This window comes from Panicum virgatum, chromosome 8N, assembly GCF_016808335.1.
Source record: "Panicum virgatum strain AP13 chromosome 8N, P.virgatum_v5, whole genome shotgun sequence".
Lineage (NCBI taxonomy): Eukaryota > Viridiplantae > Streptophyta > Magnoliopsida > Poales > Poaceae > Panicum > Panicum virgatum.
The window spans coordinates 8694157-8838335 of NC_053152.1; the positions used below are offsets into that span (position 1 = coordinate 8694157).

The window sequence follows — 144179 nt, forward strand, 5'->3', positions numbered from 1 at the left end:
TTTAGGGGGAGTCCAAGCCGACATTGGATGGTGGTAAGCATCCAAGTAAGTGTAAGTGGTTCAATCTGTCAATTTTTGTAAATTTGTGCTTGCTTTGATTGTGTTGTCATCAATCACCAAAGATTGTAACGAACATGGCCCCATTTAGGCCATTTCGAGTGATTTTGATGATCGAATGACAACGCAATCATTGGGACTAACGTGTGTGTCAAGTGTATCTCATCAGGTCCCTAGAGTGAAGTAAAAAGCCCTAACAAAGCAAATCACGAAGAAAGAACTCAAAGAAATGCTATTTTGGATGAGTTCTACAAATTCAGTAGGACCGGATAAACCAACACCATCAGGTCGGATTATCCGACCTAAGAAGCCGAACTATCCGACGCGGGAAATCAAGAGGCACTGGAGCAACTCTGACAAGGTTCAAGGCTCAACTGAAGAAAGAACTCAGGACCAGATGATCCGACGCTAGCAGTTGATGGCCGTCGGACTAACCGTCGGATGATTACTCAGAGAGCATGTTGGAGGATCAAGGCGCTCTCTGTGGGACCGGATCAACCGAAGCAACGTCGGATAAACACACCGAAGCAATGACGTCAGCCTGGCTAGCACAGAGGAAGAAAAGTCCTGCAGACCGGATGATCCGACGCCGTTCGGATTAAAGCGTCGGTCTATCCGACCCGTGCAAAGACAGCAGTTTGAAAAGCCAACGGCTACCTCGGTGTGTGAGACACCGGATCATCCGAAGGCCCCAGGTCGGATTATCCGACGCTATGCGCAGAAAAAGATTAATGGCTCTAAAACGGCTAGTTCCTTGAGAGGGCTATATATATGGGTTCCCCCGGGTATTTTGATGTTGCTGGAGTTCAAAGAAGTTTTACACACATCCTCGACACCTCCAAGCCAACCCAAGTGCTTAGTGATCACATCTTTAGGTTTATGACTAGTTTAGCTCTTGAGTGAGTGAGCAAGATTGTGAGCCTTGTGCTCTAGTTCTTGTGTGAACAAAAGTGTATCTCGGTGAGCCGGCCATCCTTGGAGTCTTGGTGACTCGCCGGCACGTCTTCGACCCTCCGGCTTGGTGTGGAGCGGCGACGACAAGCTTTGTGTGGGGGGCGTGAAGACCCCCTTCCTTGGTGGAGAAGCTCCTTAGTGGAACCCGGGATCAAGGTGACCATGATTGTTCATGGAAGAGAATTGGTGGCCGAGAAGCAATACTCTTTGTGAGTGCTTCAACAACGTGGAAGTAGGTGTGCCTTTGTGGCTAACCGAACCACGGGTTAAATCCTCGTGTCCCAAGAGGTTGCATTCTCGCATCCCTCTTTAAGCTTCCACATTTACTTATTGCAATCCTTGTTTGTCTTTACTTTCTAGAGTAGAATCTTGATAGGATTGGGTATAGGTTGCATAACTCTTTTGGGATGGGGGTTTTCACACTAGTTGAACACTAGTTGCACATCTAGATAGCTTGATCTTAGTTTAAATTTATGTGCAAATAGTTGGAGCTTGAGGTTAAGGTTTTTAGTTTGCCTAATTCACCCCTCCCCCTCTTATGCTACGAGCACCCGATTACTTTCAAATATCCAATTATAAACTAATTAGTCTTAAAAGATTTGTCTCGTGCTAATCAGTTAAAACTGTGTAATTAGTTATTTTTTAACTACATTTAATGCTCCATGCATGTGTCCGAAGATTCGATGTGATGAGTACTTTAGGAAAAAATTTGTGAACTAAACAAGGCCTTAATCGTTTTTCCTTTCCAGAGCTCGCAAAAAGTTTTGCTTCCAGTTAGACGCTTCTGTGGTTTCTATTGGCAAGAAGTACCGACAACGGAGTTAAAGTCGCGGAGGTGGCAAGATTCTTTTTTTCTTCCCCTTCAACAAGGAAATTTCCCCAAGCCTTCGTTTTCCATTAGTTTGACTTTAAGATAGCCCAAGTCGTCGCTAACGCGTTTCTTGCTAAAATTACTGGAGCTACCAAACGAACAAATGGTCTATCTGCTATCTAAGCTGAGCCTCATAGTGAAATTCAGTGCTATGGAGTAGGAGAAAGAAAGACGCTGATCCCAGCTCCATTTCAAGGTAACCTGTCTGATCCTGCACATCGCAATAAGTTTCCTTCGTTGTTTTATCGTGTTTGCCAGTTCCTTATGCATATGTGTTTCTGGTTTCTCCTCTAGTTCATCTGCTAACCAGTCGAAGTTCTATTCTGATTTCTGAATCTTCTCAATGAGCACCACACATACTCAGGAACTTAACTGGTAAGTAGCACAAGTGTCATACTGCCGCTGTCCATTCACTAGTCTCTTTTTTTTCATCTAAAAAACGTAGGATTATTTCATTAACAAGAGAGAATAAAAATTACGAAGACGGGTCACAAGTATCCCTTCCAAAAACAAATCAACACCCATAGACACTCGTATAATGCAGTTACATTCGTGCCACTCACTAAAAATTTAAATTACTAGTCTCTTTTACTACATCTTCTCAACCAAATGAGCCTGCAAACTACTTTTTCACTGCTAACCCTACTGTGCCTGTACTTTAGCTGCTGTTGATTCCAAGAAAAAGTTGTAGCCTTGCAGCTAGTATAAAGTGGATAGCTTTGAGCTCACTCAGCCAATCATTTTCATATATGTGTACTATGCGGTCCCTAATCTTGTCAGCTTTGCAAGCATGTGAGCCTTAATTTTCTAGCTAAGCTACATCACTTACCTTCTACAGTTCATCTTGAAATCGTGGTGCCCAAAGGAAGCTCCTCTCATTTCGAGAACAGAGTGTCTTTTGGAAAAAGATTTCGAGAATAGAGTGAAACTTGGTGCCATGTCTGGGGGTGGAATATAGAAAGGGGCTTGATCCGAGTTGGAATTCCAGGTATTGTCTGATAAGTTCCAGTTCTTGCTTTATCAAGCTTGCCAGGTCCCTTCCCTGCTTTCTTCCCAGATTAATTTCTTCTGCCAGTTCTTCCCAGATTAATTGTCTTTATCAGAAGAAGTGGCATACTACTGCCCTGTCAGTTTTGGAGGCTTTGTTATGGTAATTTCTCTTCAGCCTTTTCAATCGCATACTTTGCTTTTCAGACGAAATCTCTTTCCCTGCTATTTCTCAATCGCATACCATGGTTGACGAGAAATGTTGCCACATGATATAATTGTTTCTTTTTATTTTCAACCACAGGGTTTCAACTAGAGTCTTTGAAATATGACCGGACTGGAGGCTGCTTTAGCATCTGCACTGTTGAAGCTTGCTGATAACAAGCTAGTTCCACTTATCACTAGCGAGTTTGCTTCCATAGCAGGTGTGACAAAAGATCTCTCTGAGCTCCAGGACATACTTGGAGAGATTACAAGGTGTCTTTCAGCAGTTCGTGATACAGACATTGATAGTTGCCCGTCATTTCTCTGGGTGAAAAAATTGAAAGATGTAGCTTATGATGTCGTTGATTTACTAGATGATGTTCATCTAGACGCTGAGAAATACAAGATCGGCAGTGATTATGATGGAAACCATGGTATAGGTCACTACTTCTGTTCAAAACCAAAGTCATTTCTGTTCCGATGCAACATGGCACGTAAAGTCAAGGGAATTAAGGTGAGGTTTGCTGCAATTGTGAAACAAAGAAGCGACATCAATACTATACTGCATAATTTACCATTGGATTATTATGTTATGAGCAGAAACAGGGGAACTGCAGAGTTGTCTTTGTTGAGTAGTGTCGAAGAATCAAAAATACCCAGAAGGGATAAAGAGAAAGATGAGATTATATCTAAGCTTGTAGAATGCAGCGCAGGAGATAATGGTTGGATAGTTTCTATTGTTGGGCTAGGTGGTTCTGGCAAGACTACTTTGGCCAAACATATCTGCAATGACAACATGGTAAAGCAGCACTTTAATGATACAATATTTCGGATCCATGTATCTCAAGAATTTCACATGGAAAAGCTTATCAGCAAGCTATTTGAAGCTATCACTAAACAGAAGTCAGAAAATCATGCAAGGCAGCACATGGTCGAAAAAATTTCAAAGATGTTGAGTGGTAAGAAGTTTCTTCTTGTGCTTGATGATGCATGGCATGAGAACAAGGATGACTGGGAACAATTCATGCTACATGTAAACACCGGTGCACCTGGAAGCAAGATTTTGCTAACTACTCGTAATCAAAAGGTTGCAGGAGCAGTTAAATCAACACATATATTCCACTTGACGTTCTTATCAGATTATGAGAGCTGGAGCTTGTTCCTTAAATGTTCTGGGTGGGCAGAGAAAGATTTGGGATCTGAGTTCATATGGGTCGGGAAAGAGATTGTGAAGAGATGTGGTGGGGTACCTCTAGCAATCAAAACTCTTGGCAGTGTCCTCTATGACAAGAAGGATATAAATACTTGGAAGGCTATAAAAGAGAGCAATTTATGGAATGTTGAGACTATAAATGAAAGAGTGTTTGCATCCTTGAAATTGAGCTACTTTCACTTGGCAGATAATCTGAAGCAATGCTTTACATTCTGCTCTATATTCCCAAAAGGCTATAAAATCATAAAAAATCATTTGATTGCACAATGGATGGCCCATGGCTTTATCAATACGATGAATAAAGGTGATCCAGAAGATATAGGAAGTGACTACTTTGATTCTCTTGTGAAAGTGGGCTTTCTTCAAGATTCTTTCCAGATTTGGTGCAATGATCAATTAGTATACAAAATGCATGACCTTATTCATGATCTCACCCGACTGGTTTTACAGGATGAATTAGCGACATCTGTACCGAACACTATTACCACAAACTGTACTCCTAGATGCAGATATTTATCTTTGATGTCATCTGCCGAGAAGGTTGGCAAGGGCTTATTTGACAAGGTCCGTGCTATTTATGTATATGGTGGTGACACATCGTTTGACAAATCCATTAAGAGTAGTTTCTACATCCGCAGTGTTATTCTGCAGTCAACAGTTGTTGGTCAATTTTCCATATTGAAATCGGAGTATCTTGGTTATCTTGAAATTTGTCACATTAGTTTCACAGAATTTCCAGAAGCTATCTCAGGCTGTTGGAACTTGCAGGCCCTTCATGTTATGTATTGTGGAGGTTTCATGAGGTTGCCTGAGTCTATTGGCAAGCTTAGGAAGCTGAGAACTCTGGAGTTATTGATATGCAATGATTTTGAGAGTTTGCCTCAGTCTATTGGTGATTGTCGAGAACTTCGAAGCTTGCAACTATATTTCTGTGCAAATCTCAGAGAGATGCCAAACTCCATATGTAAACTTGAAAACCTAAAGGTGCTGCATATTGCTGCATCTCCAGCTATGCAGCAACTTCCATCAAAAATGGTTGGTGAACTTAGCAACTTACAAACACTAAATTTATCTGGTTGTTCAAATCTTAAAGACCTGCCAAGTACATTTGCTTGTTGTAGACTACATAACTTGGTGCTATCTAATACTAACATTACTGTACTTCCTCAATGGATCACTCTGATTGGTACTCTAGAGTGTATAGAGCTTGAGTACTGCACAGAACTTGCTGAGTTGCCTACAGATATAGGGAACTTGGAAAGGCTGGAAATTCTGAATTTACAGGGCTGCTGGAGACTCTGTGGCATGCCATTAGGGTTTGGACAACTGATCCGATTAAGGAGGCTTGGCTTGTTTGTTGTCAGGTGTGGTGAGAATGATGCTAGCATCTTGGAGCTTGAAGATCTTGATATGTTATGTGGTCACTTGGAAATTACGAACCTTAGATATTTGAGGGATCCAATTTACGCGGAGAAGGCTTGCTTGAAGAAAAAGAAAACCTTAAAATGTTTGAAATTGACATGGTGGTCTTCAAGTGGAATGGAAGAAGAATTAGTATTAGACATGGAACATGACCTGGATGTGTTGTGTGCTCTTGAACCACCACCAGAAATTACAGTGTTGGAAATTTGCGGTTATCGGGGTCCAAGTTTGCCCTGTTGGATGATGAAGCAATGTGATTCATCATATTTGGATGGCAGTTTCAATAAAACCAGTCCACCTCGCTTCAATGGTCTAACTCAGTTGATGCTGGAACAATTACCCAATTTGCAGCATATGCAAGTACTTGTGGAGTTCCCTTCGCTGAAGACCTTTAATCTCCAGGGAATGCCTAGTTTGGAAGAGCTGTGGACTACGACAAGTGGATTAGACATTGGGGAGGAAGAAGAGGGAGTGCGATACTGTTTCCCTGTCCTATCAGCTATGTTCATAGGGAACTGCCCGAAATTGAATGTGAAGCCCTACTTCCCGCAATCTTTGGAGCAATTGCGATTGGTAAAAAGCAATGAGCACCTGATTTCACCAGATGGCTCCTCCTCCCGTCGGTTTCATACTCATGCCGATGAATCCTCGTCTTCCTGTGGCACACTTCCAGAGATTCACCTGAAGAAACTGAAACTGGAAGAAATGACAGCATCATCAACTAGTTGGGAGTTACTGCTGCAGCTAACTAAACTGGAGACCTTGGAAATTCGCCTCTGTGATGACCTGAGAGAGTTACCGGAGAGCATGCACAGCCTCAAATTCCTGCAGCGGCTGCATATCGATGCATGTTCCACCCTTGATGTACTACCCGAGTGGCTTGGCGAACTGCGCTCTTTACGTGAGTTGAGTATTGTCAGGACTCCAATGATTGCCAGCCTCCCTCAATCGACCAAGGACCTTACGTCCCTTGTTGAGTTAAAAGTTGTTGGCTGGGTAAATTTGAGCCAATTGCCTGAGGCCATTCAGCACCTCAGCTCCCTCCAAGTTCTCAGCTTGGAAGGATGTGGCGCACTGAGCATGCTGCCGGACTGGATTGGACAACTCTCTGCACTTCAATTGCTTCGTATCGACCGTTGCACTGCCCTTCAATCCCTCCCCCATTCCATAAAATGTCTAACTGATCTTCGGAGTCTGTCCATTACTGGTTGCCCTGTTTTGGCTCAACGTTACAAGAAAGAAGTTGGAGACGACTGGCACCATGTCTCCCATATTCCACATGTGATGTGCTATTAGATCAGGGGAGTTGAGGGACAGCACCTAGTATCCCAGGACAAATGAACATTGAAGGACCAAATTGGTCATACCATCTGTAACTATTTTGCTAACATCTTGTTTTCCACATGTGATGTGCTATTAGATCAGGGGAGCTGAGGGACAGCACCTAGTCTCCCAGCACCTGTAACTATTTTGCTAACATCTTGGTTTCCAAATGATGTGTAAACCGTTATGTTGGGGTGCCTGATAAAATCCTGATTTACCAAAAGTCTTGATTGAATAAATCTGGAGTATGAGAGTTGCTTTAACGTGTACTGCTATGGTTTTTTTTCCTTGTCATGTTTCTTCATCTTCATTTTTTGTAGCCATGTTGGTACTTGGGACTCCAATTTATCTTTGATCTTTTTCCTACTTGACGGTTTCCATTTGTGTAAGAAGTCTCATCCATCTAGCAAGGAGGTAATGGTTTTCAAATCTGCCTTTCAAGACAGTTTGCTTCATTGCTTTTGTTTTCAACAGTGTTATTAGTTTTCTTGTCAGATGAGATGACGATTGCATCAGGTAAACGCATCCTCATCTGCGTTCTAAATAAATTTCTGTTTTACTCTCATAGTGAAGTACTTCAGCACCATGTACTCATGCAGGGAAGAAAGTCGCCCTGCCACCTTCACATTCACAAAAATGGTCATAATGGCCCACAAATTAGCCAATATTCATTTTGATCAATATTTGATCAAGTTCAGTTTTGCTCCATCTGGATTCTTCTACTGTAACAGTTTCTGTATCTTGAAGTGCCATTAATATCACTGGTACCTCAAAGCAATATATATGACGGGTTGAGATGTTTTTGAATTGTCAGCTTTGGTTTATCTGGACTGAAGTTGTCCTGAAATATATGTATATGGAATCTCTATGATTATACCTATTCCATTATAGGACAGAGCTTACAACTTCTACTCGTGTTTCCTATATGTTCCAGTGTCGTTGAAAAGGGATCCTGGTTTTCTCTTTTGAGTGCACAAACAAGAAGTTAGGATTGAGATCACTTTCATGTTTGTTGAGTTTCTGTTTATAATTTTTGTTTTATAAAATTTGCTAGTATCTTTAGCAAATTTTAGATCCTTATTCAACATCCATTAATTTAAGGCTGCAAAAGAATGAAAAAAAACGTATGAGATTAAGGTACTTTGGTTGAGTGGCTGCAAATAACAACAAAATCTTGCTTGATCATCTGAACTATAATTAGAAACGTAATGCCAGATTCCTTGGCTCCACGTACCATCAGCTGTTGATCTGTTCGGTTCTTTCCATTGCATTCCATTTCAACAAATGATGAAGTCTAAAAAAGTCGCCTTATTTTGGCCTACTACATTGTTAGGTAACAGGTATCATGCAAAGCAATAAAATAATATAACCATAGGGCCATATGATCCATACATTGACCTAAAAAATGGATATTTGTAGATATCTTGGGATCTTGTCGTTGATCATTTGGTAAACATAAACACAAGCTTGTAGAAAAAAAATGGTTCGCCAAGAAAGACAAGCTACCCAACAGATGACACTTAAAAAACGCGCTGATGCGCACCATGCACAACCTCTGTTTTCTATTCACAAGTACTAACAAAAAGTGTACATTAGTCTCAGAAGCCAAAGGTGCCATAGGACATGTACAAATAGAAGATAGTACAAGACAGAGAGAGATTTGAATGCGTCAAGAAAATACAGAAGATTGAGCGAGTATACAATGGTGCCACTGATGTGTCCCACATCGATCTCTATGATGTCTGAACCAGTCATACTATTGGACCCTAAATTATATGTCCTTTTGTTTACACCATGGAGATCACATGCCATGGAGAAAGGAAAAGGCTGAGATTGCCAAGATGCCACTACATGTGTACAAAATCAGCCATTGCATGACCTTTGCATCAGTTCAGCTGTGGAGATCTGTCGCCTTCTTGAGCTTTCTCGTGCTGAGTGACAATGCTGATGATTTCTAAGAACGGCTCACCAGAGAGAGTCATTTTCGTTTTCATGGTGGCCTTGTCATCATTCTAGTCTTGGCCTACTCCATTTTTGCTCTTGTTTCCCCTGAAGAAAGGATAGCACCCAGTTCGCTTTCTGCGTGAAATTAAACAAACAAGAGCTGATTAGATGAGCGATGATTAGATTGGGTATTGTCATGAACTGAAATACATATCTCCAGTGGTTGTTAGTGGGAATGTGATGATCTGGTTAGCAATTTCAGAATGAGACATAAAGCATATATGCAATGATTGAGCTTCAGGTGACAGTTTTGAGCTTCAGGTGAAAGTGGCAACATGAACAGATATACTATATATGTTACTACGTCCCAAATAGATGAATTTGGATCCAATCCAACTGCCACTTACTCTATTCATGCATCAAAGATGAAATGCCATATAAAACAAAAAAGAAGGAAGACTAGTAACCTGTTATCTGATTATTAGATTTCAAGTGATAACGGCTAACACTCACGTTTGCGATTAGTACTGTAATCTATGGAATTCGAAATCTAGGTAACCAATGCATAAAAGAGCTTCTCATGCAACTGCAGGATTTTAAGAATGAACAGACATATGGGAAATTCTCTAAACTCCCAAGAAATTCTGGAACTAAAAGGAGAAGAAAACTTTAGAAATAGGGATCATGTGAAGTCATGCCCCCTTTTGGGTTTTGCCAAGGAGAGAAAAAGCTCGGCAGCAGGAATTGACTGCAAAGTTGGGTTGTGATGCAACAAGAATTGACTTCAAGCAACGACTCTGCCGTGTTGACCAGTTTGTCTCCGTTCCATACTTGATGCACAGTGAGTTCACATTAGCTTCCAGAAAGGGGCACAGTGAGTTGAAGCGATTTTAAGCACCCTGGGACGCATTTTCTGACTAGGGTGTGCTTTGATTCAGTCTACTGCCATCTACGTCCTTGGATTTTTGTATTTCAGTAGTTGGTACTATTTGCCAAAAGTGTGATTTTTTAATTTTTGAAACAAATCTTGAAATTGTGTTCTAGAAGACTAGAAGTCTAGAACAGCTGTTTGTCTCCTCCATGTGCTGAAAAAGTTTATTTGCTCATTTCTTTTACTAAAAAAGAAAGAGATCTTCTAGAACAGAAATTTGTCTCTTCCCTCTGTTTAAAAAGTTCCTTTAGTCTGTCTCGTTCTTTAATGCCAAAGCCAAAATTTTCTCTCCCTTTTCTTCCACTAAAGGAAACTTGTACAATATGGACTATGGAGATTGAAATATGCTAGCTTGAATTCCAATATTTAAGTATCACAGTGTCAACCAGCTTCAAGAGATAATCCAAACTAGAACCTCCATTGACCTTAATTTTCACTGCAATTATTCCCCAACCCAAGATCGCAAAACGTCCAAACAAAACTGTATATTTTCCCGTAAAAAATGGAGAATTTGTAACAAAATAAATAAATTCCCAAACCATACTGCTAAAAATCGACCATTTCATCAAATTGAGAAAAGGCAGAGAAATTACCTGCTCCAACTCCTTGCCGGAGCTCTTGGGTTGACGCTGCCATTGACATGCCCATTCCTCATGCTGCCGTTGCTGCTGCTGCTGCCGGTGCTGCTCGTCCGGCTGCTGCCGCCGGCCTCGCTGACCTCGCTGAACTCGCTCTTGATCCACCACTCCTCCTCCTGCGCCGGCGCCGGCGCTGCCTCCTGCTGCTGCTTCTTCTTCTTCCCCTGCTTCTTCTTCTCCTTGTCCTTCTTCTTGCCGTCCTTGGCGGCGTCCGGCCGGGGCGAGACCTTCTTCTTGCGGCCGATGGAGAGCGGGAGGAAGAACTTAATGAGCAGGCCGGTGTCGAGGCTGACGCTCCGCTCCAGGCTCCGGCTCCTCTGCTTCCGCATCGTCCTCTGCTTCTTGCCGGAGCCGCTCTGCTTCTTGCCGTCCTGGACCAGCGCCTCCGCCGCGGTGGCGTCGTTGTTGGTGCCGGCGGGCTCGTCGCTTGCCTGCGCGGCGGCGTCGGTGTGATTCTGTCGGGCGGCGGCGTTCGGCGGTTCCGGCAGGGGTTCGGGAGGCGGGGGCGGCGAGGCGGAGGACGCCCGGTGCTCGACGATGTCGCGGAGCGAGAGCTCGTAGGCGGACTCGGGGAGGCCGCGGACGAGGTCGAGCATCTCGCGGCGGTACCCCGAGATGGCCAGCGCCCGCGACGGCGAGCTCCCCGCGGAGGCCGGGTACGGCCGGTGGAGGTCGGGCTGGTACGCCCACAGCTGCGGCGACGGCGGCGTGCCCGACCCGCCGCCGGAGCTGTAGTCCGGCGAGGCCTGCCGCGACGCCTGCAGCCACCGGAACTCCTCCTCCCCGTACCGCGGCGCCATCGCGTTCCCCAGAGGCGACGCCCGCGGCGGCAGCCCCCGCACCGGCGAGCCCGGGAAGCTGAACTCCGCCCGCCGCTGCATCGCTAGCAACCCAAGAAGTCGACAACCGAGAGAGAGAGAGAGAGAGAGAGAGAGAGAGAGAGAGAGAGAGAGAGAGAGAGAGAGAGAGAGAGAGAGGTGGTGTTCCCGCGCGTGAGGAAGGTGGAGGGGGGCGGAGCTAGCTGGCGCCTGGCGGGGTATTAACGGCGTCGTCGAGCCGCAACCAGGGGAAGGGTGGAGAGGGAGGCCAGCAGGGTGATGAGGTGAGCGGAAAGCGATGGCGGGTGGGCGCGTCGGAGTCGTCGCGCCGATTCAAGATCCCCCACTATCTCCCCGGCGGCGTTAAGTTTGCGTGCCGGATCTCGTCGGCGGTGGGAGACTGGGAGTGGTGCGTTCCCGATCCCGGACGGACGCCATGGGCGCGGCACGGCACGTCAGCTTTTATTCTGCAAGGGAGTAAATGAAGACAGGGCGCCGTTCACACTTCACACCGTGGAGAGGAGTCGGGGTTTTCGAGAGGCTCTTGTGTTTGTGGGGGGTGAAAGGCTGGTAGCGATCAAAATGCCACAAATTGGAGTGAACTTTGAAACTGATCTGGTAATCGAAAATTCGAAATGGTGAAACTCAGAGACTTATTATTTTTTCTAAGACGGTGGTGAAAGGATTTGATGTATTGTGGCGACAAGTGTTGTGTGTTGTACAATGTCAGAGCGTAGGGGTGAGTATGCGTATGTACTGAATATCTGAGTTGTACTGTGTAATATAAAAAATAAACCATAAAAGTTTATATTTTTCATGCCTATACGATACATGCAAGTAGAGGTGTAGCTGTTTCGATAGGTCAATAATTCTAGCTTGATTGTTTGTGTTTTTTTTTTTGCCTTCTCTATTGCAAAATGGGCTAATGATAGGTAATAAGGATATTTGAAAATCTTTTATTACCGGGACACGATAAAATTTACCGCATAATTGACCGTAAAAGATTTATGATAGAAGAGCGCTTGAGTTTGTTATCATAATTCTGACTGTGGTTTTGTGTATCTACAAAATAGATGTTATGTTTGTCCACAAGGACAGGTAAATTCAACCAAAGTTGTTAACTTCATCATGCCACGTGTATGATACAAGTTTGGACAAATCCCGTGAACCACGGAGAACAGTGCCTTGTGCGTTCAGGGGTTTGAGGCCCTATCAGTCGGTGGGTGATAGTGATCAGAGCGCCACAATTTTCTCAAAAGCACAAAAATGGCATGTACTGGAGACAGATAATCAAAATGCCAAAATGAAGATCTATTACAATTTAAGAAAAAACTAAGATTCATTAAAATGTTGATAAAAGACTCAAGTGGTTGCAGTGTGCCATGTGGTGTGACTACACGTGTTCATGGCGTACTACTATCTTAAAGGTAGTCGTCCATAGGGGCATATGAGGCAGTGAGATGGCTTCCAGAAGAGGATCCTAAGTCAATGGTTTTTTTTCTCTGTTTTTCCAACCGACATTTAAAAAAAACATCCATATAAACAAGTGCAACGCATATGGCATAATTGACTGCAGAACATTTATCATAAAAAAACAATTTTTCTAAGCAATAGTTTAACCATTTCAGTTTTATACATATTAAGAAAATGTTTAATTACCCTGTTTGCCAAAAGGCCATATTTATCCTTGTCGAAAAGGACAAGTAAATCTGGCCCAGTAAAGTAAATACCACCATGTCACGGTGCCACGTGGTTGATCCATGTTTGGACAAGTGTTGCAAACTGGAGAGTGTGCCTTGTGTGTTTGGCTCTCTGTGTGAATTCCTAGCCCAGTTTCTAAAATTCCTAGACCTTTGAATTCCCTCACCAAAAGACTTTGCTTTTTTTTTACTGGAACAGCCAACTTTACATCGCTGTCCACGTAGGTGTATCTGTGACGGAGAGATGTGCTGAGGGACAAGAAAGTCATGGGCTTCTAGATGAGCGTGGTTACGCAGGTGGTAGAGGCGCGGCGCCACAGGATCGGATCTCCTGGGTGTCTAGAACGGAACGGGCACCAGTTTCCCGTTGGGGTGGACGATATGATCTCTCTTCCCCATCGGATTCTAGATGGAAGTGCATGCATGGTCACTGACGTGTGCGGCTAGGGCCACATGTCAACTGCAGTGGATCCTCTTCAGCTTTTCTTTGGTTTCAATTCACAATGATCTTGCAAAGCCTCTCTTTTTTTTTTTGGTCTCTATGATGGCGAAACTAAAAAACTATAGTTTTATGTGTGTGGCGTCGACGAATCTTCTATTATTTCACTGACAATTGGACCTACGTTGATAGCCGGCCACCTTATTATTTAAAGAAATATAGTTCACTTATTTATGTGCTGTTTTCTTAATATGAAAATCTTAAATTTCCGGACTCCATGTTGTGTTGACACTCTTAGTCTTCTAGAAGAATACGTAAAATTATGATTTTACTTTGGCGCAAGAGATTCTTATTACATGCATGATGACATGCACATTATTCATATAGAGAAATATATAACAAACATCACTGAGGAATGAAATGAATAAAATGCTGGGAATTGTATGGCGTGCCATGCATATATATTAAACATGTGGAGAGATTGGAGAGGATATGGTTTGGCATATTGTCTACGGAAAAATTGTTAGTATATCGGTCTCGGTGATATCATTACGAAAACGATGCTTTCGACGAAGAATTATACATGGACTTCTTTATGCGTCTGCGTGCGCGCGTGCGGCTGAGTTGGTCTTCTGTTTACTTGACTAACGACCCATGACCGAGCCTCCATCTACTTGCATTACAAATTTGCTTCGATTCATCTTCGCCTATTACCGAACAATTCGAATAAATCATTTGTCACCGATCCGTCACAAAATCAAAATCTGAACACACTAAATCATCCTATGCGCGACAGCAGATTTGAACAATTGGTCTAGCTACCAAACAATTTTGAAGTTAGTATTATGCTTTCCCATCCACTAAATCAATTTGTAAGTTCGTTCAGCGGAGAATCGACCACTAAACTTTCAAAAAAAAGGCACCGGCAGGGTGCTCAAGTTAATAAAGAGAAAACAACTACTCCTTGCACACATACATCAAGACATAGGCAGGCAGTCGTTGTATTAATTAAACGGCCGGCCAAGAAATTAAAATCGAGGGGCACATCACGTTTGAATGTACTCACTTTCATTAGCCCTGTGTGAATACAGTAATGCTCATGTCGCCATAAACTCATCCTCTGTGTTCTTGAGTTTGTCTTGTCGTAGGCTTGATTGCTTGTCCGGCCACGTTGAGGTGCATTCACACATGAGGATCTATACATTTAGAACCTCCTAAAGATCCAGGACTTGCATACAGAGAACCTGCATGCCAAAAAAAAAAAACGAAGAAACAATGTACAACATTGGCCATGGATCTTCTTCCTTATTTTTGCCTCATTGAAAATTACGCATGCGATGCGAAAGCTCGCACTTTGGTAATCAAATGTGTAGCCGACATTTTTTTTCCCAGGGATGTTATTGTGTAAGGCATGATGTTTGCAAATTTTGCTATATTATTTCTGGGAAAGAAAGCGACATGGATCAGAGGAAGAAGTCGAAATTATCGCAAGAAAACAAGAGCACAAGGCACCACCACACACACACACACAAAGTAGAAGGCGGTCAACAAGCACGCGGGGCCGCATATGCCGACGCGAAGCCAAGTCTCTCCTGGCCCTCTGACGTCATCGGTTTAGGATGATAATTAATCTACGTAAAAAAAACCATGTCAAAATGTCAGTTTGTACCGGCAACCGTCTACCCAACCAGTTTGGTTGGCTCTGCCGAACGAAACGGCAGTTTGGACGGAGATCAATTTCGTCGTAGTTTGAGATTGGATATTATTTGAAGATATTATGAGAAACTTTTCTTGAAATATCATTTCATTAAACACACTTTTGCTATGTTTAGTCAAAAGTTGCCCTTTAATTAGGGACTATGACATTATCCAATAACACTTAGTATACTTGTTTTGTTTTTATTTACATGTTGTATTAGGTTTGTCCTAAGTCAAACTTGGTAAATTTTGACCAAACTTATAAAAAGAAAATTAGGAGAATTACCGACGACTATCAGGCCCATATTACCCGACGAAAATTGAAAATTCAAAAAAGATTATTTTTTAGCAAAATCACTGAAATCCTTGTGAATCAAATTTTAGATTTGAATTATTTTTTAAGTAAGAGTAAAGGATCCCTACATTTGCATTGAGTCCGGGGATGTCAAAATATCTCCTACTGCACGTCGTCATAGAAAGGATCTAGGCTGATTCGTCCATCGCCCTCTCCAAGCCAACGAGCTTGCACGTACGGCAGCCATCACTACTATATAAAACATACGTAGGAGCGGGTAAAAATATATTTTTAGAGGCGGGTGCTGCACCCCTAGTTTTCATAGCTAAAAATACTATTTTTAGAGGGGGTAAAGCGTCCGCCCCTAAAAATGATTTTTAGGGGCGGATCATGAGCTAAACCGTCCTTACAAATAAATTTGTAGGGGCGGGTGATTTATCGTCAAAAAATCCTCGGTAGGATGGGGCTTCTGATGGTGGCCGGTTAGCAGGGATATTTTTTTTACAAATAGATTTGTAGGAGCGGGTGAGCCTATGACCCGTTCCTACAAATTATTTTTTGAAACATAAAAAAATTAGAAAAATACGAAAACAACAAAATAAAAATAAGAAAGATATCCCTGCTAACCGGCCACCACCAGAAGTCCCTATCCTATCAAGATAGGATTTTTTTGACAATATATGCACACTTGTGTAAACCAGGATTCGAACTGCCTACCTCAAACCTCGCCTGAACCTTCCTTATCACCATTATACGCAGCCACTTGTGTCTCAATGAGTTATGCTATTCTTTTCTATTAAATCTGAAATTGATTGCCTCCACCCGCTCCTACAAATTATTTTCAATTTTATTCTACAAATTTGTTTAATTCAAAGAATAGCAAAACATATAAAAAAAGGTGAAATTTTTATCATAAACCTATAGTGATCTATAGAACTAGGATAAAATATTAAAATCATATTTCAGCGTATATAATAGCTAAGAGTGTGAAACCATAATGTATAACTTACTCACTCTGCTATCTCATACAACTTAAGGCTAATTTAATGGGTTCCACATCCATAATCATTTTATACACTGAAATATGCTTTATTATTTTCTTGGAAAAAGTCCATTTTTGGCCATCCAACTCTTGCCTCGGTTTGGTTTTGGCCATTGAACTCCAAAAGTAGGCAGAGCCTAGGAAATGTGTACACGTGTACGTGCATTTGGCCAGAGTAGAGTTTTACATTTAGGATCCGTGTTGATCAAGAAACCTTACCTGCCAAACTAACCCCCCCAGAAAAAAGGAATCACATACGGTTCCATTTCCCATATTTTTCTCAGTTCAATTATATGCATTTATTCATGCAATGTATGCGTAACAAACATTTTTTTCAAGGATTATTGTGTAAGGCGTGACGTTTCTATATTTCTAGAAAGGGAATCCCTTGATCGGAGAAAGTTGATCCTGATCACCGTATGTGGAGCTATATTTGCTGTCTGAAATAATAAAACGTCCGGTTGATTATTTCCAGAAATCAACGGTAAACTGGCCTAACATTTGATAGCTGGTCTCGATCAATGCACACAAGCCACAAGACATGATGATCAAGTTCGGCAAAATGCACTGTAAACTGGCCAAACATCTCGAAATCAAGTTCGAGAACCAAGAAAGATGTCAACCATAGTACTTTGGATAGAGAGATCAAGAAAAAGAGAGGGTCGGGGTACATTGTCTACGGATATACACCGAAGACTTGTTGCTTCAAGTATACGGTTTCAAAATGGTTTTTCTTTCGATTGTAAAGTAGAGAGTTGTCACTTTGGAGTTAGGTCTAGATCGTAATGGGCCCGCAGAACATTCCTTTAAGGTTCCCTTTTTCCAAACTTTCGCTGCATCGTCAGTCGCTGACAATGTTGCTGAACCAATTGAATTTCATGTATTTCGTCATGGCCTGCCTTAAAAATGTACGGAGTTTCGTCACGGCAACGGTACTAAACTTCTTCAATTCCAATACGTGTCGTACTAGTATATATATTCATAAAATTATTAGTTCAGTGGAATGATTCGTGTCGAAGTCGTATATTTTCCATCGACTGCCTCAGTTACCTTTTTTTCCACAACCCTGGCTTATTAGAACTTCATCCCGGGCCATTTTTCATTTCTGTTGTGGACTTGCTCATATGCTATTCCCTTTACTGTTATCTGCGGCGAGGTGTTTCAGTTGAAATTAAACTGTATTTGTCAGTTTGTTGCGCGTTTCTCTGAAGAAACATGGACTACTAGCATGCGTATGTGGTTCAGTGGGTCTTCAGTGTTCCCTATACTTTACTAACAAAGCTTACTTCGTCGTCAGCTATTGAATGTTTTTTTAGAGTCCCAGAGGGCAATAAAACCTGATCCGTATTCATTGCAATTGCTACAGGACCAAAGGTTAGCGTTTCAGTACATATGAGTTCCAACAATAAGTATTTCAGTCTTTTTCTTTGAGCTGGAAATGTTCTAATTCTGCTTGAAGCTGAACCTGATTGAAATGCGACAGCCTCACCGTGGATGTCACATAGCTGTCGGCAGATGTAAGTTAAACTGAGTACCTATATTTTTCTCTATTGTTCATTCATCTTTGTAGGAGGTGAAAAGTGGAATCCCTTTCTTATAGAATGGGTGAAAAGCATAGATTGTGATTGCGTGGGGATACAGGAGTCACTCATTTCGTAAAGATGATGATGATTGATTATTGACACACAAGTACAGAGAAAGACATCAATACTGCTTTGCTGAACAACAACTTAATTTGCTGCCAAGAGATTTGGCTTTAGTAGTTAGACAAGATGCGAGGCCAATTTTGGTGATGGCAACGCCTGCCAGTTGGTTAGAGGGATCACTGATGTGATTGTTACTTGTTTCCTCAACGATCATTTCGCTCGCTCCTGGAAACAAAACACTCTCTACAAACGGCCAATTAAGGTGGGACGGACAGGTTGCGAAGCCACTCTCTCAAAAGCATTTTGTTGTAAAGATGAATGAGTACCTATTATGCTTGCTTGGACAAATCTGAATGCAACCTGAATATCCGAGGGCTGAAAAAAGAAAATACCTATGGGTGAGAAATTAAACAGGCACCGGATGTACCTAGATGGAAGTATCTTTATTTGTCACCTTGAAATGCAAAATCACTGACCATTGACAAGATGGTAGACGTCAAGCAAACATCCCAATCACTAAAATGCTCTACAAGAATGATCAATGACAGGGGAACTTGCATTTAGGAAAAATGACTAGTACAGTCTATACCGATCAATTCGAATTGAAGTGACAAGTAAACAGCATTTCATTTCTAGGCGATCGAATAGATCACGGTATATATACATCTAACACGACACAACTCACTGAAATTAAAAGCAGTTCAAAACAAGAATATTACTCTGGTTTTACCTCTGCCACACTGCATGGGCGTGACCCTTGCCAAAACACACAACTCACTTCATGTTGCCCTCAGTCCGTGTGGACGCAGTCTCTTGTATTAGGTGTGTGAACGCCATAGTAATACCATGTGTCATCGATCGGCCATGATCAACTCCAGGTTTGCAATTGATGACGGATGAGTTTGTGGCGTAGGATGGGTTAGCTAGGTGCAAATTGGTGACCTTTAGTTACACCTCCAACCTTCTTTAGTTCAAAATTTTGTACTAATTTTTCAATCTGAGATATGATTTTGGAAAAGTAGTACAAAATTTTGAATTAAAAAAGGTTGGAGGTACACCTAAGGATCACTAATTGACATCCCTATTCAGCTCCATGAATTTATTGCGCGGTTCCATCTTATAATCCTTCTCAATTTCGTGGTCGCCATTCGGGTGCTTATCTCCGTAGATCACATGTGATTTGCTTGAATTTCAAATCCTAATGAATTGGCCTGGTGTTCATGCCCCTTTGCGGTACAAGTACAATTGTGATCTTATCTTTATTTTTTTAAAACTTTGTGATTTTACCCTTATTATTCATGAGTCAACTTGAATTGGTGTTCCAAAGGTTGGAGTGGACCTTACTTTTATTTATCACTCAGCACAAATTTTGTACACGTATTTTTTTAGTGCACCTGAGTACCTGACGCATGGCTGGATGGACCAAACTTTGTTCCGCTAAGCCTTCATCGACATGCGACCTCAAAAGCAGCAGGAAACCTCCCAAACAAAGAGGTGATACAAATTAAGTTCACTGCAACGACTGTTTCTGTCACGAAGATCTCTTACATGCATCTTTTTCAGACGTACAAAATACAGTGCGCCCAACTTGTCTGCTAACTGCTAACTGCAGTAGTGTCCTGTCACTATCAGCAGCCAGACAAAAACCTGCATGAGATTATCGTGGGCACCCAAGCCAGTTGGGTTCTTTGGGCTGGCATGGCACGGCAGCTGGGCCGAGTTCTATATCGTGCCCAAAGGGCCCAACTGGTTGCCCAACATATTGATACAAGACTTTCAAAGAGGCAAATAACATGGTGAAACAAAATGGGGTCACACATGTCAAATGATGCCAGCCAATGCTCTAAGACTGCCTCGAAAACCAGTCAGAAAAATCATGGCCAAGTAACAGGGCTTGGACAAAAAAGGAAACAAGATACCTAGCCAATATAGATGCTGGAGTACTGGTGTTTCAAAATCTTAGAGCATCACGATTCTGAGGCAGCGTGTCCAACCAATACAGAATATCTTTAGTAGGGAAAGCTATAATGATAACATAGAGTCATCTTGCTGAATTTTGACAGTGAAACGAGATGAGCAGTTAAACTGGACTACATATTCTGAGGTTGAAGCACGTATAAGTTATGATCCTAGTACATTTAGAGCAAGGGAAAATTGGATCCATACCACTCAAAGATGCGTATTGTAGAAATTTACCATCAAACTTCCTCGGTTAAGTTTAATAGCATCGAAAGTTTCCATGGTTCAGAAATTTACCACTCCATCACATTTCTTCCGTCTTCTCGGTGAACCACCGTTAACTCACAATCTTTCTCCTCTTCAGCTGCTTCGTGCTGGAAGGCAACAACATTGATGGATCCACCACGTCGCCTGAGCCTGACACGCCGCAGACGGATGCCATGGACATTATCTCCTCATCGGGGTTCGATTTCTCGAGCCTATTCAAGGACGACAGCGGAGTGCAGCGGTCCAGTGGAGCACCAGCACTACACAGCGCGGTTCATGGCGGCGGCAGTGGTGGATGGGGCCTGGGACAGTGGCGGCGCTGGAGAGCTTCAGGCTGGGGCGGAACGGTGGCCCTTGAAGCTACGTGCGATGATGTATCGCTTTGCTGGGGCCACGTGCGCCGCGAGCTGCCGCACGGTCTGCGCCTGCTCCTGGGGCGGTCGGCGCAGACCGGCAGATGCCGCGTTCGCCTCGAGCGCTGTGACCTGCCGCGCGGCCCGCCCCTGCTTTTGGGCGGCGGCCGTCAAGGCGTTCGGCGCGGATGCCGCGAGCTTGCTCCCTAGGGCGGCGGCGGGCGGTCCGCGTAGACGCCGCTTGCGCCGAGCGCGCCACGAGCTGCCGCGCGGCCGGCGTCGCATGCTCCTGGGGCGGCTGCAGTCTCCCGGTCGGTGCAGACGCCGCTTACACCGCGTGCACCACCAGCTGCCGCGTGGCCGGCTCCTGCTACTGGGGCGGCGGCTGTCGGGGCGGTTGGCGCAGACGCCGCAGGCGCGGGGCACGCCTCAAGCTGCCATGCAGCCGGTGCAGACGCCGCATTCGCAGGGCGCGCATCAAGCTGCCGGCGCCGCCTCTGGCGAAGTGGGAGCAGGGACGGAAGTAGGGGTCATCCATTCTCGGGCTAGGCTGCCGGTGCCGGCGCTAGGAGGGACCGAGGGAGCGACTGGCATGGAGCTGCTCGGGACTGAAAAATATCAAAATTTAACATGAAGCAATCTTTATCGTCTATTTCCTACGTAAAAAGTTTTAAAGTCAAACTCAAATTTATCTGTCATGCCACCTACAAACCTGATGACATCCTTTTCTTCTCTCTGAAACTTCTTCGGAAAGTCTCAATTTGTAAACATCACTTGTGACAAAACGTGTGAAACATACTCAAATTTTTACCATAGAATCTACGTATGATAGCATGAGATAGTGACAAATCTCATGATTTTCTGATGTCATTTGAATTTTATAGAATTTAAACACTATTCGCCCCCACGTCATAATATTTCGTGACCACAATTTTTGAAATCTCATTTGAACTACTAGTTAAGGTCTTACACTGCAGTCAATATCATGAATAGCATTTTTGACTAATTGTTTTCTATCATTCAAATTTGACTTCAAATGAATTAAATTAGTTAAAGATACCAAATATTTCGAGAAATATACCAAATTTAAACATAGAGTACCAATCAATATATGGAGAGGGTTGAAAATTTTTGAAAGGGAGAATTAGAAAATTTTTATAAACTTTGTCGTGTGCCAAAGAGAGGCGCACAACAAACATCATAGTTTGCCGTGTGCTAGAGGAGGGGCACACGGCAAACCCTAACAATCGTCGTTGGTCGTCCCTCGGGTTGACAGCCGAGGCACGTGACGCGCACATGATGGCCCTTTGCCGTGTGCTGTGGGAAGGCACACAACAAAGCTTAATGGCCGTCGTTGGCCGTCGCTCGGCTGTTAGGCCGACGCACGCAGCGCTCACGTGCAGCGGATTTGTCGTGTGCCTTATACAAAGGCGCACGGCGAATAGGACGGTTTGCCGTGTGGTATGTCTTTGTCGTGTGCTTTTTTCTTTGTGTTGCACGACAAAACTCCTATTTGCTGTGTTTCCGATATAATGCACACGGCAAAGCTGCTGACACACGGCAAAGTACGACTTTCCGGTAGTGAATCCTGAATATATGAATGTAGACGACACTGTCACCCTTGACAGTAGGCAGTACCTTAGAGGAGACACTCAATGAACAAGATACTTCCTCCGATGCTTTTTATTGGGATAAACCTTTGCAGCACGAGGTCCGAGACTTTGCATACCAAAATTTGTGACCCAAACCAATCGTTGTGGCCAAGCACCAGGATCTCTGACCCACATTCTACTAGACCGTAGGGATAGACGAGTTTGTCTGCCGGGACTGTGGCGATCAGCTTTGGCGGTTGCAGCGCACGACCTGTTCCCTCCCCATCTTGTGATCTTGCACAGGTGGGTCGATCTGGAGAACCTGGTGTACGTCGTCGCCGCATGATGTGGATTGTGGAAGCAGTGTCCACCATGTAAAGCTTTCCTTGGAACAACAATGGCGGAAGCGGACGTAGTCGAGCAGGTCGCCCGTGGCCATCAAGCGCGACGCCACCAGGCCCACCGCTCGCTCCTGCTTCTAGCGCCTTTTTTATTTTTGCATTTTTCAAAAAAAAATTTATAGAAATATATTTTTGGATTTAGGTTTTACAGTTCTATACCCCTACCGCCCGGCAGGGGGGCGGCAGTGGGCCTACCGCCCGGCAGGTGGGCGGTAGGGACCTATATGTAAATAAAAATAATTTTTTTTGCGCAAGAGTCCTTGGAGGGAGCCTGCCGCCCCCCTGCCGGGCGGCAGGCCCCCTGCCGCCCCACCAGTTGGCGGCAGGGGGCCTGCCGCCCGGCAGGGGGGCGGCAGGCTCCCTCCTCAAATATAAAACTCCAACCCTTCCCTCTGCGCCCTCATTTTATGCCCACGAGATCCAGAGAGGGGAGAGGGAGAGAGGAGGGGTGAGGGAGGTAAAAAAACCGGCGAAGCCCTGTAGGATTTTTGATCCGAACCGCAGGTAACCAATATTTCTCAACTTTGTCATTCCAGATTTTTTTTATATTTAATTTTTTGATTAGTATTTTTTATTGTTGTAAGCACTTAGGGTTCGGATTAGTGGTTATAATTGAAGGCATAGTATATTTGTAGATATTAGATTAATTAAAATGAAGTCTTTGCATGGCCAGATATGTCGAGCAAAGTGGCATTTCAAGTTCATTACGGTGACTTCTATAGAATTACTCATGATTTCTATGGAGTAAATCTATCAGCATTGGAAAGAAGACAGTGCAGTCTAGACAAACCCCTAGAGTGGAGTTTTGAGTCCATACGGAAATGTTTTCACAAGATGTTCAATGTGAATTCAAAGACCCATTTGCTTACGGTTCATACCTTGACTTCCTGGGAAGCTAATGGGGATTTCTGGGAGTTGATGCATATAAATAGTACGGAAGAATGGCAACATTACATGCACGCAGCTCTTGAAAGTGGGTGGCCTCTCGCAATGGTAATTCAGATTCACCAGAAGACCGGTGATTTAGGTGAAGGGTCAACACACACAACATATGACTGCAATGAAGAGATGGAAGAGGATAAAGAAGAAGAGAACGTGCAAGCTCCAGAACCAGAATCAGAACCATAAGGTTTAGCAGATGAAGGCGAGCGGATACCTGGAATTATGGAGGACATGGAGAAAGAAGACCAGGATGCACAAATAATAGAGCAATGTGGGGACTCATCGAACGATGAGGACGATGAGCGCTTCCCAGTGCTAGGTGAATGACGTAAAGAGGGTTTTGGTAATCCAGTGGTACAAGATATTAGATGTACGGATGGATCGGCTCCACCTACAAGAATTTGCCGCATCTAGTTGTGCATTTATTTGTGTGTACGAAATTAAGTATATTGTGTATGTACTATGTCTAAATGTCTTGTTTAACTAGTTGGCAGTGCGTATTTCTATAGAATTTGGTTGTAATGAACGTAACCTTTAATATAATATCTTATGTGGTATCTTGTTTAACGTTATATTTATATATCGTTCATTGTATCAAATTGGCTAGCCCCAAATGCTTGGACACATGGTTTGTCGCCACCTATAGCACAAGCCACCACATAATGTGACACATAGAAGATAGCTAAATGAGTACACATCCATGATACTGAAGAATCCAAATGAACAATATATGTTACACATTATTTCATGAAATCATCTAGGTAGTCACGCACAAGGGGAGGAACATCATCTCTTGGAGGCCATGGTTTGGGGGGCATGAAATCATCTAAGTCGTGATCCCAGTTAACAGAACTGGTGCTGGAGGTGGTGCAGTTTGACTTGACGAACCTCTTGACTTTCCCTTTCTCTCTTTTATGGTTCTACTTTCATGTACAGGGGGAGGAGCATCAGGTGTTCGAGGCCACGATTTGGGGGGCATGAAGTCATCCATATCGTCATCCCAGTTAACACAACTAGGTGCTCGAGGTGGTGCAGCACGACTTGACGAACCTCCGATCACGTGTTCTTGCGGAGGCTGAGAACTATGACCCGAAGATCTTTTCCACCTCCTTCGTCTAGTTTACGGCATAACTCCACCGAAGATACATACCAATTTTTTGAAATTTGGTATCGATTTGTTAATCAACTCCGTGTCCTCGGGGTAATCCTAGCATATAATTACACAATAATTTTACTATTTCGTAAATATGGATTACAAATAACGGACGTGATTAGAACTGAATAAGAGTTACCTTAATGTGCATCTCATACACCTCTGGCCGCATCCATATCTTACAAGTAGTTTGTAAGAATCCAATAACATGTTGATGATTCGCTAGTTCACATACCCTCATGTATATCTTCCTACGTTCTAGCAGGTATTCCTTTAAATCTTGCATTATAATACCTCGAAACAATGTCAAATATTTAAACTCAACTAATTTGGACAACACCATCTCTATCGTACCATCCGCTAATGGATCCAACTTCTTACTGATTACAAGACGTGTCATGATCTCAAGAAATATACTGGATTTTTCTTCGGTCCATGAAAATCCAACAGAATTAGAGGCAGACATTGCCTTATGCTGCAATAACAGTAAGGTACTGTCATACTAAGTTTACTATTCTATATTTCACTATCCAAAATCTAAATCTATTCTAATTCATGATTATTTTAGAAACAAGTCTATAATAGTTGAGAAATATTGGTTACCTGCGGTTCGGATCAAAAATCCTACAGGGCTTCGCCGATTTTTTTACCTCCCTCACCCCTCCTCTCTCCCTCTCCCCTCTCTGGATCTCGTGGGCAGAAAATGAGGGCGCAGAGGGAAGGGTTGGAGTTTTATATTTGAGGAGGGAGCCTGCCGCCCCCCTGCCGGGCGGCAGGCTCCCTCCAAGGACCTCTGCGCAAAAAAAATTTATTTTTATTTACATATAGGTCCCTACCGCTCACCTGCCGGGCGGTAGGGGTATAAAACTGTAAAACCTAAATCCAAAAATATATTTCTGTAAATTTTTTTTAAAAAAATGCAAAAATAAAAAAGGCGCCCTGCTTCTACACCGGCCCAACCAGCCCAATCTTCTTTACGGCCCAAGCATATCACTGCTTCTACCCCGGCCCAATCACGCCCTCAGCACGCTCCTTTCCTCCTCCACCACCCTCGCCGGCCGCCGCCTCCCTCACCGCACCGGCCGCCGCAGCGCGCCATATTCTGCCCTCCTGTTCCGCCGCTCCAAACCCCGCGGGGGAGAGGAAGCGGCCCCAAGGAAGATGGGGTGGAAGGCTGCGGAGAAGCTCATCAGGCATTGGAAGATCCTCCGCGCCGCGGTGACAACGTAAATCTCTCTCGTTCTCCACTCCATCCCCCCAGTCCCTCTTGTTAGCCCTACTTTCTTCTCATTGCTACCATTCCCCCTTTTTTTTCACTGCCAGGTGATGATCATCAGAGGCAAGGACAAGGGGGAGACAGGGCTCATCAAGCGGGTCATTCGGTCGCAGAATCGCGTCATCGTCGAGGGCAAGAACTTGGTAATTCGCCGTTGTATGTTTTACCCCGGCTATTTTAGCCAGGGTGTGGAATCAGTGTAGTAGATAATAACTTTTTAATTAGGACTGATACCAGCTGCATAATTGGCACTTTAGTTTGTGGCACACTGGCTATATTGATTCAATCAAACCTACCCCTCAAGTGGCTCTAGGTGTTCGTGAAATTCCCAAACTGGCCGCTCGTCATAAAATGTTCTGAATTTTCCGGAGTTCAGAGTACTATTGCCTCTGCGGCTGAGCTCACGTTTTTAATTTTGTGTTGCAAATGATTAGATAGTGCCCCGCTTTCATCCCTGTCGCACTGCTTTGATGCAGATCACATGAGTTTGACTTGAGGGCTGAATGATAGATATAGCCCCTCATCCCAAAGATACCACATGTCCATCATAACACAAAGATAGCAAAATAGGAAGAGAGCACATATTAATTATCAGTGAGAACTGAATATCTGTGTGCATTCTCTATGTATAGATGGATGTCGACCTTCAGCTTTTCATATTAGTTAGAGGTCTGTGATAGCAGTGGCACTCAGGCCACCAATATCGATAGTTCGTATAGTTTGATTGATTTTGGAACATATGAAAAAGTATTTTTTTTCTTTGTGTAACAATCCAATATTGTGTTTTACATACTGCAGTGCCCTCCTACATGCTTTACTGATTCTCTTTGGGGCATATGCCTACCTACCATATCTGCTGTTGCATACTGACATAAGATCCATAACAAAGATATTTAATAACTCAATTAGTTTATAAAGTGGTGGCCATTTAATTTGTATTGTGCAGTGGATCAGCTGTGGTGAATACCAAACAAGGCGAAACTGTATTTTTTTTTCATCTTACTACTGTCATTACATATTTGCTAGAAAGACGTAGCATATGTGCTTGTTTATTCTGGGTACTATTAACTGCAACCATCTTACTAATGTCATTGTCTTGTGCCTTGACATTCCCTCTTGCACACAAGGAAGTCCGTATATAATTGAACTATCATCATTTCAGGTTAAGAAACACATTAAGCAAGGTGAAGGGCACACAGGTGGTATTTTCTCCATTGAAGCTCCACTTCATGTTTCGAATGTCCAAGTTGTTGATCCTGTCACTGGGTATGTAATATGATAGATATTTTTTGCTACCTATAGAGATATTGCTTCTACATTTATAAAATCATTTGTCCACACAATTTTTATCGTAGTAAACCATGTAAGGTTGGATACAAGTATTTGGAAGATGGGACCAAAGTCAGGTTCGCTAGAGGGATGAATGCATCTGGTGCTGTGATCCCCCGGCCAGAAATTCTGGAGAGAAGAAAACCGAGACCTACATTATGTATGTCTCATGAAAACTTATTTTATGCTAACTAATGGTGATTCACATTATGCATGTTTTGTAAACACATTTTATATGCTTATTATATAGTGCTTTTCCAAGGCACATTAATTACCTAAAAAGGGTGTAAATGACTGGAACTTTTTGTGCATTTGATGTTTCCTTTATTTTGCCCTCCTGACGCTCAGATTTTTTTTTCCGGCATGGGAGTGCCATAGATTTTTGTGCATGTTAGACAACTGATTCCCCATAGTCACCCTACTGCAGTTGCTTTTGTGAAACAGTGAATGATGTTAATGAGGCAGGCATGAGAATAGTGGTTCAACATAGAATGGAGTGAAAAGATGCTATGTTTTGAGCAATAGTTATGAATAAGCTCCAAAGGATGATATAGATTGCATAAACTTTGATTTCACATCTCATCAAATACTCGTTCGCCTTTTCTCTATGGTCTGTATTTTTTGTTGCATGAAAACAAATGCACTATATTCCTGTTTGAGCATTGCTGGCATGTCCATTTTATGAATTGATGCATTCTGTTTCTTGGTTTGACTGTTTCCTTTCAATAACGCAGCTGGCCCAAAGGATACACCAATTGAGCTCGTGCTGGAGAAGACATTCGATGAGAAAGCTGGAATTGGTATGCCTGATCTATAACTGCTGCCTGCTGGCCTGACGCGATGTTTGTGCTGAGAGTTCATATGCGACCAGGTCCTATTAAAGTTATTAGGATACTGATGATCTTTGCAGTTGTAATGTGCTAGCCTCATAATAATCACGTACTAACGATCAAAAGAGACATTGCTGGCATGTATGTTGCCTTTTTTGTCGAGTGTTCGGTTCTGAAATGCATTATTGGATGAGAAACGGCAACATCTGTATCTTCTTAATGAGATATCCAGTTATGAAAAGAGATGGAAACTGAACTGGCTCCCGGATTGGAGAACTTGGGAAGCCATGCATTGACTCGCGCAAACAATTTGGAATCAGAGCTTGCAAGTACATATAAACAGCAATCATCTCTCCTGTACTACCTCAAGAGTGTTTTGAAAATACAATTACTACTTCAAGAATGACCAAACTGAATTCAGCATACAACAGGTTGTTACATTCAGGAAGCATGGTACAGAATTTCACCCAAAATTTGCGAATGTCGCCATACTATTCCTACTACAAGCTACAAGATATGATCGTGAGGCCTACTTCTTGATGGAACTCACTCTTCCATGCATGTCTAAGCAAGAATGCGTTCTTATGCAATTGCATCCATCAACGAGAGCAAATGCTGCTCCAACTCGTCGTCAGTCATCGTCGAGTAGGCGGGCGCGTCCTCCTCTGCTTCGACGGTCGGCACGGCCTCATCTAGGGCCTTCACCAAATCGTCCTCGTCGAAGTCGTCATCTTGAAGCGCCGCAGGGGACTCCACTGCTTCGTCTCTCAGTGCAGCGGCTTCAAAAGGATCACGTGTCTTCTTCCTCGTGTGCTCGGACGGCTGAGGCCGGCAGTGGTGTGCCGGTGCTTGCACTGGCATGTTGCAGGCACGTACCACTGGGGGAGTCGGTGGCGCAGGCACCGGCGTGCGCATCGACAGCGCTGCAAGACAGGTCGGAGCTGGCACCGGAGGCTGAGCTGAGGCCGGCAACGATCTGATCATCGAGGGAGTCGGCAGAGGAGCCACGCCACCGAGACAGATCTGCTGCTTTGGCTGCGGTGGTGCAGGCGCCGGAATGCGCCTCGGCGGCGCTGCAAGACGGGTCGGACCTGGCGGCGGAGGCTGAGCTGAGGCCGGCGACGATCTGATCACCGAGACAGTCGACGCAGGAGCCACGGCACTGTTAGGCACGCACGGCCGTGGTGGCGCGAAGTACGCCGTGCAACCGGCGGCCGGCTGCACGACTGGAGGGGTCGGGGCGACGACGGTACCCCGCGTCCACTTGGGGCCCGGCGGCTCGGGAACCTGCGGCGCTGGCCTCTTGGGCGGCGGCGGCGGCGGCGCCTGCGCGATCACGACGGGCGCAGGTGGCGCGAAGAAGGCAGCGGATTCTTGGTGTGCCGCGGAGCCTGGAGCGGCCCTCGGGGAGACGTAGATGTTGCAGAACACATACTGCCTGTCGCCGACGATGGCGTCCTGCAAGCAGCACGAGGACTCGTCCATGAGCCAGTCCGTGTACGCGCCGCCCTTCTTGTACCGCAGCTTCCTCATCTCGCCGACCTTCACTTGCTTGCCGTCCACGATGTCCGTCACGCTCTGCGAGTGCCACGACCCTGCGCCGGCGGCGCGCGCGGCCTTGCTGGCCTTCCCCGCCCTGTGCGGCTGCTGGAGCTTGCAGTGGGTGAAGAAGAAGCGGTGCCCGGTCCTGGGTAGCGGGCGGAACTGGCGGGCGAGCTCGCCGGGCTCGCAGGCGTAGACGTCGGCGTGGTGGATGAAAGGGCGGACGGCTTCGTGCATCGGCGCGCCGGCGAGGAGCTGCGGCAGGTAGTAGGTGGCGGCCTCGAGCGGCTTCGGGTCAAAGCGGAAGCCGCGGAAGAAGATCTCCGGCCCCAGCGACGGCATCGCCATGTCGATCGGCGAGACGAGACGGCTTCGCCGAAAGTGGAAGAGATGCGAGGGATCGATGGAGCAATGGAGGGGAGGCGGGTTCGATTTATAGGCGCGGCCACAAGTCGGAGCGCGCGGTCGGATTGGTGAGATGGGAATCTGACTGGCTGCTGGTCGGAATCCGCTCTAGAGTCGATCGGACGCAGCATCATCAAGCACACATGCATGTCGTGGCGTCACCGTGCGAGCGCGGCGAGGGGCACGGCCTCCGCGAGCGGCGTGGCGACGGGGGAGTCGCGGCACACGGGGCAGGTGGCGCTCACCCGGAGCCACAGCTCAGCGCAGCACGCGTGCAGGCGGTGCTCGCACCCGGGCCCGCGGCGCAGCTCGTCGCCGCGCGCGAACTCGCCGAGGCAGATGGCGCACGGGCTGCCGCCGTCGTCACCGGGGCCGGCGACGTGCGGGTACTTGGGGTACACTGCGTCGATGGCGGCGACGTTGAGGCCCGGCACAGCGGTTGCGGATGGCGGGGCTGCTGTGTCGGTGGCGGCGAGGAGCGTGGCGGCGTGCGCGGTGCCGGCCTTGTGAGGACGCAGAGGTAGGAGACGAGCATCATGGTGGAGACGAGGACGAGGACACCTACCGCGATGGAGATGTTAGAAGGTACGGCGAAACAAACGACGAAGAACAGAATTATCAAACTGCAGGAAGACACGAGATTTAACGTGGAAAACCCTCCAATGCGAAGGGTAAAAACCACGGGTGCCAGCTAGCAAGAATTTCACTATATCGGATGTGTGTTTTATAACGCCTAGCGACGGTTTACAAGAGGAATAATGAACTTATGGAGCAAACCCTAATCAAAGGTATATGTACCCTAATCCGGCCCAAGCCTTCCGGCGAGGACCTCCGCTCCGCTCTGTCGGAAGTTGGTTTTTTTTTACAGAATTTGGATCATAATATAACATACTCCACCTTAAGACAAATTTCTTCTTGTCGCATATCAAATCATCACCTGAACACAACAAAAAACAGAACTTCTAGCGCCAAATAGCCTCTTGGGCTATGCTGTCAAACCAACTAAGCTTAAGCAAAACTCAAACTTAGCTACAAGAACTGATTTAGTCATCATATCAGCTGGATTATCATAAATTTTGATCTTGCATACCTTCAGTTTGCCTTGTGAAATAACATCACGAACATAATGGTACTTGACATCAATATGTTTTGTCCTCTAATGAAACATCTGATCTTTGGTGAGGCAAATAGCACTTTGACTTTCACAGAATAGATCAATGCAAGAATCAACTCCACACAGCTCAGCAAACAAATCTTTCAGCCAAACTGACTCCTTGTACGCTTTAGCAATAGCCATATATTCTACTTCTGTAGTAGACATAGCAACAAGAGGCTGCAAAGTAGCCTTCTAACTCACAGCACAACTGTCAACAGTGAACACATATCCTGTGAGTGATCTGCGCCTATCCAAATCAGCAGCATAATCAGAATCCACATAACTAATGAGTCTCTAATCAGTTCTCCCAAACTTTAAACAAGAATCTGCTGTCCCTCTGAGGTACCTGAAAATCCACTGAACTGGATTCCAGTGTTCTTTACCAGGATTAGACATGTATCTGCTAATCAAACTCATAGCATATGATAAATCTGGTCGAGAGCAAACCATGGCATACATCAAAGAACCAACAGTACTAGAATATGAGACTTTTGACATGTATTCAACATCCACTGCGCTCCGGCCCAAACCTCTCGGCGACGGGCCTCCGCTCCGTCAGAAGTTGGCCTTTTTCTTGTAAAGAATTTAGATTACAATATAACAGGAGATGCCGTAGCCGAGGCCCGTGAGTGCGTCCACCCGCAGCATGGCGCCGCGGCCGATGAGGAACACCTCATGACCCAGCGCGACGGCGCGCACGTGCGCGAAAGCAGAGGAGGAGCCCGCACAATGCAGGAGCGGCGGAGGCAGGGGCAGTGCGGCGACCTCGAGTTCTGGACTGAGGGACTGAAAAGGCGACAATAGGGGGGTGAATGGGAGCCTATTAAAATTTCTTGCAATCGGAATGATCGGCTTAGTCCCGAAGTACACGCCCAACCCTAGAGTCCTAGGCACAGTGTGGAGTAGCTATGGAGAAGCTACACCAACACAAGAAAGCCCTAGGGATCCAACGCGGAAGCAAATACCGCAAAGTAGCACGAGAAACAGCAAGACACAGCACGGTATAACTCACCGGTTGATCCGACGCACTACCCAGAACACACTACTCACCGGTTGAATCGACATAACATGACCACAAGCTTCGGTTTAACCGGTGATAGGTGAAAACTCTGTTCGAGTCCAGAAACGATTTTCCAGTCCGCGCCTCTCCCAAAAACTCGATGATCGTAGGATCAAAACAAGTCCAAATCTCACCAAAATTCGTAGGCACAATCACAAAGGACTTGTGAACATGACCATGGAAGGAATCGCCGAATCACTCCATGGTTTGGGAGGAATCGAAGAAATTCTGAGCACGATTCGGGTTTTCTCAAGAACACAACTACTTCGATTCAGGGGGACTCGTGATTCTAGAGAGTATAGCACTAGGCTAGAAGGTTTTGAATCACTACAAAGAGTCACGAAATCATCAAGAATCAACCCATTAACTTGTGCTCATGAATCGACAAAAGAAAATCGAAATTCAATCAAACGAGACACAAGATAAGCAAAAACGAGATGAATTCAAAACCCCGGAGGGCACAAGGAGGGAAATGCCTCCTTTCCCGATCAATCTCATTACAAAATCCTCAAGAATCCATGGCTAAAAACCCTAGTCCTAGAGAGGAGAGGGAGAGAACCAAGAGGGAGAGAGGGGCGACGGGAGGAGGCTGCTGCTCTGTTCTTGCACTGGGGAAAAGGCAAAAAAAAAGAGAGAGGGAGAGAGGGTGAGGGGTTTTTTAAACCCAACAACTCTTAACCCAAAAGACTAAACTACCCCTATACTCAATTAAACACTAGAAAGCCCGTAGGGGCAAAACCAGAAAAAGATACAAGGACTCATCCGACGGTCGAGGTTCTTTCTTCGAGTCGAAGTCTTCTCCGCGATGCCGCCATGTGGATGAAGCTCCGGTCCGCGGTTTTGGAGGGTCCGCGAAACCCGGGTAGGTGGCCGGTTTTGAGAAAACCGAAAAAACTCCACACGCGGGAAGATTCCCGCCTCCACGCCGTGGCCCTAGACGCCGTTCCCGCCTCGGCCTTCTGACGGCCCTAGACGCCGCCAGACGCCCGTCACCTCCTCGCCCGCAGCGAGGCCCTAGACGCCGTCGACGCCCGTCGCCTCTGTCAGTCCCGAGACCAACGCCCGTGCCTCCACGACTTGGCGTCTTCTACCGCCGTCTGCCTGCTTGGTTTTGTGGTGCAAACCAAGAAACCCGCCTTCCATCGTCGCTTGCGCCCTCGATCCAGGAGTGGACGCCACAGCTGCCGCCCGGCCCGAGCTCCTCCACGGCAACTCTCCGTCGACACTCGACGCCCGTGTACCTGCAATCCAAAGACCAAGCGCACGATCACACCGCACGGTTGACAATTCACTCATCACAAGCAGGATAGAGTACTCAACTTTCCTCAATCTCCCCTTTGATGAGTGCATTGTCAACACACCACAAACGAACCAAGATTGAAACAAAAACAGTGAAGAATAAAGAAACAAGAGAGAACTTGAACAAGTGACAAAAGCTCGAAAGAAGCAAGAACAAGTCACTGGACCAAGCAAAAATCAATTCACTAAGACAAGGGCAACGGCTCGACGCAATCGATCAAACACAAGCATGACCCCTCAAAGACAGAGGCAGGGCTCAACACAGTCATGCCAGAAGCGAAAGGAAAACTAGGAGCTAAACAAAGCAGAAACTCCATGCATTTCCCCCTTACCAGTGCAACTCTCACCACATGTATGCACTCTCAAAGTCCTGTGCACAACAAGTTTTTGGTTCTCTCAAAAATCAAGCAATTAAAATCCCACAACTTCTCCCCCTTGTTGGCACATGCACACATCAAGGCTAAACAGACCTAAAACTCCCCCTGAAACTGAGACTCCCCCTGAACTTATGTTATGTAATGAATGCAATGCAGGAGGTGTAAGTGAAAGCATTCAGGGATACAAGGATATGAGCAACAACTAGTCACAAGGACGTGTGCATCCATAAACAAGACCTGCATCTAGCTCAACAGGGTATATCAAATTAGTCTAGAGCTAGGCAAGTTCAGTTTAGGAAAAATAAAAGCATCACCCTTGATCTAGCACTAGTAAATAGGGAATGAAAGACAGTGCTAATCAAACTCATACAGGTGAGCCAAAAACATCCAAAACATGTTGTAAACATTGGTTTTGCAATCTCATTATATCAGGCAATTTAATGCCAGGGGTTGAGAGCTTGTCATGCTTTACTTAGCAATGAGACCAAGCCTATGCCAAATGCAATCAGAAGCTTAAGGCACTCGTTTTAGTCATACACAGCCTTGCCCGGGTTCTCACAAGTGCAAAGTGAGCCGTCCCGAAAGCTCGATCAGTGCGACAAGCAATCCCACCTGGATCTTTCCATTCTATTTCAAGTACAATTCAAGCAATTTTATCAATTTTAGATCGTGTCAAGTATGAATTGCTGAACAAAAGGCTACACTAGCATGAACGAGATAGCAAAGCATATCAACACACCCTAACATGCTAGTAGCCAAGATAGGGTGACCATGTCTTCAAATTTTCAAATCAAAATAGCTTAACTCAGATGAAGTCATATACACAGTGGAGCAAGCTATACATGATCACATTTATAAACTCACACTAGCAAGCACTAGGAGATCATAGCAATGTATACAAGAATGCTAGTGCAAGTGAAGCAATGCAAAATGCAGAAATATACAATGCATATGCACAATGCAACTACCAAACCTAGAAAACTAAGAGAAGAACAAATAAACCCTACAAAGCTAACCAAAGAAAAATCAGCGATCAAAAGGGGTAACAAACCCCAAGCTCCCCTCGCAAGCGAGCAAAGGTGTCCTGCTCAAGAGGTTTGGTTAGGATATCTGCGGTTTGCCTCTCTGAAGGGACATGGATCAAGTCTATGTGGCCTCTCTCATGATTGTCTCGCAGGAAGTGGAACCGGATATCTATGTGTTTGGTTCTGGAGTGTAGGACAGGGTTCTTTGCAATACTAATAGCAGACATATTGTCTACAAAGATGGGAACCCTATCATAACTCAGTCCATAATCCTGTAAGGTTTGTTTCATCCAAAGGATCTGGGAGCAGCAGCTAGCGGCGGCAACATACTCAGCTTCTGTGGAAGAAAGCGCTACGCTAGCCTGCTTGCGAGAGGACCAAGACACCAAAGATGTACCGAGAAATTGACAAGTGCCGGATGTCGACTTGCGATCCAACCGTCACCCACCAAAGTCGGCATCAGAAAAGCCCACTAAAACCATAGAAGAATCCGCAGAGTACCAAAGACCAAATTCAGGGGTGAATTTCAGATACCTAAAGATGCGTTTCACCACCTGCCTGTGGGAGGTGCACGGCGAAGCCTGGTACCGCGCACAGAGGCCGACGCCGAACTGAATGTCCGGCCGCGTCGCCGTCAGGTACAGGAGGGAGCCGATCATGCTCCTGTACTCCGTCTGGTCCACTGCCTCGCCGTCCAAGTCCTCATCAAGCACCGTCGCAGTGCTAATCGGAGTCGGCTGAGGAGATAAGTCACTCATGTCGAACTTCCGCAGTAAGTCCTTGGTGTACTTCGCTTGATGGACGAACATGCCCTAAGGAGTTTGCTTGATTTGCAGCCCGAGGAAGAACTGCAGCTCACCCAACATGCTCATCTCGAACTCCCTGGACATCTGCTCAGAAAACTTGGAGACAAGAGCGTGAGAAGAGCCACCAATGATGATATCATCCACGTAAATCTGAACCAATAGAAAGTCAGAGCTAGAGCGCATGAGGAACAAGGTTTTGTCAACACATCCCATTTTAAAACCTTAAGCAAGCAAAAAGGTTTTAAGCCTATCGTACCAAGCTCTAGGCGCCTGTTTCAAACCATAAAGAGCTTTCTGAAGTTTGTAAACACGGTTTGGAAACTTGGGATTTTCAAAGCCAGGGGGTTGCTTCAAATAAACCGCTTCTTCAATAAAACCATTCAAGAAGGCAGATTTCACATCCATTTGGATAATTTTAAAACCCTTGGAAGCAGCAAAAGCAAGAAAAATCCGAATCGCTTCTAAGCATGCATGGCATTTACCCAATTGGAGTCAGAAAGTGCGTGTCCAACATATTTGGGCTCGAAAGAGGCAACAAACGCTGAATGAACAAAGCCAGCGATACTTGTTACCATGGACCGTGTGACTCGCTCGTTGAGGTCACCTAGCATCTGTTGAGGTGGATGACGACGCTGAATGTGTCGCGGTGCTTCCCTTGTCGAAGTCGCCTCCTCCTCAACCAAAGCTGGTGCCTCCACAGGTGCAGCTGGGAAAGGCTGAGTCACCTGCTCGATCGGCCCCCGTGAAGTAGATGAAGTCAGATCGGGGCCGTCGTCATCGTCCGAGCTCGTGGCGAAGGCGGTTTGGTCCACAGCACGCGTGGTAGCCTCAGCGTCACCCTCCGCAGCTTCTTCCTCCTCATCTTCAAAGATGGAGGTGCCGAGCTCATCATCTCCTGCAACTTCAAAGACAGAAGCATTGCACAGTCCAGTCTCGTCGAAAGTGACTTTAAAGTCTCTCTGATGATGTTAGAATCAATAAGCAACACACGGTATGCTCTGGAATGAGATGCATAACCGAGAAAAATGCCGTTAGTCGAGCGAGACTCAAACATATCAAGATTTTCTTCTTTCAGCACAAAACACCGGCAACCGAAAACTCTGAGATGGTCAACACGGGGCTGGCGTCCAAAACGCAACTCATAAGAAGTCTTGTGCATGAAAACACACAAGAAAATGCGGTTGGACACATAACAAGCGGTATTGACCGCCTTAGCCCAGTACTTTCGAGGAGTCCTATGCTCGTCGAGCATCGTCCTCGCCATCTCAACCAGCGTCCGATTCTTCCGTTCTACAACTCCATTTTGCTATGGAGTGTAGGGGGGAGAACACTGGTGTTCGAGCCCTTGATCACTGCAAAAGGTGTCAAAATGAGCGTTTTTGAATTACGTGACATTATCACTGCGAATCGCTCGCATGGCCTGGGGTAGCTCGTTTTTCAATCTCAAGATCAAGTCTCGAACAAACTCGAAAGTCTCATCCTTGGTTCTCATGAAAAAGACCCAAGAATAGCGAGAAAAGTCGTCCACGATCACAAGAACGTACCACTTCCCACCAACTGACATCACCCGAGAAGGACCTACTGTGTCCATGTGTAGCAACTCTCCAGGATGAGCGGTCATCACCTGATTAACAGGCGGATGAGAAGCGGCAATCATCTTTCCGTGGCGACATGGATGAAAAACAAGGTCCTTTTCAAACTTCAATTTGGGCAATCCTCGGATTAGGCCAAGTGAGCTAAGTCTCGACAACAAATCGAATCTCAAATGTCCAAGTCTCCTATGCCACTTCCACAGATCGGAAGAACCACCAGCCAACAAGCAATGAGAAGGGCCAAGAGAAGTTCCAGAGAAGTCAGCCAAGAAAACCTGATCGCGAGGTAAAATCCGGCAAATCAAATCTCCTCTGGAATCCAAAACATGAGAACAACCCTCCTTGAAGCGAACTTCAAACCCCTCATCAAGAAGTTGCGAAACAAAGAGCAAATTGAACCCAAGGTTCGAAACCAAAGCAACGTCTCTCAGGGTAAACCGATCAGAATCTCGAACAGCACCTAAACCACGTACCTTTCCCTTACCATTGTCACCGAACACAATGTATTCTTTTGAGTGCATTGGGGTGAGGCTGGAGAACCATTTGTCATTCCCGGTCATATGGCGCGAACAACCGGAGTCCATGATCCACCTATTCTCCAAGCCTCCAACCTGCACATCAGTAGTGAGACAAAGGGTGAGCAAATGTCTCAACACTGGGGTTAGCAAAGTGAGAAGCAAACCAGTGTCGAGCCATTTGCTCTACAGAAGGGTTAGCAAGATCAAAAGCGTGTCCCTTGTCCCGTCTACTGCGAGGCTGATGACTACCACCGCGAGGAAAGCGTGGTGCATCGTAACCTCCTCCAAAGCCTCGGTCCCGTGGTCCATAGCCGTACTGAGGACGACCAGGAGCATGACCGGCAAAGCGACCACCCGCTGGAGCACGGTAAACACCACCGTCTCCCTGTCTTCCACCTACACGGCGCGCCCTTGCATCTTGCCTACCACCACGCAGAGGAGGACCATGCACCCGAGTAGAGTACATCTCCGAGTTGCGTCTCTCCTGCTCACGCCTCACAGCCCTCTTCCTCCTGAAGCAAAACTCATCCAGGTGACCCTCTCTGTCACAGTACTCGCAGTGGTACCTCACCTCTCTCTTTGGAGGTGGAGGCCTAGCCTACGGACGTGGAGGAGCAACCCCCTTCTTTTGGGTAACCTGGGCTGTGGCAGCAGGGAGCGTATCGAGGGGATTCCTCAGCTCATTGGGCTTTGGAACCCAAACCTGCTTCTGTGGAGGTGCTTTTGATGGTTCCTTAAGCACACCATCCACGGGGTCAACCAGTGAAGGCTGTGTGCTCGTGCAAGTAGTGTTCAGAGCACTTGGAGCTCCAGCAGCCTTGCCGATCTTATCATACAACTTGTCAAAGTCTGACTTCGTGTATGTGTAACCGACCCCAAACCCATCACCACGCTTGAACTGCTTGATCATCATGCCCAACTGCGGCTCACTAGCAGAAACCCAACTAAGAATCGCCCTAAGATAGGTATTCTCATTCTCCAAGTTGGCTTTCTCTACCGCGAGATTATCCAAATCAGAGATCAAACCAGGTCAAACATGACAATCAATAGGTGGGCTAGACTCCCCGACCTTAGTCTTCCCCAAAGACTTAATCAAGGCGTTCTTCTCATCTAGCTCCGACCTAAGCGTGGGACAAAGCTTACAGGCACCAAGCAGAACAGACCTAGATCTAAGCTCATCTAGTTCACAAACAACAGTGGCAAACTTAGACTGCAAAGAAGCTAGATCAGACTTAAAGATAGGACACTCATCATATTCAAGCACATCACTAACAATGGGAGCGTCCTTAATTAGTTCAAGCTCATGCTTGGCCTTGGCTAGCTCGTGAGACACGTAAGAAACCGAGGTCTTGGCAACATCCAAGTTCGCGACGTTCTCATCGTGCTTGCCATGGAGAGAAACAAGATCATTCATGTGAGATATGCAGCCAGCGCACTCATCCTCACTAGATTTCTCACTAGCACAAGCCAGCTCAGCCCTAAGCTTTCTACGCTCTCTAGCTGCTTCCTTAAGCAGCCTCTTCTGGTTGTCGAGAGCGGCGTACAACTCACTAACCTCAGTATCAAGGAGGTCGATGGTGGAGTTTACCTCTGAATCACTCTCGGATCCAGGAGAAGAGTCGACGTGCGTCGGTGTAGCATGTTCACCCGAAGACGCACGAGCACCATTTGCTTCACCCGCCATGGTGCAGAAGCCCTTGCGCCGACCGGCCGCCAAGCAAAGGCCGATGAAGCCGGTGGCATCCTTGTCCCGCTTCTTCTTCTTCGTGTCGTCGTCAGAGGTCGGTGAAGAAGAGCGGTCGGTGTCGGAGCTCTTGTCGAGGTCGCTGAGCTGCGCCAGAAAGGCCTTCTCCCGCTTCTTGGCCTTGTACTGGAAGCGCTTCTTGAGCGACTCCTTGTCGAAGCATCCTCCCCGGTCACGACTGTGGTGCTTGTGGCGCCGACGCTCCTTGTTGGAGCCTCCCTAGTCGTGGTCGCGGTGGCGGTAGTAATCGGGGTTGTTGTTCTAGCCACCACCAGACTTCTTGGGGCACTCGGCGATGAAGTGGTTTGGATCGCCGCAGTGGTAGCACCTGGGGTTCTTCCGCCTCTGCCGGTTGTGGTAGACACGCTGGAACTTGCTGATGAGAAGGCACAAGTCGTCATCACCCAACGTCTCTAGCTGCTCATCTGTAACAGAGGGTAGAGAGGCAAGAGAAAAGTCAAGAGCAGAGTTAGCGTTAGAGCTCGATCCACCTGGGCAAGTCACAAGAGCGATGCTCTTGGAAGGAGGGGCACCATTGAGCTTGGCTCGTGTCTGGTTATTCACCTCCGTGGCCTTGAGCTTGCTGAAAAGCTCATTCACGGTCAGAGTCTCATAGCTTGCAGACTCGATGATCGTGTTCACCTTGAGATCCCACACAAAGCGGTCAAGTGCGTAGAGCAACTTGAGGGCCTTCTCATGCTCTGTGTACTCAAGGGCTTCAGCAGATCTGTTCGCATTGACTTTGTTCACAATCGATTGAAACCGACTGAACATGTCGCCAATGCTCTCACCCGGCCCTTGTGTGAAATTCTCATATTCACGCCGATGAGTCTCAAACAGTCTGGCCTTGACCTGAGGTGTGCCCTCGTGGTAGTTCTCAAGACACGTCCAAACCTTGTGGGCTGCCTGAAAACCCTGGACGTGTGAGAACTCCGCACGAGAAACGCCAGCGAACAAGGCATTGACAGCCTTGGCGTTGGCCTCGTGCTCGGACACCTGAAAAGGAGAGGTCCGAATGGCAAGCACCTCGTAAGCCTGGTTCTTGGTGATCTCGCAAACCTCGGCTCCCATGCTTTGCAAGAAGGCTCGCATACGCACCTTCCAATAAGCATAATCCTCGCCAGCAAACACAGGGATCTTACCAAGACTCGCCATGGCCGCCAAATGGTTTTCAAACCGGTCAAGGTACTGAAAACCTTAACCAAGCTCTGATACCAATTGAGGGACCGAAAAGGCGACCAGAGGGGGGGGTGAATGGGAGCCTATTAAAATTTCTTGCAATCGGAAAGATCGGCTTAGTCCCGAAGTACACGCCCAACCCTAGAGTCCTAGGCACAGTGTGGAGTAGCATGGAGAAGTTACACCAACACAAGAAAGCCCTAGGAACAAACAAGATCCAACGCGGAAGCAAATACCGAAAAGCAGCACGAGAAACAGCAAGACACAGCACGGTATAACTCACCGGTTGATCCGACGCACTGATTTGAATAGCGTCGGTTCAACCGATGAGCAGAGCCGGTAGCAGAGAAACGAGCACCGGTCAATCCGATGTGGGGATTGACTCAGCGTCGGTTGAACCGGTGTTAGCTCACACCGGATGATCCGACAAAATCAAGTCCAATCACCGGTGCAGTTGTCCAGAGGTACTGCAAAACGACTTACAACGCACCGGTTAAACCTATGAGATCAAAGCATTTGCATCGGTGCAGTTGTCCAGAGCGTCCTCAAACCAAACCTGCTGTACACCGGTTGATCCGACGTTCTACAGACCCTATATGCCGGTGCAACGATTCAAATGCCAAAACCCTAACCCAGAACACACTACTCACCGGTTGAACTGACGTAACATGACCACAAGCGTCGGTTTAACCAGTGATAGGTGAAAACTCTGTTCGAGTCCAGAAACGATTTTCCAGTCCGCGCCTCTCCCAAAAACTCGATGATTGTAGGATCAAAACAAGTCCAAATCTCACCAAAATTCGTAGGCACAATCACAAAGGACTTGTGAACATGACCATGGAAGGAATCGACGAATCACTCCATGGTTTGGGAGGAATCGAAGAAATTCTGAGCACGATTGGGGTTTTCTCAAGAACACAACTACTTCGATTCGGGGGGACTCGTGATTCTAGAGAGTATAGCACTAGGCTAGAAGGTTTTGAATCACTACAAAAAGTCACGAAATCATCAAGAATCAACCCATTAACTTGTGCTCATGAATCGACAAAAGAAAATCGAAATTCAATCAAACGAGACACAAGATAAGCAAGAATGAGATGAATTCAAAACCCCAGAGGGCACAAGGAGGGAAATGCCTCCTTTCCTGATCAATCTCAGTACAAAATCCTCAAGAATCCATGGCTAAAAACCCTAGTCCTAGAGAGGAGAGGGAGAGAACCAAGAGGGAGAGAGGGGCGACGGGAGGAGAGCTGCTGCTCTGTTCTTGCGCTGGTGAAAAGGCACAAAAAAAAAAAGAGAGAGGGAGAGAGGGTCGGCGGGGATGCAGGACCTGGCGAGCCACGAGAAGCCGCGGGGGTGGCAGCTCTCCGCAGCCATGGCTGCCAGATCGGGAGGGAGCTCACCAACCGAAAGAAGCTCTGAATGCTTTGGGTAGGGCATCCACAAAAGCCTCAAAAGTTGTTTGGTCATTTACCTGCACGCTGAACGCCTGAAGAAGTGAAGATGCCGAAAACACGGGAACTCTGTCACGATCATTCCCGTGTCAACATGTTCAGTTTAGCAAGTGACCTGCTTGGGGTCGGCACTGGCTTGTGGCCTGTTCGATCGCTTTCATGTGTGACATGGACAAAGCGTAACCAAGCCTGTGGCGAGTTGCTGCTGAACCTTTCTTTTTCCACTACAAAAGAAATGTTGCTGTCATGATGGAAAACGTGGTCTCGTGCTCTTCAGAATTCCTTTGCACCATGATAGGAGCAAGAATCGTTTCAGATTGGTAATTTGTTGGCCAGCAAGCACGATGAGAAGAGGAGCGGAAATATGCTGCTGGCAGTTCCATCTATTCTTATCCCTCGACAGCATCCGACAAGGCCGGCGGCATCAGGTTTGTCGGCATCAGGTTTTTGGAGCGGCCAGCTGGGCGGCTTCTTCCTGGAAGCTGCCGTGAACCCCGGCGGTGTATATAGATACCCTCCCTCTCGGCTACGGCTGCGGGCCTGCGGCAGAGGCTGAGACTAGCAGGGGCCGCCGCCACCAACCGAGCCATGTCGCCCACCCCTGCGGCGGCGCCCAGCGGCGACAAGGAGTTCACTGAGGTGGTGGTGGTGCGGCATGGGGAGACCTCCTGGAACGCCTCCCGCATCGTTCAGGTCAGTCGCCCCTCTCCTGATTCTTCGCCGTCCTACTAGATTTTGCAGTCTGTGTTGTTTTCCGAACAAGAGGAAAGTTGTTGCAGACAATTTGTCCATCCTTCAAATGTTAATGCATTTGTTTATGCTGGTTTGATATGTCATCCATCTCGTCAATCAAGTTTCAATATTTAACTACATAGCACAATGTCTCTTTTGTCAGATCTGCATCTAGCTAATAAGAAAACAGCTAGTATCTCTAGCATCCAGCATATTTACCTACATGATGATGAATGGATAATCCAGTGATACTATCCCGGCCCTATGAATCAGGCATGCGTGTAGTTTGTGAGATTTTTTGTTTCTTGAATGTTGAATATTGGCTAGTTGAATTTTTGAAGCTGGAAAAGGATGCCAAACCTTTTGCATTCTCCTATCAACTACTGGAAATGCTAGATTTTGGAGCTCCTTGTAGTCATTCTTCCATTAGCTGTCATTTTTTCTTACGGAAATCAAGATCCTTCAACAGGGACAAATGGACCCAGAGCTAAATGAGATTGGTAGAGAGCAAGCCCTTGTGGTATGGTTCATTTGCTCAAACTGCAATTCTGAACTGATTATTATTTGCACTTCCATGTCTAGCAATAATATTTTTGTAAAAAATCTGGTGAAACTTATAAGGTGGCTCATCGGCTGTCAAAAGAAGCCAAACCAGCTGCCATATACTCTTCTGATTTGAAGCGTGCTGCTGAGACTGCAGAAATTATAGCAAAAGTTTGTGGTGTAACAAATGTAAGGGCATTCTGTTCTTTTTTTCCTGAAAGGAAATGGAATATATAAGTGCATTGTGCATTCTATCTGTCCCTTTTCTCAAATGTTTTTTTTTCAGTTGGTCCTGAATGAGCCACTGAGAGAAAGGCACATGGGATATCTCCAAGGATTGAAGTGGGATGATGCTGTAAATAAAAATCCAGATGTTTTCAGAGGTTCTGACATTTTTAAAATTACTGAGGGCTCTGATCCTGACAGCAGAAACCAAGAATTACCGGTAAATTCACATCTTAATTGTCCAGATTGAATGGTAACCGGCAAACTTCTAAAGTACTGCTACAATGTCATGGAACCATTTCACTTACAAATTACAATGGCCGCTCCGCTGATCTATATTTATTAAGATCTTGAATCACCACCATGTGAATAGCTGTACAAATATTTTGAACTTCATGTTGCTAGTTACAACTTTGAAGAAGATGTTGAAAACAGGACAAGTTTTCCTTAGCTACTTGCACCGATGATAAACCCATGTAATTATGAACTTCACTCTGAAGAGCTTATCAACACTTTGTATTGATGTTCAGGGTGGTGGAGAAAGCCTGAATCAGTTAAATCAGCGATGTGTCTCTTACTTGAATAAGATTGCCCAAGAACACAGTGGTAATCTGCAAGCCTCATTCTTTATCTTTTTTGTCTCTCAATTCGCTTATGGGTAACAACACCACACAAAAGTTTGAAATAGGCTAAACAAATCTGAACTTTTTATGTTACACACTCACACTGCGCTGCTGCTTGTAAATACCTGCTCATGGCAGTTCTCAATTCTGAAGCATTTGGGTATACACTAATAATATAATGCTGCTACTGCACAGGGGAGAGGGTTGTGGTGGTCTCCCACGGTGCAGCCATACTGGAGCTGTGCAGGCACACCGATCCACCCAACAGCTCCATTCGTAGGAACATTCCCAACACTTCACTAAACGTTTTCCGTGTCTCCAGCGTCACCAGGCGGTGGATCCTAGAGAGGTGTGGAGACGTCAGCCATCTCGACGAAAATGGCATTCTGAAGAACTCATTTGGCGGCGACGGGTCCTCTGCATAACTCTTGTAGTGAGTTTTTGGAGATTGACTCGGCACAATCGTTGCCGGAGATTTAGGCACGTTCTATGTTATTTTCTTCCGCGCGAGTACAGCATGTATTGCTGTTTTCTTCGTGAATAAGGCGACTCAGTAATTGTGCTCTAGTGTCGTCACTCTGCAATTAGCTTTCATTTTCATGGTTGAATTTGAATAGCCAGTGGTCATCATGCTCATGCTGGTACAACAAACTTGGTTGGATGACTTGGCGCAGAAACCAAACGTGCTTGTCACGACCGGCGCGAGTGAGAGATTCAAACTTAGCCTAGTGGGCCTGCGTGCTCCTGTTATCTGGGCCTGGCCCATTTTTTGTAACCGCCTACGGGCGCTGTTAAAAGACCGGCTGTAGACGGCATCGTGGAATTGACTCTGAATTCGTCTCCCTCTCGGTTCTGCTCTCTCTCGGTTCTGCTCTGTCTTCTTCCTCCGAGTTCTTCTTCTCTATCTCACGTGATTCTAGTTCTTCTCGATCTTTACCTTCTTACGGACCAAGGTGTTCGTAACAATTGGTATCAGTTAGGTCGATCCTCGGCCCCTCTCAGCGGTTTACCTCGTTCCTGACCTACACCGTCGCCTCGACGCGTTGGGTCTGCTCGCCGGTTTCGTTCCCGATTCCGTCGACCCCGCCCCGCCCACCGACTCCCAGTCGGCGGCGGCCACCGCACATCGTCGGTTAGCTATTCCAGCGCCGACGACCACCCCCCTGCACGCCGCTTAGGATTTAGAGGAGGAACGAGTCACCGCGCCGAACTCTGGTCACCACCGGATATGGCGCTGCGAAAACCTACCAAGTTTGAAGCCCTCGTGACTACATCCATGGAGGACTTCACAAAGAAGCTAGATGGCGTCGAGTTGCTGGTGACCCAGATCATGGACAAGTTGAATGGGTTGGAGACCTGGAAGTCATCCGCCGACGAGGCCACCGATCGGCCGCTGTCCCAGGCGGAAACGGTCATGTCGCGACTCCAGCGGCTCGAGGCGGCGCCACAACCGCCACCCATTCCTGCTCGTCCTTCCATGGCTCCGCCGCAGCCTCCACCACATTGGGTACACAAGCTTGATCTCAACTTGGCTCCACGATAGGAGGCGTGCCCATCTGCGTCGTCCTGGGAGCGGCCCAGCGGGCACCGCATCGCCACGACTCACCGGGATGGAGGCGGTGGGATTCTCGGATCCCATCCGCCACACCCGGTCACAGGTACGATACCGGAATCCTCCTCCCCACCGCTTTTGCACACCGATTCCACTCATGAATTTGTTGCTCGTCCTGTTCCCCTTTCTAAACTTGAGTTTCCTAAATTTGATGGGGATAACCCACGGCTTTGGCGTGACCGATGTGAAATGTTTTTCGAGGTCTACTCGGTTGGCGAGCAATTGAAGACAAGATTTGCGGCGTTGAACTTCTCAGGCGCAGCAGCTTCATGGTTGCAGACTGCTGAGCGTCGCGGCCGTGAACTGAACTGGGACAAATTCTGTCAGGTTGTCTTCGACCGCTTTGATCGCGATCAGTACCAATTGCAGTTACGCCAATTGGATGATCTGAGGCAGACCGGTTCAGTCGACGACTATCTGGAGAAATTTGAGCAACTATCTCGTGGTATTCTGCTTTATAATGCTTCTTATGATGACACATATTCTGTGGTTCGTTTCCTGGGGGGCCTGAAAGAAGAAATTTGCTCTGCCATATTGCTGCATCAACCTAAGGATGTTCAGTCCGCCAGTACACTTGCCTTACTTCAGGAAACAGAACTGGAGCATAGTTAGAAAAAAGGGTTTGCTCGATCAGAGCTCAAGGATGCTTTGAAACACAATCCTAAGCCCGGTTATGTTGACAAACGGAAGTTTGTAGCTCGTAGGGAGGATACTGAGCGCGATGGCAAGGGTGAAAAAGATGATAAGCTGTCAGCTCTCATGGCACATCGCAAGAAACTGGGTCTGTGTTTCAAATGTGGGGAAAAGTGGGCACACAATCACAAATGTCCTCAACACATCCCTTTACATGTTCTGGAGGAAATATTAGATGCCATTGAACCTGTGGAGGATGGTTCTGATGATGAGTCTGATACACCTTTGGACTCTGAATCTCCTGTCTTGGCTATCTCTGACAAAACTGAACCCAAGCAACCTACTAGAAGAACTATGAAACTTTTGGGCACCATTGGCAAGCAACATGTCCTTATCTTGGTGGATTCTGGTAGTATTGGCACTTTTGTTAGTAATACCTTGGTGGACAAATTACAGTTACCTACTGTCCCTTGCACTGAATCCCATTACAAATCAGCCAGTGGAGGTACGATGGTCTGCAATCGGGTGGTTCAGTAGCTCCCTTGGCTTGTACAGGGCTATACCTTTTTCTCTGTAGCTAAAGTGCTGCAATTGCAATGCTATGACATGATATTGGGGGAGGACTGGCTAGAGGCCTGAAGTCCAATGTGGATCCACTGGGGCAAGAAAGTCATGAGATTCACACATAAATCTAAGAGGATCACTCTGAAAAGGAGTTATTGATGACACTTCCAGATGTCCTACTGTCAACTCTACCAAGCTTAAGGGTCTTCTCAAACATGGAGCAATTGCTTACTGTCTTCAGCTTTTTCCATCTGAATCTGTTCTTCCTGACTATGCAGACAACACCATTTGTTCCATAGATGGGCCTGCAGAATCCCCACTACCTCAGTCTGTTCAGTCTCTTTTGGATGCTAATAATGATCTTTTTGCTGAACCAACTCAGCTTCCACCAAGCAGGGAGGCTGATCACCAAATTCCATTACTTCCTGGAGCACAACCAGTCAGTGTGAGGCCCTATAGATACTCACCTGCTCAAAAATCTGAGATTGAGAAGCAAGTCAAAGAAATGTTACAGAATGGTATTATCAGAGTTAACTCCAGCCCCTTTGCCTCCCCAGTTCTGTTAGTCAAGAAAAAAGAAGGCACGTGGCGTTTTTGTGTGGACTACAGGCACCTCAATCACTGTCAAGAACAAACACCCCTACCTATTGTAGATGAGCTGTTGGATGAGTTAGCTGGATCCATGTGGTTTACCAAATTGGATTTTAGATCAGGCTACCATCAGATCTGCATTGCTAAGGGAGATGAGCATAAGACAGCCTTTAAGACACACCATGGCCTTTATGAGTTTCTTGTCATGCCATTTGGCCTCACCAATGCACCTGCATCATTTCAGGGTCTCATGAACACAATATTTGCTCCACTTCTGAGAAAGTGTGTTCTTGTTTTTATGGATGATATACTTGTGTGTAGTCAGACTCTAGAACAGCATATTCAGCATCTGACTCAAATCTTTCAGATTATCAGGACAAATCAGTTTTTGCTCATAAGGTCAAAGTGTGCTTTTGCCCAGAACAACATTGAGTACTTGGGTCATGTTATCTCCAGTAAGGGAGTATCCACTGAACCTTCCAAGATTTTGGCTGTACAGAATTGGCCCACTCCAACCAGCACAAAGGACCTTAGAGGATTTCTGGGTCTCACAGGATACTATAGGAAATTTATCAAGCACTATGGTATGATAAGCAAGCCTCTGACCCTGCTACTGAAGAAGGGAACACCTTTTATTTGGACACCTACCACTGCAGAAGCCTTTCACTTGCTGAAAGAAGCTCTTGTGCAAGCACCAGTTCTAGCTCTTCCTGACTTCACCAAACCCTTTGTCCTTGAGACTGATGCCAGTGATTTAGGCTTTGGTGCTGTCTTAATGCAAGAAGGTCACCCCATAGCTTATCTGAGTAAACCAGTCAGTGGCAGAAATCAAGGATTGTCCACCTATGAAAAGGAATGTATGGCCATTCTCTTAGCAGTGGACAAGTGGAGATGCTATTTACAACACAAGCAGTTTGTCATCAGGACTGATCACAAGAGTCTCTTATTTCTGATAGAACAAAAAGCAACTACCAAACTCCAGCAGAAAGCTGTGTTAAAATTGATGGGTCTCTCTTTCACCATCATGTACAAGAAAGCCATTACAAATTCAGCTGCTGACGTCTTGTCTCGGTGTTCTGTTGATGACTCTGTGTTTGCCATCTCTGAAACTACTCCTATCTGGCTGGACAGGCTTGTGGCAGGATATTCTGATGATCCTCAAGCCACTAAACTACTTCAAGACCTGGTTCTATCTAATGGCTCTGTGAATGATTATTATCTGCAGAATGGAGTCATCAGGTATAAAGATAGAATCTGGGTGGGTAATAATTCTTTGGCTCAACAGCATATTCTCCAGGCTTTACATAGCAGTGGCATTGGTGGCCATTCTGGAATTCAGACAACTTACTCTCGGATCAAACAACTGTTTGCTTGGCTGAAAATGAAGCAATGTATTCAGGACTATGTCAAGTCTTGTCACATTTGCCAATAGGCCAAAACTGAGCATGTCAAGTTGCCTGGTCTTCTTGAGCCCCTTCCTGTGCCCACTCAACCCTGGACTGTCATCAGCATGGATTTCATCGAAGGACTCCCACAATCAACTAGGTACAATACTATTCTTGTTGTTGTGGATAAGTTCACGAAGTATGGCCATTTCATACATTGGGCCCATCCTTTTGCTGCTATGCATATAGCTCAGTTATACCTGACAAACATTTACAAGTTGCACGGGTTGCCTCAGACCATCATATCTGACCGAGATAGAATTTTCACAAGCACTGTGTGGCAGGAGCTATTCAACTTGACTGATACACAGCTAGCTACGAGCTCATCCTACCACCCCAAAACAGATGGTCAGACCGAGAGATTGAATCAATGTTTGGAGACATTTTTGAGATGCACGGCAAATTCTTGTCCCAAGAAATGGAGTCAGTGGCTGCCACATGCGGAGTTCTGGTCCAATACATCGTACCATTCTGCCTTAGGACGGTCTCCTTTTGAAGTCCTTTATGGCCACCCACCTCGCCACTTTGGCATCACTAACTTGCAGATGTGTTCTACCTTGGAGTTGGAAGCTTGGTTAAAGGAGAGAGAACTGTTATCTCGGCTAATTCATCAGCAATTGCTTCGAGCTCAGCAACGTATGAAGCACCAAGCCGATAAGCATCGTTCTGAGCGCATCTTTTCAGTTGGTGATCTGGTGTATCTCAAGCTCCAATCGTACATTCAGACATCTATTGCTGCTCGGGGTAATCAGAAGTTGGCCTTCGGTTTCTTTGGTTCATTCAAAATTCTGCATCGCATTGGCAAGGTCGCCTACAAGTTGGATCTTCCTTCGGACGCAAAGATCCACCCGGTTGTGCATGTGTCCTAGTTGAAGCAGCATGTCCCTTCTTCTACAGAGGTCAGTATAGATTTATCTTCCATCTCTACGGATCCAACAGAATTGCTTCATCCTGAGAAGTTCCTGGATGTTCGCCTGGTTCAACGAGGTGCGTCTACTGTTACTCAACGCCTCGTCCAATGGTCTCTCCTTCCACCGGAGTTGGCAACTTGGGAAGAAGAACAAGATTTGCGTTGCCGCTTTCCAGATTTACCAGCTTGAGGACAAGCTGGGTGTTAACCCCGGGGGAATGTCACAACCGGCGCAAGTGAGAGATTCAAACTTAGCCTAGTGGGCCTGCGTGCTCCTGTTATCTGGGCCTGGCCCATTTTCTGTAACCGCCTATGGGCGCTGTTAAAAGACCGGTGTGCCGGCTGTAGACTGCGTCGTGGAATTGACTCTGAATTCGTCTCCCTCTCGGTTCTGCTCTCTCTCGGTTCTGCTCTGTCTTCTTCCTCCTAGTTCTTATTCTTCCTCTATCTCGCGTGATTCTGGTTCTTCTCGATCTTTACCTTATTACGGACCAAGGTGTTCGTAACAGTGCTGTTGGTCTTCCCGCGTTTCTTTGATAATTAGCAGCAGGTCACTATCTTTTCAGCTTAAATAATATAAACGAGATCAAGATGAGATTGCAGTCAACTATGAGAATGTTAAGAACACAAGTCGATGGAGATCATCCGTCTCCCCGTCCCAGCAGTGGTTAGTGCCCATCAAGCAATGTCACCTGTATCGCCGCACGGCAAGCACTTCGTGGAGTTGGTGGTGGTGCGCCATAGAGAGACAGTGTGAAACGCCTCCCGCGTCATTCATGTCGGTTCTTGGTACTGGTGGCCGCCACTTGGTACTTATCGCATCACTTACTTCTTCATCTGCAATACTACAGTATGTGTTAACCTCCCCCACCCACCCACCCCAACAAAAAAAAAGAAAGAAAGAAAAAACAAAGCCCTTTTGTTTGTCAGTTGAACTGTTGGTCAGTTTTGCAATGTGTGTCAGTAATATGACTAGGGAAAAATCGCTCCTCCTAAGTGAATTGGGTAAACGCTCTAAAAAAAAAGTGAATTGGGTAAACAAGACTATTGCTAGTAGAGGCCATTCTACCGTTCTTCCATGCATTACTTATCTCCATTAGACAGTCTCTGTCTGAAAAAAACTCTTTTTTAAGCATCAACATGGACAGCTGAATCCGGAGCTAAAACTGGTAGACAGCAAGCTACCATTGTATGCTATACTTTGCCGGACTGTAATTTGGTGTTTTGTGTGATTCTGGTTTTTCTTTTTTTTTTCAAACTAGTAAAATGTACGTGTGATATGCACATATTTAAAAAATATTAAACATGTACTTTATAATAATAGAACACCAAATTTTCTATTCTTCGCTTCTGAAATAACGTAATTTCGGATTCTAGACAAAACTGAACCACTTATACTTCCATTCAGCAAAGATGAAGTAACTAAAAATAATCAAACATTCAATAGGCCAGCAAAGGAACACTAAAACTTCAGTGAGAAATTGCGCGGCGGGGCCGGCGGGAGGCTGCGGAAAGAGAGCCGGAGGGGGCAGCGAAAGGGGCGGCGGCGGGGGAGCATCGGGAAGCGGCAGCAGAGGAAGGACCGCGTCGGAGGAGGCGGGCGGGCGCCGGCGGGGGGTGGATCTGAGCTAGGGAGCGGCGGGGGCGGTGGAGGGGGCGGCGGCGTGGGAGCGGCGGGGAGGAGGCGGAGGGGGCTGCGAGGGGAGCACCAAAAATTTTGGCAGCCTTCTGACGTCTTGTCCAAGGGAGTCTGAAAATTTTTCTAAGTCCTTAGATATTTATAGGAGCTCGATTGGTAGGGGCGGGTAAGGGCATCACCCGACCCAAAAAATTAATTTCTCGGGGCATGCCTTGGCGCCGACCGCCCCTAGAAATGATTTGTAGGCGCGGGTGGAGCTCCTACCCGCCCCTACAAATATATTTCTAGGGGCAAGTGAAGCCCCCAGCCGCCCCTACAAATAGATTTTCATGTTTAACTCGAAAAATCATTTAAATTAGAAAATAGAGTAAATAATATCAAAAAATGCTAAAATTTTTACCATATGCATTTTTTGATGTGTAAAATATAGAAAAAATAATAAAACTACATTGCAGTGTATGTAATAAGAAAATATATTCAAACTTTAACCTCTACTAAGTCACACTACTCTCTCATACAACTTAAGAGCAACTTTGTTCTTTGCACACATTCAGACAATACAAATCCTGAATTGTATTTTTGGTATTATTCAACAGATCCACAGGTTATCATACGCTAATGGTGAAAATTTCACGTTTTTTTATGTCGTTTGCTATTTTTTAGGATTAAATAATTTTCCAGACAAAATTAGGAAACTATTTATAGGGGCGGGTGAGGTCTTCACCCGCCCCTACAAATTCATTTCTAGGGGTGGTCGCAGCCACGACCACCCCTAAAAATAGATTTGTAGGGCGGGTGATGCCCCCCTAGAAATAGATTTCCACATTTATTCCGAATATTTGTTTAAATCAGAGAATATAGTAAACGTTACCAAAATATGCTGAAAGTTTTACCATACGCGTATCTTGATGTGTAAAACATAGAAAAAATAGAAAAACTACATTGCAGTTTATATAATAAAAAAATATGTTCAAACTTTAACCTCTACTTATAATAAAAAAATATGTTCAAACTTGACCTCTACTAAGTCACACTACTTTCTCATACAATTTAAGAGCAACTTTGTCTTTTGCACACATTCAAACAATAAAAAACTTGAATTGTATTTTTGGTATTATTCACCAGATCCATAGGTTATCATACGCTAATGGTGAAAATTTCACGTTTTTTTATGTCGCTTGCTATTTTTTAGGATTAAATAATTTTTCAGAAAAAATGGGAAACTATTTTTTAGGGGCGGGTGGGGTCTTCACCTGCCCCTACAAATTGATTTCTAGGGGCGGTCCGCGGACACGCCCGCCCCTAAAAATAGATTTGTAGGGGCGGTTGATGCCCCCGCCCGGCCCTATAATTTGTTGTTTGTATAAATATGGGATTTGGATTTTTTTTCTTTGTTTCCAGAGAGCTCGCGGATAAGCCAAGTTGCTGCAGCCGCCCGACCCGCTCGCCGCCACCTCCGCCCGCGCCCGACACGGCCGCCTCCTCCAGCGCCATCGCCCCTGACCCCTGGCCCTGTGCACCCCGCCCGCGCCCGACCCGCGTCGTTACTTCCCCCTCCGTGCCCGCGGCCACTTCCGCCCGAGCGCCTACCCCCGCCCTGCCGAAACCCGCGCCTCCTCTGCTGCCCGTGGTCGTCCTCCTCTGCTGCCCATAGGCGAGCTCCTCCGGCGCCCGTGACCCTAATCTTCAGCTCCGGATCTGAGCTAAGGTGAGATTCTTGATTTATTTTTATTTTTTTCTATATAAGATTAGCTAGTTAGTTAAATTAGATAATTAATTTGAGAATAAGAAATGTAGTTAATGAAATTAGCTAATTAGTTTGAGAATAAGAAATATAGTTAGTGAAATTAACTATGTAGTTAGTGAAATTAGCTAATTAGTTTGAGAATATGAAATTTAGTTATTGAAATTAGCTAGTAAATTTGAGAATTGAACACATGTTATTTTCTGTATGAAATATGCATAATTTTTCTATGAATGCATATGGCAAGTGGTGGCTTTGGTGGTGGCGTGCCGCATCAGGATTACCCTTTGCCCCTAGCTCGCCCTCCTGGCATCACTTTCAACAGAGTCAACAGGGCTAGACCGAGGCGTTGTTCTCAACAGAACATTACAGTTCCAAGCATAGTAAGACCCATCTTTTGTCTAGGATCTTTTTTGGCCCGATTAATAAGAATGATTGATACTTATTAATTTTATGTTACCTCTAATGCAGCGGATTGATTATTTTAAATAGCTTACTGAAGTACTACAATGCCTAGGTGGTACACCTCTTCAGGTGGCAACCACAGAAGGCCTACAATTCAAGAAAATAACAATATCTTTCCAGGTACTATTAAGACAAGATCTAGGTACCATGATGCCAATAGTGGCTAGTGGGAAAGAATCATAAGTTCAGATGACTCATGAAAGAACTGCCGTAAAAGCATGCCTTTTGAAACTTGAGAGCTATGGTTATCTGATTACAGATTGTCATGGTTCAAAATCCAAGCACTTCGACGGAATCATCATGATATTGTTAGTCTCTTTGAGAGCCTTTCACGAGAAAATCTACATGACATAGTATGTGAATTTTGTTAATTTAAAGAATTATGATAATATCTACATGACATAGTATGTGAATTTTGTTAATCAAAGCATTTCATAATATTTATATTCCATCTCCATTGCAGGATATATTTGGAAACACCTTTGCGGCGATAAGTTTAGAATAAATTTTATGCCAAGTCGTGGAGCAGTTGGGTTATTATTCGACTAAGGAGGGACCAGTACATACAAGGGAAGGTCTCTACCAGGGTTCTTTTCAATTTCGAACCACGTTAGATGCTATCGCATAACCAATGTTCACCATCTACGGCAAAGCACTTCCTCGTAGAAGTGAAGCAAAGGACAACACACTTATCCGTGCATTGATTTTCATTGACGATATGCCCTGGGGTACAAGATTGGCAATGTTAAGTATGTTGACTACCTCTTGCTTCGGAATAACATTTGTTAGATGATGTAATGTAGGAATGCAATTGAACTTTTGTTAAATCTTCATTCTCTAAGTGTAGTTTGTGAGTTGTGACTATGTATTTCACACTATTCGTGTAGCTGTGAACTTATGTTAAATCTTTGAATGATGAGCCGATGCGTCTCCCAAAACCAATGGTTGGTTTTAATTTTTCGAACAGGTTAAGGTTAGTGAACAGCAAATTGCTACCTGGACCGACTATTGGGACATCATACTTCTATTATGAGAACGTGGCACTTGCCCCAAAAGGTGTTTGGGGTAAAATATCAAGATTCCTCTTTGATATTGATCCAGAATTTGTTGACTCAAAGTACTTTTGTGCCACTGCCAGAAAGAGAGGCTACATACATAACCTGCCACTCTGAATGGGTCACCTCTACTTCCCATACCTCCAAAGACAATATTTGATGCCTTCTCTCTTACCAAGAAGTGGTGGCCCTCGTGGGATCCAAGACGGCAATTTAATTGCCTTCAGACTTGTGTGGCTAGTGCTAAGTTGTTAGCGAGGATTCGCCTAGCCCTATCAAATTGTGAAGATCCGCCTCCTGTAAGAATTCAAAAGTATGTGCTCTCCACAGGCTTGGTATTCGCATGAACTATGGCTAATCCACACCATCGAGATCTAAATCAAGCGAGAGGCAAAGAGAGTCCCATTTGAGCCAAAAAGCAAACAAAAAACCTTACATATATTTGTAGGGGCGGGTCGAGGTGTGAACCGCCCCTACAAATTGTGTTTATAGGGGCGGCTCACCCCCGGCCACCCTTACAAATTGAGTCATTTGTAGGGGCGGTTTGGGGGTGAGCTGCACCTAGAAACACAATTTGTTGGGGCGGCTCATCCCCTGGCCGCCCCTAAAAATGGACGATATTTTAGGGGCGGTGGGGTAGGCCTGGGCATTCGGTTCGGTTCTTCGGTTCTTGCACAAATTCAGTTCTCGAAAATTAGGGACCGATCGGTTCTTCTCTGAAATAGGAACCGAAGAAATTCGGTTTCGGTTCGGTTCCGGTTATAACCAAAATAACCGAACTTTTACCAAGCCATAGAAAAAAAAGAAAGAATGAAAAAATGGCTGCGCGAGAGGAGGGGCTGCCTCTACGCCTCGCCAACTCGCTACTGCTGGCTCACGCGCCGTCGACCTGCCACTGCTGTCACACCCGGTTTTTAAAAGAAAACCGAATGCATAACTATATGTATGCCAGGATCAAGTTTCATACATATAGTGACGTCATAATGGTATAATGAGCAACAATGCCACGTAAAAGAAACTTACAATGATTAAAAGGTCTATCAGAGATACACAGCTTTAACTGGAAACGACAGCACCGCACTTCACAGGCAATCGACCAGGGATTCACAGGCAATCGACCGGGGGTTGCATGCGCCTAGAACTCAGCAATATCTTCAGGGAAATCCTCAAATCTCTAGTCTGAGCAGCAGTCCGGGTAGTGTCGATGCAAATAAATAAACACAAGCGTGAGCACATGTCGTACTCATCAAAGGGAGAATAGTATAATAAACATGCAAGACTTTATAAGTGGAAAGGCTGATGGGTTTAAACTGTTAGTATCTTAGTTGGTCAAGTTTTATTAAGCAACTTAATTACTAGCAAGTATAAGTGTATACCATCCCACAATTAATGTAAAGCATCCCCAACATAAATTAAATGCACAATTTAAGTCCATCTTCCATAGTTTACTCATGTGAGGGTCTAGGCCGCTCATGACCGTGAGCACAGCTAACCGGTTAGTTTTACACTCTGCAGTGGTGGAACATATTTACCCACAAGTCGTGTTTCCCATGTTGGCTGGGTTTGCAAAGCCCTTAAACACTTCCTTTGGTGAGTGGCTAGGGATTCACTACGAGGTCTTTACAAAGATTCCCTAGTGCGGACTGCTCGCTAAGTTACATGACAGCGCAGTGTATAAAGCTCCCTTAAGGGTAATGTGTCTTAGCTAAGCCCACAACCCAAACAAGCAGGTCTATACACCAACTACTGGCACCCCCTAGCCCTTTTCAGATAAAGCATATCGCACACTAAGGTTTCTAATTAATTGACCAAGCCAGAGCCATATAGCCTTGTGGTTGCACTGTTGTCCTAGGTGGTCGCTCCATGTTCCAATTAATATTTATGGTCTTATAATTAAATCATCACAGTTGAACATAGAGCATAAATAAGTATTCATGTTGTTTAATACCATCCCAGTTAAGCAAACTAAGTAGTATCTACCATCAAAATTAATTAAGTAACCCGGTTACAAGGTAAGGGTAAAAGAACCTAGTCATCCTTGGTAGGAACCCATCAAAATTAATGCAAAAAATAAATAAACATTGTAATTGAAATGCATGTTGTATAAGTAAAGCAGGTACGCATCAAGGACACTTGCCTTCCACAGGATCCGGAAACTACTTAGAGTCTTCAACTCTTGTTCTTGCATCTCGATCTTCAAAGCACTCGAACTGCGTTCCTTCTACTCACGACAAGCATCGGACACGCATACAAGAAACAAGCAAAACAAGCACAACTAAGAACGAAGCATTAAACAGAAGAAAAGCATTTCAAGAACACATTAGAGGACAAGGCTCGAAGCTACGATTGCAAGAGCGCAACAAATACTGAAAATGGAGCTACGATTGAAAAGACGCAACTATAGGAAGATTTATATTTATATTTATAACATAAAAGAAACTATAAGTTAGGTTTATTTTAATTAAGAAAACACATGTAAAAGATATATTCTAATTAACTTAATTGAATTTGTATTTGTAAAGGCAACATAGACTTAGTCATGTTTTATTTATCAAGATTACTTATAAATTATGCCAATTGACTATTCAACTAGCAAACAAGAGACAAATGATAGCAACTAGCGTTAAGCTTTATGATCCGTGGTTTCAACTAAACAAGTTATATAAAAGAAACATTCATGATATTAATCAAATTAACATTAATTATGAAAAACCGATGTAGAGCTCTAAGTTGCTTTTAATTAGAAAACTAGTTTCAATAGACATTAATCAAATTAATTCTATATTTAATTACAAACAAAAACTACGGTACTAAACTATCGTGCACACTACAACAAGACTAGCGCAACGAGAACGAACAAAACGAAACTGGAACGGTCCATATATTGGCTAAACAAGGTTGCAGGGGCTTATACATGATTAACCATAAGCGAGAAGGACTAGCAGGGACAAATTGCAAGACACCAAAAATAGTACTCACAATTTGACGAGGGGCAGGGTCCGATCGAGTTGCTTGAGGGTGCTTTTGCAAAAGCTCGAGAACCGAACGTCCATGGCAGATAAGCCTCCTGGATGTTGGAATGATCTCTTTCCTAATAGGCCCAACGGCCTATTAGGCCCTTAATCCGCGTTCTGATCGGGGGCGCCCAACCCTTAATAGTTGGTGGGCCCCACTGTACAGCGCTAAATAAAAGGGGGTGAGGGGCCGGGGCACTCGACACGAGGTTCGCCGCGCCGCCAGCACCCTCACCCACATCCCTAAACCCTAGTCGATCTAGAGGGAGCGCTGGAGCAGCAGGAAGTCTCACCGCCACCGCCATCGACGCTGATCCATCGGCGTCTCTGCCATCGCCCTCGACTTCGACGCTACGCTCACGATGCCACTGCACCGCTCGTCGCTGCCCTAGAGTAGATCATCATCAGCGAACCAGAGATGGCCGCCGGATTGAGTTCAAGCACTGGTGGTGATGGTCTCTCTCTCTACTCCCTCACTGTGTTCATTCTTTTACCGTTTATGCAATAGATCTAGGTACTCTTGTACTTGATGTAAAGAAAAGAAGAGAAATCCTACTCGATTCGTGCACTGTGTGATCCTAGAGTTCTATCAATGGCATCAGTCGCCTACACACGTGTAGATCGAGGTCAGGAAAGAAAGTTTCGAGTGCGAATCGAAACAAAAGTCAAAGAAAAGCAACTCGATCTCGGATCGGACAGAAAAGTTTCAAACCCTATCATTCGAACTCGAATCGATAGAATCAGAGAAAGAACAGAGCGAATCGATGGCAAATCGAAATCAAAAGTGAAACCCTAACCCTAACCCTAGAGATCGAAGGGCGCGGTACCTACCTGGTCTGCGCGCCACTGCCGTCGCCGGTGCGTGTGAAGCGCTTGTGCCGCCGCTCGCCGGACTTCGCGACACAGTGGAGGCGCCGGCTCGCCGCTCCAGGACGCCGGGGTCGCGCTTGCGGGGCTCGAGAGCGTGGCTCCGTCCACGGCTGGCTCGACGGCGGCGCGCTCACCCTCTGGCGAGTGCGCGCGCCGGCGAGCAAGCCGCGGCGGCGCCGTCCCGCCCGTTCCGCCCGGCCACCATGGCTAGTGGCCGTCGCCGCTGCGTCGCGTGGAGAGAGAAGGGGGAGGGAGAAAGAGTCGCTAGGGTTTCGGGACAGACCGGCGTCGCCGGTTTTGATCCCGCGAGGGTCGCGGCCGGCCGTCGGATCAGATCTGACGGCCGAGAGAGCTCCGCGGCGTCCCGGGCCGAATGAGGCCCAGGTGGGCGAGTGCGATGGGCCGGCTTGGTGGCCCGCCCGTTGGCTGTCGGGCCGAAGGCCTGGCGCGGCGCGTCGCGGGCCGTATTCGGCATTGGGCCACTTGAACAGTAAAAGATTTAATCGTTTTTTCTTTTTTCAGAAGCATTTTCAATAGTATTTTTTGAATGGTTTTGATTATAGTTTGATCTCTATTCCATTTTGCACCAATGTGTTTATTGTTTAGAGATAAAAGTTTATAGTTTTGCTTCTGGAAATAGAAATTCCTACATGTTTCCGCTGCTAAGTTTATATAGTTGCTTTTATACTTTAATTCGAACCAACGAGACAATTAAAGTTTAAGAGCATGGTTAAAAGGTTATTTTTGAGGATTATGGTATTGTTAATTTGCTGACCAACGTTGTTAATTACAATACTGTAATTTCATAGTTTTTGTGCATTTATTTCTATTTCTGCCCAATGGTGATATAAATTTAATTGCATAAACAATTGTATGTTCTATTTTTGACCAATGTTGGAATTATTACATGCAATTGTTGTTATTATGTTCTCACTATTTTTTGAAATTTTTTGCGGGGATGAACTTGATGGGATTCATCAGTCACATCCCGATTCTAAAAGGAGACAACTATGGCGAATGGATCAAGAAGGTTGATCTTGCTTTCGTCTGTGGAGAGGTGGATGAGATGATCACCACTCCAAAGCCCACTGAGCCACCGGCTCCAGTGAGAGGGGAATCTGACATTGATGCTGAGTGGCAGAAAAAACAAAGTGACTATGCTCCCTTAAAGATGGCTTATGATCTCGAAAAAAACAAAGTGAAATAACGCCAACAAGAAATGTGTGGCAGTTATAAAGAACACAATTGATCCTAACATTTTGGGTTCAATTGGAGAGTGTGATTCAGCTGCAGAGTACCTTGCAAAGATAAAGAATCAGTTTACTGGTTCTTCAAAGACTTATGCCACACAGATCATAGAGCAGTTGGTCACAAAGAGGTACTATGGCAATGCCGGTACGATAAGAGATCATATCATGGGGATGTGTGCTTTGAACTCCAAGCTCAAACCAATGGACTTGGATCTCAAAGAAGAGTTTATGGTGCACTTGGTATTTGCTTCTCTAGCAAAAGAGTTTGCACCATTCGTTGTAAACTATAACTCACAGCCAGAGAAGTGGAACATGGAAAATGCAATTGCCATGTGTGCACAAGAGTAAGATAGACTCAAGAAATAGAATGATGGGTCTGTCAATTTTGTGCATAATAACAAGAAAAGGCCTTTCCATGCTGCTTCTTCCTCTAAAGCTAAAGACAAAGCCCCTATGCCACAGAAGTATCAGCAACAGCGTCAGCAACAACGCCCTCCAGCACAAGATGAGTGCTTCCACTGCTTTGACAAGGGGCATCGTAAAGCAGATTGTCCCGCCTACTTAAAGATGATAATGGCAAAGAATGGTGAGAATGTAATTTCATTTGTTAATGAATCCCTGTATATACAGTTTTCAAAATCTACTTGGTGGATTGATTCTGGTGCAACTGTGCATGTTGCAAATTCTTTACAGGGATTCCGTTCGACAAGGACTACGCAAAGAAGCGAAAGACACATTAAAGTCGCGAACGGAGTACAAGCAGATGTGGAAGCTGTTGGCGATGTCTCCCTCGAGCTAGTTAATGGTTCCATGCTTGGATTAAAAGATGTTTTATTTGTCCCTTCGCTTCAAAGAAACTTGATCAGTGTATCACGCTTAGACACAGATGGTTTTGGTTGTCATTTTGCAAATGGCAAATGTGAACTATGGTTTGATAATAATTGTATTAGTGATGCCTTCCTTTACAATGATCTTTATTTATTATCTATACGTGATAAAGTGCATTCTGTATGTGATGTGAATGTAAATGAATCCTTGTCAGAGAAAGAAAGAAAGAAAAGAAAGAGAACTCAAGATACTTCATCGAAATTATGGCACTGTCGTTTAAGCCATATTTCGAGGGGGAGAATTGAAAGATTAGTGAAGAATGAAATTCTTCCTCAGCTAGAGTTCTCTGATCTTGAACAATGCGTCGAATGCATTAAAGGAAAATTTGTAAAGCAAATTAAAAAAGGGTGCCAAACGAAGTGCAGGAACATTAGAAATAATTCACACTGATATATGTGGACCATTTCCTGTGAAAAGTGTGGATGGCTATGATTCGTTCATAACATTCACAGACGATTACTCCCGCTATGGTTACATTTATCCAATTAAAGAAAGATCTGAAGCATTGGATAAATTTAAAATATTCAAAGCTGAGGTTGAAAATCAGCTTGACAAAAGAATTAAAATAGTAAGTTCAGACCGTGGAGGGGAGTATTACGGTCGACATACCCCTTATGGACAAGTTACTGGACCTTTTGCGAGGTTTTTACAGGAAAATGGTATAGTTGCCCAATACTCTACACCGGGGGAGTCTCAGTAAAATGGAGTAGCTGAAAGGTGCAACCGTACACTAATGGATATGGTGCGCAGTATGATGAGTTATTCCACATTGCCATTGAGTATGTGGATGGAGGCGTTAAAAACCGCCATCCATATTCTCAACAGAGTGCCAAGCAAATCGGTGCCCAAAACGCCGTATGAGCTATGGACAAGAAGAGAACCCTAACTGACTCACCTATGGGTCTGGGGGAGCCCAGCTGAGGCTAAAGTGTTTAATCCGAATATTGGAAAACTGGATCCCAAAACTGTAAGCTGCCATTTTATAGGCTATCCTGAAAAATCGAAAGGTTTTCGTTTCTACTGCCCAGACAAACATACAAAGTTTGTAGAAACGAGACATGCTGTCTTTCTAGAAAGTGAAATGATAGGGGGGCATGGTACCTAGAGAAATTGACCTTGAGGAGAAGCGGGTGTATGTGCCTACTCCTATGATTCAAGAGCCATTTTTCTCACTAACTGTTGATGCTGCACCAAAAGTTCCTGAAATAGTGATGTCAGTACCTTCTTCGGTTGTTGCTGCGCCAACTATTCCAGATATCTCGGTGTCAACACGTGTCGCAACTCCACCCATACCAACAGTGAGCGAAGGTTTGGAACTTGTCATCCAGGAACCACCTGAACCCGCGGTTGAACATGAGGAGGAGGAGCAACAGCCCCCTATGGAAAATATACCAGAAATTGTGGCACACAATGTGCCACAAGCAGTGGCCCTTAGAAGGTTACAAAGAGAAAGAAGGTCGGCTATTTCTAGCGACTATGAAGTTTATAATACAGAAGAGGTTCATATGGAGGGTGATCCCACTTCATATGAAGAAGCCATGAGAAGTATTCACTAATCTAAATAGCTGGAAGCTATGAAGGATGAGATGAAATCAATGAGTTCCAATAGTGTTTGGGACTTAGAGGAAATTCCTGAAGGAGCCAAAACATTAGGCTGTAAATGGGTTTACAAAACAAAACATGACTCCAAAGGGAATGTAGAAAGGTTCAAAGCACGACTCGTGGCAAAAGACTTTACGCAAAGAGAAGGGATACACTATAATGAAATCTTTTCTCCGGTTTCGTGTAAAGATTCCTTCAGGATTATAATGGTATTGGTGGCACATTATGACTTAGAATTAAATCAGATGGATGTAAAGACGGTGTTTCTTAACGGGGATCTGTATGAAAATGTTTACATGGCTCAACCAAAAGGTTTTGTCATGAAAGGAAAAGAACATATGAGATGTCGCTTAAAGAAATCCATTTACAGATTAAAGCAAGCCTCTAGGCAGTGATATTTAAAGTTTGATGAAACTATAAGGAAATTTGGGTTTAAAGAAAATGAGGAGGACAATTGCATTTATGCAAATTTCAGAAATGGAAAATTTATTTTTCTGATTCTATATGTGGATGACATTCTACTTGCTAGTAGCGATGTTGGTCTACTACTGGAAACAAAAAAATTTTTGTCCTCAAACTTTGATATGAAAGATCTCGGTGAAGCTTCATTTGTTTTGGGAATTGAAATTCACCGAGATAGAACAAAGGGGGTATTAGGACTATCACAAAAGGCATACTTAGAAAAGGTTCTAAAGAGATACAGTATGCATATGTGCAAGCCTTCACCTGCTCCAATAGTCAAGGGCGATAGATTTGGGAAATTTCAAAGTCCCAGGAACCAATATGAGATCGATCAAATGAAAGTGATTCCATATGCTTCAGCTGTCGGAAGTTTACAGTATGCTCAAGTTTGTACACGCCCTGACTTAGCATTTGTTACCGGGATACTTGGCAGATATCAAAGTAATCCAGGATAGGCACACTGGATCATGGTAAAGAAAGCATTACGTTATGTGCAAGGCACAAAAGACCTCATGCTAACATACAGAAAATTCCGATTCCCTAGAGATAGAAGAGTACTCAGATGCGGATTTTGCGGGGGACATCGATGACCGAAAGTCCACGTCCGGTTATGTGTTGACACTCGCAAGGGGAGCTATATCGTGGAAAAGCTCCAAACAAAGTGTCACTGCATAATCGACGATGTACGCTGAATTTGTGGCATGTTATGAAGCCTCGGGGCAGGTTGAATGGTTAAAGAAATTTATACCCGGTTTAAGAGTGGTAGACAACATTCAAAGACCACTCAGAATGTACTGCGACAATGAACCAGCAGTGTTTTATGCTCACAACAATAAGTCAAGTGGTGCTGCCAAACACATTGACATAAAATTTTATATTGTGAAGGAGAAAATCCAGAATCACTCTATTACACTTGAGCATATAAGTACAAAGAAAATACTTGCGGATCCGCTCACTAAAGGCTTACCACCCAATGTGTTCATGGAACACATAGCCGGCATGGGTTTAAGGGAAAGCCTGTGATTTCTGGAGGATAAAAGGGCCCAAAAAGGATAAAGAATTTGTTTCTAAACAGTGATGTGTGTGGTAGCTGTTGAGTCTATCAGTCTTGGACTGTGACGATAAAGCATGCTCTATTCACTAATCTGTGATGGAACAACTAAAGAAAAAAGTTTCAAGTTAAAGTATAAAGTTAAAATAAAAGGTGAGATCAAGGGGGAGAATGTTGGAATGATCTCTTTCCTAATAGGCCCAACGGCATATTAGGCCCTTAATCCGCGCCCTGATCGTTGCGCCCAACCCTTAATGGTTGGTGGGCCCCCGCTATACAGTGCTAAATAAAAGGGGGTGAGGGGCCGGGCACTCGACACGAGGTTCGCCGCGCCGCCAGCACCCTCACCCACATCCCTAAACCCTAGCCGATCTAGAGGGAGCGCTGGAGCAGCGGGAAGCCTCACCGCCACCGCCATCGACGCTGATCCATCGGCGTCGCTGCCATCGCCCTCGACTTCGACGCTACGCTCACAACGCCACTGCACCGCTCATCGCTGCCCTAGAGCAGATCATCATCAGCGAACCAGAGATGGCCGCCGGATTGAGTTCAAGCACTGGTGGTGATGGTCTCTCTCTCTACTCCCTCACTGTGTTCATTCTTTTACCGTTTATGCAATAGATCTAGGGACTCTTGTACTTGATGTAAAGAAAAGAAGAGAAATCCTACTTGATTCGTGCACTGTGTGATCCTAGAGTTCTATCACTGGAGACTCCTGGCGCTTTGCTTTGCTGGATTTCAAAAGCACGAGAGACCATGGTGAGATGGGAATAAAGAGAGGAGGAGGAGAATGTCTCGTTGATGGAACTCGCCGGTGACAGGGGTCCTCGGGATGACCTGAAATCGGGGCCGGCGGCGATGGACGTGGTCCGTTCCGTGGCGAGGGCGCTCCGGCGTCGGGACAGCGACGAGAAGGGGCGGATGAGGTGCTGCTGGGCTTGGGGGTCTTCATGAGATGGAGACACGATCCAGGAGGGGGCACAGGCAGCAGGGTCGCTGGGAGGCTAGCCGATCGGCTCCAGCAGCACCGCTGCACCTGTCCACCAGCGTGCTGCACCAAGGATGAGGTGCAGGTGACGAAGATGGGATTCGTGGGCAGCATCAGCTCCATGTGCGAGAGAGAGGGCAGCTGAGGCGGCGCTTCGTGGGGGCACACAGGCGCGGCAAGCAGAGATGCAAGGAGGCCTAGGGCCGGCGGCAGGGGGCGTCTATTCATCGCCTTCTGTAACTGGAAGGCGTCAAATCACAGAATCGAGCGCCGCCCCCGCCGCCCCCGCCGCCCCCGGCTCCGGCGGCCTCTGCCGCCGCCCTCCACCGCCGCCACGCTAACCGAGCCCGCCACCGCGCCGTCTAGCCACCGCCGTGTCGTCTTCTGTTCGCCCCCGCCGCCGGCACCGCCCACTGGAGGTCCGGCCCCACCGGGCCGGCGGCGGTCCCACGCCGCCGCGCCCTCCGCTGGCCGAACCGCCTCCGCCGCCGGGCCGCCACTGTTAGGAATAAACTTGTGTTCGTTTTACCCAGTTTCAGTTAGCATTCGGTTTTGCTTTTCTGTTAGCTTGTGGGGCTCTGCGTTCCGGGTCATCTGGATCAGAGCCGCGTCTTGTAACGGCCAGAGACGTGCGAGTTCACGTCGTGGCGTTCGTGTCCGCGTCGCGCGGCATGACCCGGCGTGCGGGATGGCGCACGCATCTTACGGATCATGGCGCGCATGCAGGAGAGCAGATCGTGTCCTGCCTCTCCCTTTCCTTTGTAGGCTTTACTATTTATAAGAGATAGACAGAAAACGTCGCAAGTTAGCGCGACTCCAAAACATTCTCTCGTGTTCAACTGAGTTCATCGAGTGTTCATCGTGTTCTCTGCGTTCCTCGCCGGAGCGTCCAGAGCAACCTTGCCGGAGAGAGTCCGGCTGACATTTGGCCTCAGAGCTAACCATCCAGGGACCTGATGTCCTCGCAGCCGCACGGCGGGCGGTCGCACACGCCGCCGCGCCGCCGCCGTCCATCGCTCTCGCCTACACCACGCCGTGGCCGCCGTCCGCCGGAAGTGATCATCCGGCGCACTGTCAAGGAGACCGGTGCATCGGTGCAGTACCCCATGCTCACCCGTTCCAATTATCAGGAATGGGTCATGCTCATGCAGGTGAACATGGAAGCTCAAGGCATCTGGTATGCGATCGAGCCCGAGGAGGACGATATCATCGAGTACCGCGACGACCGCCTGGCGATGGCGGCCATCCTGCGCTCCGTCCCGGCGGAGATGCTGCCCGCACTTCGTGGCAAGCGCACTGCGCAAGCTGCGTGGGAGGCGGTGCAGATGATCCGCGTCGGCGTCCAGCGCGTGCGCGAATCGAACGCCCAGCAGCTCCGACGGGAGTTCGCGGCGATGGGATGGAAGGACGGCGAGACGGCAGAGGACTTCTCCATGCGCCTCACCGGACTCGCCAACAACCTGCGCATCCTCGGCGACAACATCACGGAGGCGGAGGTGGTGCGCAAGATGCTTCAGGTTGTTCCCGAGGACCTCTCCCAGGTGGCGATCTCCATCGAGACTCTCCTCGACCTCAACACCATCTCCGTCGAGGAGGTGACCGGTCGTCTGCGCGCCGTGGAGCAACGCCGCAAGCCGCCGCCCGTCGTCGATAGCCAGGGCCGGCTCCTCCTGACACAGGAGGAGTGGATGGCGAAACTCAAGATCAGCGGAGGCCCCGGAGAGAAGGGGAGCTCCAGCGGCGGCGCGGGGAACAAGCGCGGCGGCGGATCCCGTGGGCGTGGCCGTGCTAACAGCGGTGCGCGCCAAGCTCCAGGGGCCGGAGAAGGTACGAGCCAGCCCAAGAAGTCTGATAAGTGCAAGTATTGTGGAAAGAAGGGCCACTGGGCCAAAGAATGCAGGTCCAGGCTGCGGGATGAGGCCCATCTGGCCCAGGCGGATGAGGAGGATAACGAGCCCGCACTACTGATGGCGTGGGCGACGTTGACCTCCGATCCGCAGGGCTCCGCCTCGCCCCCTCCGCACGCGACCTCCGATCCCCTTCCGCAGGGCTCCGCCTCGCCCCCTCCGCACGCCGCTGGCAAGCGCCGGCCGCTCGAGATTGTCGAGGCGAAGGTCTTCGCCCAGCTCGACGATGGGGACGACGACCGCGACGATTCGGTGTGGCACCTGGACACCGGCGCCACCAACCACATGTCCGGGTGCCGCTCCGCATTCCAGGACCTCGACAACAAGATCCGCGGCGTCGTCAGATTCGGCGATGGCTCCGCGGTGCCGATCGAAGGTGCCGGGACGGTGGTTCTGGAAGGGAAGACCGGCGAACACACTCCCGTCACGGGGGTGTACTTCATCCCGAGGCTCACCACCAACATTATAAGCCTCGGGCAGCTCGACGAGGGCGACTGCGACGTCCACATCAAGCACGGGATCCTGCGCATCCGCGACGAGAACCAGCGCCTCCTCGTCAAGGTGAGGCGCTCCGGGAACCGGCTGTACAAGCTGCGGGTCAAGGTTGCTCGGCCACTCTGCCTGGCGGCACGACGCGACGACGGGCCATGGCTCTGGCATGAGCGCTACGGCCACCTGCACTTCGACGCCCTGCGGAAGCTGGGGAAGGACAAGATGGTGGACGGGCTCCCCTGCGTGGAGCAGGTTCACCAACTCTGCACCGGGTGCGCCACCACCAAGCTGAAGCGGAAGCCGTTCCCTGCTCAGGCGAAGCGGCGCGCCGACGGGCTCCTCGACTTGGTCCACGGCGACCTCTGCGGGCCCATCTCTCCGGCGACACCAGGAGGGAAGGCGTTCTTCCTACTACTCGTCGATGACCACAGCCGCTATATGTGGCTGTTCCTGCTGACGAACAAGGGAGAAGCACTGGCGGCGGTGCAGCAGTTCCAGGCCCGCGTCGAGGTGGAGACGGGCCGTCGCCTGCGCGTCCTACGCACGGACAATGGGGGTGAGTTCACCTCCGTCACCTTCGCCGAGCACTGCGCCAAGCACGGCATCAAGCGCCAGCACTCCGCCCCCTACACGCCGCAGCAGAACGGTGTCGTCGAGCGAAGGAACCAGTCCGTCGTCACCATGGCGCGCAGTCTCCTGAAGACGAGGGGCCTCCCGGCGGCGTTCTGGGGCGAGGCCGTCACCACCGCCGTGCACCTCCTCAACCGGGCTCCAACCAAGAGTGTGACGGGCAAGACCCCGTTCGAGGCTTGGCACGGACACAAGCCGGATGTCGAGCACCTGCGCACCTTCGGCTGCGTCGCGTACGTCAAGTCGGCGCGTCCTCACCTCAAGAAGCTCGACGACAGGAGTACAGCCATGGTCTTCATCGGCTATGAGCCCGGCGCCAAGGCATGGCGTTTCTACGACCCGGTGGCGCGGCGCGTGCACGTGTCACGAGATGCCGTGTTCCAGGAACACGAGAGCTGGAACTGGAGCGTGGCGTACAGCGACGAGGCCGAGCGCAACCCCGAGTTCGTCATCGACTACGCCGTGGAGGACATCATCAGCAACCAGGGCACGTCGAGCTCGTCACCTGGGCACGGCGCACCCACTCCTCCAACGACCACGAACACGGGCGCAGTGGAAACAGCTCCAACACCTGCGTTCGTGTCGCCGCCGCCTGACGCCCACGAGTACCTCGACTCCGACAATGACGACGTCACGCCCCGCTACCGCGCTGTCGACAACGTTCTTGGGCTAGCGACACCGCCCGGCCTCGCTCCCCGCAACCTCGACGCCGAGCTGCACCTGCAGATTGGGGAGGAGCCAGCCTCTTTCGCCGAGGCCGAGCAGCACCAGCCGTGGCGACAGGCCATGCTGGAGGAGATGGAGTCCATCGAGAGTAACAACACCTGGCACCTAGAGACCCTTCCCGCCGGCCACCGGCCAATCGGCCTCAAGTGGGTCTTCAAGGTAAAGAAGAACAGCGCCGGGGAGATCATCAAGCACAAGGCGAGGCTCGTTGCCAAGGGATACGTGCAGCAGCAGGGAGTGGACTTTGAGGAAGTCTTCGCACCAGTGGCGCGTATTGAATCAGTGCGCCTGCTGCTGGCTCTCGCGTCCCAAGAAGGATGGGCAGTTCACCATATGGACGTCAAGTCGGCGTTCCTCAACGGTGAGCTGCAGGAGGAGGTGTACGTTCTACAGCCGCAAGGTTTCGTCATCGAGGGGCTGGAACACAAGGTGCTGCGACTCACCAAGGCCCTGTACGGGCTGCGGCAAGCCCCTCGCGCCTGGAACGCCAAGCTGGATCAGACTCTGCGCGCCCTCGGCTTCACCAACAGCGACTCCGAGCACGCGGTGTACACACGAGGACATGGCTCCTCCCGGCTGCTCGTGGGAGTGTACGTCGACGACCTCGTCATCACCGGCAGCGACGCCACCGAGATCGGCAACTTCAAGCTCGAGATGCAGGCCCAGTTCAAGATGAGTGACCTTGGGTTGCTCAGTTTCTACCTGGGCATCGAGGTGACTCAGAGAGGCGATGGCATCAGCCTTTCCCAGGCTGCGTACGCGCGGAAGGTGCTCGACAAGGCGGGCATGGGCGGCTGCAACCCTTGTCACACTCCCATGGAGCCCAGGCTGAAGCTCAGCAAGATCAGCGACGCTCCACCAGTCGACGCCACCGAGTATCGTGGGATAGTTGGCTCCCTTAGGTACCTGGTGCACACGAGGCCGGACATTGCTTTTGCTGTGGGCTACGTGAGCAGGTTCATGGAAGCACCAACCACCGAGCACTTGGCGGCGGTGAAGAGGATCCTCCGGTACGTGGCGGGGACGATCGACTACGGCTGCTGCTACAAGAGGGCTGGAGCTGAGGCAAAGCTGCTCGGTTTCAGCGACGCAGACATGGGCGGCGACATCGACACAAGAAAGAGCACCACTGGTGTTCTGTTCTTCTTCGGCCCATGTGCTGTGAGTTGGCAGTCACAGAAGCAAAAGGTGGTGGCGCTGTCTTCCTGTGAAGCAGAGTATATCGCAGGGACGACGGCAGCCTGTCAAGGCACCTGGCTAGCACAGCTTCTTTCAGAGTTGAAGAGTGAGCAGCTGAAGAAATTCACTCTGAAGATGGACAGTCAATCCGCAATTGCACTCAGTAAGAATCCTGTTTTCCATGAAAGAAGTAAGCACATAGATGTTCGTTATCATTTCATTCGGAATTGCATTGGAGATGGGAAGATGGATGTTGAACATGTCCGGACTGAGGAGCAACTCGCTGACATTCTGACGAAGCCGCTTGGACGCGACAAGTTCTGTGAACTGCGCATTCAGTTGGGGGTCGCCAAGATTGTCAGAGAACATCAAGTTTAGGGGGTGAAATGTTAGGAATAAACTTGTGTTCGTTTTACCCAGTTTCAGTTAGCATTCGGTTTTGCTTTTCTGTTAGCTTGTGGGGCTCTGCGTTCCGGGTCATCTGGATCAGAGCCGCGTCTTGTAACGGCCAGAGACGTGCGAGTTCACGTCGTGGCGTTCGTGTCCGCGTCGCGCGGCATGACCCGGCGTGCGGGATGGCGCACGCATCTTACGGATCATGGCGCGCATGCAGGAGAGCAGATCGTGTCCTGCCTCTCCCTTTCCTTTGTAGGCTTTACTATTTATAAGAGATAGACAGAAAACGTCGCAAGTTAGCGCGACTCCAAAACATTCTCTCGTGTTCAACTGAGTTCATCGAGTGTTCATCGTGTTCTCTGCGTTCCTCGCCGGAGCGTCCAGAGCAACCTTGCCGGAGAGAGTCCGGCTGACAGCCACCACCTCCGGCCCCCTCCTTTGGGTCCGGTGACCATTGGAGTCCCGGCAACCTGGAACCTAAAGGCCGCCGCCGCCCTCCACCACCCCACCCGCCGGCGACCTCGCCGGCGGCCGCTCCGCCCACCTACCACCCCTCATCGGCCAACCCTCCCCATTTCCTTTCTTGCAACCCCGCCGGCGGCCGTCCCCCAACCCCCTGCTCGAGGAAGAAGATGAACAGGGGGCGCCGGTGCCTTCTGCGACGCGACGGCTCCCACCCACGCGCGCGATAAATAGACACGGCCGGCGGCAGCGCTATGCAAGAGGAGCAGGGAGGAACGAGGACTCGTGCCAAGGATGCGAGGGAAATCGGCCAGGTTTCTCTGGGACTCCTACTTGCGCGTGCTACCTGGACTCAAGGGTCGGGCAGGGCAAGCTGGGCCAAGGTTGCATCCACGTTTTCTTTTGGGGCCTCCTAGCGTCCGTGGCGGACACGAAGTCCAGAGGGCGGCCAACACAGGCGTGTTGTGTGCTGCTCCTAGAATCGCTGGACAGGTCTGCCTGTTAGTGTTAGCTAGGTGCGGCCCAACTCATGCAGACCTGAGAGGAAGCTACAAGAAGACAAAGACTTGGAGACAGGATATACGTGACCAGCTTTCAGAATTTTGCAGGCTAAAAAAAAGTCTCCAGAAAACAAAGTGAGAAGAGAAGAGGCATTCCGCATATTAGCGTAGACACAAAGAAATGAGATATAGATGCAAAAGCTCATGGAGCTTCGACTATGGCCAATTAAGGACCTCTGGCCGGCTGTCTTGCTGGTGCTCCATCAGTCTGGGGTCGCGGTTGAGGTGTGCGGGCAAGAGGCAACTCGTCGAGGCGGGTGCCGTAGGTTTCGACCGGCGCTCCATAACATCAAGTCGTGCGGCGTGGCGACGGCTCATCGGAACGGCGGCGATGGCCCGCAGGCGGCGCGTCCGGAGATGGAGGGCAATGGGTACTGGCCGAACAAGTTGACCTCGACGTGGTGATGCTCGTGGAAAAGATTTTTTTTAGAGCTTTCCAATAAATGAATTTATTTCAAGGAGCAAAAGAGAATAAATGCTAGAAAAATCTTGCAACACTTAAGTTTCATCCCACTTAAGTGTGTGCGGGCGGGCGGCCAGGCGCTTGCAACACCAATGCACCATGCATGGCTGCCCCTCTTGGCCACTATGCCATGCAACACAATGAGTACGTATACAAACTGGATTCTAAAGACTACACAGCTGGACAAATAAGATTAACAAAATAAACAGCAAAGAGGCGAGGATGGCGGCGAGGCGGAGGCAGACCGCAGGGAGCGGCGGGAGGGAGTCGCGGGGCACGCCACACGCGGAAAACTGGGTTGGTTGTGGAGGCGGCCATGGCTGCCAGATTGGGAGGGAGTCGCAGCTCACTCGATCACTGGCTCACTGCGTCCGATCCCGCCCCTCTGGCCTCGCACTCGCCTTGCTTCTTGGGGAAGTCCACGGGTGACAAATTTGGGAGTAAGGAGGAGGCGGGAGGTGGGGGACGAGCCGTTGGGCACAGCTAGTGCCGCTGACCCGCGGGCGACGGATCGCGGTGGTTTGAAAAATCAAAATGGAAATGGGCGTGTTTTGATAAGGAAATTGCACGTTGTTTGTAATGTGTGAAAAATAGTCAGCTTTCTAGTGAGATGTTTGTCATCCTGACTCGACAAAGGAATATCATGCTAGCACTAACTAGCACCATGCATTGACCAAATAACCAAGCATGTGGCGAGTTGCGGCGGAAGCTTCCTTTTTTCATTAGAAAAGGAATGCTAGTGTAATAATAATGGAACACGTGGTCTCGTGCTCTTCAGAATTTCTTAAGTTGCACCATGATTGGAGCAAGAATAGTTTCAAACACTACGCGTATTTGCCGTGTGCTTTCTATCGAGCACACGACAAAGAAACTCTTGGTCATGTGCACCCACGGCAAAAATATAATACATGGTAAAGTCATGCTTTATCGTGTGTTTCTTTTTGGCGCTTTGCCGTGTGCTTTTTTCTGACGCAAAACCATGCTTTGGTGTGTGTTTTATTTAGTCATACGTCAAAGTAAACATTTTTTTCTCTTCTCACCTCAAAACTTTTTCTACTATTCACGTACAACATATGGTGCTCCATGTTAAAATTTTGTACATTTTTATGTTTATTTGCTATATTTAACTAATTAATTGTATTTCAAGCAATTTTTTGAATTAAATCAAATTTGAACCGCAAGTGATTCAAATAATAGAATAAAATAAGTGAAAAATGATATTAATGTTATTTAACCTAGTTTATAGCCTTATCCACCAAATGAAAAGAAATTTTGAACATCATGTCCTGGAAACACAACCATGAATGTGTGTTCGAATGACTTTAAAATTCTAAAATAAGAAAATCAAGTTTGAAAATTATGAGATTTGTCAATATCTCATGATATCATACATGAAGGCTGTGGTAAAAATTTGAGTGGGTTTCGCAATTTTGTCACTTACGTGCTTACAAATAGAAATATTTGCGAAGAAGAATCAGAAAGTTGAGAAGGATGTGGTTAGGTTTGGAGTGAGAGTGACGATCGAATTCGGATTTGACTTTAAAATTGTTGCATATAAATTTTGGTAATTTTTTGGAACCGATTTATAATTTTAATGTAACAAGTGGAATTACAGAATTAATATATAATATGAATTTGAGCTTGAAACGTATGAAATAATAATTTTTTTCACATAGAATCATCAAACATGAATTGTTGAGTCACTTTCACAAGCTAAAAATTGTGACAAAGTTATGCAAACATGAAATAGAGGAACAAATTGAATGGTAAAAAAAATTAAAAGTAAAAATAATTATTTCAAATAGACTTTGCTGTGTGCCAGCTGAAGGACATACGGCAAAGCAAGTCTTTGACGTGTGCTAGATCAAGGCACACGGCAGATGACCAGGCTTTGCCTTAAATTCAAATTTCATAAATGACCTTGGATGGGAAACACCCAAAATAAAAGTTGTAGATCTCGAAAAGTTATGAAACTTTGTAGTTGACAACTTTTTGATTTAAATCCATTTAGAGTCTCAAACAAGTAATTTACACTTGAATTAGTATAATATGTGAGGAAAGAAAACATAGTTTAAACACAAGTGAGTGTGTCGTGTAGTGGTAGAAAAGGTTACAAGTAAGGGAGAGGTTGTGGATTCGAATCCCGTTGGATGTGTAGTGTCTGAAAGATACCGCAACTTGCGATTACGGGGGAGCGGGTGTGTGGCTGGCCGGTGGGTTCCTCCTCAGATTATTTTTTTATTTTTTATTTTTAAAGTCAGTTTTCTGAAAAATTCTTTGCCGAATGTTTTTAAGTACTTGGCAAACTCTTTATCGTGTGCCCGATAAATGACGTGTGTAAAAGAGCCTTTGCCGTGTGCCACTAGCACACGCCAAACTGGCCGACTCCGATAGTGAAATGACTAATTTGGTGACCAGCAACCACGATAAGAAGAGGAGCGGAAACAATGCCAGTTGCCACTTGTACTTCCACCAGACCACAGGGAGCGGAAACAAGTTCCTCCACAGCATCCCACAATGCTGGCGACATCAGGTTGTAGAAGCGGCCAGCGGGGTGGCTTCTTCCTCCAAGCTGCCGTGAACGCCGACGGTATATCAGGTGGGTACCCTCCCTCTCGGCTGCGGCTGCGGCAGGAGCTGAGGCTAGCAGGGGCCACCGCCACCCACCGAGCCATGTCGCCCACCCCGGCGGCGCCGCCAAGTGGCGACGAGGAGTTCACAGAGGTGGTAGTGGTGCGGCATGGGGAAACCACCTGGAACGCCTCCCACATCATCCAGGTCGGTCGCCCCTCCTGATTCTTCGCCATCTTGCTGTTTTCCAAACAAAAGGGAAGCTGTTGACGGGTCACAACGTACCACACATGATTGGTTGCTGGCAATTTGTCCATCCTTCGAATGTTAATGCATTTATTTATGCATGTTTTGATCTGCCATCCATCTCTTCAATAAAAATACACTCCAAAGATTCAATATTTAACTACCTCATACCACAATGTCTCTTTTGTCATATCTGCACCTAACTAGAAAATGGCGATATGACTGGAAGAAAACAATACCTTTAGCGTCCATATTTACTTACATGATGTTGATGATGAATGGATAATCCAGCAATACTATCTTGGCTATATAAATCAGTCATGCGTGTAGTATATATGTGAGATCTTTTGGGAGTCTTTTACGTGTATACCCTTATGAAAGATGGTGCCGACCTCTGTGCCCCTAAAAAATTTGGTTGCACCTGTATGCCCTCGTGATTTTTTGTTGTGACCCGTGTGCCCTTTTGGATGGAATAGAGGGTTATGGTGGCTGACGGAGGTGGAGAAAGACGTATTTGCCCTTCTTGCTAACAGGCCGGAGAACGCCCAATCCCGTGGACCCATTCGCGCCCGCGCTCGCCTGGACGTCCGGCCGCCGCCGTGAGCAGAGGCGCCCGCCACCAGTGACCGGAGATCCGTGAAAGGACCGAGCGTCCGCCGCGCGAGGCCGCCAGGCCTAACGCGCGCTGGTGCAGGCGGGCGGCCTCCCAGCGACCCAGCCCAGCACGTGGAGGAGGCGCTGCCCCTGCCCTTGCTGGAGAGCAGGCGACGGGCGAGCCGTCGAGGTCCCTCCCGAGGGACGCAGCAAGCGAGGAGGAGGGAGACCGTCGGGTTGCTGCTGCAGAAAGCTGGGGCCGTTGCCTCCCCTCCTTGCAACACGCCGCCAGCCGCCGCCCAGATCGCTCCTCGCGCCTCCTGTTCCCTCCCGTCGCGCCCCTCGGTTCCAGGCGGGGACCGCCGCCGGCGGGGACCGCCTCGCGCCGGGCAGGGGCGGTCGCGAACTGGGACAGGGGCGCGCCGGGGCAGGGACCGCCACCGGCGAGGGCGGCCTCACGCCGGGGTAGGCGTGGGCCGGCCACCGCGTGCTGGGGGAGCCGCGCACCAGGGAAGGGGCCGCCGCGCGACAGGGCAGGGGCGGCCGCGCGCCGGGCCAGCTTGGCGCCGCGCAACGCCGCCGGCCGCCCGCGTCCGCCGGCGCGAGGCCAGCTCGCGTCCGCCGGCGCGAGGCCAGCTCGCGTCCGCCGGCGCGAGGCCAGCTCGCGTCCATCGAACCCGCTCGAGCTCCCGGCCCGCAGAGGCGCGGTGAGCTCGGCGAGCGGCGCGCCCCGGGCGCCCTCGCAAAGCGCAGCCCCCTCGCAAATCTGGTGAGTGTGAATTGTAATCTTGAGAGCATGCAACCAAGGTTCGAGCTGCAGCTTCTTGCCGATTTGGAAGAGGACATGGAGTGCAGGAGATGCAGCTTGAATCGACGGGAGAGAAAGGCAGCACAGGCTAGCTCGAGCTTCCGCCCGCATCCACCGGCACCCACCACGCCGCCGCTGGCTACCTACCAAGACTGGAGCAGAGACAACCCAAGGAGAGAGAGGGAGGTGTAGATGGAGACGGGGGAGAGGAGGGCAGTATGGACATTTTTCTTGCCAGGTCCCACCTGTCAGGGCTCTCTACCGTTAACTCCTAACAGATTATGGATGGAAGGATATACAGGTCACAGGAAAAAAATACGAGGGCATACATGTGCAACTAAACTTTTTAGGGGTACAGAGGTCAGCACCAACTTTCATAAGGGCATACACGTAAAAGACTCATCTTTTGGCTCTTAAACGTTGAATATTGGCTGGTTGAATTTTGGAAGCTGCTGGAAAAGGACGCGGCATCTATTTATCACGCACGCGGGTGCGATGCGTGTTGTCGCAGAAGGCATAGCTGCGGCACTGCTGGAACTCCGCCAGCACCGTCGGTTGTCAATCTACCGGGTTAGGGTCCTAGGGGTTCTGGGTTGCCGGAGTTGAGATCGGGTCACCGGGTTCTGAGGTATAGATGGTCGCCGGGGTCGTCGGCCCGCGGTGGAGCCGGTCAAGAAGGCGGTGAGGCAGGGCAGCGGGGGCGCTGCCCGCGGACAGTGGAGGATGGCGGCTGGGCGGGGATGGTGAGGGGGAGATGGGAGCGTGATAATTAGTGATGGCAGCGGTGGAGGATGACAATGGAGGTGCTGGAGCCGGGGGAGAAGGGGTGCAGCAACCGATGCAATTCGCTAAAAGTGATGATTAGACACCCTTAGAAAAGGATGTGAAACCTTTTGCATTAAACTGCAGCAATATGGTCCTATCATCTACGAAAAATGCTAGATTTTGGAGCTCCTTGTAGCCATTCCTCCATTAGCTGTCATTTGTTTAAGAAAAAGGAAATTATTTTACTGACGGGAATAAAGATCCTTCAACAGGGACAATTGGACCCAGAGCTAAATGAGATTGGTAGACAGCAAGCCCTTGTGGTATGGTTCATTTTCTCAAACTGCAATTCAGAACTGATTATTGTTTGCAGTTCCATGACAAGCAATGCAATAACATTTTTGTAAAAAATCTGGTAAATTTATAAGGTGGCTCATCGGCTGTCAAAAGAAGGCAAACCAGCTGCCATATACTCTTCCGATTTGAAGCGTGCTGCTGAGACTGCAGAAATTGTAGCAAAAGTTTGTGGTGTAACAAATGTAAGGGCATTCTATTCTTTTTTCTGAAAGGAAATGGAATAAGTTCATTGTGTATTCTATCTGTCCCGTTTCTCAAATGTTTTTTTTTCAGTTGGTGGTGAATGAGGCACTGAGAGAAATGCACATGGGATATCTCCAAGGCTTGAAGTGGGATGATGCTGTAAATAAAAATCCAGATGTTTTTAGGAGCTTTGGCATTTTTGAAATTACTGAGGGCTCTGATCCTGATAGTAGAAATAAAGAAATACCGGTAAATTCACATCTTAATTTATCCAGATTGAAATATTAATTCGTGACTTGTGAAGTAAGGCTAGGATGTCAAGCATATATCATCCTCAAGCTTTTAAAGTTTTAATGCGAAAATAGTACTGAAGATTTGGCATATATGGGCCGGGCAAAGATAGTCTTGTCCTTCTTATTTTTCTTTTCACTTACGAATTACAATGGCTGAGCATACTTATTCAGATCTTGAATCGACTTAAGCCATGTGAATAGCTGTACCAATGTTTTGAACATGCTGTTGCTAGCTACAACTGAAGGAGAAGTTGATAATAGCTCAAGTTTCCCTTAAGTACTTTACTTTGCACCGATGATAAACCCATGTAAGTATGTACTTCACTCTCAAGGCTTATCAACACTTTGTATTTTCAGGGTGGTGGAGAGAGCCTGAATCAGTTGACCGAGCGATGTGTCTCCTATTTGAATAAGATTGCCCAGGAACACAGAGGTATTCTGCAAACCAGATTCTTATTAATACTCTGCCACACCATTTGAATCAGTCTAAACTAATGTGGAGCTTCTATCAACTTTTTGTCAATTTTGAGTGATTAGAACTTGATTTGGAATTCGAAAAGTTTGAAACAATTCGTAAAAGTTTTTTCTATATATTTTGGAAGTATATATATGAACTTGTTTGAGAGCATGGGATGAGTTTACGGACCATTATATATGTGAATTTTGAAAGTACGTGGACCGGGATGAGAACTCGGGACAAATTCAAGGACTGGGATGAGAGCGTGAGAAAAGTTTAAGGACTATTATGTGCATTTTAAAAATACTGGGATTGGGATAAGAGCCTAGGACAAGTTTAAGGATTGCCGGTGAAATTTACTCTAAACTAGTCTATCAACTGGTGCTCCGCACGAGCTAATTAGAATTAACATAAGAATGAGGCCAATAATTATAATTATCTATCTCATGCCTTTTTTCATCTATTAAATATTCTAACACATAGTCTATAATATATATTTATCATTATCTTGTTCCAATAGATTTTATTTTGCATCACACCTCCACATGTATTCAATATATATTTAGTTGAACTATTTGTTTGTAAATTATATTCTTGTCTCTTCCATCATACATGAATACATGGCGACTTATATCTTTGGTAGTATTTTTATATAAATAATATATTAATAATGATAGAAACAATAATTTTTAGAATTTTATATTGGTGCACTTTAATATTTTAGTATAATTATATAATTTAGATTTATATTTAGGAGTAATTTAACTTGTAATAATAATAATACAATTGGATAATCTATATGCAAATTTAAGGGGGTATTTGTATTATTTTTATAATGGTGTAGGTGAGTAATTTACACAAAGATTAGGGGGTTACTTTAGATTTATTTTATAATGACAGAGGTGGATAATTTAGATACATGTTTAGGGGGTTATTTTAGTTTATTTTCATAATGATAGAGGTGGATAATTTATTAGAAAAGATAACAGATCCGATAGTTATTATAATTAGAGTTGTTGGATTGATGGCCAGATGTTTTTAATTTCTGTGAGAATTTATAATATTTCTCAATTTTTTAGAGTATCTAGGATCCTAGGTGGCTTCATGTAGAGGCTCCAAAGAAACCTTCAATTAGTAATAGCAAGTTACCTGCTCATTGGCAGCTTTGACGTCTGATGTGCTTGGTTCTATGCTAAATTGATAACAATATTGTCACTGCCTTGACAGGGGAGCGGGTTGTGGTGGTCTCCCACTATGCAGCCATACTAGAGCTGTGTCGTTACACAGATCCACCCAACGGCTCGATTCGTCGGAAAATTCCAAACACTTCACTGAATGTTTTCCGTATCTCCGGCGTCACCGGCAAGTGGATCCTTGAGAGGTATGGAGACGATAGCCATGTCGATGGAAATGACTTTCTGGAGAACTCTTTCAGCGGTGACGGTGCCTCTGCCTAACGCGTGCAGTGAGGGGGGTCATCAGTTCATGGAGACGACGCGATCGTTGCAGGCGATTGATTTAATTAGGCACGCGCTAGCTGAAGGGGTTTCCGTGTTTTTACATTACTATTTTTTTTCTGTGTACTAGTAACATTGCACGTGCGTGCTATGTTTTAATACGGTAAAAAAAAAGTTGTGAAAGATCAAATTGGTTTGGAATTGAGTCCCAAGCAATCGAGCTCCACAATTCCTAACCTTCAATGAGGATTGAGGGCTGATCATATTTGGTGAACGAGACTCGAGCGACTAGCAGGCCAGCCTCTAAATCAAATGGTCTGGGTTTGAATCTCGTCGGCCGCACGCTCCTTAGAGTTGGAGCACTGTTGGAGAACGGCTTATTAGTGCCGGTCACATGACGTGTTAGTGCCGGTCCCTGTGGCCGGCACTAAATGGCCGGCACTAATGTGACAGACATTAGTGCCGGCTACTCTGACCGGCACTAACGTGCGTATATTAGTGCCGGTCCGTAATACCAGCCGGCACTAACGTGCCCGAGCCCGCCCGAGTCCTGACGGCAAGGTTAGTGCCGGCTGATATAATTAGCTGGCACTAAATGTTTTTTCTTCTTCATGGTTCTTTTCTTTTCGTTTTTATACGTATGGCTATGCGTATTTCTACCGTATGTGACTACATAGTCGTACTCTTTGCATTGCACAGTATTATTAGAACAGCATATTACACTAACATTATATATATATATATATATTTGTCATGTATGGAACACTTAGGAGTTTAAAAGTACATGAGATATTACAAATTATTAAGCACATCAACTATAGTAACGTATCAGCTTCCTCGTCGTCGGATCTTCTTGGGCGACGCTTATACGGAGATCGCCATGAAATTCGCCCTTAGGATTTATGACTTCATCGAGTAGAAATCCACATATAGCTTCTTGAATTGCCCTGATTTGAGCGATTTCAATGAGTTCTTCTTTCATCCACCAACGCTGTCACATTTTTCGATAAAAACATGAGACTAAAAAATAATGAATTAAAATAATGAGCAGATGTGATTGTGCTCACGTACATTGAATGCCTCCATTGTCATTTGCCCTTTTTCACTTGAAAAAGAGTTGATCCACTCGCATACGTAGTATCCACATAAGTTGTTTTCTTGGCCCTGTCTCCAACACTATGGACAAATGTGGGTTACGATATAGAATTTTTCTGATGTTTATTGCGAATGACATTAGTAGCGAGAGTATATTCATACCGGAAAATCAGTCACCCAATGAAGAGGCTCGATTTCACCTATGGGCAAGCCTATGTGTTTGTGGAGGTAGCGACTCCATGCATTATTTACCACCTCGATGATATCTTGGTACTTTGATTTATCTTGCCTTAACGAGTCGTACACCAAGACCTTGTGCTCCTCAATCCGAATACAAAGCAATATCCAATGAAAGCTGTGCATATACATACGCATAACCAATTAATATTGATTATAATAGTTATTAAATAGTATTATTAATACGAAAGGATTGAAAAAAAAGGCTAATAAAGAACGACTCACTGATGGTTGTATGGCAAGAGAATGAAGGGACACATGCTATTCTTACGCAACCCCTGTATATAACATTGACTATGTCTCCAGGATTTTGCGCTACTGATTTCTCGTGTATAATATCGGAGTCGAAGAACCCGATGTTATGGAAGTTCTTCTTTCGGCAAATTTGAATTTTTGACCTACGGGACGCAAGAAAAACGGGGATCAGTCAACACAAGGCTAAAATAATGAAACAAGAGACAATACTTACATGCACCATACACTGACGAGGGACTTGCGAAGGGCATCTTGATGGTATAAATCGTAAAGTGCTGCAAACTCGATATATACATCATCTCCCCCCGCCAGAAATGATCATCTTTAATCCGAGCTGGGAACATCTCTAATTGATTAGCTTTAGATTGCACGGCATATTATTTGTGTAACTCGGCCATTCTCGTTGGTAGGAATGGTAGCAACTCTGGCCATATCAAAGGTTCACCAAGTACAAACTTTTTCTTGCCGCGGGCATTCTGTAGGGCCTCCCCAAGCAATTGAGCCCTTGTTAGATCAGTTTGCAATATCATCCCAGCCATGGTCAACGGATCTCGTGATTCATCGGGACATTCTTCACGCGGCACTATCAACAAAGGGATCGATTGTTTGGACTGCTCTCCGAGCTGGGGAACGGTCTTTGCATTAATCCGCCAATTCTTGGGGTTGATGTAGCAATTTCTGATCTGCCGATCATAATCCGACTCCCTTTCTTTCTCCTTGGTGGGATCTTTAATGAAGTGTTTAATGAAGTGTGCCTTTGCAACCGGATCTACTTCTGGCTTCTTGTTCGCAGCCTCCCTCAGTAGCTTGCACTTCAGCAAGAAGGTTTGAAACGATTCTTCTGCCTCTTCCTCTTATGGAGCCTTCTTTTTCTTCTTTCTTTGCTGATTATGAGATTGCTGGATCGAAGGTACCGTGTATGTCTTCTGTCGCTGACTCTGATTCTGTTGTGCGGCTGGTGATGATGCCGGAATTGGCTCGCTTTGTGCGGCTGGTGATGACGGATCCATGCTGGGGTCCCGTGCAGGCGGTGGAGAAGGTGGGCCAACACTAGGATTCCTGTCAGCTGGCGTTGGTGATCTTTGCCTTGAGCACCAAGCAGAATCTGTGTCTGCTTGCACCAATCTTATGTCGCGCTTTGTCCACGCGATCCATGTGTGTACGGCATGTTGTAGTTCTGTTTCTTCAGGACTTATAGGGATCGGGAGGTCCATGTCTTCCCAGCGTTCTTCAGTAATTTGGTCAACAAAGACTCTGGCGAATCCTTCAGGAATTGGCTGGCAATGTATTGTCCCGCCCTCTTCTTGGACTTCCACATAACCCTCAGCACAAACTTTGAGCTTTTTCCCATAAAGAACCAGAAGCTCACATTGGGTCCTAACGGTGATGTCGTCAATAGGGGTCCCTCGGCCTGTCGGCACCCAAATTAGGGTGCTCCGTGGAAGCAACACTGCTACGACGCTGAGAAGGGGGGCTGATCTCCACATTGTCAGCTGGTTGGTCCGAGCGTTGCCCAACTGCTGCCTCAAGTGACATTATCCGGTTTTCTAGGCTATGGATCTTCTCTGCCACTACTGCCTTGCTTCTGCATCGGCTTCGGTAGGTTTCGAGATCTCCGGAAAAGCCATATTTCCATGGAACTACGCCCACGCCTCGGGTCCGTCCAGTGTGTTTCGCATTCCCAAGAGCGTAAGTCAGCTCGTCATTCTCTCTGTTGGGCTGGAAGGTTCCTTCTTTGGTATGCCTCATTGCGTCCTCGAGTCTTTGGGCAGCCTCTCTTAGTACGTCGCTAGTCACAAACATTCCAATGTCGGGGTCTAGTGTGCCTCCATGAGCATAGAAGTAATACCTTGCTCGTTTGGGCCAACTCAAGGTCTGCGGTACGATTCCTTTTACAATTAAATTATTTTCCATCTTTTCCCATTTCGGAATAGCAACCTTATAACCTCCAGGCCCAAGTCTATGGAAGTTTTTCTTTTTGCTAGCATTCATTTTGACTTGAATCGAGGCTGCCATGCTGTCAGCACTGTGCTTGTAATTCACGAATTCATTCCACCACTCTCGTTGCTTCTTCCAGACTTTATCAAAATCTGGTGTGAGGCCCTTGTTGACAAAGTTTGCCACCAATTTTTCTTTAACGAGCCGAACTGAGTTGCCATCTTCTTAAATGCCCATCCCTTTACTTTGTCAGCTTTACCTGGGGGAAAGTTGAAGTGCAACAATACCTCTTTCCATAACAAATCTTTCTCTGAATCTGGCACGATATCTTCAGGTCGATCAGAGACTTTATTTCTCTTCCAAAGCTTGTACTTTATGGGGACGGATTCCCTAACAAGATATCCCAATTGATTTACAAATGTCGTCTTAATTTGACCAGGGGCTAGTGGCTCGCCGGTTGCTTCGTTGATCTCCGTGATGGTCGTACATCCTACCATCTTCCTCTTGGAGCCACGTTTCCGTTTAGGCTTTGTCGATCCTGATGCCTGAAAGAATCGCAAATTTATCAAGCGGGTTGCTAGCAACTAGTGGATGTCGCGGCAGGTATGCGTAACATATATATTGAGAAAATGTTTATCCTGATGCCTGAAAGAATCACTAAACTTTTATACCTCAGCTTCCTCGACATTTTCTTCTTCCTCCCCACTAATATCTTGGTCCTCGTCGCCATGATAATGCAAGTTTAAAAATTGGCTGCCATCGTTCTCGTCCTCATCAAACTCTGGAGCTACGTACGCAGTACTATCACGAATGAGGTCGTGCATTAACTCGTCTTGGTTGTCCGTAGGATCCATTTCCACTACCTGAAACAATAAAAAAACAGCAAGCCACATACTATATGAGGTTACAAAGCATCTATTAAATCAAAGGTTATCCTGTTTCTTCCTTATGATTCCTATATCATGTTATGATATCATACTATATCATACTGGAGCCACGTACTATCTCATACTGCCTAGACTGAACAATCTACAGATTATGATACCTTACAGATTTGAGGAGTTTCTTGAGGATCTAGTGTTCTTGGTGGACACAGGGGAGATACCTAGGTCTCGGATTGATGATGCGGTCGAGCGGATTCTGAGGGTCAAGTTCATTTCTGGAGTGTTTGAGCATCCATTTTCAGACCCATCTCTGCTGGATATAGTTGGTGGAGACATGGGAGATACCTTACAGATTTGTTTTGCTTGCTACTTGTTTTTGTACTATCAAACAGTTGTGCATGTATAAACTTTTGTGGTTCGGATGATAAAACCGAAAGGGCATTCACCTTCCATGAGTAGAAACATACCAACTATGGGGGTCCAGAAAATATGTTTATAATTCTTTAGTGTGGAGGCCCCTAGCTACTACTTTAAGGTAGTGCGAAAGGACTCATGCATATGGTTATCCTGTCGGAAATTAGCATTGCTGCCCTCTTTCACAAAGAAATGGTAATTATTTATCGAGGTGAAGTGGCCTCAATCTTGAAGGGACAGTTTCACCTTGGAAATGTCTGTTATCAGTGGTGGACATATGATGGTTTGCCATTATATTAACTTTGATTATTTTTCATTCTTCGGAAAGGATTATTTATCACCGTGCTTCTCATCCATGGAGCAAAAACAAAATACTTATTTGGATGGTAAGATTCCTTTATCGTTCCTTGGTCAGATATGTAACCAGTTCTGATTGTATTATTTTGTACCTGATAAGCATGCTAAATGGTAAAAGACTTCAAAATGCCTTATTTGCCCATGTCATTCAGTCATTGTTAGTTTTACTTGAACACATGTTAGTTGTTCATCGAGAATGACATCTAAGAATGTCATTGGACACTCAATATAATGGGTAATAAAAATCATGTATGTGAAGTCTCGAGTACTGTAAATACTCAGTAACCTGTACTCTAAGAATGCACATTTTTTTATGTTATAGTATGTTGAAATATGTGGCATATCTTGTCTGATCATGAGATTACTTGGATTATGAAATTTCTCTAATTTTCACTGGAACACTGCAGTTGTGCTTTCTGCGTCAATTCAAGGTTTCCATCAAAAGGTCAGACTATTTGGCACTGAGGTTGGGCTTTGTCACAGTGAGAACTAGGCAAGGTTACACACCTTGTCGACGGAGGCAGGGGCGGCGTGGTCGGGGCCGGGGCGGCGTGGGGGCAGCCGGGCGGCCGCGATGGCGCCGGATGACTCGACGGGCGGCTCCACGGACCGGGCGAGGACGCCGAGGTGCGCGGCGGCGCGGGCAGGGCGAGGACGCCGAGGTGCGCGGCGGCGCGGGCCGGGCCGGCGAGGACGACGACGAGGCATGGGGGCGGCCGGCCTAGGGACGACGAGGAGGGACGGCGGGCTGGGGACGACCTCGAGGGCGGCCACGGTCGAGTGCCGGCCGGGGACCCATGCACGGCCGGGGAAGAACGCGGCGGCGCACGCGGGCGAGCGAGCAGGGGCGGCAAGAAGAAGTCGGGGCGGCGGGGCGACGTCGATCTGAATTGGGCGGTGAAGGGGGTAATTTGTTGGCGGGTGGCTCGGTTAGTGCCGGCTGGTATTACCAGCCGGCACTAACGTGCCCCCGTGATGTTAGATGGGACACGTTAGTGCCTGCTGGTAGTTCTAGCCGGCACTAACGTTCTCACGTTAGTGCCGGCTAGAACTACCAGCCGGCACTAACGTGTCCCATCTGGCGGGAATTGTAAATTCGCCACGCCAGTTTCCATTTACAATAAATTTTTAATATTCATAAATTTATTCATAATAGGCTTAATAATTAAAATAATAAAACAAAATTTATATCTTAATTTTTTTAGCTACACAATAATTATAGTAATTATATCTACACAATAATAATAGCAATTGAAGTAAATTAACAAATATGCTACTATTATCAATTATGTGTAGTTTATAGGGTTTATATGTTAGTATGCTTCTATTATTCGTAATAAATCGAAAAAATTTCAGATTGATCCATGCAAAAATATTCAAAAGTCTTTTCAGTAATAGCCTATACAATGATGTAATCAATTCGTAAATTACTTGATTATTTGTTTATAATTTAATGTTTCAACACTCCTAGTAATGCAAAATTAGTGAAAGTAAATAATATTTATACCATGCAAAAATATAATATTATCTGAAGATGATATTGTGTCCTAATTGGATAAATAGTATCGAGAATTGAGACAAATACGACGCGGTGCATTACATTACATCACTTAATGAGAAAATACAATATATAATTTATATAAAAATACTACTCATCATCATTATCTACTGGAACATTGATAATCTTCCTTTTGATGAAAGTGCCTTGGACATGATCACGGCATAAGTAAGGCGTGTACTCTTTGGATAAGAGGATGCTGGGGTCAACGTCAACTGAGAATGGAGGAAGGTCATCAATCTGGTCATAATCTTCCGAATTGTCCGAAATATTCTCGACTCCAACAACTTTTCTTTTACCTGGAAGAACTATGTGCCGTTTCGGCTCATTTCCAGCCTTGTCTGCTTGAGCGTCTTATCCGACTTTTTCTTCGGTTTGCTCGACATGTCCTTCACATAGAACACTTGTGTCACATCCTTGGCTAGAACGAATGGTTCATCTTTATATCCAATCTTTTTAAAATCGACTATGGTCATCCCATACCGGTCCTTCGTTACGCCTCCTCCAGCCACCCATTCGCAACGAAATAGAGGGACAACTATGGGTCCATATTCAAGTTCCCATATCTCCTCTATGACACCATAGTAGTTGTTCTTTTCTCCATTACTGTTTACTATACACATACGGACACCACTGTTTTAGTTGGTGCTTTTTTTATCTTGAGCTCTCGTGTAAAATGTATACCCATTGATTTCGTACCCTTGGTATTGCTGGACGGTTATTGATGGTCCCCTGGCTAGCCATTGAAGTTCTTGATCAACTGTGTTGTTGCCCAATAATTTTCATCTGAACCAGCCGTCAAAAGTTTTTATATGTTGGCGTGTAATCCAAGCAAAATTCTTCTGTGGATTTTCGGACCGTATAATATTCATGTGCTCATCAATATAGGGAGCCACCTTGGATGAATTATGAAGAACCGTGAAGTTTGCTTGGCTGAATTCACTACAAGAGATGTTCATATTACATTTCTTTCCTAGTGTGCCTTTTCCCTTTAGTCTCCCCTCATGGTGTGACACGGGGAGCCCAATCGGATTGAGATCAGGAAGATAGTCAATGCAAAACTCAATGACCTCCTCTCTTCCATAGCCCTTAGCAATGCATCCTTCTGGGCGAGAACGTTTGCGCACGTACTTCTTCAATACGGCCATGAACCTCTCGAAAGGGAATATATTGTGTAGAAAAACAGGACCCAGGATAGTTATTTCTGTCACAATATGAACTAGAAGGTGTGTCATAATATTGAAGAAGGAAGGTGGGAAGACCATCTCGAAGCTGATAAGACATTCGACAATGTCTTTCTGCAGCTTTATTAGATTATTTGGATTAATTGCTTTTTGCGAAATTTCATTCATGAACGCACAAAGCTTTACAACTGCCAATCTCACATTTTCCGGTAGAACACCCCTCAGTATAACCAGAAGTAATTGTGTCATCAGGACGTGGTAGTCATGTGACTTCAAGTTTTAGATTTTCTTCTCTTTCACATTTATTATGCCCTGTATATTTGAGGAGTACCCAGACGGGACCTTGATATTGTTCAAGCAATCGAACATACTTTCCTTCTCCTCTTTGCTCAGATTATAGCTGGCAGGTTTTAAATAGTGGCTTCCTTTGTCTCTCTTCTCGGGTTGCAAGCCTTGTCGTCTAGCTAGCTGTTGCATGTCGTGCCTTGCTTCCAATGTGTCTTTTGACTTACCATACACTCCCAGGAAGCCTAGTAGGTTCACGCAAAGATTCTTCGACAGATGCATCACATCAATTGCATTGCGAACCTGTAAGACTTGCCAATAAGGTAGGTTCCACAATATAGACTTCTTCTTCCACATTGGAACATGTCCCTGGTCATCCTTGGGAACAGGTTGGCTACCGGGACCCTTTCCAAATACTACCTTCACATCCTTGATCATCGAGAACACACGCTTTCTATTACGGAATAGAGGCTTAGGATGAGTTTCGGGCTCTCCTTTGAAATGCTTCCCTTCGGTTCTTAGGGGGTGATCGGTAGGAAGAAATCGACGATGGCCCATGTATACGCACTTCTTACAGTGTTTCAAATAAATGCTATCGGTCTCATCATAACAGTGGGTGCTGGCCATGTATCTCATGTTCGACTGTCCCGAAAGTTTTGCAAGTGCAGACCAATCATTGATGCATACAAAAAGCAAAGCTCGGAGGATTGAAGGACTCCTGTTTATACTCATCCCACACACGTACACCTTCTTCTTTCCAGAGTAGTAATAGATCATCCATCAAGGGTTGCAGGAACACATCAATGTCGTTGCCAAGTTCTTTTGGCCCTTCTATAAGCACCGGCATCATGATGAACTTACGCTTCAGGCACAACCAAGGAGGAAGGTTGAACATACATAGGGTCACAGGCCATGTACTATGAGCGCTGCCAAACTCACCGTACGGATTCATTCCATCCACACTTAGAGCAAATCTTATATTCCTTGGGTTCGTTGTCAAATTGAGGATACTCTCGGTTAAGATTTCTCCACTGGGACCCATCTGCTGGGTGTCTGATCATGTGATCCTCCTTACGGTCTTCTTTGGGCCACCGCATCAACTTAGCGTTATCCTTGTTTTTGAAAAAGCGCTTCAGACGTGGTATTATAGGGAAGTACCACACCAACTTTGCGGGAACTCTCTTCTTTACCGGCTGCCCATCAACATCACCTGGATCATCTCGCCTAATCTTATACCGTAATGTGCTGCAAACAGGACAAGCTTCCAAGTTCTCGTATTCGCCGCGATAGAGGATGCAATCGTTAGGACATGTGTGAATCTTCTGCACGTCCAATCCAAGAGGGCAAACCATCTTTTTAGCTTCGTATATTGTTGACGGCAGTTCATTACCCTCAGGAAGCATATTCTTTACAATCTTTAATAGCTCACCAAATCCCTTATCGGTGACACCATTAGTTGCCTTCCATTTCAGCATCTCCAGCGTGGTACCCAACTTCTTTTGCTCCGGATTGCAACTAGGGAACAACGGCCTTTTGTGATCCTCCAACATCTTCTCGAACTTTAATGCCTCCTTCACAGTCTCACTGTCTTTCTGTGTATCAAGTAACGCCTGACCTAGCTCGTCAGGTGGCTCCTCTTGTGCAACATTTGCTTCACCCTCGTCCATTGGTTCATCTTGAAAGCCACCTGCTTCATGAACCCATGCCCAATCTGGAAGGTTGTTATCATCATCGATATTTTCTTTATTATCTTCCATCATAACTCCAACTTCGCCGTGCTTGGTCCAAAGTGTATAGTTACTCATGAATCCATTCAAGGCCAGGTGATTCCATAGATTATCTCTTTTCCGGAATTCCTTTTTATTTTCGTAAATACTGCATGGACAACACATTAAACCCTTTGGCGACCTATTTGCCATTGCCGCCTTGAGAAAAGAATCTAAACCCTGAATCCACGCCGAGGTGCTCCGGCTGCCGTGCGTCCATTGCCGGTCCATCTGTAATTAATTACCGTATAAAAACAAAAATCAATTCTACATATATCAAAAGAAGTTACTATGAAGTAATTCGAAAACAAATTGTAAATGTGTCATAGGCCACCTATCTAGTAAACCTAAAGTAAATAGCAAAATAAATTGACACAATAACATATACACATGTCACCATGAAATAATTCGAAAAAATCATTCTAAATATGTGATAGTCAAACTATATAGTAAACTTTCTTTAAAAAACAACAAATAATTCTACCTTGCTCAAATTAATCAACAAATTGATAAATCATGTTCATTTTCCCTCATCCTTAAAATCCTTAAAATTTTGCATAATAATATATAGACATGTCCCCATGAAATAATTCAAAAAAAAATAATCTAAATGTGTCATACTCAAACTATCTAGTAATCATTCTCTAAAACACAACAAATTAATTCTATTTTGTTCAAATTAATGAACAAATTGAAAAATTATGCTCATTGTTCCTCAACCTTAAAATCACTATTTTCTTTACCTAGAAAGCATGAAACGAAAGAATAAACACTATGAAAGAAGAGTGGAAGAAGCTGCTAACCTTTAATGCACTTGGATGGGTGAAATCCTCACAAATTTTGGAGAAAATGGGCAGCACCTCCCCTCTAACACGCCATGGGAGAGAGGAGAAGCTCGGCCAAATAGATGGGTCGGGCTGGGGGAAGAAGGGAGGGGTCAGTATATACGGCGCAACTTAGTACCGGCTAGTGAATTCAGCCGGCACAAACTGTAGACAGTTAGTGCCGGCTGGACCCTTAAGCCGGCACTAACCTGCACCGTGCCAAGTTAGTGCCGGCTGGAGGGTCCAGCCGGCACTAAATTGGCTGCTGACCATTAGGGGGCTGGCTGTTGACCGTTGGGGGTAACACTTTAGTGCCGGCTGGGGAGTCTAGCCGGTACTAACATGACTGTGGTGTACTGTACATGCACATTAGTGCCGGCTCCCTTGTGACCGGCACTAATGTGCTGGTACCGATAAGCGTTTCTCCAACAGTGGAGGGTGGGTTAGCCGAGGCCTAAGAACCCTGGTGCCTAGCGTCCTTGACGCAGGGGGGCTGCTCTAGCCTTTGGCCCCTCCATATTTGGTTACAAATACAAAAATATAAACTTAGTATGCAACATTCATAACCTATGCTTTTAATCAAGCCATAGCTGCCACTGGCACCAAAGAAATAGATTATCCAGCTGCACTTTTAAGGAAGAACGTAATGGACAAAATTCACTGGTAAACATTAAATAATATGATGACTAAGCCATCCATATCTATCATGGAGAAAAATATGTTACCATAACTCCATAAGCATGGCATGTCAGAAAAGGCAGACAATTGAATACTGCCAAACAACCAAGTTTCTTACCGCAGACCATCCATACAACAAAAAAACACTACAAAAAACTATTTAATCTGTGACGAATTTTTCGTGACGAATTCAAAGAATGTCATAAACGATGGACCATCTATGACGATTTGTGAATTTTCATCACAAATTTGCAAATAGCCCATCCAAGCCCAAATTCGGGCCCGATTTCCATGACGAACCTCACTAACCATCATAGATTGAAAATGTGTTGGAGTAATGGGCTTGGCCTATTTATTCTAAAGCATTAAAAGAATTTAAAGCCCACTATTAATGCTAGGGAATCAATGCTTAATTCCGTACCGGGAATTGAGGAGGATCTCAACCGACTTAAAAGGTGGACTTCGTGTACACCACTTGTGAAGCCGGTAAGAGGAGGACGGTGAACCACACGCGCGCGCGCTCGCTCGCCTCGCCGGGCCGGGCCGGGCCGGGCCGTGGCCGTGGCCGTGGCCGAGGCCGAGGCGAGGCGAGGCGAGGCGCGGCGCGGCCGGCCGGGCGGTGCGCGTGCGCATGCGCGGCCGGACGTGACGTGCAGGTGCGGCGTGGCGCGGTGCGATGTGATGGCTATTTTGCAGTTGACAGCAATTAATCATGCGATTAAACGTGCAATTAAATCTGTAATTAATGGCCATAACCGCATCACCTAAATGACTCTGATGGTGTCCAGGTTCAACGATCCTGAGCACCTGAGTCACTATATAAGGAGTGCCATTCCCCTCATCCATTCTGCACCAGAGCACTGAGGCAACTCGGCTCCTCTCTTCTCCCTCTCCAGTTGCAACAACTGAGTTCCCCAATGCTAATTTCTGCGCGCACAGAATTAGCGTGAGCAGGCCTCCGAAACCTTGCTCGCCTTGAGATCCTGCACGGGATAGGCGGGCAATCAGGTTTTTGGGTAACGCTTTAGCGTGACTGCTCAAAAATACTAAGGCTTTGCCCGATTGAACGACTACTTCCTGGTGGACGAGCCGAACGACTACGTCGACTACATTCTGGTGGCCGAACGACTACGTCGACTACATCTTGGTGACCGTTCGCGGGACTGCACTGCGAACTTCTTCCTGCACCGATTTAGTTCGACTACTTCGACTGAGGCCAACCGAGTAGATGTCTACTCCAGTTGGTAACAGCGCAGCCAATGCCTCCGGCAACGGCCCCGCTTCAAGGTACTCCCTGAAACTTTGGTTATTTATATTGTTTATGCTTATATGTGTGATAAGTATAAACATGTTCACATGTTTTATTTTACTCCTTAAAGTCATAGAAATATTGCTAGTTTATACATTTAATTTTGGAATTAAATTGTGCCCGAAATTGCCTAAATATCTAACAATCCAAAAACCTGATTGTGTTAATAGGCTTTCGGTATCTAGCTTTGCTGCATCAATCAAACCACCACCTTTTGATGGTTCAAATTACAAACGTTGGCAAGAGCGGCTTATACTGTGGTTAACACTATCGAGAGTGATCCATGTGAAAGAGGGTAAGCCTGAACAATTCTCTCCAGAGGAAGGGAGTGCGTTCGATGAGGCTGATATCCTCTTTCGAGGTTTGATCATTAGTGTTCTCGGTGAAAACCTGGTGGATTCTTATATCCGGCTGCCAACTGGCAAAGCATTGTGGGATGCTCTTGAGGCTCAATATGGAGTATCTGACGCCGGGAGTGAGTTGTATATCATGGAGCAGTTCCTTGAGTACAGGATGGTCGAAGACCGTTCTGTAGTGGAACAGGCTCATGAAATACATACTCTGGCAAAAGATCTCAAAAATTGCAGCAAAGAGTCCCCATGTGTGTTACCCAATAAGTTTGTGGCTGGAGGTATAATCTCTAAGCTGCCACCTTCTTGGAGGGACTTTGCTACTTCTCTAAAACACAAGAGACAGGAGTTCACAATAGATGGACTCATAGGGACTCTTGATGTTGAGGAGAAGGCGAGAGCAAAGGACATACGTGGGAAAGGAGTTGTTGGTGCTTCAAGTGCCAATCTTGTTCAGAAGAACAACTCCCATAAGAACAAGAAAAAGCCACCGCAGAACCAACCAAAGACTAAGAAGACAACCACTTTTAAGAAGAAGAAGAAGACGGGAGCTTGCTATGTGTGCGCTAGTACGGATCACTTTGCTGCAAAGTGTCCGAATCGCAAAGGCAACGACTCCGCCAACATGGTTATTAGCGAGCCTGGAGGAACTTCGGGGTACGGTAATTTATTACCTACTGTTCTTTCAGTCTTTGGTTCACCCTGAGTGGTGGGTTGACACTGGTGCTAATATTCATGTTTGTGCTGATGCTTCTTTGTTCTCTTCTTACCAGACCGGCGGGACTTCCTCCTTGCTGATGGGGAACGGATCACATGCGCGTGTTCTTAGTGTTGGTACGGTAAATCTGAAGTTTACTTCGGGGAAGACCGTGCAGCTGAAGAACGTGCAGCATGTCCCCACCATCAAGAAGAATTTAGTCAGCGGCTCTCTACTGTGTAGAGATGGTTTCAAATTAGTCTTTGAGTCCAATAAATGTATCTTGTCTAAGTTTGGTACTTTTGTTGGAAAAGGTTATGAAAGCGGAGGTTTGTTCCGTCTTTCTTTGTCAGATGTTTGTAATAAAATTGCATACAATGTTATTAACGTTGATGAAACAAATGTTTGGCATTCGAGGCTTTGTCACGTTAATTTTGGTTGTATGATGCGCTTAGCTAATTTGAGCTTAATTCCAAAGTTCACTTTTGTCAAAAATTCTAAGTGTCATGTATGTGTTGAATCAAAACAAACACGTAAGCCTCATAAGACCGCGGAGGCAAGGGGCTTGGCACCCTTAGAATTAATTCATTCCGATTTGTGCGAAATGAATGGAGTGTTGACAAAAGGTGGTAAAAAATATTTCATGACTTTGATTGATGATAGTACTAGATTTTGTTACATCTATTTGTTGAAGTCAAAAGATGAAGCTTTACACTACTTTAAAATCTATAAAGCTGAAGTAGAAAACCAACTTGAGAGAAAGATCAAAAGAGTTAGGTCAGATCGTGGTGGCGAGTATTTCTCAAATTTATTTACTTTATTTGCGAGGAACATGGTATTATTCATGAGAGGACGCCTCCCTATTCACCTCAGTCAAATGGGGTTGCCGAAAGAAAGAACCGCACTCTAACGGATTTGGTTAACGCCATGTTAGATACAGCGGGACTTTCCAAGGAATGGTGGGGTGAGGCTATATTGACTGCATGTCATGTCCTAAACCGTGTTCCTACAAAGAATAAAGAGATAACTCCATTCGAGGAATGGGAGAAGAAAAGGCCAACACTGTCATACTTACGTACATGGGGTTGTTTGGCAAAAGTAAGTGTGCCAATAACCAAGAAACGTAAGCTTGGACCTAAAACTGTGGGTTGTATCTTTCTAGGTTATGCTATTCACAGCGTTGGATATAGATTTTTAATAGTGAAATCTGGAGTACCTGACATGCATGTTGGTACTATAATGGAGTCCAGAGATGCTACATTTTTTGAAAACATTTTTCCCATGAGAGATGAAACAAGTTCATCTAGGCAAGAGTTCATCAAGGATGATGGCTCTGCTGAGCCGATAGAACACAATGAACATACACTTGTAGAAAATCCTGAGGAGGATAACAATGATGCTCCGAGAAAGAGCAAGAGACAAAGGACTGTAAAGTCTTTTGGTGATGATTTCATTGTATACCTCATAGATGATACACCCAGAACCATTGAAGAGGCATATTCATCTCCTGATGCTGACTATTGGAAGGAAGCAGTAAGGAGTGAGATGGATTCTATTATGTCTAATGGAACCTGGGAGGTCGTTGAACGTCCTTATGGATGTAAACCGGTTGGATGCAAGTGGGTGTTCAAGAAAAAGCTTAGGCCAGATGGTACTATTGAAAAGTACAAGGCTAGGCTTGTGGCCAAGGGTTATACACAAAAAGAAAGAGAAGATTTCTTTGACACTTATTCACCAGTTGCCCGATTGACCACAATTCGAGTGTTACTTTCCTTGGCAGCCTCTTATGGTCTTCTCGTTCATCAGATGGACGTTAAGACGGCTTTCCTCAATGGAGAGTTAGAAGCGGAGATCTATATGGATCAGCCGGATGGGTTTGTATCAAAGGGTCAAGAAGGAATGGTTTGTAAGTTGTTAAAATCTTTATATGGTCTCAAGCAAGCGCCTAAGCAGTGGCATGAAAAGTTTGATAGAACTTTGACCTCTGCCGGCTTTGTTGTGAACGAAGCTGACAGATGTGTGTACTATCGCTATGGTGGGGCTGAAGGAGTGATTTTGTGCTTGTATGTGGATGACATACTGATCTTTGGCACTAGCCTTAATGTGATTAAGGAAGTCAAAGAGTTTTTATCTCAAAATTTTGAGATGAAGGATCTGGGAGAAGCTGATGTTATCCTTAATATAAAGCTGGTAAAAGAGATCAATGGTGGGGTGATTCTTACACAGTCTCACTATGTGGAGAAGGTGTTAAGTCGCTTTGGTTATAGCGACTATAAACCTGTCTCAACACCATATGATGCCAGTTTAATTCTTAGAAAGAACAAAAGGATAATGCGAGATCAGCTGAGATATTCTCAGATCATTGGTTCATTAATGTATTTAGCGAGCGCTACAAGACCTGACATCTCGTTTGCTGTAAGCAAACTGAGCCGGCTTGTTTCAAACCCGGGAGATGATCATTGGAAGGCTCTTGAAAGAGTAATGCGCTATCTGAAGGGGACAATGAACTATGGAATTCACTACACCGGGTACCCAAGGGTACTAGAAGGGTATAGTGATTCAAATTGGATTTCTGATGCTGATGAGATAAAGGCCACAAGTGGATATGTGTTTACACTTGGTGGTGGAGCTGTTTCCTGGAAGTCTTGCAAGCAGACCATCTTAACGAGGTCAACTATGGAAGCAGAACTCACAGCATTAGATACCACCACTGTTGAGGCTGAGTGGCTTCGTGAGCTCCTTATGGACTTGCCGATAGTTGAAAAACCGTTACCGGCAATCCTAATGAACTGTGACAATCAAACGGTAATTGTCAAGGTGAATAGTTCAAAGGATAACATGAAGTCATCTAGACATGTGAAAAGGCGGTTGAAATCTGTCAGAAAATTGAGAAACTCCGGAGTTATAGCCCTGGACTATGTTCAGACGGCTAAAAATCTGGCAGATCAGTTTACAAAGGGTCTTTCACGAAATGTGATAGACAATGCATCTATGGAATTGGGCTTGAGACCCACGTGAGTCATTCTATAGTGGAAACCTGTCCTATGTGATCGGAGATCCCGTGAATTAGGATGGTGAAACAAACTAAAGTCTGACTGTGAGAAGAGAACCTTTGTGAAAAGGGCTCATTCCGTGTATAAGGTGCATTTCTCTTCTAATCTGTATGGCAGGTTGGTCTATACCTTAATGTGTGCCAGGTGGTTTCTTTTAAACAAATGAGTTGTTTTCTTGAAACAAAGATGTTGTCCTACAGAACATCTGAAAGGAACACACCTATATGAGTTTGACCACTGGTCATGGTTTATGAGAATTGGGTATTCTCTAGAAACTCATGAAGGGCCTGGAGTATGACTTATAAGCTCCAAACCGCGGGGATGCTTTTGCAGCCTAGTACCAGTGTAGGGCTCTGGTCAAACTTGTTTGCACAAAACTGGCAATTCAAGGCATAGTCCATTGCACAGTTGTGAATAAGTGTAGCCTTTGTCCTAGATGGAAGTTCAACTTAACAGTCTCTGTCGAATACTGGTATATCAATGAGGGAATGAGGGTATTTCTAGTGTGGCTTGAATTTCTTGGTGGGGATTGTTAGAGTAATGGGCTTGGCCCATTTATTCTAAAGCATTAAAAGAATTTAAAGCCCACTATTAATGCTAGGGAATCAATGCTTAATTCCGTACCGGGAATTGAGGAGGATCTCAACCGACTTAAAAGGTGGACTTCGTGTACACCACTTGTGAAGCCGGTAAGAGGAGGACGGTGAACCACACGCGCGCGCGCGCTCGCTCGCCTCGCCGGGCCGGGCCGGGCCGGGCCGTGGCCGTGGCCGAGGCCGAGGCGAGGCGCGGCGCGGCGCGGCCGGCCGGCCGGCCGGCCGGGCGGTGCGCGTGCGCGTGCGCATGCGCGGCCGGACGTGACGTGCAGGTGCGGTACGGTGCGGCGTGGCGCGGTGCGATGTGATGGCTATTTTGCAGTTGACAGCAATTAATCGTGCGATTAAACGTGCAATTAAATCTGTAATTAATGGCCATAACCGCATCACCTAAATGACTCTGATGGTGTCCAGGTTCAACGATCCTGAGCACCTGAGTCACTATATAAGGAGTGCCAATACCCTCATCCATTCTGCACCAGAGCACTGAGGCAACTCGGCTCCTCTCTTCTCCCTCTCCAGTTGCAACAACTGAGTTCCCCAACGCTAATTTCTGCGCGCACAGAATTAGCGTGAGCAGGCCTCCGAAACCTTGCTCGCCTTGAGATCCTGCACGGGATAGGCGGGCAATCAGGTTTTTGGGTAACGCTTTAGCGTGACTGCTCAAAAATACTAAGGCTTTGCCCGATTGAACGACTACTTCCTGGTGGACGAGCCGAACGACTACGTCGACTACATTCTGGTGGCCGAACGACTACGTCGACTACATCTTGGTGACCGTTCGCGGGACTGCACTGCGAACTTCTTCCTGCACCGATTTAGTTCGACTACTTCGACTGAGGCCAACCGAGTAGATGTCTACTCCAGTTGGTAACAGCGCAGCCAATGCCTCCGGCAACGGCCCCGCTTCAGGGTACTCCCTGAAACTTTAGTTATTTATATTGTTTATGCTTATATGTGTGATAAGTATAAACATGTTCACATGTTTTATTTTACTCCTTAAAGTCATAGAAATATTGCTAGTTTATACATTTAATTTTGGAATTAAATTGGGCCCGAAATTGCCTAAATATCTAACAAAATGAAGCCGTCATTAGTTTTCTGGTTTTGCTAAAAAAATAGTTTTCTGGCCTAGTCATCTTGAACCACCAGTTCCACGTGTCCGGCACAGGCCCATGTGTCAGTATGGGCATGCTGGATTTAAATCAAAAAATTTGTGGAAAAGATGGGATTTGAACCCTGATCTAGCGTTTCAGACCCACACGCTCTAACCACCGTGCCACTTCTACTGTTCTGAAAGTTTGTGGCATTTTACCCTACATAACCTGGTGTGGCTTGGCCCAGTCATCATGTGTCACCCGGCTGGGAGCCCCGGCGCGCGACAGCCAGATCAACATCCACCAGGTCAAGCTTCAATTAAAAAAAGAACAAAATGCAACTCAGAGCCACTAGATGGATTCGAACCTGGAACCTATCGCTGGTGCTGAGCATGGCGAACCACTATGCCACTTCAACATTTGTTTCCATTTCTATACGATTCTTTTATACTATCTGTTACCTAGCCATACGTCATATATAAACAACATATATCTTAAATATCGTAAATTCCTATAAAATTTTTATGTCAGAATTATACATCCATTAAAACAATTTTATGGCATATTAACACTACAAGAAACCATTTATTCTATGACGGAACATTTTCGTCATAGATCGCTGAAAATTCGTCATAAAAAATTGTTAGTGACGATTTCATACAATGTCATGTATTGAGCGTCATAGATTAAATCAGGTGACGTTTTCTTTAAAATCGTCACAAATCAGCACAATCTATGATGTTTTCTAACCGTCGTAAAATGCCCTTAGGCCTGTGCAACCAAATCCAAGTCCAGCCCAAGCCCAACATTCGTGACGAAATTTAACGTCACAAATGTTTGCCACGTCAACCAACAGGACTAGTGAGGTGGATAATGATGATGACACGTGTACAATGACATGGCTCGTGACGTGGATGATGACGTCATTGATGACGTGGCTGGTGACATCACTAATGATCTGGAGAATGACAGCCCATTTTAGAACTGAGACAGTCAGTTGGGCCATTTTTTTATCCACTATCCAATCAAAGCTCACTAAACAAGTCCACTAAAATTGAGCCCATCAAATTCAATCCAATTTGTCATACATTCACCAGAATAGTCATTACAGCCCAAGTGACATAGTAAGTTTTCAGCCCATTTATCAGAATTACAGCATATTAGGTCCAGTATATCATAATCTCAATAAACAAAAGATTCAACATCTCAGGTTATATTCAGAAGCACATCACAATAGCTGATTACACTTGTTCTCTGAAATATCAGTTGAAGTCAGATTAACACATACTCCCTTGCTTGATGCAACCATTTTTTATAGAAGTGTACCATCTTTTGGGTCGTGATGCTCAGTCTCTCGCATCCTTCTTTGCTTGCTCCAACCAGCAAATAAAAAAACAACACAAAAAACTATTAGCAGGTAGTGTAGTTATTATATTTTGAATGTCCTTAAACATAACAAATCTGCAGTACAACTAACATATGTACAAACAGATCTTAGCATTTGGTTGCAATAACAAATCTTAATCACATCCTACTGCATGAATGCTCATCCTAGTCAGGTAGCTAAAACCCTAAGATCTAGATAAAAACAAGTGCATAATAGAAGATAGACATTTATCTATTCTTCAAACATATACTAAGTTATCTCTGGTAAAATACTACTATACAGTACTAATCGATATTAGGTAGCTACTACCACAAGCACTAAGGAACAAAACTAGTATCATTTAGCAGAGACAACGCAGGCAAAAGGACATGCTAAAAAAGTTCATGCAATAGACATTCAGAGCTGAACAGATGCATGTAGCAAAACAGATCCCTATATTATTTTGATGCATGTAGCAAATAGATCAACTATATTATCCTAATAGTATTCTTATAACAGAAGCAATCCGGGGCAGTTGTCATCTTTCATAAGTCGAAGTAACAACCAATTATTCACTCAACAGGCAAGTGCATAACTATCAGATATCTCTTGTAAATTAGACAGGCACATTATTCAATCAACATGCAATGATAAAGTGAAGAGCATTCATGACATTAGACATCAACTAAGATCAATTCAGTTAAGTTTATTTATTTGTGAATCCAAGTCAATATTAGCACCCTCCTCTTCAGCTTCGTCCTCAGGGTTCATTTTCAAAATCTGAAACAGTTGATAAAATATATAAGAAGAATTCTAAGCATGTTAGATCAACTTTCTACATTTGGCTTCAAACATTACAAACCTCATAGACCTTCGGCTCCTTACATGCTTACCTGATACAAGTGCCAAGCTTCAGTAGGAGACCATCAGATCAAACTGAGAGAAGTCCAGCTGCAACTGTTGCACTGTCGACGAGAAAAGACCTCAGCTGTTGTTGTCCCTGCACAAATAGACTGAAAGTATATTGTTGCTTGTGATGAAACACATTCAGAACCAATGCTCCTAGTTGTCCACATCGGAGGGAGGACAGCTTACCTTGGGCTTGCGCATCGCCACGGCCGCCGGCGAGGAGCTCCAGCCTCAGGACCATGGGGAGTGGAAGCATCAGCATAGCAACACAGCAGTTAGCACCAAGCATACATCAAGGGCACAGTGCAAGCAATTAGCACCAAGCATACATCAAGGGCACATTGAGATATTTAATAATCATTACAGCATATGATAAATAGAAAAGATAGAACAATGAAGAGATGTGCTCAAGCATTTGCTTTCCAAGAGACTTAAGTAAAAACACATCCATAGTTACGGTAGAGAGGCATAATAGATGTTGAGCATTAAGGCATTTAATCAAACAGGTTATGTGCATGCCCCATCTGCTCTCTTCTATTACTCTGCTACCCTTATTGTAGTAGTACTGGTTGTAGGATGGTTAAAAGGGATCGGAGCAAAATTTGCACAAGCAAGAACACCTATGCAAGAAAAAGAGAGGAGAAACACTACTATGTGGCTATAGTGTGTTACCGTGCAGGATTTAGCCTACAGCCCCCACCTGGATCTCGCCATAGTGCCATCTCCACTGCTTTGGTTCGGGAAGATGCGGAGGTGGCGATTGGAAGGGGGGCTCCGCCCAGAACATCGCCCCAGGAGCCGCGGCGAAGAAGGGCCACGACGCCCAGGCTGCCATGGCGGAATGGTGGAGGAGTTTGTGGATCCACTGCACCCGTCGCTGCTGCAGGGTGAGTTGTGGAGGGCGGAAATGGATCTGAGAAGAGGATCCTCCATGGCGACGGCAGCCTCCTGTCTGCAGTGGTGGGTGGAGGGGAGGACGCGACGGCTGGGCCCGACTCCATGAGTCATGCTGCCTGCGCCGGAGCCACGCGAGTCGGGGGCCCCTGGGAGCCACGCGCAGCAGCCGTGCCCCATCCGAACAGCAGGAGGCGCCGGGAAGAGCGGGAACTGCCCTCCCGGGCCGACAGGGGACGGATCCGGCAGGGGGAGCCCAGGATCCGAGCGTACAGCGGTGGATCTGCCGGCAGCCGGGGTAGGGCTGTCCACGACGGCAGGAGGCGAGGATGGAGGAGGGAGGAGGTGACGATGGATCTGGCACACCGACGGCCGGTCGCTGCCTGTCGTCGCGGGGTCGAGCATCCGGCAGGTGGTTAAAGTACAGGGCGAGGCGGTGGTGGTTGGGGAGGGGTGGGCGTGGCGGCGTTGGGAGGAGAGGGAGAGGGAGGGTGGCGGCGGGGAGGAGGGGAGGCAGAGGGAGAAGGGTGGCAGTGGGTTCAGCTAGGAGAAGGTTTTTATGTCTCTGAAATTTCAAACACCCGCGCCCGTTCATTGGAAAATTTCGCACGCGGGCAAGTTGCGCGTGGTGGGGCAGCTAAAATATCTCGTGTGACTAACATGTGGGGCCAAATGGGAGGTGGGCTGGCCAAGCCGAATTTGATGTTACTTTGAGCCCAATACTATTTATTGTTTTTACATGTAATTAAAAATATCACCCTTGCAAGATAACTTATAAAATAATTTATCTTATATACCTCAGTACAATTTTTACATTTAATAGATTAATATTTAGCCTCATATGTTCCATTATCAACGATATTCTCCAGATAGATCAATAATTCAATTGTTTCCTATAGATAATTCATACTTCTATCTCACTAAGATGCCATAGAATAATTATAATAATATCTAAATTTGGTCTCAAAATTCTACAAATTGGAATGACAACATATTTTTGGTCGTTTAGCTTCCCATAAAACAAATCAAGTAGTTCTATTTGTATGTCACTATACATTGTTCACAAATGGATACCTCTCTCACATAGTTTCATATATCTCAAGTCAAACTTTGAGATTTGAATACCTCATAACATGTTCGAACTTGTATGCACCTCAAATTTAGAAACCACCTTATGTTGACCATAACATTGAACAAATATCAAGTTACAGTACCAATTGTTATGCAAAAACATGTTTTTCAATTCTCTATTTAATTGAAATAAAACATGTATCACGAAAACAATCAAGATATAGTAATTAACATACAAACAAAAGCCACTAAATAAAAGATCCTGATTTTACAAAAATTCAAAAAAAAGAACCATCAAATTTGGAGTTCATATGAGGAAGAAATACTAATTACAAAATTTAATTCCGGATAAAAAAGAAAAAGATGAATCACACATCAGTTCTTCATTGTAGGGCCACGTCACAACACTAGTATATAAAATAATTATTATCCAATTCACTACAAACAAAGGCCCGGCTCATTGGTAGGGCACCCGGGTCTTATCGCCATGCCCCGGGTTCGAATCCCCGCTGCTCTGCGCGTCTCTTTTTTCTCCAAATTATTAAAACATCAGGTACTAATCTATAAATAGGATAATACCATTCATCATCATAACTGAATGTGTAGAGCAGTTGGTAGGGCTTGCGCTTCTTATCTTGAAGATCAGAGTTCGATGCCCTATTAGTTCACGTTTTTTTATTTTTCTAAATTAAAGCACGTATATTAGTATATAAAGGATAATACCTAGTATATAAAGGATAATACCAAACTTTTTCACATATGAAGGTGTAGAACAGTGTTATGGTGCCGCGGCCTGGTCTTGGAGACCATGTTTCGAATGCTCCATTCTCTCTTTTTTTCCCAATTTTTTATCGTTATTTTTTTTGGTGAACAGCTCTTTGTTTTTCTTATCACCAATTCTGCGGGAGAATTTTTTTCTTCCATCACAAGCAAATAAAGGCAACTTATTTTGTGACGATTTTAATTTTCAATCCATGACGGTTATCAAAGGTTCGTCATAGAAACTGGGCCCGAATTGGAGCCCAAATGGGCCATTTGCAAATCTGTGACGATCTCTGAAAACATTACAAAAATTTCGTCAGAATTCGTCACAGATTAAATGGTTTCTTATAGTGAATTTTTGCCATAATCCAAGACTCAGATCAACTTTTGTCCAATATCAATGTTGTAGATCTTTTCTCCCTCTACAACTCTTGTTTTGATCTAATTTCAAGTTTCAATGTGAAATACTGAGTTTTGGACGATCAAAATCGAGCTAAATTTTGTTTGAAATCTTCCACTGTGCCACCTGCTCCCTATACGCATGCCCATGCCTCAGTCCAACCTTATCCTCGCGTCTCGATCCATTTCGCTCCCTGGTCGATCCCCTTTTCTCCTCACATCGACTAGAGGTGAGCAGAGCTGCACCAGCCTTTCCCGTCGCCCTCCCTTCGATTCCTCGCGCGAGCGCCATCTCCAACCCCTCCTCCACCTTCCCCAAGCTCCGGCCGCGCTCCTCCCCGGCCGAAGCAACCGGAATCAGTCACGCACCGCCTGGCCGCCATTGGAGCTCTGCTCGAAGCTCCGACCCGCCCGTCGATCCCCTTCCTCCGGCGGTCCCTCACCTGATTGAGGCCGTGGTGAGCACCCCCGTACCCTGCTCTACCCACCCCAATTCGCGCCCTTCCTTTTCCCTGTCGAAACAGAGCTCCTCACGAGCTCCCGAGGCGGCAACAATGGCCGTTTGGTGTCGACCGCCTTCCACCCTTTCTCCCGTGCTTGGAGTCACCAAATAGAACCCCCTCACTCTCCTCTCCCTCCCCATGTCCTTGGCTTCGAGAACGGAGGCCGGGAGTGCCATCTGCATGGAGCTCAGTGAGCTCGTGCTCACTGTAATGGCAGCCAGGGACCCCACGCAACAATAGGAAGAATTCCAGGGGTCTTTTTGCAAAGTCTGAGACTCATATGAATAGTGGCCGCAGGACCTTTTTCAAAATTTAGCTGCAAACTTGAAAAATGCATAGTAAATTGTAGAAAAATGCTAAAAATACAAAATCAGTTTTGTTAGCTGTATCTTTTTATGCTCTATATGATAGAATCCTAAAACGTGTTACTCTGGGCGTGGAATGATAGAAGTAGGAGGTAGTCGAAACCGGTAAGCTGTAGACCTGATTTACAACGATACTTTGAAATGCGACCTACTACTATGGGCGTAGAATGATGACGGGTGTTGGATTGTATGTCGCCTCCGGGTTCTTTGGGAGTTCGCTGCGAGGGGCCCTTCACCCGGGTTTTGGCAGGCGTGGTTCAGATGTCGTGGTAATGATGAGAACAGTTGACATGTGTGGTCCAGTGTGGCTTACATGTGTCGTGTTGGCTAAGTCCACCTTGCAAGGTTAAATCGGATCGATTCGCCGTGACTCGCAAATATGAGAACCTTGGTCACTTCGTCACATCGTAGTAAGAACTTGGAATGAGAATGGAATGAAGAGAACTGGATTGTGATGTTACCAGAGAATTTCTCTTCTCTGTTCAACCATGTGTGCTCTAGAAATTCAGGCAAATATAGTTGGTAAATTTATACTAAACCTGAGCTAAAATTTGAAGGTGAGGATCCATTGTTAGCAGCTTTTTCAGTAAAATAACTTCAGAGCCAAAAAGCTTTGCATGTCTAGGAGTCGGCTAAGTATATACCACTAGTCGAGTAAGTCTTGCTGAATATTAGTATACTCAGGATTTGTTGTTACCCTGTTTTCAGGTATTTGTTGCTGGTTGGAGCTAACGAGGATTCACACCGGTGGGCTCTATGTGACATCCTCACGCATTCGTAGTATTGTGGTTTTTAAATCAAACTTTTATTTAATTTCTGCTGTATTTTAAACTCTGACATTTTATTTAAATTTATTTTGTTAAACTCTATTTTGTAATTTAAATTTGATAAACTTCTGTCTGCTTGTAATCATCTGCGCTCGCCTTCGGGAGAGACTTCCAGTGTTTTCGATCCTTAACCCAACAGGCTGTCGGATTACACCATTTTAAGTGCGCGGTGACTTGATTGACACTTAAGATAATAGTTAGCGCACTTAAGCTGGTTTAATTTAGACGGTTTTGTCACACTATGGGAACCAATTTTTTTGTCACAGTAATTAAGTGCCCTATTAGTTGACGTAATAGCCTGCAGCTTGCCTGCTCACTTCCGAATTGATAAGGCCACAGTTTACCCTTGCTCTAGTGAAGAAATTTGATCATTTTGTTTCTATGTAGAAATTCCCAAAAGAATCTGCTGAATCTCTGGCTTTTTGAGGACTATATCTGCATTTGCTTGATCTTCTGTCCCTTGTGGCTTTGTAGATTCAAAGCTTGTTTATTGTGCTCTTTGGAGTATTTTGATCACTGTTTTTACTGCTACTGTTGATGCTTCCATACCATCCTTAAACTAAATTGAAATAAACCTTGCTAGCAGTTATCATCTAACCTATATGCTACTGTTGATTACTTGCAGGAATGTATGCTTCTGGATCGAAACTATCAGATGATCCCGTATGTAGTATTCACCAACATGGCTCAAAAGTGAAAAGTCAAGGTTTAGTTCTTGTAGAACGCCATTGGGTTTAGCTTATGTATTAGTTCAGATAAGAAGTGTTAGGAACCGCTGGAAAATAAGGTAGCAGAATAGAGGAGGCACTATGATGTATGTATGAGCACAGATGTAAGCACATATGTATGTGTGATCAGAGGATGAACTATATATGATGTAGATTTGGCCTATTTTTGTTAATTTCCGTCACCTATTTTTATTTTTTTATATTTTTTTAATTCGTCATAGGAGACGCTAGTTACTAATCTGCGTCTCCAATGACCCAATATTGGAGACGCGGGAGTAATGAGGCGCGTCACTGTTAATCCTTATATGTGACGCGGATAATTAAGAAACACGTCTCTGATAAGAGGTCTTCAGTGACGCAAGAAATCCGTGTCACCGATGTGATTTACATCGGTGACGAAAATTTGGTGACGCGAGTTTTTTTCGTCTCCGATGCATGTTTTTCCGCGTCTCCAATCTGCGTTTCTGGCATAGTGGCTAGAATTGCGGTAATGTAGTCATCATCATGTTGCATCCATTCATTGTATATGTATTGCTAATGATTTTCATGAGCATACATGATTTTGTATTTGGTACATTGCTGTCCAACATCTATAGAAATCTTCCACTCTTGTTGTCCAAATTCTTTCACATGAGTCATCTAACTTTCCCATGTTATCAATAACTAGATATTTTACCAGTTTTTATTCCATAGATTACCTACTAAATTGATCACCTCCTTGCTGTCCAAAACATTAGAAAATATGTTCTTTGGTGATATGTGCCATTTGGTTGCTATCGGTGGCTTGCTTATGGTGGTGCCATTTCATGTGACCCATAGTGCCGCGACGGAACCTAGGGCCCCATGTGTGCTGCAACCACATGGTTGTGCCGTTAGGCGTGCGCTGGTGCTCGGGCATATGGTTTTTACATGCTACAAAAGTCTTCTGGTGCACTACTTTGGTCTTTAAAGTTTCTAGTGCTCTTATTCTTGATACCCACTCACATCCTATAGCTCCGATCCTATCTAACAAAGTAAGTCATTCTCATGGTAATAGTAGCTTCCAATTTAGATCCCCTCTACTCTATTCCATCTTATAAACACCAATCCATCTAATATTTTGCCAAGTCAACCCTTCATAATGCTTTGTAGGCTATGAGTGTTGTGATGACCTTCTAGGTTAAAATCAATCATTCTTGACCCCGAAAAAGCCTATCTAAAATAGCTCCCACTCACCATGATCCTACCTAATTCGAACCATAGTGTGCCTTAAGCAAGTGAACTTGGTTCATAACTAACTATCCTTGTGCTAGGTGTAAGATAGAAGTAACACCATGACAACCCCTCTAGCAAGTTGTAGGTATGCCACATATGTCCTAGTCAAAGTGTTCCCATTCTTCAAAAAAATTGCAATCATGTATTTATGTGCACTATTATAACCATTATGAGCATGTGCATCCTTGCATAATCTGTACTATTGCACCTACACCATCTCATATGTGTATTGCACCATTACAATCATGCGATGCACCAAGAATTGCATCATGTCATGCATTGTGTTTCCATGTTGTCCCCTTAGGACTACTATTAATAAAACAACATCTTTGTAAATAATTGCATCACCCATCAATTGTCATGAGCAATCATGTGATTTCAAATGAGCATATACCGTGAACAGGGATTTGGGGAATAGCCAAAATGCTACCTTTGAGCCAATATATAGATTAAGCTGGGGAGTAACCTTGTCAAGAATAGGTACCTATAGCTGCTCATAAACATATAGGAATCCCTTGAAATCAGCCCTTTGTAGAACCAATTCAATTTCCTTTATACTTTACCTCATACTCTCTTTCACCAAAAATGTGTCCATCACCAAATCTAGTAGGCAACATCTAAGTGGATTGATTGCAATCTCGCATCTTTACCTTCTTTAGGTGTTTCTTCGATCCTTTAGAGAAAACTTTCAACGAGCTAGCACACCCAAAATTATAAATTCCACAACTATGGTGACTATCCCTTTCTTCCTCTTCCCTAGGAAACAAAAATCTCTACACAAGCCAATCAAGGTCAATATCTCACATATTCTATCTTAGTTAGATGAACTCATCTTTAATTATCAGACTGTAAAGTTCCTGGTCTACCAAGATCTTGGCCATATATTACCATCGAATATCTCACTATAGTGTTCTACCAATAATTCCATCTTTTACCATCTCCTTTTTCAAGCTTTTGTTTGAATCTCGGGACGCGATTCTTCTAAGGGGGGTAAAATTTGTAACGACCCAACTGTAATTATCATGTTAAACATTGCATCACGAGCTTGAGTTAAGCATTCATAAAGATTTTGTGCTTGAATTGAATGCATCTAAATTTAATTTTGAATTGTTTAAATATGTGGAACCCATAGTTTGTGAAGCAACTTGCATTTTAATTATATGACTTATGTTGGAAATTATTTTGATAAAATACTACTTTGAAACATATGAAATTAGGTGATTTTTCCCGGATTTTAGGAAACCATCTTGATGCCAAACAGCTTAGCCGAAAACCCAAAAATAGCATTTTGGGAAGAATTTTCATTTCAAATGCACAATATATTATCTACCAATTCCAAACAAAATGGGTTACTCTTGATTTCTAGTATCAACACAAAAATTGGTGGAACTTTTAGAGGCTTGGAAGATCAGTTTTTGAGGTTGGAGTAAAGGAAGAAGTTTCTGTACAGAACCAGCATGTAACGTAACCCTCCCCTCCGGATGGTCCGCTCCTCTACCGCGGATGGTCCGCGAGAGGACCCTGCGTGCGTGTCGCCTGCGTAGAGAAGATGTGCCACATATCCTCGTCAAGTCCCACTGACGCTCCACCACCACCAGCGCCCCTCCCCTCCCTGTTGCCTCTCTTCCCCCACAAAACACTCCTTTCCTCTTCCTTGCTCTTCCCCAACCAAGTCATGGAGGAAGAACTCACGCTCTCCCACCAAATCCACCCCACCCTCGCCGGAGATCGATGGAGGACTAGAGAAGGACGACGCCGACGAGCTCCTCCACCACCTCGGCCACCTCTTTCTCGCAGAAAACCGAGGAGAAGGACATCCCCAAGCTTCTTCTTCATCTTCCCCAAGCTCTCAAGGATGAACTCGACCCGATCTACACCGACGCCGCTCTACTCCAAGTGGCCCCTTACTCGTGCTCTACTCGTCGCCGGTGAGCTCCCCTTGCCAATCATCTTCCTTCCTTTGCCCTCAATCAAGCACCCTAGCCCATTCATGGTCCTTCACCATTGATGACATAGAGCTTTAGAAACTCCATGCATGTCAAATCTTTTAGCCAAAACAAGTTCCCCACGTCTTTAGAAACCTATAAAAACAAACCGCACTCAAAATCGATGCCGGAGGTGCCGCCGGTGACCTCGCCAGTGAACCTCGGCCGACGAGCGAACGGTCCGCGACCTACGGCCGGACAGTCCGCGAGTCGTGGCCTCCAACACCGAGCCTCTGCACAAAAACGCATCTCTAGAATTTTCTACGGCGGACAGTCCGCCATTCACCCCGGACGGTCCGCAGTTCACTTCCAAATTCCACATAGAACTTGCGTTTCTGGAACTCATCCCGGGCTAGTACGGCAGATCGGACGGTCCGCAGTACTGTAGCGCGGTAGGAACAGTAACCGGTTTAGGTGCTCCACTATGCATCATCTTGTAAAATTCATATAAAATTAAAAATAGCTCCAATTGATGTGAAACAAATTTTGTTGGTTTCGTCTTGATGTTCTCTACTTGTTAAAAATATTATGCTCCCAAAATAATTATATTATTTTCCAATTTAATTAAACATTTTTTTGTCTTGTTAATTGCTTAATTAATTCCCTGTTAGTCCAAAAATTATGAAACCAATTTTGCTAGCTTCCTTATGATGTGTACTATCCATTAGACATGTTGTTTTGTGTGAATTGTTTCTAGATTGGTATAGTTTAATCTATATCTATTTAAACCTAGTTAACTAGTAAATTCCACAACAAGTGCATATGTGCCTCAAAAATTGTGAATCCAATTTTATTTACTATGCTCAACCTTTATCTACTGTCTAAAATTTATAACACCTATGAAATGGTTGTATGTTCATATAGTTTCTAATTTATTAATTAAGATCTTGTTCCCTAGTTGATTGCATGGTTAATTATTTCATGCTGCTCTTCTAAAATCTTGAAACACTCTTGTTAATTACCTATAACCATGATAAGTTGTTGTAAATATTAGCTTTCATTAAATGTTTGTAGATGGATACAAATTTGAATATATGTCGTTCTAGGATTAATTTACTCGCAAAATGCCTAGTGAATCACTTGTGCTCATGTGAGCTATCAACCTTTCTCTCATAATGAAAAATAATTACGATATGCTTTTGTGGTTAGTAACCTCCATGGAATAGTTTGAGGAATTATGCTGTTTTAATTAAGTAGAATAAGATTTGCTAGCTTCTCTTATATAATGAAGATCTTTACCTAAACTAAAATGTGATGTTCCAGTAGCTATCATTATTTCTTGATTGACTAAATTAGCTAGCAACTACCTTAATTAATACTATCAACTTATACGACCATGCTCTAGACTCTAGCACTCTATGTTGATAGCAATCATGAACTAATTTCCATGGTCGATGCTTGATGTTGTGTGAGCTACTTATCCTTAATGTATATCACAAATAGTATTAGCACAACTAGTTTTGATGGCATCCTCATGTTACAACTTGTCTTGTAGAGTGTGTGTGCTTGTATGAATAATTGTTTTGCATCTCCATCCAATGCAATGTTTGTGTACCCTAACTTACCTCATTGACTTGCTTACTTTATGAACTTGAATCATGTCAACCTTTACCTCTCATAAGTCATTGCATCTCATAAGCATATGCATTCATGGCATCTTTTCTAATTCATCATGAGCATATGCATTGTCATCCTTTCTAATTCATGCATTTTCTACTTTCTTAGAGGATGACGTTCCGGAGTGTCGTGGTTGAGGAGTACCAAGGCAGGAACCTATGTATCTCAAACCTTACTTTTGAATCTTAATTTGCTATTATAAATTATTGCTTGTGCATGGGCTTAACCCTATCTAGTCATGTGATTTGTGTAGAACCCACTTGGCATGTTTTCCCTTTTAGCTCTAGAACAACTTATACTAGGTAAATTATGTATGTTTAGACTCCTCAAATTAATTTGCTTAGCCATGCTTAGCGTACGGTAGAAGTCGAGAGATGGCAAGGTCACCATCACTCGCGAGCTATAGGGTGTTTGCTTAAATATACTCGAGTAGATGAGAAAGATTAAAATATGAGAAAGATATGAATGATGGATCGAGACTTGAGGAAGTGTGGTAAGGCCATGTCGGAAGTGCAATCCAAATGGTTTAGGCTTGCTTAAGTAGGTTAAGGACCGTCTCTTTGGATGCCCGTTTCTTGAGCACTTTTCCGTACGAACCACATGCTTTATAATGGGATGGTAAGCTTGGTACCATACGCGGACCCTTCATTGAGCGGATTCGGCGCAGTTTGTGATGGGGTGTAGTCGGCGGTTCCGTTGCACCTGTCCATCCTGGCCGTTCTTCTCAGCGTTGGGGACGAGTCTGCGAATGGTTGACATGTGAATCATTGCTTACGGACCGATGGGTAGTATGGCCTAGGGTCTCGTGTCGTGTGGGAAAAGTTGTACACCCCTGCAGGGTATTAATCTATTGCAATAGTCATGCTCTCGGTCATGGAGCACGCTCTCTGAGGTTCGCTCCAATGTAGAGTCTCGTGATGGAGTTCATGGAAGATTGAGCTCATGATTACATGATCACTTTACTTATGCAATTGTATTGGTGATTGATATAGAACATATAGATGCCATGTCTTTTGCTTATTCACTTGACAAATTATGCTCGCATTTTTATATATCAATATTAAAACTTGATTAGCCTCTTGCATCCACCAAATGTATAGTATTGTGGATAAGTCCTGCAAGTACGAAATGTACTTACGGTGCTGCCGTTAAGTTGTTTTGCAGGTTCTCTCCTAAGGAGCGACCGCCACGTTCATCCCGCCGGAGTCGGCAAAGTGGATGGACGGTGGAACTCGCTCAAAGTTTATGCAAGTGGTGTCTTATGGGCAAGGACATCATATTTGCTACCTAATACTCTCTAAATATCCGTTGCGTTTAGACTCTGAATCATAAGAAAAACATGGTAGGTTATCCACTTAGACCTAGGATACACCTTAGTTTGTAGAGAACCTTTAAATGCTGAAAATCCTTATGTTTAGTTGCTTATGTTATAGTTAACTTCATGAGTTTTGTAAGATAATTAAGACTTGTAATCAAAAGTTTAAAATTTTGCTCTCCTATGTATCCTGGTGATGGTTGCTACGACGTGAACAAACGGTATGCGAGTTGATCCTGGGCGATGCTCAAGGCGCTTACCGGGGACTACCGGGGTTATCTCGCTTAAGCTGGGTTGATCAATGGATGATGACCCGGTTTAATCAAAATAATTTGGGCCGTTCCTCACAGTTCCTATGAAATGCAATGTGGCGGATAGCGAAACCTTGAACGGCCCCAATTCTTCCCGCTATTCCAAGCTAAAAATTTGGAGGTAATGTCCCAGAGTAGCGAGGAATACGTACACCTCTCTCCATTGTTCAGTTTCTCTTGCATCTGTATCCAAGAAGGCAAGAACCCGGCTCCAGCTAAGGTCTCCCACTGGCGCAAGGTCAGGACAGGCAGCGAAGGGAAAGGAATCAACGTGCTCCAGGGTGAGGCCTGTTGCGGCGCGTGCTCATTGTGGCAGCATGCAGCGGCGGCCATGTCATATTAAACATACTTAAGATGATGATGCCTTGCTCAAGGACATGTCAATATAGGTGGGTTTCAAGCTTCACATACAAGCCTTGGGCTCACGAAAGTCATATTAAACAGAAACATAAAGTTTATTGCATTTACATACTCTCACGGAGTTCAGCTACGATAAAACATACTTAAGATGATGATGCCTTGCTCAAGGACATCACCAAAGCCACAACGACCTACTCCTCCCCCGCATTAGGATCAGCGGGGTAGAAGTGGTCGAACACCACTTCCGGTTCACCTGCAACTAGGTTTAGAAAGCAACCTGAGTACAAAAGGTACTCGCAAGACTTACGCGCTTACATATACAAGGATCATGCAATGGCTCAAGTAAAAGCTTTAAGGTTAAGTAATTATTACATAAGCATTAGCTCTCTATACTATCACCTATCAGAATTAATTAATCTATGTGAACCAATTTAGACGGTTCTGTCACACTATGTGAACCAATTTTTTTGTCACAGTAATTAAGTGCCCTATTAGTTGACGTAATAGCCTGCAGCTTGCCTGCTCACTTCCGAATTGATAAGGCCACAGTTTACCCTTGCTCTAGTTAAGAAATTTGATCATTTTGTTTCTATGTAGAAATTCCCAAAAGAATCTGCTGAATCTCTGGCTTTTTGAGGACTATATCTGCATTTGCTTGATCTTCTGTCCCTTGTGGCTTTGTAGATTCAAAGCTTGTTTATTGTGCTCTTTGGAGTATTTTGATCACTGTTTTTACTGCTACTGTTGATGCTTCCATACCATCCTTAAACTAAATTGAAATAAAACTTGCTAGCAGTTATCATCTAACCTATATGCTACTGTTGATTACTTGCAGGAATGTATGCTTCTGGATCGAAACTATCAGATGATCCAATATGTAGTATTCACCAACATGGCTCAAAAGTGAAAAGTCAAGGTTTAGTTCTTGTAGAACGCCATTGGGTTTAGCTTATGTATTAGTTCAGATAAGAAGTGTTAGGAACCGCTGGAAAATAAGGTAGCAGAATAGAGGAGGCACTATGATGTATGTATGAGCACAAATGTATGCACATATGTATGTGTCATCAGAGGATGAACTATATATGATGTAGATTTGGCCTATTTTTGTTAATTTACGTCACATATTTTTATTTTTTTATATTTTTTTTAATTCGTCATAGGAGACGCTAGTTACTAATCTGCGTCTCCAATGACCCAATATTGGAGACGCGGGAGTAATGAGGCGCGTCACTGTTAATCCTTATAGGTGACACGGATAATTAAGAAACGCGTCTCTGATAAGAGGTCTTCAGTGACGCGAGAAATCCGTGTCACCGATGTGATTTACATCGGTGACGAAAATTTGGTGACGCGAGTTTTTTTCGTCTCCGATGCATGTTTTTCCGCGTCTCCAATCGGCGTTTCTGGCATAGTGGCTAGAATTGCGGTAATGTAGTCATCATCATGTTGCATCCATTCATTGTATATGTATTGCTAATGATTTTCATGAGCATACATGATTTTGTATTTGGTACATTGCTGTCCAACATCTATAGAAATCTTCCACTCTTGTTGTCCAAATTCTTTCACATGAGTCATCTAACTTTCCCATGTTATCAATAACTAGATATTTTACCAGTTTTTATTCCATAGATTACCTACTAAATTGATCACCTCCTTGCTGTCCAAAACTTTAGAAAATATGTTCTTTGGTGATATGTGCCATTTGGTTGCTATCGGTGGCTTGCTTATGGTGGTGCCATTCCATGTGACCCATAGTGTCGCGACGGAACCTAGAGCCCCATGTGTGCTGCAACCACATGGTTGTGCCGTTAGGCGTGCGCTGGTGCTCGGGCATATGGTTTTTACATGCTACAAAAGTCTTCTGGTGCACTACTTTGGTCTTTAATGTTTCTAGTGCTCTTATTCTTGATACCCAATCACATCCTATAGCTCCGATCCTATCTAACAAAGTAAGTCATTCTCATGGTAATAGTATCTTCCAATTTAGATCACAGTCTGAAATGCTGATGAGTTTGATTACTGAATATTTTAGAACTTTGGAATTCAACTTATCTCAATGATGTCTCTTTTAGATATTTTGACACTACAAAAATGACTTTCTGTTATGGCCATGCAGAATTCTTAATTAACTATTCATGCAGTATTTATGGTCACTATAGTTATGCAACTAAATCTATCTCCAGCAGCTCTGGTGGATTATTAGTGTCTATAGCTACTGATAATAAGTTAGATACATAATGCAGTAATCATCGATCAGTTTGATACATAAAAGATTTTTTTTGAAGGAAAACTGTGGGGGAGATCCCAACAGCACTTCATTTTCATTAATAAGGTTAGAAAATGTTAGGAGAGATACTTACAGGGGGGAGAGAGAGAGAAAAAAATAGTTACAGAGAAGTAAGCCAAGTGACTACTGAGTCTTTGATTACATGATTAAAACGAAAATGGTGGAGAAGAAGTTGATCTCTGAACTTCACAGACAAGATATGTGCTGTTGGCTGTGCATTATCAAAATAACTGCATTATCTTAAAAAAATGTTCTACAAAAAGTTGAGTTTACAGCAAGTCATATATATGAATTAAAAAGATGAGAAACATATGAACATAAAGTTAGATTCATAATTATATGTCAAGCTTAGGACATGATATGAGTGAAGAGGAGGTCGGAATGTACAAGCTTATGTGGATTGGAAATTAGATAATATGGTTGTACCTTTTAAATTTAAACAACTAGAAAAGTAAGATAAGGAAAGGAACAGTGCAGACGAATCAACATTTTTCCTACTGTTTGATGAATTCAATGACCTCTTAGTGTGCTTGCGAAGGAAAAACTGTGTGCCTCCTTTCTCCATATTTTTAACAATAATGCTGTGGTCCTACTCTTATGACATATATAGATGCATATTTTCAGCATCCTCATTTTTTTAACTGATGGAAATGCAGATTTCCGCCTTCTGGGAGAAGGGTTTTCTAGTTGTTTTTTTACCGTAGTGGTAAAAACAAATGCTGAAAACAAAGGTAAGTTCAATTAACTTACTTCATGCAATTGTTAGTTTGCTTTCATGTTGGAAATTAAAATATTCTTTGCTAGGTCATCTCGCCGAAACGTGAAATCATCATTCGTTTTTAGGTTTTACAGCCTGCTACAATATTTGACTGAACCAATTCTGGAGCAACCATATATATATACTTGTCGGCCCAGTAGACATGTACAGAATAACAATTATAGACACGAAAAAGTTCATGTCTAAGAAAACATCTGCATTTTATTCATTACTACAGTAGGAGCATCAATATATTGTTACTTGTGGTTGTTGCTTTGTTTTTCAGATTAACATGCAAACACAAAGTAACCTATTCAGATTTTCCAAATACGATGTCACTTCAATTCCTAACTTCTAATAATTAGCCATAGATTGTTGTATTATATTCCTTAATTAGGGAGACAAGTGGATGTTAAACTTCTGATTTTCCTTCATGTTATTATTAGGTACTCTAACCGGCAACAGACTACCCGTGACTACCCAATTCAAGGTCCCAATCCTGTTTGTGCCTCTCTTGAAGGTCTGGTGGTTGATTCCCAAATATTCTAGTACAATAATGGTCAAATTTGAACAGCACAAGCGGTTTGACAGTCACTGCATGTTTTTTATGTGAATTCAAAATTTATTCTGCACTACTACCTATATCAGGAAAAATGTCTTTGCATTGAGAATTTATGGTTTGTCATCTAATGTTCTTTTCAACAGTATAACATCTGCAATTTTGATGCCTACATAAATAATTCCTCCAATAATAATGAGCTCAAATCTTATTGTAAGCAAACTGAGAAGAGTATCCATCTTTCTCAAAGGTTGTTCTGGCATTAACAATGATTAATAAATGGTAGCATATCTTTCTCAAACCGAGAAATGTCATGTGGTGGGCCTTGGAGAAGCACAAAGTCCCAACTAAGTACATTACCCTCATCAAGGATATGTACAAGAATGCGATGACGTTTGTCCGGACGTGTGGTGGCGACACCACTGACTTTCCTATTAACATAGGCCTTCATCAGGGGTCGGCATTGAGCCCTTATTTATTTGCTTTGGTGATGGATGAGGTCACAAGGGACATACAAGATGATATCCCTTGGTGTATGCTCTTTGCTGATGATGTGGTGCTAGTGAACGAGAGTAGAGCAGAGATAAATAGGAAGTTAGAGCTGTGGAGACGCACATTAGAGTCAAAAGGGTTCAGACTTAGTAGGACCAGAGTATATGATGTGCGATTTCAGCGCATCTAGGCATGAGGGTGGTGACGTTAGTCTCGATGGGCAAGCGGTAACCCATAAGGATACTTTTTGGTATTTAGGTTCGATGCTACAAAAGGATGGCGACATTGATGAAGATGTTAGGCATAGAATCTCAGCTGGTTGGTTGAAATGGCGTCAAGCTTCTGGTGTCCTCTGTGACAGGAGGGTGCCACAAAAGCTAAAAGGTAAGTTCTATAGGACAGCGATTCGCCCGGCGATGTTATGCGGTGCTGAATGTTGGCCTACAAAAAGGCGACATGTCCAGCAACTAAGTCTGGCATAGATGCGGATGTTATGGTGGTTTTGTGGGCACACAAGGAGGGATAGAGTCCGGAACGAAGCTATTCGGGAAAGGGTAGGGGTGGCACAAATTGAGGAGAAACTTACCCAACATCGGTTGAGATTGTTTAGACATGTCCAACGGAGGCCTTCGGAGGCGCCGCTGCGTAGTGGGGTGCTAAAGCGTGTTGATAAGGTAAAGAGGGGTAGAGGTAGACTTAAACTGACTTGGGACGAGTCGGTTAAGAGAGACCTTAGAGATTGGGATATCTTTGAGGAGCTAACTTTGGATAGGAGCGCTTGGAGAGTAGCTATCAACGTGCCTGAACCATGACTTTTGTGTCTTTTGGGTTTCATCTCTAGCCTACCCCAACTCGCTTGGGACAAAAGGCTTTGTTGTTGTTGTTGTATCTTGCCACCGTGCATATGGTATCCAGATCTTTCTCATCAGAGAGGGTTTGAAAACAACTCTCACAGCATCTTTTCTATATAGACTGGAGATTTTAAGATTCCTTTTAATATTTTTATTTGTTCCAAACAGGCCTTTAGTTTAGTTTCTGGGTCGATTCTAGCTGATTTCTTTAATTAATCAGATGGGATAAATTTGTGGTGGTAGGAGAAGATGGATGGGATCGGATGATGGCCTCAATTTATGTATCTGGTTTCTTCAATCATTTTTCATATTGCAACAAGCTCACTCAGACAAAGAGTCACTACTGCAATATATAATAACTTATCCTACAGATATGTTAACATATCCTGTCTGATGCATATGAGTATCCATCTTGCTCGTTGTGTTGTGGTATATATTAACTAAGCTTCATCAATGGCATGGTATCCAGACCTTTCTCTCTCACAGTTTGTTTCCTATATATATTGGAGCACTATGTCAGAGCCAAATATATGATCAGGTTAGCTCATAAAAATGATGCCTAAGAGAGTAGCAGCTCTCCTCCTTGTGTTTGCAATCATTTGTCCCCCCCAAGTAGCTGTTCATGGTCATTGTACCAGGGCGCAGAAGCAAGCCATCATCATCCACTGTGCATCTTACATTCATAGGGATAAACCTACCGATGCGCCTCAGCCCTGGTCACGCTGTTGCAGAACGGTGAGAGAAGTGCCGGGGATGGACATGGACTGCATCGTTAAACTACTTAAACTACTTCGGAAAAAGGATCCGAGATCTGGAAGTCCTCTGTGTAGTTTATAGTCCTCCTCCATCTCCTCATCATAATCACCAGGTAATTAGCATCAACAGCTTATCCATTTCATATTTCACTTATTATCCAGCATTTAATCCGCTGATAAGTAGCAATATGAATTGGTCATGTTTTTGCTGCCAGGTTGTGGTGCAGACGGATGCAGCTTTCATCCCTGATGGAGTTTGATAAAGGAGATATATCCACTTCACTAATAACAATATTCAAAGCATAACCTTTATGACATATGTGTAGCTTTCATTAACTAAGGAAATGTGATCATGAATAAATGTTTGTGGGCTATTTTACTTTCGGTTGGGTGCATGCCTACTATGCTATGGATGCAACACCTATCAGCAGGTGATACATGCATTTACCAAAAACCAACAAAAAAAGGAGATATCTAATTATCTATCCTGCATGCTTATGCAAATCATAGACTTTAAGAACATCATATGGCATCCATCCACAAAAGAAAATATTAAAAAAAATCTGCCATCTATAATACATCACTACTACAGAAACGATTTTTAAGGACCCCTCTTTTTTTTTAAGGGCGGGTGCAAATATACCCCGTTTCTAAAAAAAATTAGGTACTGTAGCATTTCACCCGCCCCTGGAAATGCATCTTCAGGGGCGGGTGACGGCACCACCCGCCCCTACAAATAGCTGCCCATTTTTAGGGGCGGGTGACAACAACCCCCGCCCTTGGAAAAATTGAAACCCAGTGGTGCGGACTGGTGCGGGTCTACACATGTATGTCTCCTCCTTATCCCTACAAAATATCTGCAGCGCACATGCACCGCACTCACCTCTCTCTCTTCCTCCCCACAGTTCCCATCTGAATCTCGTCACTGTCGTGCGGCGTGGCGATCGGCTCATCGGAACGGCGGCGATGGCCCGCAGGCGGCGCGTCCGGAGATGGAGGGCAATGGGTACTGGCCGAACAAGTTGACCTCGACGTGGTGATGCTCGTGGAAAAGATTTTTTTTAGAGCTTTCCAATAAATGAATTTATTTCAAGGAGCAAAAGAGAATAAATGCTAGAAAAATCTTGAAAATTCTCAAAATATTTAGGGGATGGATAATTATATTCGAAAAGATGTTCACATCCCAAAATTGAAATTTTGGGGTGTGACAGCCGCCGTGCACCGTCAATCCACCGCCGCCGCGCCCTCCCGCGGCCGCGCGCTGCCGTCGCCGCTCCGCCGGGGAGTAAGGGAGAGAGGGAGGCGCCGCCGCGCCGGGATGGGAGGCAGGTAGGGAGGCCGGAGGCGCCGCCACGCCGGGAGGGAGGGAGGTGCTGCGGGCGCTGGCCGTTGCCGGCCCGGCGGGTGGGTGTGGGCGTGCGGCGGCGGCCGGGGAGGGGGGATGGTGGTGGTGGCGGCGGCGGGCGCCGTGGGTGGGCGCGCATGGCGGCGGGGCCTGGGGAGGCAGGCACGGCGCGGCGGCGGGCGCCTGGTCAAGACACGATGGCCGGCGGCTAGAGGGGGGCAGGGGCAGGGGCTGGCGGCTGGCAGGTTGGAGGTGGGAGCGGGAGTGGGAGGATGGAGGCTGATCTAGGGTTTGTGGTTTTGTGGGTCAGTTGGGCCTTTAATGGGCTATTGGGCTGAATGACTCGGTTCTTCGGTTAACCGGGGAACCGAACCGAATTAACCGAGTAAATTTGGTTCGTGAGAAACATGAACCGAACTACTCGGTTTCGGTTCTCGGTTATTTCGGTTCGATTCTCGGTTTTCGGTTAAATTTGCCCACCCCTACAGCAGGGGGTGGGGGGTTGAGCCGCCCCTACAAATGGTGTTTCTAAGGGCGTGTGAGTTTGTACGGTACCGAAGTCCATTTGTAGCAACATGTTAAATTTAGATCCGCCCCTAAAAATAATTGAGCCGTTGCTACAAATTATATTTGTAGCAGTGACTCGAGCCCCTCTAGACTCACCACTAAATCCGCCCCTATATGTAGTGATCAACACTCACGCAGAATCACAATCGTGCGACACCACCGCAGAGAAGTTTCATCCCACTTAAGTGTGTGCGGGCGGGCGGCCAGGCGCTTGCAACACCAATGCACCATGCATGGCTGCCCCTCTTGGCCACTATGCCATGCAACACAATGAGTACGTATACAAACTGGATTCTAAAGACTACACAGCTGGACAAATAAGATTAACAAAATAAACAGCAAAGAGGCGAGGATGGCGGCGAGGCGGCGGCAGACCGCAGGGAGCGGCGGGAGGGAGTCGCGGGGCACGCCACACGCGGAAAACTGGGTTGGTTGTGAAGGCGGCCATGGCTGCCAGATTGGGAGGGAGTCGCAGCTCACTCGATCACTGGCTCACTGCGTCCGATCCCGCCCCTCTGGCCTCGCACTCGCCTTGCTTCTTGGGGAAGTCCACGGGTGACAAATTTGGGAGTAAGGAGGAGGCGGGAGGTGGGGGACGAGCCGTTGGGCACAGCTAGTGCCGCTGACCCGCGGGCGACGGATCGCGGTGGTTTGAAAAATCAAAATGGAAATGGGCGTGTTTTGATAAGGAAATTGCACGTTGTTTGTAATGTGTGAAAAATAGTCAGCTTTCTAGTGAGATGTTTATCATCCTGACTCGACAAAGGAATATCATGCTAGCACTAACTAGCACCATGCATTGACCAAATAACCAAGCATGTGGCGAGTTGCGGCGGAAGCTTCCTTTTTTCATTAGAAAAGGAATGCTAGTGTAATAATAATGGAACACGTGGTCTCGTGCTCTTCAGAATTTCTTAAGTTGCACCATGATTGGAGCAAGAATAGTTTCAAACACTACGCGAAAACGCGTATTTGCCGTGTGCTTTCTATCGAGCACACGACAAAGAAACTCTTGGTCATGTGCACCCACGGAAAAAATATAATACATGGTAAAGTCATGCTTTGTCGTGTGTTTGTTTTTGGCGCTTTGCCGTGTGCTTTTTTCTGACGCAAAGCCATGCTTTGGTGTGTGTTTTATTTAGGCATTCGTCAAAGAAAATCTCTCATTAGTACCGGTCGGGAACCCCCGGTTTGTACCGGTTTCCCGACCGGTACCGCTCCTCCGGTACTAAGTGCACGCGCACTTAGTACCGGTCAGCTGGCTCGGTACTAAACGGCCTGTTTAGTACCGGCCAGCAGCTATGCCGAGTTACCAACCGGTACTAAACTGCTGGCCACGCCAACAGCTAGGCCGAGCAGTTTAGTACCGGTTGGTATTACCAACCGGTACTAAACGATTTTTTTTTCTTTTTGATGCTTTATATTTGTTCTCTTTTCCTTTCAATTTCAATTAATTAGTATTAGTAGTCGTACTCGCAGTGGTTTGTGTATTCGTACTCGTACTCGTATCTAGAATTCATATTTGTATATTGAGCAAAGCAAATAAAAAAATTATATACATACATGAATAAAAGAAATGTTAGAAATTATATACATACATGGATAAAAGACAATAATATTTACAAGTATGAATTCTCATAAGTTTTTTCCGACAAATTCTTCAATAATTCTAATCATCTGCATCGTCATCGGCACTGGCATCCTTCTTGCGGCGTTTGTTGAGTTTATCAGCTTGAGCCACATTTATCATTGGATCGGAATGAAATTCACCTTTTGGATTTATCACCTCATCCAACAGGAATCCACAGAGTGCTTCTTGAATTGCCCTGATTCTTTTCGGTTCGATGAGGTTCTCTTTCAGTCTCCAAATCTGTCAACAACAAATAAACACCAATAGTTTAATTTAGTACCTGCATGGAATTAGATACAAGAAATTGTTACTAATGTTATACGTACTTCAAAGTTTTCTTGTGTCACCCTCTTGGTATCTCTGCAAAAAAAGTGCATGTGCTCACATACGTAGTATCCACAGAGGTTGGTTCCTTCTTTCTGTCTCAAACACTATATACATATATACATGTTATGAAATATTCATGCTGTTTGAAAAAATAAAAGTAGATGTGCGATATTCGTACTGGCTTGTTATAGTTGAATTCAAGCTCAGTCGGTGTTGACGCGACTCCTAATTGTGTTTTGAGGAACCGAGACCATGCCCTTTGCATGATGTCTACGAGATTTTGATATAATTCTGGTGGCTTATTCAAGGAGTCCCACACAGTAACTCGGGACCGATCGATTTTGATCACAAGTAGGATCCAGTGGAAATTGTTGATACACACATATGGATACAAGAAATGTTAGATATGTACACTTATTGGCTAGTTGAAGTGACTCAAAAAGTGAAAGGACTCACTTGAAGTTGTACGGCAACAGAATGAATGTGCGATCGTGCTGCCCTTCCAAGGACATGACTAAATTATTCTCGGTTCGATTAGGATATTTGCGTACACACTCCTCATGTATAACATTCGGATCTATGAAGCCAACATTATAAATCCCGCTCTTCCGGTATTCTTGCATTTTCATCCTGCACGATTACAAATAAAAGGAGGGAATGGGAAATCTAAACGACTTAGTAGAGCTAGAGTATACAATTGACAGAAAACACTTCCATAGACCATAATTTGAGGAGGGACTTGTCTAGGGCGTCTTGATGGAATAGAAACCAAAAATGGTCAAAATCAATCCAAATGTCATCTATTCCCCGATAGAAATGGGTATGTTTAATTTGAGCAGCTAGCATTATATACCCCTCTGCACATGCTTTCAAGTACCACTAATGTAACTCACGCATTCTTATTGGTAGGGTGTCAATCAACTCTGGCCACATCGGAGGTTCCCCCAGTACAAATGGCTTTCTTCCTGCCCCTTGGTGAACCGAGATTTTTTCCTGACCTAGGAGCTGAGCTTTTGTGAGGTTCGTTTCCTTGACAAACTCAGCAGTAGCTTCATCCTCTTTTGAAAGCACTACTAGAGGGGGTACGCTTTGTTTGGGTTGTTCGCCGAGCTGGGGGACTTGGTTGTACCTCCGATTACTCTTCTTCTCCCATGATTTTGTAATTGAGCGGTCGTAGTCCGACATCAGTGGAGGCTTGGGTTGGCACATCGTGGATAGATAGAATTTCTTCGCTGCCGGATCCACTGGTTCCTTTGGCGGAGGCTTCTTTGGCTTCAACTGCTTGCGCACGTCTTCTTGCACCCAAGCATCCAATTCCTCTGGAGTCATTTTGTAACCTGACTTCTCTGGCGCGGGCTTCTCTTTCTTCTTTCATTCTTGGGTCTTCTTATATCTTGGAGGTGGCGGTGGCGGCACCCAAGCAGATTTCTTCTTCTTTGCGGGGCGAGGAGATGGCGGAGGCGGACTAACACTAGGCTCCCCGGAACCGGCCGGTAATGGCGATGGACTAACGCTAGGGTCCTGGGCTGCGGGCGGTGACGGTGGATCCACACTGGGCCTCGGAGACCCTTGAGCTGCTGGCGGTGACCTCGGAGACGGGCTAGGATCCCTTCCTGCAATTTTTATGTACTGTTTTTTCCAACAGATCCAAGTGTGGAGGCCCTATCCTAGTTCCTCTTCTCCATCGCCTCCAGGGATCTCGAGGTCGAGGTCTTCCCATCCTTTCTCGACACGGTCAACCATGACTCTAGCATATCCTTTTGGAATTGTCATGCCATGGATTGTCCCGCCTTGAACAGGTACTTCAGCAACCCCGTGAGTGACTACTTTCAGTTTTTTCCTTAGCGGAAATAGAAGCTCACATGGCGTCCTCACGGCGATGTCGTCCACACGGTAATGTTCCGCAACCGTTTCCTCTCGATCTGCGGCTGGGTGTTCCGTTGAAGCGACGCTGCTACGACGCTGCGAGCCGACGGGGCTAGTCTCCAGCTGAGCCGTTGATCTTGCTTCTGGTGGCTGCTGTTGGCTAGCTGTAAGTGCACCTTCGATCGAAGCAATCCATTCTTCTAGCGCATGCACCTTCTCTACTACTTTAGCCTTTCTTCTCTGTCGGCTTCGAAACGTCTCTATGTCGCAACTGAAGCCATGCTTCCATGGAACTACGCCCATGCCTCGCATACGTCCTGTGTGTTCCGGTGTGCCAAGAGCGTACGTCAGCTCGTCTTTCTCTCTGTCTGACTTGAAGCTGCCTTCGGACACGGCCTTTAGTGCCACATCGAGCCTGTCGGCCGCTTCCCTCATGGCATCGCTAGTGACGAACGACCCATCTTCTATATTCAATGAGCCTCCATGAGCGTAGAAGTAATGTTTTGCTCGCAACGGCCAGTTGAAAGTCGCCAGTACGATTCCTCTAGCAACGAGATCATCTTCCATCTTCTGACATTTCGGAATCGCCGACACATATCCTCCTTGCCCAAGATGATGGAAGTGCTTCTTTTTGCTCACATTCTCCTTGGCTTGGGCTGTCTTCTTCTCGCTATTCTCGGACGACTTGTACTGCACGAATGCCTCCCAATAAGGATGTTGATTCTTGAAGTTTTTCTCGAAGTCCGATGTGAGTCCCTTTTTAACATAATCTTTGTTCAAATTTTTCTTGAACGTCTGAAAAGCAATAGCCATCTTCTTCATGACCTAAACAGCTGTTCTTTGTCCTCCAGAAAGGTGAAGTGCCGTTTGACATCTGCCCATAACATTTCTTTCTCGGTCTCGGGAACGACGTCAGCATCGATATATATGGCTTTACTTTTCTTCCATAGCTTGAAGCTAATGGGAATGTGGTCCCTGACATAACATCCACATTGATTCACCACCGTCGTCTTCACAGCCTTCAAAGACTTTGGTTCACCGTCAGGATGCAATGAAGTGATAATAGTGTGCCCCTCCATGATTTTCTTCGACCCTCGTTTCCGTGTTGGTTTCCTAGTCGATCCGGATGTCCAAAAAATATGTATTTAGTACGCATTGTACTTACATACAGAATTAATGCGTATGTTTATATATATAAGCATGAATTGTATATACCTCTGCGCTATCATCTTGCACAGTCGTTTGTTCTGTCTGGTTATCATTGCCATCGCCAGTTTCGTTTAGGTATTGGCTGCCATCGTCCTCGGCGGCATCCTCTTCGTTGTGGTGCGTGCCCGTACCAATTATGTCCGCAAGAAAGGCCTCGTCGTCATCACGGCGAAAGGGTTACATTTCGTTTCCTATGTGAATCACATATGTTTGATATGCAATTTTGTACTAATTAATAATGTATAAAAAATTTACAAGTGCACCTTCGATAAAGCTGCACAACGCATACATGGACAAAATTTCTAAAATTTACATCATATACATCTTATATACAATGTGCCCTGGAATTTTATAAAACGTGCCCTGAATTTTCTAAGATTTTTTACTAATTACACCAGTTTATAGTATAGCAAACTAAAATTTACAAAGAAAATTAGAAGTTCAATAGATAAAGTTGTACAAGACAAAATTTATATCATATACATTTCATAAAATACACAATTCAAAAATACCAAATAAAACAATAAATTTTACAATATATAACAATTTTTGTACAATATCCATAATTACTACAAGATATAAGACATACTTCTGTACAATATACCTAAGCAATAATTTTCCATACATTTTCCTTAATTTCTCTACATTTTCCATAATTTTCCATAAATTTTTCATAATTTTACATACATTTTCCAAAATTTTCCATATTTTCTCTACATTTTCCATAATTTTTCATAATTCCTCTACATTTTCCATAATTTTCCATACATTTTCTACAAATTTCAACAAATTTACTACATTTCGAACAAATATCTATAATTTTCTACAAATTTCTACAATTTTCACTAGTGTGTATCAATTCCTAACATTTTCCTTCTATTTTCATTATTTCTACGTATATATCTACCAATTTCTCACAAATTTTCAACAAATTTCAACAAATTTACTATAATTTGAAAAAATATCTATAATTTCTACAAATTTTCTAAAATTTCTACAACTTTTCTTCAAATTTTTACAAAATAGAATACTGTTTTAAACTTATTAAAAAAATAGCTGACGTCAGCACATAGTCGTGCTGACGTCAGCCTGAGGCCTCACGTCGGGGAGGCGCGAGGCAGCGGCACCGGTTCGATGCGGCGGCGGGGACGAGGCAGGATGGAGGGAAGCGCGGGCGGAGGAGGCTGCTCGGTGCCGGAGGAGGCACGGGTGGCAGCGTAGTGCGGAGGAGGCCGGCGCCGGAGGGGACGACGTGACGACGGGCGGCGGCGGCGCGGGCGCGAGGGCTCCGGAGGGGGCGGCGCGGGGCCGACGCGAGTAGTGCAGTGTGGTGCGGAGGACCTCAGGCGCCACGCGGGGAGCCGGACGGCGGTGGCGGCGACGGCGACGGGCGGCGGCGGTTCGGTCTCTCACGTCGACGGGGGGGATGGCGATCGACGAACGCCAAGTCCCCCCGGTTATATAGAAGAGGCAGGTTCGTACCGGGCCATGGCTGCGCCCGCTACTAAACTGTCTACTGTGACATTTAGTACCGGCTGGTGTCACCAGCCGGTACTAAACTGTCCCGTTTAGTACCGGGCCGTGGCACCAGCCGGTACTAAACGTCCCCAACAGGCGGGAAAATTTTGGGCGGCAGTTTAGTACCGGCTACAACCATGGCCCGATACTAAACAGCTAATTAGATAGCTCTTCTATTTTCTTTTTGAGTGTTTTACATATTGTTTATTCATAATAAATTAATTATAAATACAAATATATGTTGTTTTCACCATGCAAAATTATATTTCTGTATTATAGGTCACTATGTTGGATATATTTAATGTGTATGCACTTAATTTATCATATTGAGTCCAAATTTTTTTATATCTGTTTCAATTGTGTTTTCTGTGCAAACTATTATATAAATGCATAAAAAATTTAAATCTCAGTTATTTCATACATGTTAATTAAACAGTTAATTAAATAGATTTTCTGTTTTTTGGTTGTTTTATCATATATGTGCACGCACTTAATTAAATAGATTTTCTGTTTTAATTATGTTTATCACATTGAGTATGCACTTAATTAATTTATCATATTGAGTCTAAATTTTTTTATATCTGTTTCAATTGTATTTTCTGTGCAAACTATTATATAAATGCATAAAAATTAAAATATAAGTTATTTCATACACCATATATTACATCAATCACTTGGTTACATGAACATGAAAGTATAACATAATGATTACACATCATTGTTTAAGGAGCATCCTCTTTGGACAACAGGATGCTAGGGTCAACATCGACAGAGAATGGAGGACGGTCGTAAAACTGATCAAAGTCTTCTGACTTGTCCGAAATGTCTTCAACTCCAACGATTTTTCTTTTTCCTGGAAGAATTATGTGGCATTTTGGCTCGTCGTCGGACTTGCCTTGATTTTCTTAGGTTTGCTTGCCATGTCCTTCACATAGAAAACCTGCATCACATCCTTGGCGAGGACAAATGGTTCGTCTTTATATCCAATCTTTTTGTAGTCCACTATTGTCATTCCATACCGGTCTATTGTTACACCGCCACCTGCTCGGTTCACCCATTGGCATCGAAACAAAGGAATCTTCAAGGGGCTATAGTCAAGCTCCCATATTTCCTCTATGATACCAAAGTAGCTGTCCTTATTTCCATCATGGCCTATTGCATCAATACGCACACCACTATTTTGTTTCGTGCTCTTTTCATTTTGGGCTCTTGTGTAAAACGTATATCCATTGATCTCGTATCCTTGGTATTGCATGATTGTGGCCGATGGTCCCCTAGCAAGTCATTGTAGTTGTACATCAATCGTGCTGTCACCTATGATTTTTCGTCTCAGCCAAACCGCAAAGCTATCTATGTGATGACGTGTAATCCATGCCTCAGACTTCCCTATGTTTTCATATCGGACAATATTGATGTGCTCATCCATATATGGGGCCACGAGGGATGAATTATGTACAACGGTGAAATTTGCTTTGCTGATTTCACTTTCAGGGATGTGCATATTAGATTTCTTACCTAGTGTGCCTTTTATTTCCAATCGCCCATCATAGCGTGACATGGGGACCCCAATCGGACTAAGTTCATCAATGAAATCAACACAAAACTCAATGACCTCCTCTGTTCCATAGCCCTTGGTGATACATCCTTCTGGCCGAGAACGATTCCGAACGTACTTCTTTAAGACTGCCATGTATCTCTCGAAAGGGAACATATTGTGTAGGAATACAGGGCCTACAATGTATATCTCTTTCACAATATGAACCAGGAGGTGGGTCATAATATTAAAGAACGAAGGTGGAAAGACCATATCAAAACTGACAAGACATTGGACCACATCATTCTGTAGCCTTGTGAGCTTATTTGGATCGATTGCCTTCTGCGAAATTTCATTAAGAAAGGCACATAGCTTCACCACTGCTAATCTTACATTTTCTGGTAGAATACCCCTCAACGCGACTGGAAGCAATTGGGTCATCAAAACGTGGCAATCATGAGACTTTAGGTTTGTGAACGTTTTCTCTTTCATATTAATTCTTCACTGCATATTCGAAGAGTAACCGGACGGTACCTTCATACTGTTCAAGCAATCAAACATGCTTTCCTTCTCCTCTTTGCTAAGAGTGTAACTAGCAGGACGTAAGTAGTGCTGTCCATTTTCTCTTTTCTCAGGACATAGGTCTTCTCGTTGTTTTGTTTCTTACAAATCACGTCTTACTTCTAGTGTATCTTTTGACTGCCCATACGTACCAAGGAATCCTAGCAGGTTCACGCAAAGATTCTTTGTCAAGTGCATCACATCGATTGCGTTGCGGACCTCCAGGACATCCCAATATGGGAGCTCCCATAGTATGGACTTCTTCTTCCACATTGGGGCATGACCGTTTTCATCATTCGGAACTTGTTTGCTTCCACGGCCCTTTCCAAACACGACATGGACATGCTTCACCATCGAGAAAACACGCTTCCCGTTTCGGAATATAGGCTTAGCACGAGTTTCTGGTTCCCCTTTGAAATGTTTTTCTTTTCTTCTTAAGGGGTGGTTGAGGGGAAGGAATCAACGATGACCCATGTACACGACCTTCCTACAATTTTTTAGATACAAGCTGTCAGTTTCTTCTAGACAATGAGTGCATGCATGATATCCCTTATTCGACTGTCCGGACAGATTGCTAAGTGCAGACCAATCGTTGATGGTAACAAAAAGCAATGCTCGCAGGTCAAAATTCTCCTGTTTGTACTCGTCCCAAACACGTACACCTTCCTCCTTCCACAGCAGCAAAAGTTCATTAACCAATGGTCTTAGGTACACGTCAATATCATTGCCCGGTTGTTTTGGGCCTTGGATAAGCACCGGCATCATCATGTACTTCCGCTTCATTCATAGCCAAGAAGGAAGATTGAACATACAGAGGGTCACAGGCCATGTACTGTGACTGCTGCCCCACTTGCCGAATGGATTCATTCCGTCCGTACTTAAACCAAACCTTATGTTCCTTGGGTCGTTATCAAAATCTGGGAAATCTCTATCCACGTTTCTCCACTGGGACCCATCCGCAGGGTGTCTCAGCATCTGATCTTTCTTACACTCTTCTTTGTGCCACCGCATCAATTTAGCATTGGATTTATTTCTGAAAAAGCACTTCAAACATGGTATTACTGGGAAATACCACATCACCTTAACGGGAACTTTTTTCTTGACGGGCTCCCCGTCGACCTCACCAGGATCATTTTGCCTGATCTTGTACCGTTTTGCATCTGTAGCGAAAATGGCCTCTCATGCCATATTTCAATATAATGTTTTGGTGATTGATATAGACAACACAACACTTGGACTAATATGATTGTTAAGATGACCATTCTCTCAGGCTTTTAGGTTCAAGTGATGACAAAGAGAAGATAGGCGTAGCTAGGCCCGAAGGGCCGCACCTATGGTGATTCCTTAACGCATCACAGACAGGACAAGCATCCAGTTTCTCATATTGTTCGCCTCTATAGTGAATACAATCGTTAGGACATGCGCGAATTTTCTGTACCTCCAATCCAAGAGGGCAAACAACCTTCTTTGCTTTGTATGTTGTAGAGGGAAGTTCATTTCCCTCTGGAAGCATGTTCTTTACGATTCCAAGTAGCTCCTCAAATCCCTTATCGGTGACACCATTAGCTGCCTTCCACTGCAGCATTTCAAGTGTGGTACCCAACTTTTTTAGCCCCTGCTTGCAATCTGGATACAATAATTTTTTGTGATCCTCCAACATCTTCTCAAACTTTTTAGCCCCCGCTTCATATAGATGAGTCCAGTCTGCAATATTATGATCATCATCTTCTTCACCATCTTGCATCACAACTCTAGGTTCACCGTGCTTGGTTCAAAGAGTATAGTTATCCATGAAACCCTTTTCATAAATGTGGGTATGTAGAGTGCTCCTCTTAGAGTATTCCTTTTTATTTTGGCAAACGCGACATGGACAACACATAAAACCTTTCGATGACTTGTGGGCATCCGCCGCATCGAGAAAAGACTTTAGACCATTAATCCACTCCATGGTGCACCGGTCGCCGTACATCCATTGTCGGTCCATCGATCTACAATTTTGAATTAAGTAACAACATTATTTTATTTGTATTCATACATTTAAATTGGCACATAACATAATGAAATAGAAAAGCCATTTTTGCGAATTTAACATTGAAATACAAAATTAATAGAAGTCCAAATTAATAGATACATTACACTACATGCTTAAATTATAAAACATGATAAATAGAAGTCCAAATTAATATATACATTACACTACATGCTAGCTACCTAATACAAACTACTCATCATGGAATCTTTGGACCAATGCCTCATGAACTGCCTCGCGAAGTCTTCACACGGAACAGTCATATTCCGCCAACCCCGACTCTTCACGTCTTGCATTACATAGAGCCATCAACTCACGATCATCATCAGTACCATGCAACTCGACATTGAATTCATGACAAAATTTATGGTTTTCTTTGCCAAGGGAGAATATATAAAAAGCTTTCTTAATCAAACGACGAATACGACCGCTAACAAGACCAACATGCTCTGCAGGGTGGAACTCAAGCGAATGACCGGTGCACTCCAATTGATTGCGTACCGCCGCCTGAAGGATTTCATTATTGGGACCAAGACCGTACTCCTTCATCGCGTCCTCATATATACCGCACCGCATCGTGGATATCGATGCTAGCCCCAAATAGCAGAGTTTTCACCGAAGGATCAAGGTTAACAACATATTCATGATCCGAAACATACATTTTTTAAACTTCTCGATGTTTTCAATATGAGCCCCAATAAATACATCATTAGAGTGACAAAATAATGCAACTAAATGCATAACAAATACCAAACTAATTAACCGTGCCACTTGAAAAAAATTGAAAAAAATCTGAACAAATTATTAGAATTAAAATGAAAACATAAATTATAAACTATAATTATTTTGACACTCTTCAGTTCAACGCGAACACGTCGTTCCACGCCATAAGGGATGCGCAATCAATGTTCGTGGCTTTGTTTCAGGCTCACTTTCTCTAAAACCATCGAGAAGAAAAAATATTTATTTTGAAACATGTCTATGTCGTCAACCTTGACCCTGCAGTGATAACACTGACATTCGGGGCTACTATTGACATCCACGACACAGTGCGGTACAATAGGACCAGATGAAGGAGTATGGCCTTGGTCCGGATAATTTCATTCTTAACTGGCTCAAAAGGTGTGGATTTCATAATTGAGACCAAGACCGTACTCCTTCATCGCGTCCTCATATATACCGCACCGTATCGTGGATATCGATGCTAGCCCCGAATAGCAGTGTTTTCACTGCAGGATCAAGGTTAACGACATATTCATGATCCGAAACATATATTTTTTAAACTTCTAGATGGTTTCCATATGAGCCCGAATAAATACATCATTAGAGTGCCAAAATAATGCAACTAAATACATAACAAATACCAAACTAATTAACCATGCCACTTGAAAAAAATTAAAAAAATCCCTATAAATTATCCACATTGAAACTATCCAATACACCTTCTCCAAATTCAAGTAATGGATTCTATACATCTCAAATCCATGCATAAATCAAAGAAATCGTGTTCTATATATTTCTAAAAATCACAAATATTTCAAACTACAAAGCATGAAACAAATAATAAATACCATCAAACAAGAGAGGATGATGACTCCTAATTATTTTGACACCCTTCAGTTCCAGGAGAATACACTTTTCAATATCTAGAAACCATCTAGAAGAAAAAAAAACTTTATTTCGGAAAATATATATGTCGGTAACCTCGACCCTGCGGTGATGACAATGCCTTTCGGGGGGACACGGTGCGGTACAAGGATGTCACCAATCGACCAGTCGCAGCACCAACATTTCCGGTTAATAGGAACACAGCACTAGGCACAGGCAGCGTGCTCGTTGATCTGCTCTCAGTGCAACAACGGCCACGCTGACTGCGTCAAATGCTGTCTTCGTATCAATCGGAAGTGCTGGTGATACGACCAACCGATTCGCGACGTCCATATAGCGCATAGTGTTTCCCCGAAAGGTAGTGTCATCACTATTGGATGGAGATTAACGACGTATACTTGTTTCGAAATAAAGATTTTTTTAGCTTATAGATAGTTTCAACGTGAGCCTGAATAAATACATCACTAGAGTGTCAAAATAATCAATTCATAATAAAAAATCTATTATAATTCTTTCATTAGTTCATTATAAAAAAAATAACTATCCACATTATGGTTATATCTACTACAATCACATGTTTTGTCTACACTCATTCTAAAAATTTCTACTATCCACATGCTCATCTGAATCTAAAAATAAAAAATATGCTACGGTCATTTGTAATATATAGAAAATGATTGAAAAATATGTCTATAAATTTTTCATATTCAACCTAGCCAATAAACCTACTCCCACATTAAAGTCATCGGTTCTATATATCTCAAATCATTGCATAAATCAAAGAAATCATACTCATCCTCAATTTCTAAAAGTCATAAATTTCTCTATCTATAGAGCATAAAACGAAGAATAAAGACTATCAATGAAGAGAGGATGAAGTTCCAGACCTTTGGAGTACTTGGATAACTAGAACACTCACTAAAACTAGAACAAATGGCGGCAACTCTCTAAGGGAAGAACAACCCCGAGCTCGAGCTTCTCTGGTTAAATGGCACTGGCTCGGGCTCGGGGAGGAAGAAGGGTGCCAATTTATAGTGGGCGCATTAGTACCGGCTGGTGACTCCAGCCGGTACTAACGCTCCACATTTAGTACCGGCTGGAGCCACCAGCCGGAACTAAATTTCCTCGCGGCAGTTTAGTACCGGCTGGTGGTTCCAACCGGTACTAAACTGTCACTAGCTGTCGGTGGCGGCCTATCGGTGGCGGACTTTAGTACCGGCTGGAGCCACCAGCCGATACTAATAGAGTCCCAGGGCCACTGTTCCTTTGGCCCGGTACTAAATTTACCCGTTAGTACCGGCCAAAGCCATGACCGGTACTAACGGCCGCGGACGAATGTGCATTTTTCCAGTAGTGGGGTGCCGTAGGTTTCGACCGACGCTCCATAACATCAAGTCGTGCGGCGTGGCGATCGGCTCATCGGAACGTCGGCGATGGCCCGCAGGTGGCGCGTCCGGAGATGGAGGGCAATGGGTACTGGCCGAACAAGTTGACCTCGACGTGGTGATGCTCGTGGAAAAGATTTTTTTTAGAGCTTTCCAATAAATGAATTTATTTCAAGGAGCAAAAGAGAATAAATGCTAGAAAAATCTTGAAAATTCTCAAAATATTTAGGGGATGGATAATTATATTCGAAAAGATGTTCACATCCCAAAATTGAAATTTTGGGGTGTGACAGCCGCCGTGCACCGTCAATCCACCGCCGCCGCGCCCTCCCGCGACCGCGCGCTGCCGTCGCCGCTCCGCCGGGGAGTAAGGGAGAGAGGGAGGCGCCGCCGAGCCGGGATGGGAGGCAGGTAGGGAGGCCGGAGGCGCCGCCACGCCGGGAGGGAGGGAGGTGCTGCGGGCGCTGGCCGCTGCCGGCCCGGCGGGTGGGTGTGGGCGTGCGGCGGCGGCCGGGGAGGGGGGATGGTGGTGGCGGCGGCGGCGGGCGCCTGGTCAGGCCACGATGGCCGGCGGCTAGAGGGGGGCAGGGGCAGGGGGCTGGCGGCTGGCAGGTTGGAGGTGGGAGCGGGAGTGGGAGGATGGAGGCTGATCTAGGGTTTGTGGCTTTGTGGGTCAGTTGGGCCTTTAATGGGCTATTGGGCTGAATGACTCGATTCTTCGGTTAACCGGGGAACCGAACCGAATTAACCGAGTAAATTTGGTTCCTGAGAAACATGAACCAAACTACTCGGTTTCGGTTCTCGGTTATTTCGGTTCGATTCTCGGTTTTCGGTTAAATTTGCCCACCCCGACAGCGGGGGGTGGGGGGTTGAGCCGCCCCTACAAATGGTGTTTCTAAGGGCGTGTGAGTTTGTACGGTACCGAAGTCTATTTGTAGCAACATGTTAAATTTAGATCCGCCTCTAAAAATAATTGAGCCGTTGCTACAAATTATATTTGTAGCAGTGACTCGAGCCCCTCTAGACTCACCACTAAATCCGCCCCTATATGTAGTGATCAACACTCACGCAGAATCACAATCCCGTGAGTCTTGATCTCGCCACGCGTAATAATCCTTTGTGGTATTGCACACATGCATCGTGCGACACCACCGCAGAGAAGTTTCATCCCACTTAAGTGTGTGCGGGCGGGCGGCCAGGCGCTTGCAACACCAATGCACCATGCATGGCTGCCCCTCTTGGCCACTATGCCATGCAACACAATGAGTACGTATACAAACTGGATTCTAAAGACTACACAGCTGGACAAATAAGATTAACAAAATAAACAGCAAAGAGGCGAGGATGGCGGCGAGGCGGCGGCAGACCGCAGGGAGCGGCGGGAGGGAGTCGCGGGGCACGCCACACGCGGAAAACTGGGTTGGTTGTGGAGGCGGCCATGGCTGCCAGATTGGGAGGGAGTCGCAGCTCACTCGATCACTGGCTCACTGCGTCCGATCCCGCCCCTCTGGCCTCGCACTCGCCTTGCTTCTTGGGGAAGTCCACGGGTGACAAATTTGGGAGTAAGGAGGAGGCGGGAGGTGGGGGACGAGCCGTTGGGCACAGCTACTGCCGCTGACCCGCGGGCGACGGATCGCGGTGGTTTGAAAAATCAAAATGGAAATGGGCGTGTTTTGATAAGGAAATTGCACGTTGTTTGTAATGTGTGAAAAATAGTCAGCTTTCTAGTGAGATGTTTGTCATCCTGACTCGACAAAGGAATATCATGCTAGCACTAACTAGCACCATGCATTGACCAAATAACCAAGCATGTGGCGAGTTGCGGCGGAAGCTTCCTTTTTTCATTAGAAAAGGAATGCTAGTGTAATAATAATGGAACACGTGGTCTCGTGCTCTTCAGAATTTCTTAAGTTGCACCATGATTGGAGCAAGAATAGTTTCAAACACTACGCGTATTTGCCGTGTGCTTTCTATCGAGCACACGACAAAGAAACTCTTGGTCATGTGCACCCACGGCAAAAATATAATACATGGTAAAGTCATGCTTTGTCGTGTGTTTCTTTTTGGCGCTTTGCCGTGTGCTTTTTTCTGACGCAAAACCATGCTTTGGTGTGTGTTTTATTTAGTCATACGTCAAAGTAAACATTTTTTTCTCCTCTCACCTCAAAACTTTTTCTACTATTCACGTACAACATATGGTGCTCCATGTTAAAATTTTGTACATTTTTATGTTTATTTGCTATATTTAACTAATTAATTGTATTTCAAGCAATTTTTTGAATTAAATCAAATTTAAACCGCAAGTGATTCAAATAATAGAATAAAATAAGTGAAAAATGATATTCATGTTATTTAACCTAGTTTATAGCCTTATCCACCAAATGAAAAGAAATTTTGAACATCATGTCCTGGAAACACGACCATGAACATGTGTTCGAATGACTTTAAAATTCTAAAATAAGAAAATCAAGTTTGAAAATTATGAGATTTGTCAATATCTCATGATATCATACATGAAGGCTGTGGTAAAAATTTGAGTGGGTTTCGCAATTTTGTCACTTACGTGCTTACAAATAGAAATATTTGCGAAGAAGAATGAGAAAGTTGAGAAGTATGTGGTTAGGTTTCGAGTGAGAGTGACGATCGAATTCGGATTTGACTTTAAAATTTTTTCTATAGCCAATGGACAATATAAATTGTTGCATATAAATTTTGGTAATTTTTTGGAACCGATTGATAATTTTAATGTAACAAGTGGAATTACATAATTAATATATAATATGAATTTGAGCTTGAAACGTATGAAATAATAATTTTTTCATATAGAATCATCAAACATGAATTGTTGAGTCACTTTGACAAGCTAAAAATTGTGACAAAGTTATGCAAACATGAAATAGCGGAACAAATTGAATGGTAAAAAAAATTAAAAGTAAAAATGATTATTTCAAACAGACTTTGCCGTGTGGCAGCTGAAGGACATACGGCAAAGCAAGTCTTTGACGTGTGCCAGATCAAGGCACACGATAGATGACCAGGCTTTGCCTTAAATTCAAATTTCATAAATGACCTTGGATGGGGAAACGCCCAAAATAAAAGGTGTAGATCTCAAAAAGTTATGAAATTTTGTAGTTGACAACTTTTTTATTTAAATCCGTTTAGAGTCTCAAACAAGTAATTTACACTTGAATTAGTATAATATGTGAGGAAAGAAAACGTAGTATAAACACAAGTGAGTGTGTCGTGTAGTGGTAGAGAAGGTTACAAGTAAGGGAGAGGTTGTGGGTTCGAATCCCGTTGGATGCGTAGTGTCTGAAAGATACCACAACTTGCGATTACGGGGGAGCGGGTGTGTGGCTGGCCGGTGGGTTCCTCCTCAGATTAATTTTTTTTATTATTTTTAAAGTCAGTTTTCTGAAAAATTCTTTGCCGAATGTTTTTAAGTACTTGGCAAACTCTTTACCGTGTGCCCGATAAATGGCACACGGCAAAAATCCTCTTTGCCGACGCCTATCTGCCGTGTGCCATTTGCCGTGTGCAATACACGGCAAAGGCTTTGGCCGGTGGGTTCCTCCTCAGATTAATTTTTTTATTTTTTATTTTTAAAGTCAGTTTTCTAAAAAATTCTTTGTCGAATGTTTTTAAGTACTTGACAAACTCTTTACCGTGTGCCCGATAAATGGCACACGGCAAAAATCCTCTTTGCCGACGCCTATCTACCGTGTGCCATTTGCCGTGTGCAACACACGGCAAAGGCTTTGGCGTGTGTAAAAGAGCCTTTGCCGTGTGCCTCTAGCACACGCCAAACTGGCCGACTCCGATAGTGAAATGACTAATTTGGTGACCAGCAACCACGATAAGAAGAGGAGCGGAAACAATGCCAGTTGCCACTTGTACTTCCAGACCGCAGGGAGCGGAAACAAGTTCCTCCACAGCATCCCACAATGCTGGCGACATCAGGTTGTAGATACGGCCAGCAGGGTGGCTTCTTCCTCCAAGCTGCCGTGAACGCCGACGGTATATCAGGTGGGTACCCTCCCTCTCGGCTGCGGCTGCGGCAGGAGCTGAGGCTAGCAGGGGCCACCGCCACCCACCGAGCCATGTCGCCCACCCTGGCGGCGGCGCCCAGTGGCGATGAGGAGTTCACAGAGGTGGTAGTGGTGCGGCATGGAGAAACCACCTGGAACGCCTCCCACATCATCCAGGTCGGTCGCACCTCCTGATTCTTCGCCATCTTGCTGTTTTCCAAACAAAAGGGAAGCTATTGACGGGTCACAACGTACCACACATGATTGGTTGCTGGCAATTTGTCCATCCATCTCTTCAATAAAAATACACTCCAAAGATTCAATATTTAACTACCTCATACCACAATGTCTCTTTTGTCATATCTGCACCTAACTAGAAAATGGCGATACGACTGGAAGAAAACAATACCTTTAGCGTCCATATTTACTTACATGATGTTGATGATGAATGGATAATCCAGCAATACTATCTTGGTTATATAAATCAGTCATGCGTGTAGTATATATGTGAGATCTTTTGGCTCTTAAACGTTGAATATTGGCTGGTTGAATTTTGGAAGCTGCTGGAAAAGGACGTGGCATCTATTTATCACGCACGCGGGTGAGATGCGTGTTGTCGCAGAAGGCATAGCTGCGGCACCACTGGAACTCCGCCAGCACCGTCGGTTGTCAAGCTACCGGGTTAGGGTCCTAGGGGTTCTGGGTTGCCGGAGTTGAGATCGGGTCACCGGGTTCTGAGGTATAGATGGTCGTCGGGGGTCGTCGGCCCGCAGTGGAGCCGGTCAAGAAGGCGGTGAGGCGGGGCAGCGGGGGCGCTGCCCGCGGACAGTGGAGGATGGCGGCCGGGCGGGGATGGTGAGGGGGAGATGGGAGCGTGATAATTAGTGATGGCAGCGGTGGAGGATGACAATAGAGGTACTGGAGCCGGGGGAGAAGGGGTGCAGCAACCGATGCAATTCGCTAAAAGTGATGATTAGACACCCTTAGAAAAGGATGCGAAACCTTTTGCATTAAACTGCAGCAATATGGTCCTATCATCTACGAAAAATGCTAGATTTTGGAGCTCCTTGTAGCCATTCCTCCATTAGCTGTCATTTCTTTAAGAAAAAGGAAATTATTTTACTGACGGGAATAAAGATCCTTCAACAGGGACAATTGGACCCAGAGCTAAATGAGATTGGTAGACAGCAAGCCCTTGTGGTATGGTTCATTTTCTCAAACTGCAATTCAGAACTGATTATTGTTTGCAGTTCCATGACAAGCAATGCAATAACATTTTTGTAAAAAATCTGGTAAATTTATAAGGTGGCTCATCGGCTGTCAAAAGAAGGCAAACCAGCTTCCATATACTCTTCCGATTTGAAGCGTGCTGCTGAGACTGCAGAAATTGTAGCAAAAGTTTGTGGTGTAACAAATGTAAGGGCATTCTATTCTTTTTTTCTGAAAGGAAATGGAATAAGTTCATTGTGTATTCTATCTGTCCCGTTTCTCAAATGTTTTTTTTTCAGTTGGTGGTGAATGAGGCACTGAGAGAAATGCACATGGGATATCTCCAAGGCTTGAAGTGGGATGATGCTGTAAATAAAAATCCAGATGTTTTTAGGAGCTTTGGCATTTTTGAAATTACTGAGGGCTCTGATCCTGATAGTAGAAATAAAGAAATACCGGTAAATTCACATTTTAATTTATCCAGATTGAAATATTAATTCGTGACTTGTGAAGTAAGGCTAGGATGTCAAGCATATATCATCCTCAAGCTTTTAAAGTTTTAATGCGAAAATAGTACTGAAGATTTGGCATATATGGGCCGGGCAAAGATAGCCTTGTCCTTCTTATTTTTCTTTTCACTTACGAATTACAATGGCTGAGCATACTTATTCAGATCTTGAATCGACTTAAGCCATGTGAATAGCTGTACCAATGTTTTGAACATGCTGTTGCTAGCTACAACTGAAGGAGAAGTTGATAATAGCTCAAGTTTCCCTTAAGTACTTTACTTTGCATCGATGATAAACCCATGGAAGTATGTACTTCACTCTCAAGGCTTATCAACACTTTGTATTTTCAGGGTGGTGGAGAGAGCCTGAATCAGTTGACCGAGCGATGTGTCTCCTATTTGAATAAGATTGCCCAGGAACACAGAGGTATTCTGCAAACCAGATTCTTATTAATACTCTGCCACACCATTTGAATCAGTCTAAACTAATGTGGAGCTTCTATCAACTTTTTGTCAATTTTGAGTGATTAGAACTTGATTTGGAATTCGAAAAGTTTGAAACAATTCGTAAAAGTTTTTTCTATATATTTTGGAAGTATATATATGAACTTGTTTGAGAGCATGGGATGAGTTTACGAACCATTATATATGTGAATTTTGAGAGTACGAGGACTGGGATGAGAACTCGGGACAAATTCAAGGACTGGGATGAGAGCGTGAGAAAAATTCAAGGACTATTATGTGCATTTTAAGAATACCGGGATTGGGATAAGAGCCTAGGACAAGTTTAAGGATTGCCGGTGAAATTTACTCTAAACTAGTCTATCAACTGGTGCTCCGCACGAGCTAATTAGAATTAATATAAGAATGAGACCAATAATTATAATTATCTATCTCATGCCCTTTTTCACCTATTAAATATTCTAACACATAGTCTATAATATATATTTATCATTATCTTGTTCCAATAGATTTTATTTTGCATCACACCTCCACATGTATTCAATATATATTTAGTTGAACTATTTGTTTGCAAATTATATTCTTGTCTCTTCCATCATACATGAATACATGGCGACTTATATCTTTGGTAGTATTTTTATATAAATAATATATTAATAATGATAGAAACAATAATTTTTAGAATTTTATATTGGTGCACTTTAATATTTTAGTATAATTATATAATTTAGATTTATATTTAGGAGTAATTTAACTTGTAATAATAATAATACAATTGGATAATCTATATGCAAATTTAAGGGGGTATTTGTATTATTTTTATAATGGTGTAGGTGAGTAATTTACACAAAGATTAGGGGGTTACTTTAGATTTCTTTTATAATGACAGAGGTGGATAATTTAGATACATGTTTAGGGGGTTATTTTAGTTTATTTTCATAATGATAGAGGTGGATAATTTATTAGAAAAGATAACAGATCCGATAGTTATTATAATTAGAGTTGTTGGATTGATGGCCAGATGTTTTTAATTTCTGTGAGAATTTATAATATTTCTCAATTTTTTAGAGTATCTAGGATCCTAGGTGGCTTCATGTAGAGGCTCCAAAGAAACCTTCAATTAGTAATAGCAAGTTACCTGCTCATTGGCAGCTTTGACGTCTGATGTGCTTGGTTCTATGCTAAATTGATAACAATATTGTCACTGCCTTGACAGGGGAGCGGGTTGTGGTGGTCTCCCACTATGCAGCCATACTAGAGCTGTGTCGTTACACAGATCCACCCAACGGCTCGATTCGTCGGAAAATTCCAAACACTTCACTGAATGTTTTCCGTATCTCCGGCGTCACCGGCAAGTGGATCCTTGAGAGGTATGGAGACGATAGCCATGTCGATGGAAATGACTTTCTGGAGAACTCTTTCAGCGGTGACGGTGCCTCTGCCTAACGCGTGCAGTTCATCAGTTCATGGAGACGACGCGATCGTTGCAGGCGATTGATTTAATTAGGCACGCGCTAGCTGAAGGGGTTTCCGTGTTTTTACATTACTATTTTTTTTCTGTGTACTAGTAACATTGCACGTGCGTGCTATGTTTTAATACGGTAAAAAAAAAGTTGTGAAAGATCAAATTGGTTTGGAATTGAGTCCCAAGCAATCGAGCTCCACAATTCCTTTACTTTTACACAACCTTCAATGAGGATTGAGGGCTGATCATATTTGGTGAACGAGACTCGAGCGACTAGCAGGCCAGCCTCTAAATCAAATGGTCTGGGTTTGAATCTCGTTAGAGTTGGAGGGTGGGTTAGCCGAGGCGTAAGAACCCTGGTGCCTAGCATATCTATCATGGAGAAAAATATGTTACCATAACTCCATAAGCATGGCATGTCAGAAAAGGTAGACAATTGAATACTGCCAAACAACCAAGTTTCTTACCGCAGACCATCCATACAACAAAAAAAAAACACTGCAAAAAATCATTTAATCTGTGACGAATTCAAAGAATGTCATAAACGATGGACCATCTATGACGATTTGCGAATTTTCATCACAAATTTGCAAATAGCCCATCCAAGCCCAAATTCGGGCCCGATTTCTGTGACGAACCTCACTAACCGTCATAGATTGAAAATGAAGCCGTCATTAGTTTTCTGGTTTTGCTAAAAAATTAGTTTTCTGGCCTAGTCATCTTGAACCACCAATTCCACGTGTCCGGCACAGGCCCATGTGTCAGTATGGGCATGCTGGATTTAAATCAAAAAAATTGTGGAAAAGATGGGATTTGAAACCTGATCTAGCGTTTCAGGCCCAAACGCTCTAACCACTGTGCCACTTCTACTGTTATGAAAGTTTGTGGCATTTTACCCTAGATAACCTGGTGTGGCTTGGCCCAGTCATCACGTGTCACCCGGCTGGGAGCCCCGGCGCGCGACAGCCAGATCAACATCCACCAGGTCAAATATCGTAAATTCCTATAAAATTTTTATGTCAGAATTATACATCCATTAAAACAATTTTATGGCGTATTAACACTACAAGAAACCATTTATTCTATGACGAACAAAATACAACTCAGCATATAATACATCAGCATATATCTCAAATATAAAATACATCAGCATTTATTCTATGACGAACAAAATACAACTCAGCATATAATACATCAGCATATATCTCATCCACCAGGTCAAGCTTCAATTAAAAAAAACAAAATACAACTCAGCATATATCTCAAATACAACAAAATACATCGAACCTGGAACCTATCGCTGGTGCTGAGCATGGCGAACCACTATGCCACTTTAACGTTTGTTTCCATTTCTATACGATTCTTTAATACTATCTGTTACCTAGCCATACGTCAAATATAAACAACATATATCTCAAATATCGTAAATTCCTATAAAATTTTTATGTCAGAATTATACATCCATTAAAACAATTTTATGGCGTATTAACACTACAAGAAACCATTTATTCTATGACGGAACATTTTCGTCATAGATCGCTGAAAATTAGTCATAAAAAATTGTTAGTGACGATTTCAGACAGCGTCATGTATTGAGCGTCACAGATTAAATCAGGTGACATTTTCTTTAAAATCGTCACAAATCAGCACAATCTATGACGTTTTCTAACCGTTGTAAAATGCCCCTAGGCCTGTGCAACCAAATCCAAGTCCAGCCCAAGCCCAACATTCGTGACGAAATTTAATGTCACAAATGTTTGCCACGTCAACCAACAGGACTAGTGAGGTGGATAATGATGATGACACGTGTACAATGACATGGCTCGTGACGTGGATGATGACGTCATTGATGACGTGGCTGGTGACATCACTAATGATGTGGAGAATGACAGCCCATTTTAGAACTGAGCTAGTCAGTTGGGCCATTTTTTTATCCACTATCAAATCAAAGCTCACTAAACAAGTCCACTAAAATTGAGCCCATCAAATTCAATCCAATTTGTCATACATTCACCAGAATAGTCATTACAGCCCAAATGACATAGTAAGTTTTCAGCCCATTTATCAGAATTACAGCATATTAGGTCC

General features: G+C 44.9%; 7 protein-coding genes across 11 annotated transcripts; 5 read left to right on the forward strand and 2 right to left on the reverse strand.

Moving 5' to 3' along the window:
* Positions 1–1875: 1875 nt before the first annotated feature.
* LOC120685730 (putative disease resistance protein RGA3) lies at positions 1876–7300 on the forward strand. Of its 4 annotated transcripts, none has more exons than XM_039967804.1 (5): positions 1876–2078; positions 2177–2257; positions 2721–2870; positions 2958–3032; positions 3174–7300. In XM_039967804.1, exon 5 carries the CDS (start codon positions 3198–3200, stop codon positions 7002–7004), a length of 3807 nt encoding a protein of 1268 aa, XP_039823738.1. In that variant the 5' UTR covers positions 1876–2078; positions 2177–2257; positions 2721–2870; positions 2958–3032; positions 3174–3197; the 3' UTR covers positions 7005–7300. The 4 variants fall into 4 exon arrangements, with proteins under 4 accessions (XP_039823738.1, XP_039823739.1, XP_039823740.1 ...); XM_039967805.1 differs by having other exon boundaries at positions 2968–3032; XM_039967806.1 differs by lacking the exon at positions 2177–2257.
* A 1267-nt stretch (positions 7301–8567) lies between these two features.
* LOC120686391 lies at positions 8568–11828 on the reverse strand. The gene is made up of 2 exons (XM_039968589.1): positions 10500–11828; positions 8568–9110 (listed from the first exon to the last, which is right to left on the reverse strand). The coding sequence occupies exons 1-2, from the start codon at positions 11423–11425 to the stop codon at positions 9044–9046; spliced, it is 993 nt and encodes a 330-aa protein (XP_039824523.1). The 5' UTR covers positions 11426–11828; the 3' UTR covers positions 8568–9043.
* Positions 11829–20581: 8753 nt separating this feature from the next.
* On the forward strand, positions 20582–28504 carry LOC120684745. Its single transcript, XM_039966628.1, has 5 exons — positions 20582–20943; positions 25784–26075; positions 26173–26268; positions 27288–27391; positions 28189–28504. Exons 1-5 carry the CDS (start codon positions 20582–20584, stop codon positions 28211–28213), a joined length of 879 nt encoding a protein of 292 aa, XP_039822562.1. The 3' UTR covers positions 28214–28504.
* A 1885-nt stretch (positions 28505–30389) lies between these two features.
* Positions 30390–40963, reverse strand: LOC120684747 (RING-H2 finger protein ATL39-like). The gene is made up of 3 exons (XM_039966629.1): positions 40907–40963; positions 31982–32173; positions 30390–30734 (listed from the first exon to the last, which is right to left on the reverse strand). Exons 1-3 carry the CDS (start codon positions 40961–40963, stop codon positions 30390–30392), a joined length of 594 nt encoding a protein of 197 aa, XP_039822563.1.
* A 1865-nt stretch (positions 40964–42828) lies between these two features.
* Positions 42829–45198, forward strand: LOC120685722 (phosphoglycerate mutase-like protein 4). 2 transcript variants are annotated; one of them, XM_039967797.1, is made up of 6 exons: positions 42829–43134; positions 43643–43693; positions 43795–43905; positions 44003–44161; positions 44472–44547; positions 44760–45198. In XM_039967797.1, exons 1-6 carry the CDS (start codon positions 43030–43032, stop codon positions 44987–44989), a joined length of 732 nt encoding a protein of 243 aa, XP_039823731.1. In that variant the 5' UTR covers positions 42829–43029; the 3' UTR covers positions 44990–45198. The 2 variants fall into 2 exon arrangements, with proteins under 2 accessions (XP_039823731.1, XP_039823730.1); XM_039967796.1 differs by having other exon boundaries at positions 42963–43134; positions 43631–43693; positions 44760–45175.
* A 29481-nt stretch (positions 45199–74679) lies between these two features.
* LOC120684748 (phosphoglycerate mutase-like protein 4) lies at positions 74680–79893 on the forward strand. The gene is made up of 6 exons (XM_039966630.1): positions 74680–74940; positions 77419–77469; positions 77575–77685; positions 77777–77935; positions 78337–78412; positions 79664–79893. Exons 1-6 carry the CDS (start codon positions 74680–74682, stop codon positions 79891–79893), a joined length of 888 nt encoding a protein of 295 aa, XP_039822564.1.
* A 53226-nt stretch (positions 79894–133119) lies between these two features.
* LOC120684442 (phosphoglycerate mutase-like protein 4) lies at positions 133120–142072 on the forward strand. The gene is made up of 7 exons (XM_039966303.1): positions 133120–133142; positions 138549–138624; positions 139597–139647; positions 139753–139863; positions 139956–140114; positions 140516–140591; positions 141843–142072. Exons 1-7 carry the CDS (start codon positions 133120–133122, stop codon positions 142070–142072), a joined length of 726 nt encoding a protein of 241 aa, XP_039822237.1.
* Positions 142073–144179: the final 2107 nt, after the last annotated feature.

What these genes read in the sequence shown, in the direction of transcription:
- LOC120685730 (XM_039967804.1), top strand. Translation starts at nt 3,198, where the DNA reads ATGACCGGACTGGAGGCTGCTTTAGCATCTGCACTGTTGAAGCTTGCT.
- LOC120686391 (XM_039968589.1), bottom strand. Translation starts at nt 11,425, where the DNA reads ATGCAGCGGCGGGCGGAGTTCAGCTTCCCGGGCTCGCCGGTGCGGGGG. An exon ending in CCGGCAAGGAGTTGGAGCAG is followed by an intron (nt 9,111 to 10,499) that starts GTAATTTCTCTG and finishes AATTTCACGCAG; the next exon opens with AAAGCGAACTGGGTGCTATC.
- LOC120684745 (XM_039966628.1), top strand. Translation starts at nt 20,582, where the DNA reads ATGGACATTATCTCCTCATCGGGGTTCGATTTCTCGAGCCTATTCAAG. An exon ending in GGCGGCCGTCAAGGCGTTCG is followed by an intron (nt 20,944 to 25,783) that starts GCGCGGATGCCG and finishes AAAATAAAAAAG; the next exon opens with GCGCCCTGCTTCTACACCGG. An exon ending in GTTGTTGATCCTGTCACTGG is followed by an intron (nt 27,392 to 28,188) that starts GTATGTAATATG and finishes TCAATAACGCAG; the next exon opens with CTGGCCCAAAGGATACACCA.
- LOC120684747 (XM_039966629.1), bottom strand. Translation starts at nt 40,963, where the DNA reads ATGGCGAGTCTTGGTAAGATCCCTGTGTTTGCTGGCGAGGATTATGCT. An exon ending in AGGATTATGCTTATTGGAAG is followed by an intron (nt 32,174 to 40,906) that starts GTGCGTATGCGA and finishes TCGCCTTTTCAG; the next exon opens with TCCCTCAGTCCAGAACTCGA. An exon ending in ACGGCATCTCCTGTTATATT is followed by an intron (nt 30,735 to 31,981) that starts GTAATCTAAATT and finishes CGTCCTCACAAG; the next exon opens with GCCGGCACCGCGCACGCCGC.
- LOC120685722 (XM_039967796.1), top strand. Translation starts at nt 43,030, where the DNA reads ATGTCGCCCACCCCTGCGGCGGCGCCCAGCGGCGACAAGGAGTTCACT. An exon ending in ACGCCTCCCGCATCGTTCAG is followed by an intron (nt 43,135 to 43,630) that starts GTCAGTCGCCCC and finishes ACGGAAATCAAG; the next exon opens with ATCCTTCAACAGGGACAAAT. An exon ending in AAGTTTGTGGTGTAACAAAT is followed by an intron (nt 43,906 to 44,002) that starts GTAAGGGCATTC and finishes TTTTTTTTTCAG; the next exon opens with TTGGTCCTGAATGAGCCACT.
- LOC120684748 (XM_039966630.1), top strand. Translation starts at nt 74,680, where the DNA reads ATGCTGGCGACATCAGGTTGTAGAAGCGGCCAGCGGGGTGGCTTCTTC. An exon ending in GTAGACAGCAAGCCCTTGTG is followed by an intron (nt 77,470 to 77,574) that starts GTATGGTTCATT and finishes TAAATTTATAAG; the next exon opens with GTGGCTCATCGGCTGTCAAA. An exon ending in AAGTTTGTGGTGTAACAAAT is followed by an intron (nt 77,686 to 77,776) that starts GTAAGGGCATTC and finishes TTTTTTTTTCAG; the next exon opens with TTGGTGGTGAATGAGGCACT.
- LOC120684442 (XM_039966303.1), top strand. Translation starts at nt 133,120, where the DNA reads ATGTCGGTAACCTCGACCCTGCG. An exon ending in GTAGACAGCAAGCCCTTGTG is followed by an intron (nt 139,648 to 139,752) that starts GTATGGTTCATT and finishes TAAATTTATAAG; the next exon opens with GTGGCTCATCGGCTGTCAAA. An exon ending in GATTGCCCAGGAACACAGAG is followed by an intron (nt 140,592 to 141,842) that starts GTATTCTGCAAA and finishes CTGCCTTGACAG; the next exon opens with GGGAGCGGGTTGTGGTGGTC.